General features: G+C 48.0%; 1 protein-coding gene across 6 annotated transcripts; it reads right to left on the reverse strand.

Moving 5' to 3' along the window:
* Nucleotides 1-23,130: 23,130 nt before the first annotated feature.
* CYRIA (CYFIP related Rac1 interactor A) lies at nucleotides 23,131-104,981 on the reverse strand. Of its 6 annotated transcripts, none has more exons than XM_084900393.1 (13): nucleotides 104,861-104,964; nucleotides 65,427-65,466; nucleotides 63,386-63,535; nucleotides 46,387-46,466; nucleotides 35,224-35,345; nucleotides 33,857-33,962; nucleotides 32,674-32,810; nucleotides 32,145-32,222; nucleotides 31,851-31,967; nucleotides 31,681-31,760; nucleotides 29,813-29,939; nucleotides 28,067-28,137; nucleotides 23,131-26,465 (listed from the first exon to the last, which is right to left on the reverse strand). In XM_084900393.1, exons 4-13 carry the CDS (start codon nucleotides 46,454-46,456, stop codon nucleotides 26,402-26,404), a joined length of 972 nt encoding a protein of 323 aa, XP_084756519.1. In that variant the 5' UTR covers nucleotides 46,457-46,466; nucleotides 63,386-63,535; nucleotides 65,427-65,466; nucleotides 104,861-104,964; the 3' UTR covers nucleotides 23,131-26,401. The 6 variants fall into 6 exon arrangements, with proteins under 6 accessions (XP_084756519.1, XP_084756520.1, XP_084756517.1 ...); XM_084900394.1 differs by having other exon boundaries at nucleotides 63,386-63,538; nucleotides 104,861-104,961; XM_084900391.1 differs by lacking the exon at nucleotides 65,427-65,466 and having other exon boundaries at nucleotides 104,861-104,981.
* Between the last annotated feature and the right edge of the window lie 39,198 nt (nucleotides 104,982-144,179).

A 144,179-nucleotide genomic window follows, 5' to 3' on the forward strand; every position in this document is an offset into this window, starting at 1 on the left:
CCCCTCTTCTGGAGCTGTCCCCCTTGCTCCTCCTGCTCCGGCCACATGGCATCTTGCTATTCTTAAAACACTCAGAGCAGACTCCCTTCTCAGGGTCTTGGCACTTCCTATCAGTCAGTCCACCAGGCATACTCTTTTCCCGTATAGCTGCATGGGCCTCTTCCTTCATTTAGGTCTCTGTCCATATGTCATCTCCTCAGAGAGGCCTTCCCTGATCATTGTGTCTGAAATAGGACTCCCTGTCACTCTTGGGTTCCTTCTCCTGATTTATTTTCATCACAGCATTTACCGGCATCCTGACATATTCTGTATATAGATATATCTTTTTCCAATAAATGTAAGTTCTAACAGGATGGGGATTTTTGAGTTTATACACTACTATGTCCCCAGCAACTAGTGGGTGCAAGTTAATATTTCTGAAGACCTCATTAAATAACACTTTGGAAGTGTTTGTTGCTATTTACAGGGTGAATTGATTGATAGTTCAAGTGGCACAAGACACCCCTCCAACTGCTGAGAGCTTAATTCAGAATCTCATCCTATCAAAGGCAATATGAGATTGTTTTCAATTCCTAGTTCAACTCAAATATTCATGGAATCCAATACACTCAACGAATGTTTATTAACTTAACTAGCAGATAGGGTAACTTATTTTAAAGGTACTCTTTTGTGGTAGAAGAAGCACAGAGGTCTGGATGTTGGGAGACTCAGAATTTGAATCCCCACTCTACCATCAGCTGGATCAGTGTAGGCAAGTCTCCTACACCATCTCTATCTTCAATTAATCACCAAGTAATCAATAATGAAGTGAAAACAGATCAGTTCTAAGAGACCTTCCAACTCTGACATCCTAGAATGTCATAAATATTCTCTTAAGTTACTTTCTTCTTGTAACTGGTTAGTATTAATTGATTTTAGAAGTTCCACTGCACTTGCAGGCCTTTAGAAAATTTGTTCTTTACCACAGCAATGGCCAAGGGCTTTTCAAGCAGCCAACATGCCAAGCCACAATTAGACTCCATTTATCTGCAGGTCCATTTCCCAGCAATCTGACTCACTCAGGACCTTTTGATCCTGAACTCATCAAAAGAGTCTCTCGGGTCCCCACAGGAGCTGCCAGAAAGCCCCGGCATTAAATGCTACATGCATTGCTTCTTATATACCCTCTTTCCAAGTCTGGTAGAGTGAAGATTCTTGTTGTCCATCAATTACTCAAGTATGCTGTTTACTCTACTGGAAATTGTCTTTCCTGCCTATTCTTGCTGGTAAACCCCTCTATATTTTCAAACTCATCTCAAATGTTCACTACCCTAAGTAGCTATTTCAGACTGCAACTGCCCAATGAGTTTGCTGTCCCATCTTCTATGCTGTCACCCTAAGTCGTGCATGCCTTCCTGACAGCCTTTGTCATTCTGCACATGGCTATCCTTGTGGAGAGTTTAAGCTTGTCAAGATCAGCGCCATGCTTTATGTACCCCATTTCTAGGATGGAGCCTGGCACTGAGTCAGTATGCAGGAAGTGTTTTCTGGAGACCTCTAACAATCTGGCTTCCTGAACCTCAGCAGGAAGAAACACGGTACTGGTACTCTGAAAGGGAATGGGTGGAGAAGGCATTCAGGAGACGCAGATGCCAGGGACCTAAGCAACGTCACAGGTGACACTTCATGACCCTGAGGGAGGAGTCAGAAAGACCTAAAACCACAGACGGAACTGTGATGCTGCTCAGGATGCTAATGGGTCTTCAGAGTGACATCTCTAAGTGATTTTGAAACTACACAGTTCTTTATGGCAGATGGGAATTCAGAATTTCTGGAAATGTCAAATACATTTCAGAAAGATGTCTATTAAAAAGAGCTTACTATTCCTGTTTGGTGCTTGACAGTTGCAACTTCCTTTATCTGGAAAAGGCCAAGATGCAGAGGAATGAGACATTTTCTCAAATCGTACTCTGATAAGATTGATTACATGCCATCATGTGGCCAGTACTGTACATCTGGACAATGAAGAACCAAAGAATGGACTCATGGAAATGAAGAGACAAAATTCTCACAATGGTCCACATGCACACTAGCACCCAACTGACTGGCCCACATCATGAGGGTTATTGGTCCTTAGTGGAGGGAGGAGAGATCAGGAGTCAGGCTAGGCTGCTAGAGATGGAGAAGGGAGGCTTCCCACAGGAGATGGGACTTGGACCAACCCTGACGGACTGGGCAGGATTGAGATTAGAAAAGAGAAAAAGAAAGTTCTCCAGCTGGCTTGGAATGAGCAAGAGAAAGTAAGACCAGTAGAGTTGGTCAGTGTGTACTTATAAAGATGGTATGTATATAACTAGTAGTAGAAAGAACTTGGACAGATCGAAGAAAAAGTAGGGAAGGAAAACATTTAAAATATATAAATATAATGCTTATTTATTTCATCTACAAAGCTATATGCACTTTGAATATTTGGACTGGTATTTATTGAAGTCATTTGGAAGTCACATCGATGCTGTGTAAGACCCAGACCTGACCCTTGAGCTCCACTTTAGGAAAACTAATTCTGATGTGTGTAGAAGGTAGAACAGGAATAGCCTTGCAAGGTAGTGGCAGTGGCTGTAGTAATCCAGGTGAGACATTGTATGGGACTGTAAAAATGGATTGTTGCATTAGGGATGGCCAAGAAGCAAAAACCACAGGGGATGTTTGGGAAGAAGATATGATAGGGGTCTGGTGACAAGTGTTTGTTACTTAGCCCCTTCATTCATTCAGTTCCTTTTACAGAACTCTTTTGGCCAGACTGTTGTGATTTGTTGCATTTGTTTTGTCCTCCCAGGAGACAGACATAGTAAAAAGTTGGTAAACATCGTGGCATTTAATGTTCAGAAGGCCCCCCTAAATAGGTATTGTCATTCTCACTCTACACTTACAGAACCTGGAGCTCTGAGACAGGATAGACAACTTGCTGGCATCACACAGAGAGGCTGAGCTGGGGTGAAGGTGTGTGGATTCTAAGCCTGACTCGTTCTGCTGCACTGGAGATGACAAGGCTGTGGCTCATGTCACTGAAGGGGACAGATATGATGGGAAATTGTAACAGAGTCACACTCAGAGCCTCTGAAAATGGAAGAAAAAGTCAAAGGAGAAAGAAAATCCCAAGGAGTTTAAGCTGTTGACTCTGAAGATGTTTGCTTGCCACCAACTCCACCAGAAGACGAAGAGGTCATTTGGGAAGTGCTCTGGGCTGGACCTCCAAAGCTTGGGAGGGGGAAATCTTGTTTCCACTATGACCTTGGGCAACTGACTTCCCCTCTGTGGGTCTGAATTTTCTCATCTGTCAGGAATATTGGACTAAATGTTTCCCAAAGTCTGATCCTTCTCTGGTGGAAGTACATGGGGAAACTGACTTTCAGAACAATGACAAGTGAATAGGGCTGGCCTTTTTTTTTTTTTTTTTTTTTAATCTTCTCTCCTGCTCTACCCCCATGAGATGTTTCTTTCAAGTTTTCCATTTCATCCCTAAAGTGTGAGCCACTGATTCAAAAGATTGGCGTCTTGTGAGGATGTCTACGAGGAATCTGGTTGGGAACCTAGACTGGTCCTTTATCTCTGTGGCCCATGACATCTCTCACATTTCCCTGGAGTTTGGGGTATGGAACACCCACTCACTTTATCTGATTAGAGAGAGGCACAGATGGAGACGACAGAATGCCCATGGATGAAGAACACAGCCTAACTCTGCTCTCAGCACCAAGAATGGGGGATGGGTGAGTGAGGAGGTGAGCATGGGGCAGAAATGGATGGAGAGAGAGCACATACTTCTCCCAGCTGACACCCTGCACCTTTCAGCCAAGACCCCATGTGGGTGAACAAGAAAGCTGAATACCCAGCCATCGCCAGGGGATGAGCTATTATGCACGTCTGGGCAAAGGCAAAATTGGGGCAGAGGACGGACTTCTGTTCAGGCAGGACTTTCAAAGGGTTTGGTGCCCACACTGATAGTTTCTGTTGGCACAAACAAAGCCTGTTCTGTTGGAACTGAACATGTTCATAAACTCTGCTTCCTCCTACCCACGTTGTCCATCTCTTTCCTTATACTTTGCTGAACAATACCAAGAAGTAGTACACTTTTTGCCCAAATTCCAGTGAGAATTCATCAGACCTTGACAATGTGTGCTCAAGCCAGATCCTAAGCTGAGTGTTAAATTTTTAGAAATGTTTGAGCTGGTTGTTAAACCCAGCCACTATTAAAAATTAATTTATATATCTTAATTAAATGAATTATAGTAAACAATAGTAATAAATATTCAAAATCATTACTTCCTAATTATTCTACTACATTTTATCATTGTCTGTGCTCTTGAGGTTTCTTACATTGATCATATCTGTGTAGTGAAAATACTATTTAATGCTGTGCACATATTTTTTCAATGCCATGTTTAGTGATGTTTTCTTGGTAGCTCTAAATTGGTCATGGTTGGAATTATGTACACCATTGAAATCTGCAAACATCCCAGATCAAGGCTTGATTGATTGATTTGTCGATAGTCTAGACAAAAGAGAGTAATGAATAAAATGTTAATAATGTAAATTGAACTTAAAAGTGTGTCACAGCTATAGCCATTATGTTGTGAGTAGCACAAAAATAGGAATATATTACTTTAGTATTCAAAAATAATCATCTGAGTCAGCAAAATGTTGCTCGTGTCATTGACAAACAAGTAAAATTCCAGCACATGCCTTCATTATTTCACATTCATCTTACTCATCAACTAAAATGAAAATATCAACTAACATTCATGCCTAAACCACAAGCATTATTCATCAATAGCTATCTTAGGTTGGCAACAGATGGAAGAGTCTTTAAAAAAAAAATCAATGAAAGCATTCTGTAAAAATCAGTTGGCTATAAGCAATTTACAATAAAGAATATTTCATTTATTATCATTTGCAAATTGTGTGTGATAATTTTATATTAGTAAATTTTATAATCAACTTATATATAGATATGCATACATATTTATATATTGTTATTATTATTTTCTCCCGGGATTGCTGGTTGGTAAATATTTACCTTCCTGCCACTAGTTCTTGAGGTTATCATTTGACTGCTAAGAAAATGGACACCATATTATATACAATGCCACCATTTTTTTACTTTGAACCCAAACAGCATGTGGCCCCAAGTAAAAACACTAGTTAAGAGAGTTGGATCCTATATCAAGATTCTATAATGTTATTAGATTATATTAAAGTATTCTATCATGTTTATCTTCAGTGCTTTCTGTTAACTGCCTAACACAGTCCTTCACTCCTTATTTCCAAACAAAAATTCCTGACCAGTCTTTGGCACTGAGGATGCCTAGCAGGGTAGAAAGAAGCACACAGCGGGAACTAGAGGCTGGCACCCAGGGAGGAGGGAGCAAGCTGGGAGCTTTCTCCTCTGAAAGGCTGGGGTGTCTTGGGAGTGAATTCCATGCCAGAACAAGCGGTGGGCATTTCTAAAGGCTAGGCTCCTGGCCCACTTGTATCGCCCATTTTGCTTCTGTGGGCATGGACTAAGCTCTCTATAAATGCAGAGTCCACAGAAGTCAGTACAAGCCTCCTCAGTCAACAGCAGCTACTATTTATTAAGAACATGCTCTGTGTCTTATTCAGCGCTCATACCCACTGACTTTCACCTTTAAATGGACTGTAGTGGTGGGTGGAGGGGCAGTGGGCCACTAGATGGTCTCGTGCCCCTTCTCCAGTGCTTGTGTGGATGGAGAAATTAAATTGTTAGAAGAGGCTTCCTCAAGATCCCTTAACAATGAATGGAAGGCTAGAGTCTTCGGGGGGAGGGGGACAGGGGGGGAGAGAATTAACCAGTTAGAAAGTGGGCTGAGGGTGGGGTTCAAATTCAGTCTGACTCCAGGCTGTTCTTTTTCCCCAGCACCATATTGCTTTGCCTGAGTAATTGCTGTAAAGAGCTGAGAATAGAGACCCCAGAAAGTCAACATAAAACAACGGGAATCGTGAGAGGGACTTTGACACCAGGCTCACTGCCCTCAGTGGGCAGTAACAACGCTCCCAGCTGCCAGGTGGACTCAGGCACGTCCTGGAGCCAGGTCCTCCCCGGAGTGCCTCCTGTCACCATCTGCCCCAACCATGGTCCCCTCCTGCAGGACCCTGCTTCATTCACCTTGGGGTCCTCAGCCCCACACTGCCCGGTGAGCAGAAGGCAGGGAAGGCTGGCTGAGTGTAGCAAGAAGAAGGCAAGCAGGCATGTGTCCCCCAGTTTCACAAGCTCACAGTCAGGTCCTCTTTCCCGGAGTCCCAGGTCGTGCCCCTCCCGGCCCAGAGTCTGGGGATGAATCAACAACTGAGGGAGGGATAAGCTGGGCTGGCGAATGGCACGTAGGGGCTTTCTAAAACGCCACCCCCACCGAGATTTTCCTGAAAGAGGGTCTCAGGCCCAGCTTCTCAGAGAAGCCCTGGCCCACCTGCTTCCCTGGAGGGGCCGGTGGAGGGGTGAGGGGGTAGGTGGGCAGGCATGGACCGGACCCCCAGGCCCGGGGGTGCCCACAGGCAGCCGCTCGGCTCTCTCTTCTCAGCAGCCGCAGCTGCATTGCAGGTCCCTGCCAGCGCCCCCAGCCCTCCTTTGTCAGGCCCATCTCTGCAGCAGCCACTGTGCAGAGCTGCAGATGGGTGCGCTGCCCGGTGCACCAGCACCATCTAGGGGCGGCCCGGGAGCCGGGGTGGCGTGGGAAACTGGAGAACCTTGCACAGGCACCATCCGCAGGTCGCAGTGTGTCCCTGTGCTGGTCACTGCCCCAGCCCTGGCCTGGGCTCTCCTGACAGGTGAGGACATGTATGCCCCCATCATCCTAGGTCACCCCCGTAGCCCCTGGCAGGCCAGGAGGGAAACTGCAGCTCTGAGCGGTTGACTTGGCCAAAGCATACAGCATCTGCGCGGAGCAGAGGGTCCGAGGCAGGCGTGCCTGAGGCAGATCTGCCTGAGCTCCCAGCTGCACCACGGGGAGGGCAGGCCTTGGCCACGCGGGGCTGGGGAGGCTTCTATTGCTGGTCCTTGTCTCCTGTCAGCTCCTCTGTGTGACATTGGCTGAGCCATGGTCCCTCTCTGAGACTCTCTTGAGCAACCCCCTACACCCCAAGACCTTCCTTTGTCCCTGCTCACCGGATGTGCCTGTGAACCCTGGGAGAGTTTCTCTCCACTCACCCTGAGCAGGAGAGTCAGAGCCTGAGTCACAGTGAGGACCAAGAGGAAAGAAAGGCCGCTAAAAAGCCAGCTCCGTAACACGCCAAGCTGCCATTTCCACAGGCACAGCTGCAGGGCCTCGGCCAGAGGCAAGCTCCATCAGATCCCGGCTGTGAGGCCTGCCGCCGTGTGATTATGTCCATTTTACAGCTGAGAAAACCAAGTCAGGAGGAGCCCCAGGCCTGTTCTCAGAGTTGCAGTCCCGGGTGAACCAAGGCTGAGGTCACTGCCTGCTGCTCAGGGCCCCTCTCCCCAGCAGGCGACAGCCAGTGGAAACCTGGCCTTGGACAGACTGATGGAGCCCCTTCCACTGTTCCTATGGTGCCGTACTTGACCTGCCCCCTGCCCCATCTCAGTGCTTCCAGTCACAGCTGCTGCTGTTTTTACTCACACCCTCAGCCACCCTTGGGGCCACCAAAGCTGGGACTACAGGGGCTGCCGTCATCCATTCCCAGCCATGTGGGTGCAGCGCCTCACCTTCCCCTCACAAGGCACCTGGCGCTGAGCCCGGCCACCCACACCCTCCACCCTCCTGACAGGGCTGCATTCTTCCAGCGATGGCCCGGCTACAGAGGATCTCAAAGACGGAGCTCAGATCTCAGCTGCTTTCTTTTCAGCTCTTTTTTGCCCCTGTGCAAACCTGCCCCCTGCTTTCCCACTAATCAGCTTACTAGCCAAGGGTATCAGAAGGCGCTGGCTGTTACATGAGGCAGAGAAAGCCCATAATGCCCTTTTCCTCCCAGAGCCCTGGCCTGCGTACCCGATTTTTACCCAACCTGAGGCATTCAGTTGGCTGACTGAGCAGAGATTTGCTGAAGCATCTAAATAAAGACGACCTGCCTTTTCTCTCAGCAACATAAACCAACAAGAAAGGGGCCCTGCTCCCACAGACACCCCGTCACCTCAGACACCCTGCCACTGCAGACAGGGACACTGCCAGGGGCCGGGCCCTGCTGAGAATTCTGCCCACGGGCACACAGCTAAAGTGAGGAGAGCTGGCACTCCAACTCAGGTCTGCCTGTTCCCCAGGCCTGGGCTTTTCCCATTTTTCTTCTAGTAGGAATAGTTAGCTGTCTCCAGGATCACCCACACTTGCAACCTATTGATTATCTGGTATTCTGATTGCCAATACTATTTAAAGGTCAGCTTCCTGTCCTTCTCTGTCCTACCCAACCTCTGGTTAAAGTACCTTGGAGTCAACGGGTCTGTTTTTGCTCTCTGATCCCAAAGCAAAGTGTGTGGTGTCTGGTGAGCCCCACATCACACTGGCTGAGAGCAGGTGGGCAAAACGGTGCCCTCGGTCAGACCCGTGCCAGCACACCAGGGTATGCCAGTGAGCCTGCTGTGACCCTGGCCTTCCTTCTCTGGGCACTGACAGGTCCAATGGGGAAACGTGTCCAATCTCCACTCTGCAGTGTCCACATCTCTGTGGGGTGAATGGGCAAAACATGCCAGAGACTCAGGGTCATATGCAGTCAGGGCTTAAGGGGTTCCAAAAAGGCCTGTGACAAGTCTACAGGGGACAAGTCTGGGGCCCGGGGAGGAGATGACTTCCCGTGGCCATACAGACCTGAAGGGGAGTGAGGATGAGAAGAGAGAGATGATTTGTGTCGGAAAGCTTCATCCAGCCAGCATGGCTTCCTCCAGATCCTGTCCTTTAAGTACGTTATCACTGAAACCTCTGTAGGGTACTGACGTCACTAACTTGTACATGAGACCCTGGGACCCTGGTGGTTGAAATGCCTTACGCAGGGCCCCTGAGTTGGCAGTGGAGCCAGAACTATGACCCGGATCTCGTAACAAGGAGGTGTTTACTCTTGCTGCTTCTCCAGGCCAGGAGCGAGGTGCCTGTGTGCTAAGCAGGTTGTCTACCTTGCAGGTGAGTTGCTTTCTGACTCTCTCTTTCTGGGACAAGGAGTGGCATTTGGGAACTACTCCACAGGCGCTGAGCCTGGCCGGGGCTGGGGTGCAGGAGTCAGAGAAGACGAACTTGAACGGTCATGTACTGAGCCTTCCTTGGTGTTCCTTTGGGGAAGGGTCATCCCTTCCTGATTGAGGTAGGACAGCTGATGTCCTGATCTCAGGTGGCGATCCCAGAGAGCCTTGGCTGAGCCTGGCGTCTTGAGGGAGGCAGGATGTGTGAACTTCAGATAGACATGTGCCCTGTCATCTCAGTCCCTCTATTGACTGTCCAGAAGTGAGTCTAATAAAGACAGAATGTCTGCAGTAAACAAGTCATTATCTGTGATCAAGGGAGTGTAAACAGGACCCAGCCTGGGAAGCGGGCTCCGTCTCTCCCTACCACAGACACGGCACACGCCGGCTCTGGGGACCCGCCACAGTCTGGAGTCAATAACGCAACTTCCTGGATCTTGGGGGGAAGACCCCAAACCAGACATGCCGAGGGCTCTGAGAGTGTCTTCCACATCGGATCTTATTGCAAAGGTTGGAAAGATGGAATCCAAGCAGAATAGGTGAGCTTTATTAAAAAATAATTCCAATGATTTTAAGTGCTTAAAATGCTGAGGGTTAAAAATATATCACAGAATCATTTGCTACGAGAATACTTTTGAATGATAGGACCTACATGGGATTCAATTTACTTAATCTTTCTTAGATCAACATTTTTCTTTATGCCTTTAGACAAGTAATTAGATCATCTTGGTTCTTCATTTATAACGCATCCTCTACTTTGTACTTATAATACATGCTGTATACATTTTATTTGGTTGTAGGGGTTACATTTATATGTCTAGCATATCAGTCCTTAACAGGTAGTAGCTCTTATAATAATTATTATAATTATCACGATCTTCCTACTCTCACCATTTAATTACCACTGTGTAAACTGAAGGGCAACTGTAGGTTCTAATTAATAGGGGAACAATGGCTATCTCTTATTGATTATAAACTAAAAGCCAGTTCTTATATTTGGTGCTTCGCACCAGAGTGCGGGAAGCAGAGAGGACAGACAGAGGGCCAGGGTATGTCCAATGAACCTGGGCGGGCTTTACTGCGATGGCCTCGAATCCCCTCTACCTGAGAGTCCAGGGTCTGCCCATTTCCTCCTAATGGACCACATTCTGGCCTCCCGCCTGTGGTGGCTGTGCCCATCGGCCAGACTTCCTGGCCACATCCTACCATGCCCACCTGAGCCCAAGCGACCATCCCTCTTCTCTGGATGACCGTGGTAGCGTCTTAACTCCTTTCTTTCCTTCCCTCCCTTCTTTTATCCTGCCCACAGGCTAGTCTCCCTGAAGAAGTCAGAGTGTTCATTTAAAAATCTCATGGATGTCTCTCCTTTGCTGGAAACTCTACGGTGACCCACCATACCACTCAGGGTGGACGCCCAAATCCTCACTATGTCCAATAAGGCCACGGGATTGACCCCTGCTCGGGATCTGGGGCTCAGCTCTCCCATCACCTGTCCTCGTGCTAATACTCCAGCCAGCTGGCTCCTCTCATCTTCCAACACCCCTACGGGTCGGGGTTGGGGGTCCTGAGCTGCCTCTGCTCCTCCCTGTCACTCATTTCTTGCAACTCCATCCAGGGCGCTTGTCTGCGCAGCCCATTTAACAACCTTGAATTCCCTGCCGCCTCCCACAGGAGACAGCAGGGCGGGCTGGAGGCTGGACATGTTAAGAAACACTAGTCTGTTCATTAAGGATTTCCTAGTCTGCTTCTACCTGAAGCCAAACATCTGGATGGAATATGCAAAAGCCAGACCACATATTTGGGTGTTCTTCACATGTGAGCTTTTGCCAGCAGAATGCAGACCATCTGGTGGCTGTTGCAGCTTCCCTCTTTAACCTTGTGTTAAGGTTCAGTTACTTTAAATTCAACAAATATTTGTTTACACCAACTTTTTGCTAGACGCCCCTGGTGGCATGGGATATAGAGATGAATGATCCCCCCCTGGAGGAAATGCCAGGCTAGAGGGATGGGTGAGGAGGTCACAATTAATTCGACCTAAAACAAAAGAGCCACATGAAGGTTCCAGATCCAGATCCATGGGCCACTTCACGATGGGGTTTCTGACAACCAATCACAGGCAAGCATTGAACTTGACTTTGGAAGTCTTAATCTGACAAGGCCAATGAGATTCATCCTAGTTTGTTCTCCCCTATAACCTATCCCAATCCCCTAAGCCCACATGGCGGCCCATCACCAAGTTCTCTAGATTACTCTTCTGCCCCCCTTTGCAATCCCTCGAGTTCTGCCCCCACCAGCCTGGTCTCCTTCCCTGAGTTTCCCATGTCACCCGTTCTCAGCTGACAACTCATGGTGCTTTCATTTTTAGAACTTGACAATGACTCTCTCTCTCTTATCAGGTCAAGCCTGCCCGGTCATCTGAAAATCAGGTGCTGTCCATGACAATAGGCTTGTGAAACATTTCCCGACTCATTTGCTCCTCTTCTCCTTTGGGAGTCAAACTAGGTTCTTTACTCTTTCCGGGGTCCGGTCCGCAATGTCCTGGTGCCTCCCCTTCCTTCCTGACTTTTGTTCTGTATGGAAGGTATCTCCTATTTGTCCACATGCTATCTGTCCTTCATACTTAGCTCAAATGCCATCTCCTATGGGAAGCCTACCCTGATTTTTCCAGGATAAAGACAACTTTCTTTTCTCTAAATCCCCTGAAGACTTCTGTTTGTGGAAGCATCGGGGCAAGAGTGGAAGCTTAAGCTGAAACAGGCATGGGCTTGAAATTTGATGAAGCCACTGAACAGCCAGGATGATCATAGGAAGTGGACCTCTGTAAGCCTCAGTTTTCATATCCATGAAATGGAAAATCATCACACCTCCTATATTCGCTGTGAGGACAAGAGAGAATATATGCAAAGCCCTTAGCACATTGTCCATAGTAGGTGGTTGACAAAGGGTAGTTTTCATTATTAATGATGATCACAGTTATGCACTGTCTTTAACTTATGTGAGTTATGTGGGTATAATCCAAAGCTCCTGTCTGGGAGACCGGAGTCCATCTCACAGGGGGGCTACCTCAGGGGCTGGCCCTGGTGGGGGATGGACAATGACCACACTTAATCCAGGGGGAGGGGGTGCTCTGGGGCAGCTGGGGGCACAGTGCGGTCACAGGGAGCAGCAGGCCCAGGCCCCACACTATCAAAGGGCCGAGGTCTCATGAGAACCAACTTGTTTCATGAAAACAAAGGCCAGGGTTCCCCTGAAAAATCCCGCTTTTCCCCAGATTTTCCCTCTCGGCTGCTTCTGTGGCCACACATGTTTCCGATGAACCCGCATTCAAATGAATTTCGGCCGACAAATAACTCGATGCAGCTCTTTGGTGGGAGAGAATTCCTTCGGGATGAGGTCATGGTTTGGCTACAGTAAAATTAAAAATAACCCAGAACCCCCGGCTGCCCAGCCTGGCATCCACCCAGGACAGTGCATTTGGGAACCATTAGCGGGTTTATCGGGGGAACGTATCGCAGAAAACCTGCTTCTGTTTATAGACCATTTTATTATTCTGTTTTGACATTTCCCTTTTTTCTTCAACCTTTTTCCCCCCCTTAAGCAAATATCTATTAGACTGAGTTGAAATGTGATCCAACCAAATACACTCTTTTTTAACTCCGGGCTAAAGCAGGTCTGACTAGAAGCAGAAATGCTTAAGTGAGAAGTTATGATTTACTTTCTTTCTAAAGGGAAACAGTGTCAGAGGAGAGTTTTATGTGACAAGGGTACTTTTGGAGCACAGATCAGGGGCTGGCAGCTGGCACAGACCTCTCCTGGGAAAGCGCTGCTATTTAGAAGTCTGGGCACAGCCATGGTCAGCATCACTCCCTGCCCCCAGACCCCCAGGCAAACCCTGAATCACGTGCATGGGCAGAACCAGAGCTGGTCCCAAGAAGGTCAAGTCCCCAGATTGGATTGAAAGCTTATGGATGGGCAGATCAGGAGAGGAACTTAGAGCTCATACACTCCCTTCCATGCCCATTACTTTACTGTTGGGTAAACTGAGGCTCATAAGAATGCAGTGACTTGCCCACAGTATCTACATGGGAACATGGTGCTAGAGGGAGTGGGCCTTGGACTGGAGCTCAGAAGACATGAGTTGGAGAACCAGATCTGCCACACGATCCTAAGCAAGAGACTTGATTTTATTGAACCTCGAGTCCATCATCTGTAATATGGGGTAATGATCTGTGCCTTGCCTATAGCACACAGTTACAAAAGGATCTGGTGAAGAGCAAATATTGACCGAGTCTCTCTCTGTGCTATGTCCCCTACTAAGTCTTCATGCAACCATCGGTCACTCACAGCAACCCTGCCAATTAGATGCCCAACTGGTCCCATCCTGAAGATGGGGAAGCTGAGTGAAGCTCAGAGAGGCTCAGCAACATGACCAAAGTTGCATAGATGGAGGAGAGTGGAGGCTGGAACTGAACCTAAAGTGTCCAAGGCCAGAGTCTGTGCAAGTAACTCTGATAGGATTGGGTCTCTGTGACCAATTAAAAGAGAACCCAGATGCGAAGGTGAAAGGTGAGATCTAGGCTGAATCAGAACAGAGACCTGCCTTCTGCTCCGTGTCCTTTTCTAAGACTCTGGGCAGCCCCAACTTCTGGAGGGGGAAGGCGGTCAGGCTGCTTTCCTGCCCTTTTCATCCAGCCTGGAGCAACAGATTAAACTATGAAATGGAAGGATGGTTTGAATTCTCTTTAAATGCATCAAAGTCCAGACCTGAATGGAATGTGTGCCGGGAGGGTCGGGGCTTGGAGGGGCGGGCCTTCCCTGAAGGTTGACACACATAACAGCATTTCACGGGCCTGGCTGTGAGGCTCCCTCTGCCCTTGCATTTGCCCTCTTCCCTTCCCCCTCCTTCCCTTCCACTGCTGATTGGTCCAAGGCAGGACTACCTCTGGCTGCCTCTTCACAAGCTCTGCATAATCAGATGGCCTGCCCCAACTTCCCTTTAATCTCTGTGTTTGCCTCCCATTGGTCTCCATGCGCCAGCTCCGTGTGTGTGTGTGTGTGTGTGTGTGTGTGTGTGTGTGTTTGTGTGTGTGAGTGTGTGTGTGTATGAGTGTGTGTGAGTGAATGTGTGTGAGTGAATATGAGTGTGTATGAATGTGTGCCAGTGTGTGTGTATGGGAGTGTGCATGTAAGTGTGTATGAGGTGTGTGTGAGGGAATGTGTGTGTATATGAGTGTGTGTGAGAATGTGTACGAGTGAGTGTGTATGTGAAAGAGAGAAAAAGAGAGAGAGTGTGTGAGTGTGTGTGTGTGGTCCCTGCCCAGAATGCTCTGTCCTCCACTCTTTGCCCAACTAACAGTTCGCCCTTCAGGTCCTGGACCAAGTGCCCTTCTTCAGACACAAGCTCCTTGACTCTCTGGCTTCTTTCATCTCCCATGTGTCTCCCTACGTCTCCCAGGGAACTGCTGCTTTTTCTTTGTGCCCTGCTTACACTCTGTGCTAACACATGTATTCCTTTTTTAAAAATCTCTCTTTATCTACAAACTTCCTATTAATATAAGTGTTTATTACAACCCACATGGCCTATGAGTTTACATGATTTTTACATTGGATATGGCTATATGAGCACCTTCCTAATGTCCTTGATTTTGCTTCTTTGCCCTACAACATCCAAAATACTATTTTTTAAATATTTACATTTTAAGATAAAGTTGCCATCCCCATTCTTGAATGAGAGCTCAGAACATGTCCTTTTACCCGCTCTCCATACCCAGTGCCTCACTCAGGCCTGGCACAGAGGTGGGCGGTCAATAAATGTCGGTCTATGGAAATTCTTTCTCTCTCATGCAGGCCCTCAGGGAAAGGCAGTAAGCTCAGTAGAATTAATATTCATCCAGAAATATTGTTTGAACTCCAACTCTCCTGTTTACTGGGTGTGATACTCTGGTAAGTTTATACCCATTCCAGAGCTTGGAATGTAATAGAAAGTAAATACAAGTTTGACTAAAAGAATGGAGAGTGCAACCAAAACATAGATCTGGAAGTAAATGGATGTAAGGTAAAAAAACAAAACAAAACAAAACAAAAAAAAAAAAAAGGACATATTTTAGCCGACTATACAGAACATATTAAAAGTCAATGTCCAAGAGTTCATTGACCATTGTTTCTTTAGAAGTCCAAGCTCCAGGGCTGGAGTGTGCAGGCATTGGCAATGACCCTCTCCTAGGAGTGTAATAGAAGGGCATTTCTGAATGGCACGGAACCCCAGGAACATATGCCATACTGTCATGATCTGGATTTATGCTGATTAAGCTGTGAGATTTATGTGTGTGCTGGTCACCTGGGGTTGCCTTTCTCCACATATCTCAGCAGGGAAAGGAAGACTTCCTTTGTTCATGGGTCTATGTGTGAATTTCATGGAAATTATAATGCTGATATATCAGCACTCCAAGCTTTTTTCTTAAGGGAAGCACAGACTTGTAAGAAGAAATAAGAGAAGACACCGAAACCCAGGTGACTGCCACCAGGCTAAATTGAATTTGTCGTGAATAATAAAATAAAGATAAAATATGCCTTATTATTTGCAAATTTTAACTAAATCTATTAGCAACATTTAATTATAGCTATAAAAGTTGTCATCAAAGTGGCCTGCTCTAATATGAACATCAAAAAAGTAGATAATGAAATCTTCATTAGTTAATTGAAATTTCTTCATTTAATGAAGTGTCATTCTGATAGATTATGTGAAATGAATGATATGCACTGTAGTTTACAAATGAAATGGTGATAATAAAAATGGTTCAAAAGAATAATATTGTGTCTCTGCTTGGTTCATTCATTCATTCAATACCCTCACTCTTGTTTAACATAACACACAACACACATACTGCCCAATGTCAGTGGTGGCAGTATCCAAGATAAGGGATGGAACCCAGTAGACATTTCTGTGTGCAGACACCTCTAGCCAACTCTCAGCCATCGCACACCCGGAGGAAGAAACATTCGGTGCCAAAAACACTTGCATTTTACTCAGGATAAAAGGTGTCATCTACAAGGTTATTGCTGTAATGGGGACATTATAGACAGTATCTTACATCTGTAGGTGAGTTGCTCAGGGGAAGATGCCAATGAATGTGTTAGGCTGAGGCTAGGATGAAAGATTGAGGATGATTAGATGCCTGTCTCTCCCACTACTGCATGGCCATCATCCATCCTTCATAGATTGCAAAGTGAGTTTAGGAACTTCATTAACTGATAAAAATCCCAGGATACCGCTTGCTGCAAGTGAATGCAGTAACACTGGCTGTTGGAGGAGAGTGGGCCAACTCCAGGAAGCGAGCAGGAAGCATTATTCTAACCTTGAGATGTGAGCGTGTCCAGATTCACTTGGTAGAAGGTTCATTTTCCCCTCCCACGCACACCTATACTTTGAGGGATAGTCCTATACACTAACTGAGCTGAAATCTCTCCTGGATCCCATATCCCAATGATTAGAGATTGAGGTCACCATCTCCCAACCCTCCATTTGTGTCTCCTCATGACTTCCTGAAGCCACTTCTTCCCTTGCTCTGTGTCTTATGAGACTCTAGGTTGTGGAGGCCCAAGTCCCCAAGATCCAATTCTGGGTTTTCTTAGGGCCATCATGGCTGCCCCAAACTAGCATGCTGAGGAGAACCCCAGGAGATGTGTGATGGGAACCATGCAGGTTAAGAGAAAAGCAATCCCTCACTTCCCATCGACACCAGGGTGATGAGGCACTAAGCCTGGTTTCCTGACAGACAGGCACAGCTGCCTGGTTTAGAATCCCAGAACTGCCCCTCACAGCCCTAAGAACTTGGAGCACTTACTTAATATCTTTGTGCCTTGGTTTTCCCCTATGCAAAAATGTTTTTTTTTTTTAAATAGTACATATCACATAGAAAAGTTAATATGCATAATTACTTAGTCTAGCTCCTGGCAAGTACCGGCTAAGCATGTACCCTTACTATCAATGGCTGGTTTCCTCTTCAGTCTATTTTTCCAAGTCATCCTCCCATCCAGCGGTCAGCTGAAGGTGTTTCCATGGCTTGCTATACCCCCAATATCTTTTCATCTTTTCCAGCCTTTCCTCTCACTGCAATCCCATATGTTTTTCTCCCTCTTTCTTTCCCCCAAAACCCATATGCTCCAGCCATGTAACTCCCTGGCTGTGTCATGCCTTCTTGCCTTTGCACATGCTGCTGCTTCTAACTGAAACAGGCACACCTTTGACCTTGCTCCTCTGGATGTTCTGCTCCAGGCTTCAATGCTCAGTGGCCATCACTTGGACGACCTTCTTGTCATTTCTCAACATGACCAGTCTACGTTAGGTTTCTCCCGCCCCTTATCACATGACACTGTGCTTGTCTCCGTCACAATCATTGTCAAATTAAATTATATTTTATGCCCCCCCCACTAGAATGTGAACTCTCTGATATTTATAACTACATTCTTGATAATTAGCCAATGGTCTTATTTATAGTCAATATAAATAACTCAGTAACTGAGAAATGAAAAGAACCGTGGTTGAGTTTTAGAGAAGAAATGAAGGATGTTTCCATTGAGGACATCCTCCCTTTGTTCCCAGGTCAGTGATCTTCACTTATCACCACAGGAGCTCAGAGATGCTAATTTGACAACCCTTTGAAAAATCATGCAAGGGAAACTATAATTCCACAGGTACAGTCTAGTTATCTTGAGGCGACAAAATGAGTTAATAAGAGGTAGTTTAAGTCAACATGCCAAGCATTTCTGCTTCTCAAACAACCCAACTCCTGTCTAAGGCTAGAATGAGACATTTATTAAAAACACTAGCAAAGTCTGTCAAAGTGAGACCTTTCATACCCATAATTCCTACCATCTGTAACATCTTATGTTACATAAGATCCCCAATTACCAGTAGCAGTGTTAATCCATCATCTGTCCCAAATATTTTTAGATGTTCTTTATACACTCCACTTAGCTCCCCTTTTCTGTTTTTATAAATCTATGTTCTTTACTTGCCACAGTTAATTTTGTGCTGACTTTATCATATCAGGGGACTATCCAAAATACTTTGGAAATTATTTTTTCTGAAGTAGTATAAGGTATAGTAACATGTTATATTGGAACCAAAGAAAAAAATTACAAGTCTTTTAATTAAGGAGAGCCAATCAAGTTTTCATCTCCCATCATATAATATTACAAATAGACTTCTTACAGGATTATTCTTTTTACCCAAATAAGAAGTCACTCTGTAAGTCTGTTGTATGATTTGTAATAATAGGAGAGAAAACAATATATTTTCAGAAATTCCTAATGCTAACTATTTCATAATGTATCTATTCTATTAATTCTTAACCAGTACTAGAGTACTGATATACTTAGAGTTATATACTCTTTAAGTTCTAGTTGGACATCCAGAAACTTTGAGTCAAATAAATAAGAGCAATTATTTACCATTTGTTAAACAAGAAGGTATAGAACTGTATCTATTTCTTTTGAAATAATGGTAATACTATCATACATCCATAATAGAATTGTGTGTCTCATTAGGTATTGAGCTTCTCTGTGATACAAATTTAGAAGCAAAAATGAGATATCACATACCAAAGAGCCTTAAATAATAAAATCTTATTGTTGGCACACTTCATAAGTAGAGGCAATTTTATGTGTAACATACATACATGGTGGGTAACCACATAGAGCCCCTAGGTCTACCCGGATATCAGTGGTGATTGTGATGGGCAGTTACCATGTTCAGTGTAAGTGGTCTATCCAGGGGCCAACTCTCCCCACTTTTCTGTTTCCTGGCATGCATGCTCACACACAAACAGATAAATTGTGTATTTGTCTAACTGAGGTACAAAAAGAATATATTCAAAGAAGAATTCCTGCCAAGGAAATGAAGCCAAGGAAATTGATATATCCACAGATAGAAAATGGAGCCAAGAAAATTGATATCCACAGATAAAAAGACCATATTGAGAATTTAAAGATAATAATCTGTAAAGTTTTTGCTGATTATTTCTAAATGTGAATAAAATATGTTACTTTCTATGAAAATGCAAACAACTACTAAAATTCAAATGTTTGGAATGCAGGAATAAGGCTCATAAATATGGAAGAAATAAAGTGTACTGAGAATATCTTCCTAAAAATGTGGATTGAAATGGTTTCTTAAACAATTGTTTTAGATCTTCAAACAACATATAATTGTTTAGTTTTTTAAAAATTTAAATCCACTCTCACTACTTCTACTTACCATTTTACTATAGCCATGGTTGGCAAACTGTGGCTGGCGAGCCTCATGTGGCTCTTTGGCCACTTGAGTGTGGCTCTTCCACAAAATACCATGGTCTGGAAGAGTTCATTTTGAAGAAGTGGCATTAGAAGAAGTTTAAGTGAAAAAAATTTGGCTCTCAAAAGAAATTTCAATCATTGTACTGTTGATATTTAGCTCTGTTGACTAATGAGTTTGCCAACCACTGTACTAGAGGTTTTAGTTATGTTAGAGGGCAAGAAATAAAAAGGATTAGGGTTGATAAAGTCAAACTTTGGGTCCTTATTGATAGATAGTCTGTGTCAAACATTTAATGAAATTTAGGAAGACTTAACTAGAGTATTTGCAGTAATGGATGGTAACACTCAATTGTTAATACGCTTATTCTCCCAAAGTTAATGTGTAGATTCAAAGAAATTCCAATAAAATTCCATCAAGACTTTTTTTGGGGGGGAGAGTGTAGAAATCAACAATCCGCTTTCCTTTCATATTCCAATGGAAATGAAAGGACTAGACTAGCAAAACTTATTTGAAAAGAACAAAATTAATTTTTTTTAATGGAACAGCAATTAGCATCTTTGAGAACATATTTCAGGAAACTGGCTAAGACAAATAGTATGGCACAGACATTGCCAGATATATGTTATGGAAATATGGGTGTTGACTGTGTAGAGAATGGATGAGAAGAGGAAGAAAGTAAAGTATGATCTAAGGGACAGATAATAAAGCTTGGAGTAAATAAAGCAAATGAGCCAGGGAGAATTTGATAGTTTTTGAGAGCTCTTTAGAAATCATACTTGTTAGGTATCAATAATCAGCTGTAAGAAGAAGAAAGAGTCATGCCTATGAGTTAGGCTTGAATCTAAAAACACTGTGAAAATGGAAACTCAAGACGATACCTGGGCATTTCAAACTACTTTCTGCTCATTTTCTGTGATATTCAGAAGCCCCAGGATAAAGAAAAATACGTTCACAATACCTAGCAACTTTATTTTTAGAATGAACATATTGTCTTTGCTAACCAGAATTCTAGAGCCAAAGTTGAACCAACTAATTTGGCTATAGATGCCAGGATAAATAACTGTGGACTGTTAGAGCAACACTCCTAGATCGCTATCCAAGGTGCTGAAATAGATTTGCCTAGTTTTTGGAAATGCCTTCTGTTGCCCTTCTTCCCTTACCTTTGATGGAGTAGCTGCCTAGTCCCAGACTGAACAAGACCCCACCTGAATATCACACCTGCCCTTGCTAGGACTAGCTGACTCCAACTCTTGATCAAGACATCAACCTGACTTCTCAGCTGGACTCCTAGCAGCCCAGCAGCAAGCTGCAAGCTCTCTGTGTTCATGGAAGTTAAAAATACCCTCACACATAGGTAAATATTTCCTCTAGGAATAAAACTGACCAACCAGAAAAGTAGAAAATTTGTTACTGTGGATGGTTATGAGCTGTCAAAATTAATTCTCAGGGATTCATGTCAGCAAACTCAGGTTTCAGATCCTTGAAGTCTCCAGTTTGCAGGAAGCTTCTACTGGTCACTAGCATATGTTGAGCTTGGTCCTCTAAGGGACATTTTCCTGCTCTCAGGAACTTAAAATCTAGTTGAAAAGCAAACATATAATTTAAAGCACTGTATGGTGATCTATATTTAGTATCAAATAAATTAAATGCATGAGGAACTAAGAGGAGAGGATCAGTATGAACTGGGGTAGATGGGGAAAGCTTCATGGAGGAGGTGAGTATGACCTGGGTCTTGATGTAGAGCTCCCTTCTTTGAAGTTTGAATTTTGAGCTGGAGCAGACAGAATGGCCAAAACATCTCATTATTTAGATACCATGTAGGTGTGTCAGGAGCATTTTCTACTAATAGAGATAAGGATTTTCACATTGGATAGATTAATGCACTTAATGAATACAGTTTACATAAATTAGTATTGTTATTAGTATTATTTAATCAGTCACTTAGTTTGTGATGAGTAAATAGAGTGCATAATTTTTTTCTCTTTAAAAAAAATTTAAATATATTTTTATTTATTTCAGAGAGGACAGGAGAGGGAGAAATAGAAACATTGTTGAGAGAGAATCGATGATTGGCTGCCTTTTGCAAAACCCACACTGGGGGGTGGAGGCCACATTCTGCAAACTGGACATGTGCCCTGACTGGGAATTGAATCATGACCTCCTGGTTCATAGGTCAATGCTCAACCACTGAACCATGCTGGCGGGACAAGAATGCATAATTTTCAAACAGCCAACACTTAGGAATTCTATCTACTCATTGACAACTTAAAGCATAAAATCAGATGTGAACACAAATTGCAAATATTCACCAGGTTTCATGAATTCAGCCAGCTGAACCCCTCATCCTATTCTGCCAAGAGAAGCCTGATTAATAATAAACTTCCTGGTTGGTATGAAGGGTGTTCATTTCCTCATTAGCTGTATTCCTCTTGACAATCACGCATATGCTCTACTCAGTTTTTCCTGTCACTGAACTCTCAACCCTCACGTAATTAGGATATCTCCCTCCCTCCCTCCCCTCTCCCAGCTTCTGTCCACTTATAATTTGTCCAATATGTCAATTTATAGAAAATTTCCCATTTCTATAATTTTTTTGTCTTTTGTATAAGACACCATAGAAGGGTTCTCTGGGGGATTCTGATCCATTGAGAACACACATAATTAGGTCTCAGGTGATTCGCTTGCAGGCATTGAAAGTAATGCTCTAGAAGAGTTTCAATGTTCAGCAGAGAAGAGAATTGCCTGGTGCTTAAGTTGCCTGAAAAAAACTGTACTTATAAGGAATAGAATATTTGCTGACTTTGCCAAATTCACGAAGTGCTATTGTACTTATAAGAATGATTGAAAGAGCATTTATTAAGGCTTCTTAGCCTCCATGGACAAGTATATCTCATGCAATTCTGTACTTATTTTATGCTTTTTTTCCCCTAATGGAGAGTCTTTGCTGGAATGAATAAGACACAGCTGATACCAAGAGCAGTATATGTGGGGCATTTCATGTTGTACTTGAAGAAACTGAGGCATAGGGAAGTCAAAGGCAGATGATGTGATTTTCTGGTGCTCAGGACAGATCTTTGGCAAATATCTATGCATGTCACATATCTATGATCGTGTGCTTATCACCCACTCCACCTTGAACATCATATAAAATAGAGGTGTTCTTTTAAATATATGTACCAAATTTTAATTTTCATTTCATACCCAAAACTTCTGTACAAAAAGAGGCAAAGCAGGCAAAAAAATCACAATGATAGCAAACAAGATATGAAAACTTTAAAGCAGCGTTGTGTATGCACCAGCTTTCATGGATGTAGTGGGGAAATTGAACTTTGGAGGGTTTCTTTATAATAAAATTTCAACATTTATTATGAATATCTAGAGAACGCACAGCCATCTGGGATACACAATTGAATGAGAAGCCTCTGAATTCTACTGGACACTTGGATTCCCAAATTGAGTAAGTTTTATTTTTCTTTTGAGGAAACATGAAATTATTTTTACTTCAATGTGATGATGTATCAAAAACTTCAATTTACCAGTAATATGTTGGTATAATGGTAATAACTAGGAGTGAACTTTGATGAACCATGATATTAATTGGTAGTTAAAAGATAGTATCCAAGACTTTCTTTCTGGTTGTTAATTAATATGCCAGTCTGAATGGGTCACCACAATTCAAACATTTATTGCCACTTGTTTTGCGTTTTTGTTTTTTTTTTAACTACTAATTCCTTGTGGTACATGAAAGGTTTCTGAGAACAAAGTTATGATGCCAAAATAGCAGTGGTTCTGAGAAATGCAATTTTCATTTTGTTGCTTGCCCCCCAAATAAATATGGGAGTAACAGAAAACACTGTTTATTTGAAAACTATGAGACAACAGATATGAAATATAGTTAACATTGACATGGAGACTGTTGCTAGCACTTTCCCTAAACCACCCATAGGTCTTGGAGCATGTGCATGCAGCATAGAAACCATGATTGGTCCAGGACTCCTGATGCCCGGAGGACAGACTGTTAAAAGAATTTGTCTCCCACAATAGCTCTGGAGTGGGCCCGAGGTCCACCACCTGCCCGTGATCACAGACATTCAGTTAACCTGCCCTCCTGACACTCAGAGGCAACCTTTCAGACCCTGGGCTTTGGAGAACCCACATCCTGGCGAATGAATTTTGGCTTTGAGACAAGACAACCTGGCTAAACTGGGGCAGGCCAGCAGCCCCTCCCATATTTTTGGTCCCTTTTGATAGAAAGTCTAATTAAAAAATGATACCCGTGCTCAACTATTTGCTCTGCAAGTCCACTCCTCTTTCCAAGACTGAATCGCCTTTCCCTAACAAAGGAGGAAACAGACCCAGTGATGACAAGCAGTCAATGCCTCTATATGTACAATCTTGACAGTTGTCGCCCAAGGATACCATGTGGCTACCAAATAGAAGAACTTTTCCTAAGCTGAATATTTAATGAATATGTTGTTCACCCGTCGTTACCCCATTTTCTGGCTTCCTCTGGGACATTAGAACCCCTAGGCTTGAAAAGTTACTCAAGGCCAACTAGCGCGATTCTGTTCTGGTGGGAGAAGAGCCATCCACGCATGGCTGGTTCAGCTTGAAAAGCTTTAAGGAAAAGGGTCTTTCCTCTCTCTGTTGACTGACATTTAGATACAGATCACGGAACCTGTTTTGCCACAGCTGGATTTCTTTGATCAAAATAAAACAAAACACATGTAGATCTCCCCTTTGCTTGGAGGACTCAAAGGAATGCCAGCTGGCCACCAAAATCTGGGAAGCAATGGTGTGACAGCTCATTTTTTGGGACATTGTGAATGGCGCCAAGCTCTAAGGTACCCAGACCCAGCTTCTGGAAGGATCATCCACTTGATGATTTATTTTAAAGTATCCAGTCTCATCCCATAGTAGGTATAGATAGGCCACATGGTGAAAAGAAAGAGCATGGAGCAGGGAGTGAGGCATCTGGGTTCTAGTCCTACAGTGGGGCAGTGGGGTCCTGACTGACTTCACCTTCTGTCTTTTTTTCCATTCTAGATTAGATTTCCTGGATTTCATTCCAAGCTCTGATCTTCAGACAAAATAACTCTAGGCTAGTGGTTCCCAACATGGGGCACAATGCCCCAAATGGGGGCAATTTGATTTTTAAGGGGGGAAATTTGAGAATGAGTTATTAACAGTGATTTTTTTTTGCATTTCTTATTGTTCTAGGGGCCTCATATACAGCATATAAATATATACCATGACATATTTATGCATTTCAGTTCTCTATTATATGTTTTGAAACTTTATTTGCTCTTTTTCATATCACTTCATTTTTTTTTTTTAACAATTTCATACAATTTCTTCCTCAGTACTTCAACTGCCCTTTCGTTCTTTTATTTTTCTCTTTCATGGATGCCATGTTCTCTGGAAGCTTGTTTAGACCAAGTTAATGGCCTTTTAGGCTTCTTCCATGTGAATAGGAGTTCACTTTTTGAATAATAAGAATTATATGTCACAGAGGAACATCAAGATTTGAGAGATGCTTAGGTGGGGCATGGCTAAAAAAAAGGTTGGGAACCACTGCTCTAGGCCTTGTCATACCATCAAGCATCAGGATAAGGTGGGATGGTGCTTATTGGGTTCCACTAACTAATAAAGAATGTGGGAGTCAGTCATTTTAGTGCTGGGTAGCCTTAGACTCTAAGGTAGCCTTAGGCATAGAGGGCTCCTGGAGATTGTCGGTTTTCAATGTCCATTTTAGAGATGAGAAAGGTGAGACACAGCTGAAGTGACTTTCCCAAGATCACACTGTGAATGAACAGGGCTAGAACTAACTCCGGGAACTCTGACCAGGCTTTCGTCAAGGCAACAAGCTACCAATGGGCCAGGAAGAAGCTGCATTTTAAAGACAAGGTAACCAGAAAACGTAGATATTCCCCCCTCCAAATTCTCCCAGCTTTCTGACAATTAATGAAGTGCCCCAGAACTCTATTGTCACATGAATGGTCCACAGAGAACAAGGCTCCTCTGTGGATGGGCTGAGTGCCCAGCACTATGCAAATAACCGCAACGTCTGCAAACTTACCCACAGTTTCAAAGCCAGAGCCCCACGTCCTTGTGCCAGTGACAGAGGGTCGAAGATTTGTCCTGTTGTCTGGGTGTCCTTCCTCCCAACATGTCCCGGACTTCCAAGACACCCATTTTCAACAGCCCACCTGCACCAGCAGCCAGCACACCTACCCATCCTGGCTTCTCTCCCGCGGACTGATTCAAACACAGGTGATTTTCCTCTTGCAAACGGAAAGGGAACTGCAAAGGGGCACACAGCCAACAGAAAGGGAAAATGCTGATGAATGAAACACGTGCGAACAGAAAGGCTGCACGTGTGGCCTGCAGTCTCGGGGGGGGGGGGGGGGGGGGGGGGGGGGGGGGGGAAGAGGGGGTATGCTGAATTCCAAACACCTGGGCTGGAACGGCCACGTGCATTTTTTCTTTTTTCTGGATTTCTCTCTCCCTCTGCCAGGATACCAGTCGTGTTTCTTGTAGCTGAGCTGATATAGGAAGTCAAATACCTTGTGTTTCTATCGCTATACTCCCCGGAGAGATCACACATCTACAATTTAAACACTACCACAAGCTATCAGCAATTTCTGATTGTTACAGGTGTATTAAAGGACTCCAGTGGCAAAGTTCAGCATCTCCAACCTTTGCCTTAGAAGGAGGGGGTCTTGGTTTAGACATCAAAGGTAAGGCTCTCGAGTCACCTTATGCTTTGCTGGGTTGAGTCAGTCAGGATACAAATTAAGGTCCATATATTGCAGTGACAAGAAGGAAACGGTTATGTAAATACACAAGTATTAACATCAATCTGTATTAAATTATGTAAACATATACATCTTCTGAGGTCAGTACATAGATCCTCTTCTTGGAGCAGAGCTTTACTGAAGCATCGCCCGAATCTGTTTGGAAGTCGACTCATCGTTCAAGTGCTTTGTAGTGAACCTGGACGGAGAGAGAAGGATGGCATTCACTGTGCAAACAGCGCGCTGTGAAAGCTCCAGTAATGACTCACCGGCCCATCTTTGCCTTGGGAGACACGAATGCTATTTATAAATCAAGCTGAGGCTTGGTTCTTTAGACAGAGAGCCACATTCCAATGCCCAGAGTATCCTCCTATGGATTGAATATTTGATTCTTCCTTCCAGAGGAATTGTGTTATTACGGTTATTAAACTAATAGATCAAATACTCTAACAAATACGGAAGGGCTGTTAAGCAGTCTCATTTACAGGGAAGTAGACTTCACACGACTGAGTGCAGGATCTTGGCCACCTAGGCCACCCCTGCTAAGTCACCAATTTGAAAATAGGGATTTGCATAGCGACATAGCAGCTCTAAAACGTTTCTAATTTTCTACTTTCTTGGCAACACTTATCCTCACTGACACCACCAGGGGGCATAAGTGGAAGTGAACAACAACAACAAAAAAACAACAACAAACAAACAAACAAAAAAAGATGCAATCTGCATCCTCACATTAACCTGGTGCAGAAATAGTTTATGAAAAGGAAGGGAAGGAGAAGTAAGACATAATAAAACCTTGGCCGTGTCCTAGGCTCTCCATGTAAGTTCTCGTCTCACCGACACTAACTCTGTGTAAGAGAGGTTATTTACCTCCATTTTACAGATGTCAAAACTGAGATGTGGAGAGGTTATATGACCCATTCCAGATCACAAAGATGACCAGGAAGGATGTGTGAACAATTTGGATACAGGTCTGGCTGCCTCAGAAGTCTGTGCTGTCTCTCTTCACCAGTGCCTGGGGGGCACACACATGCCAGCACACACAGGAGCCCCACAGCCTACCACAGTGCCCTACTCTGGAAGTCTTGCTTGATTCAAACACTTCAATAACTGAAGTCTTTTTACTAAGATGAAAAGTCAGCCTTCTGTGAAATGGGCACCATTGGAGAAAACCTTGGTTGACCCTCAGAATCCGGAAGGCTCTTACGTAATTCTAAAACCGTTTGTTTTGAACAATGAACAATGATGGAGGAGCTCCATCAAAACAGGATCAATCTCAGTGTCTAGTTTATTCATTCCACAGGCATCTCATTCCTTCACTGACTGAATGAAGATAACTGATGGGCCTGACTTCTCTGCATTGTGATGATGAAATGAGACGACGTGACTGGGAGCGGAGTACAAAACATTCAGCGTAGTACGCAGGTGGAATATTACTGAAGGGAGGCTGCTTCTTCTGACAAGCCCCTACTAACCACAACCAGTAAGCAGTGTGGCCTGGAGTTGGGGCCACAACCTGTGGGGTCATCCAGACCTGAGCTGAGGTCCTAGGTTGGCCATCTGTTGTGCAACTTTTGACAAGTTATTTGACTTCCCTAAATCTCAGTTTCTTCCATCTGTAAAAAGGAGATGATAAAAATGGTACTGATCTTAACAGGTTGTTGGGAAGAGCAAATGCATTACAATATGCAAAGGACCATGCCTGATGCCTTAGCCCTCAGTCCCTAACAGCATCTACGTTTGCAAAAGATCTGAAGGGTTGGCCATCCCTAGCAAAGCTCCCCCAGGCCTGAGGCTCACCTGAGGGCATTCAGCAGCCCCTCCACACTGTCCGGGGCCTGTTCCTTCAAAACCTTTATGCAACCTTTCATCTGGGAGGAAAAAGCACAGCATTTGTTAATATCCTCATAATTTTGTCCATAATAACTTCTGTCCATTATAGTATTTGTCCATAATAATATCACATTATTCCTGCTCACAGAAATAACCAATAGACCTTCTTCCCTCGCCCCCAGGCCAGTGAGCTGCTCCTCTGGGCTTCCAGAAGGTTCCACATCAGTTGTTATACTGTCCTGCGGTTGGACATTTTACATATCTGGCGAGTAGGGACACAGACTTAAGCCTTTGATCTTCTTGTCTTTTGCTCCAGAGCTAAGGGCAGGGCTTTTCCTCCAGGGGTGCTCAGTGGAGGCTGAATGGATTATAAACCTGACTACTTTATCCCATCCTTCTGCCCTGAATGTTTTTCCTCCTTCAGCTGTTTAAGACTCAACGAAAGATCACTGACACCTGAAAGCCTCTTCTGACTGCATTACCTTCACCAGGCAGAAGTCACCGCCACCTTCCTGCATTCCCATAGTGCACTGGCAGTTAGAGAACCTTGGGGATATCAGTGCCCACATTGACTGTCTCCCTCACCGGACAGGAGAGGATTGGGAAAGGCCAGTGGTTGGGAATGTGAACCACGTGGAGGCAGAATGACTGGGTTTCATCCATGCTTACTTGTTTAATATCTTCATGAACTGAGATAAGTTTCTTAGCTTTTTGTGCCTTTGGAATATAATTTATTTAAAATTTGGGGAGATCATGAAAAGGAAATTTATATAGATCACAATAATATTATGCACACCCTGTAATTTATTTATTTATTTACAAAGAAAGAATATTGCTGCAAAGAATACGGTCACTCATTTTAAAGTCAAATGTTCATGTACTATATCAGATTTGGGTACACTCATGACCTCTTTTATAATGGTCACTTTCTGCGGGTATACCTCTGGTATGCTGAAAGTTTTTCTTTTTCTTTTTCTTTTCTTTTTTTTTTAATTGGATTGATTTTAGAGAGAGAGAGGAAGAAAGAAAGAAACATCAATTTGTTGTCCTGCTTATTTATGCATTCATTGGTTGATTTTTTTAATGTGCCCCTCTGGGAATTGAACCTGCAACACTGTTGTATTGAGACAATGCTCTAACTGACTGAGCTACCCAGCCAGTGTGAAATTTCTTCTTAAAAACCTGATAAACCCTGATAGTTGGATGGAGGAAGCCAAAGCACAGGGTTCAGAATCATGTGGGGGTCATGTATAGGCTTACTGAGAAAGAATGTCATGGTCAATCAGAGATGCCAATCATGGGTATAGGGTGGGGCCAAACTGTGTGATGTAGAGATTTGTTTACTCTCTCATCATTGCTGTTTCTCTCTTTCTCTCCCTCTTCATTCTCTGAAATCAATAAAAACATATGTTTTTTAAAAAAATAAAATAAAAATATACTTATATAAACTGGCAGCTAAGTGACTGTTCTCTGCCCAGCTCCTCTACTGGCTGAGCGGATCAGCTCCTCCACATTCCTGCTATGCTTTTGAGGTTGGATGCTCTGCTGGAAGCACATAAAAAAGATTGGACTTCTTCCTATGAGGAGAGGTACCAGGATGGGGCTTGTGTCTTGGAGAGGTCATTTTAGTGGGAGGCAGAGGAGAGAGAAGCAAGGTCTCCTTGGCATCATTTATGCACTCTTATTGGAAAGCACATTGTGTGCCGTTCTTACATCGATCTTGGACGTCTTGCAGAAAGCTCCCACGGGGTGGACATGGTCGTAGAGGATGATGACCCCCACCATGACCCTCATGCAGAACATCAGCGTTTCTTCACTCGTAAACCTGCTCCTGTACTCCCTGGGAGAGAGGAGAAATGGCAGTGGGGTTACTTCCTGGCCCGAGCATGCTCATGTCTGGCTCCACACTGGCTGCCTTAGACTCCTCCGATCCTCTCCTGAGAACAATCCCAGACATGCACCAACCAGGTTAATATGCTCTTCTAGAAACCCATGATGATAATTCTCCTCGAATCTATCCCACCAGCAATTCAGTGCAAAAATAAGGTAAATTAGAGGGCAGTCAATTCTCTTCTCTTCTGCCCTTCAGTGAGCCAGCTCACCGCGTACATCACGCCCCACCCATCAATCCTGAATATTTTATAGCAGTTCCCTCTGGCTGTCTAAGATTATAGAGAATAATGGCTTCATTATAGAGAAAAAGAATCAAGCTCATTTCCACAGAGTGGCTATCGTGTCTCCAGTCAGGGTAACTTCCTTTGTTAAGATACAGGCTGCAGATTGAATTAAATTGTGGAGGATATCTTAAAGAAATGATGTGCCAGTCATTGGGGCTGTGAGTATTCCTGAAGTCTGAATTTTGTTCACTTACCCTGACAGGGTCTCTGATGATTCAGATAATTCTGGCCAATAGCAAAGGCTTTCTTAATATCTATTTCCTTATGAATTGGCCCTTCAATGAAGATGATTACTGTTTTTGTCTTGGAATAACTATTAACTTTGGTATAAGCAAAATATTTGAAATAATATCATTTTCCACGTGAACAGAACATCAAAAATTTTAAGGCATTTTTTTTTATCCCTCTGGGCATCCAAAACACTAAGCAACTTAGATGGGATTCTGAGAATGGTATCATATGAGGAGACCAGGGCCCCGGCAGTTCAGAGCACTTGTCTCTGGGCCCAGAGGGGGCTACAGACATAAGTGGAAACCTGACTTTTGAGTGTGGATTTCCTCATTCCATTCCTGCCTCATCCTCAACAAACTCAACCATTTTTAAAAAAAATCTAGCAACCAGCTTAAATACAAAGAGATGCTGGGAGAGAGAGAGAGAGAGAGAGAGAGAGAGAGAGAGAGAGAGAGAGAGAGAGAGAGAGAGAGAGAGATCTTCATTATCACTCCCATAACAGTCTTACCACTTCTCCTGGTTCTAGATCTAACAGTCTTACCACTTCTGGTTCTAGATCTTCTCTCAAATCTTTTCTCCAACATATTACTAATACTATCCAGTACTTCACTCAATCCTCCATTTGATACTTACACAATTTCTATATCATCTTCCTTTGTTTTTTTGTTAACCCTCACCTGAGGATATTTTTCCATTGACCTTTTAGAGAGAGTGGAAGAGAGAGGGAAAGTTACAGAGAAACATCGATGTGAGAGAAACACATCTATTGGTTGCCTCCTGTATGTGCCTTGACCAGGGCCTGAGCTGGGGAGGAGCCTGCAACCAAGGTATGTGCCCTTGACAGGAATAGAATCCAGGACCCTTTGGTCTACAGGCCAATGCTCTATCTATCCACTGAGCCAAACCGGGTAGGGCTCTATAGCATCTTTGACTTGAGTTTTGGCTCTGTCATCTGACAAGTTTTGCAATCCTTGGAGAGTCAGCCTCAGCTTCTCCACCTCTGACATAGGGTAACGATACCTATCACTGAGGGTTCTTTATGAGATTAATTCAGGTAACGGATGTGTGACTGCTAACGTGCCGACCCAATGGTTAGGAGTCATTGGCATCATTATACCAACAGGCTCTGCCTGGTGAGCTCTTGACCACAAGTACAGCTCCGATGTCACTTACGGTGTTTCCAGCATGACTTTACAGACACTCGTCATGGTGCTGAGGCAGTCTGTGGTGTTCTCTATCGGCAGGGTTTTGTTCTACATGGGAGACACAAATGGATGTTAGCCCTGCCGGCAGCCTTTGCCCGCAATTAAGGAAAAAGCACCTTGTTGCTCAAGTCCACTTACTTCGGAGACAAAGTGCATTGTGGCATTGCTAAGGGTTTTCAGCATGGGCGTGGCTTCCGCGTAGAAGAGGGACATTCGATTGGCCATCTCGTTATTGACTTCATTCTCAATGTCTAGCTGATAAAAACAAGAAGAGAAGATGCAACTGATAAAGAGAGGGTCAAAATCTCCAAACAACATCCCCTGGAAATTGGATTATAGATAAGACTATCTTCTCCCTGAGACCGGCCCGATGCAGACACCAAAAGAGACTTGGAGTGTGGGTGTCTAGGCCCACGGGACCCAGGCACTCACGTGCATGTTGTTGATGCGGTTGCGGCTTATTGTCCTCCTGTAGTAGCTGAAGTCATTCTGAATAGCCGGGTTCCTCATCTGAGAGTCAGAAGAGGGGAGAAGGGATCTCTCAGCATCAGGTGGGGAATTCACATGGGGAGCCCCGCACTAGAACTGCAAACACACCAAGACTTCTCTTTGCTACATGAGTCCATGCAACTTCTGGTTAAAAATAAGCACTCCGAGCTTCATGATTTAAAAATATGCCCCGTTTTCACAGGGAAGTGTATTTGCTCCCAATGAGGAGCAGACACTCGAAAATGTCTCTTATTGCATTAACAGAATTTGAATTGTCACACAAAAACCACCATCTTAAGTCACTTTACCACAATGAGTGCAAATTCTCGCCACATTTTACGTCTCCCTAAAGAAGGAGCTACAGTATCTCACTCACGTCTCTCTCTTCCCCACCTCACAGCACTGCAGAGGGTCTGTGTACAGGAGGAAGTCAGTACAAGCTTAGTAAGTCATCAAACATATGTGGCCTAACCTTCAGCTCATCAAATCGAAGGGTAAAATGCAGGATTTCCGCAAATTCCTTTGCCAGCGCCTGCTCTCGCTCCAGGTGCTGGGTTGGCGTGTAGGGTGGACAGGTCAGAGATTCTAATAAACTTTGAAGAGCTTTTTCTGAAAGTCAAAGGGATAAATACATATTTGAGACGGCCTGTAGAGATCCTTCAAAAGCACCATGTGCAGCCCCCGTTGACATTCTCAGAGATAACCTGCCGGGGTAGGTCTTTCTGCTCCTTGTGCTTCCATGTCCCTGTGGGTAATATGATGTTGTGGACCAGGAAAAGAAGGAGCCTTCATGCTGAGCAGGCTACCCCCACTGCAGAAATCCTCTCCCAACCCCACGCCACAGCCACACGGTTATGTAAATGTCTCTCCAAGCTCAGCTGCACCTTCCCCTCTTCAGTAGTGCCAACTGTCAACAGTGTTGGGAAACCATAAACACATGTTTTTGGATCATGTGCATGAGACAGCCATTCAAGATCCAGGGTGAGACACCATAGCCCAGAACACATGGGTCAGATAACCTGCTTTGCAGGGAGAGATCTTGGGTTCCATTCCCGCTCTTCTCTGCATCTACAGTCTCATCTATTCACAGCAATATTTCTTCTACTAGCCCATTGCCATATCTACCTCCATTATTGCCCTTGAAACCATCACGTTACTCCCACTCGTCTGTTTTTCAATGTTCCCTCCAGTTTTCACGTCAATGTATTTTTAATAGCACTGAGTCATTTAATCAACCTTTTATATTAGGGATTGGGAAACTATGGTCCCCAGGTCAAATCTGGCCCTTTTATTTAAAAATCTTATAAAAAATATAAATAAAGTTTTATTTAAAAGCAGGCACACTGAGTGGCCAGATTATCATGATTTCTGAAAACATGATCTGGCCACTCAGTGTATATTCTATATAATAAAAGGCTAGTATATAAATTGTCCCCTCAACCAGAAGTTTAACCAGCAGGCAGGCCAGTCAACCGCCCATGTCCCTTCCCTCTGGCCAGGCTGGCCAGAACCCACCCATGCACCAATTCATGCACCCGGCCTCTAATACACACACACACACACACACACACACACACACACACACACTCAGACACTGAGCTCTTCCAGTGACTTTCACCAACACGTGGGACGTGAAACTAGAAACACGAACTCACCTAGCCTTATGGAAAACTCATAAAATCTCTTTAGCCTCACCACCAGAGGACACACTGCATTCCATGCTCTTTCTTGAAGCTGGATGTCATTGGGATTTTGAATGGCCTATAAAAAAAAAATCACAGAGTTGTTTAGAAAGAAAATCAGCTCCACATCAAAATGACTTAACATTCAGAGAGGATTTACATTTTCAAAAACACAATGGTCGCTGGACTTCACTAATGTGCACTTCTTAAGTGGACATCAGTTCATCAGACTGTCCTCCAGGATGCTCAGTTAGAATGGAGGTGTTAGCACTTGGACAGAGTGCAAATAACTCTGCAGTTAGATCCTGGGTCAACTGACTAGTTTCTCTCATCTTAAATGTAAACAATGCACATCTAACAGGAAGCAATGCTACCCTCCTCCATCACCATTTATTCTTCTAAGCAGAGCTGGTGCTCATTGTGAAATGAAAATTCTGTAGATCTTTCCCTTTCTCAGTAATGCATTCCTGCAGGTCTGTGATGTTACCTAAATTACCTGCATTCATGGTGACCTCCTAAGTAGAAAAACAACTTTTTAACAGGCTGTTACTTTCTTAGAAATGCTGTTTTGTCTGGGCTTCAGCAGCTGGAGGATTGTGACGTTAGTGGTGTTTATTTTCCAGAACGATTTTGGCAGCGGCAGTAGGGGTGTGTATGTCTGTGTGTACATATGTGTGTGCACATGAATGTGTGTATGTGTGGGTACTGCCACAAAACTAATTCTTTCAAATAAGAAGGGTGAGAAATTTCCTGCGTTTTAGGCATTTGGAAGTCTCAAAAGCCACAAAGACAATTTCCTTTTTTCGTTTTGGTGGCTGTCTTGTTTTTCACATATTTATTTATTTTTAAATCTCCTAAGTCAGTTCAAAACAACAGACCTGCAAGCTACCTAAAGTGAGACAGTTCATGACTGTTGTTCGTGGTGCCGGTGGAACCTGCCCAAATTATTATAAAATGTTGGGAAGTTCATAGAAACCCAGGTCTCATGACTCATATTTCAACTGCTGTTCACAGACTTTCTATGCACGTTTCCCTCAAATGAAGTAACAGGCTGGCAGGTCATTGTGTGCGTGTGAGTCTTGCAATCTCACATGTGTGTCTGGGAAGAGAATGGCTAACATTTGACAGGGCCTACAGCAGTGTGTGCTCAGATTAATGTCCTCCAATACAAGGGCTTATTCATACGCTTTTTTTTGACAGGACACATTACCGTCCTTGTTCTTCCCACTACACTAGGAACCACTTGGCCTATTACTTAATCCTGCTGTGTGTGTGCGCGCGTGTGTGGGCTTCCCTTCTCCCGCAAGGGTGTTGGCAGCTGGGTATTGTCATTGGCATACGTCTCGGATCTCTGGGCCCGCGCCCTTGTACGCCTGCAGGTCTGCGAGGATGCTCTCGGAATCCTGGAGGACTGCGCTGATCTGGTTCCATATCTCCCGCTCGCCTTCCGTGGGCTGGGCGTCTGAGCAGAAGGACACAAACAGACACAGGGGGCTTGCGTTTACAAACAGCTGGGGGAGAGGTCAGCACGCAGTCTGACTTGTTAGACAATCTTCTTTTATTCCTGGCTTGGTATTTCCTCTTTAGTATAATAAGCCACGGGGACGGGACCGTTAACTCCTGCCTATTACTCGGTGCAAAAACACTCATTCATCTTTCTGCACACAGGAGACCACGCATGTGGGAATCATTACGGGTTCTCCTTGACTCATGGAACACACTCTGCACACCTACTATGTGTCAAGCGGTGCACCAGGTGCCGGAAGGTATAAACACCCCCCTTTTGAGACCACTTTTAACAGGAAAAGCTATTGAATATTTTCCATTATGATTAAAAATGGGTGAGTCTGAGTATAGATGAGAAAAAACCATTCCCTTCCTATTTCCACATAAAAACAAGATTAAAAGGTTAGATAATTTTCCTTTAGAACTAAGAGAGAGGTATCTTTCCAAAGCACACAAATAAGTGGCACATTCGACCTTACATAAGTGAAGAGCATATTCTAACAGCCCTGGAAGTAGCCCCTTAGCTCTCAGTGAATTTCCCCTCGATTGCGTCCCTGTAGCCACTGTAGGCGCTTGTCCCAGGAGTAGTACTGCAGGCTACTGCTGCAGGGTGAGCGCCGAGTTGGTAAGGGCTGGCTTTGCTTATCACACAATGCCTATCAGATGGAGTATTTGCCTGGGCTTGCGAGAACATTCATCTCCATCCAAAGCACAGGCACTGCTAAGGAAGGAAGAAGACAGATGTCATTTCCCAAAGCTCTGTTTCCAGAAATCTAAGTCCCAAGGTATTGCATCCTTCCAGAAGACCCGTCCATGAAAGGGCCGGACAGAATTATGTCTGGTCTAACACTCCCCTGTGAACTGTAATCATTCACAGTGTTCGGGGCATAAAACAGAATCCACGAGACAGGTGAAATCTAAGCGAGGTCCTCACCATGCTGCCCAGGCCTTCGGAGAGGCTGAGAATGGGAGCAGGGGTTAGGCCAGATATGCTGGACCTGCACTCACCCAAGGCGAGACCCTTGAGCAGTGTTGCCCAGGGGATTTTTTTAAGACCATGTTCTTACGAGGCCCTGCTCAGACCCAAGAAATTGGTAGAGTTACTCGGGAAATGAAGGGTGTAATTCTCTTTAGAGAACAAAACCAAAACCCTAGAGATTTTCCAGAAACGTGGCAAACTATACTTCTAGGAATGAGATGGATTTTTCAACCAGGGGATGAGGAAGGACTCACGTACATGCACAGGAGGGTTCAGAGAAGAGGAAGACAGTGCGGGCCGGGAGGGTGAAAGGCCCCTCAGGTAAAGGATGAGACCAGGGCAGAAGAAGGAGGTGAGGGGAGTGTACCATGGGGAGCGGGGGACAGGCGGGCTGCTGGGGAGGAAAGAGGCTGCTGGGTTATATGGAGCACAGGATCCGGGCTGGGAAACAGAAGGGGAAAGAAATGTGTTGCTCCTTTACCTTTTGCGACTGCTTTCCCACAAGCCCGTGGTAAGTTTTACCAGGTACCATGTTATCCGCAATATTAACACATTTATAGTTTGTCTTTTCCTGCTCTTCCAAACTTTTCTCAAAGCCATAAGGGTGTCTCAAAACAGAAACCTAAACACCCACAAGCTAGCAAGCCCCAAACGGAAGGAAGTATGTAAGTGGAATGCAATTCCAGGGTAAGAAGAAAGTCAGAACACGGGACGAAAATGCAAAGCAAAGATCCTAGAAAACAAATAAAAATCAAACACGCCACTCCTATCCCCTTCAGATGAATGTATCAAAAAAAAAAATCATAAGCTGAACAAAGACCATTTTCTCAAGGAGATGTATCTTTGAAGAGGAGGAAAAGAAAAATCCAGCCTGTGGCCAAGATTCCGAGGGGTCAGTGTGTTTGCATATAATTATAAAGTAGGTGTAAACTGAGAAGGCACTTGGAAACCAGGAGTCCAAGCCTCCTAATCTTGGCTGTCAGGGCTCTGTCCCTGCAAGCCACCGCTGGATAAGCTTTAAACAAAACAGAAGGGAAGCTGAGCGGGCTGGAAGAGGGGCGCTGGGCAAACCAAACCCCCAAACCCATCCCTTTGACAATTACTGAACCACGAAAAGGAAAAGATTTCGAAGTCAGTTTTTAAAAATAGAGGCCTTACGTACTCCCCCGAAAGATGGTTTCTCATCGTGGGGCCTAAAGGAGTGACCCTTTCTGATACAAATCAACCCCGACAGTCATGTGACCACGCAGAGCTGCACAAGCAGCACGGGGTGGTCACCTCTCCTAGCGGCGGAGCAGTGGAGGGCTGTGCCAAGAACCTTCCACTACAAGGTCACTCACCCCTGGGAACTGGAGTGACCTGGGAAAGGGGACCCTTGTCCCTAGCCTCCGCCTCTGGGAGAATGTTTCTCCTGGCAGGTATCCGAGCGTCTTGTTTGAAATGTTTCCTGTGGCCCCGGTTAGTGGGATGGGAGAAATCCAATCTGCCGTTCCTTCTTTCATCCCCGCTTAGAAATGAGTTGGCTCCTTTTCTTCCACAATTTGTTGGTGTTATCATTGCATGCCTGAATTTTTCCTCCTTCCCCCGTGATGGAACTGAGTCACCTCTTCTTCCAGTTGCTAATTAGGTCCTTGATGCCAGCAGCATGGTCCCTGTCCTCTGGGTGTGGAAGAGTCTCAGGAGACCCAGGTCCCAAGGGACGTAGGTTTTCAAGGAGAAGACTGCTCCCTAGGGGACACTCCCATCTGCCTGCCTGTTCCTTCTTCCCAATGGGAAAAGGACTGTGCAACCCTCAGTGACATTTGGCAGCGGCCCATGTCCCTGTGGAAATCCATCACTTATCCTATCTTTATCCTCCAGCTAAATGATCAGTCGGGACTCCATGAGAATCTGATCCATTAGACTGTAGGAATCTGGCCTTGTTTCACTTAATATCATACCTCCAGGGCCTGGCACATAGTAGGTGCTGCCGAAAAATTTGCTGAATGAACAGTTGACTGAATGATCCCATATAATAAAAGGGTAATATGCAAATTGACCAAACAGTGGAATGACTGGTAGTATAAGGGTGTCGAACTCAATCAGAGAAGGGGCCAAAATCTAAAATCCAGCCTAAATCTCGGGCCGAATGGTTTACTGAACAGTCATAAACTGACAATGTCATAAACTGACAGCGGAGTGCAGTGATGACAGCGCGGTGCGGGCCACATTGCAAGGCCTGGCGGGCTGGATTTGGCCCGCGGGCCTTGTGTTTGACACATGTGCTCTAGGAGGACATGCACTCACTACCAGGGGGCAGATGCTCAATGCAGGAGCTGCCCCCTGGTGGTCAGTGCGTTCTCACACGGGGAGCACCGCTCAGCCAGAAGCAAGGCTCATGGCTGGTGAGCACAGTAGCAGTGGCAGGAGCCTCTCTTGCCTCCACGGCAGTTGGGCATCCCCCAAGGGCTCCGGGACTGAGAGAGGGTGCAGGCCAGGCTGAGGGACCTCCTGCCCCGACCCCTTCTCCCACTACCTCGAGGGCATGAATTTCGTGTACCAGGCCTCTAGTTTAAATATATTTCTCACACTATGTTTCATGATGATTTTCAATTGTCTTTGAATTCTGCAATCTTTGGAGATGAAGTTGGTATTCTTATCCTCAGTGCCCCCATATGCCCTACTGACTGGGGCTTCTCAATAAACATGCCTAGAATCAATGAATAAATGAGGAAATTGACCGGATGGCAGAGAATGTGAGTATTGGGAAGCAGTGAAAAAAAAATCCTATTACTTCTAGATGGTCCCTTCTGTCCCTTCTTTTCTAATGGCTATTATATCTCTCTAACTATTACCATTAAGATATATGTATTTTCTTACAATCAAATTAGCTATTCACACTTGCATGAAGATGTGTGTTTTTAAATAATCCACCACTTATTTATGGCTTCAATGTCTCCTCAGTGTAGTTAACATATTAATCAGATATTTGTTGGGTGAAAAACTGCACTTATGTTTACTCTCCCAATCTTAAGACTCGTATCGTTTTGCTTTGTAGAACAATTCTCTGAGAGGCTTTGGGGTTGATGCTTCTGGCATGCTCCACATTGGTAACCCTATTTTAAAAACATCTATGCGCCTGCAGATGTCAAGGCGAGAGACCTCTTGAAAAGGACCTTGACAAATTAGTGATTGAAAGGTTATTATATTTAACCTATCAGCCACTTCCCAAGGCATGTGCTGAGTCAACACCAACTCCGAATTACCGGCTTTGTTTGTCTATTTTAACACAAAGATTGACCTTTAGTCAACGGTACACACATACACACAATGCTTGCCAATTGCATTATGGATGGAAATGGATTTTTTTTTTTTTTTTCCTGCTGCAGCCAGTGAATTCTTTCATGATGTTTCTTCTAAGAATCACATTCTACACTTCTAATCATCACCAATGATTTCACCGAAATCGAAGAGAATGGTTCCACGAAGCTGGGCTGCGCCTGCGGACCAATGACGCCGTCACACATGGCTGTGATTTACACAGGCAATTTCAGAAACCAATACCTCGAGGCGCCCCGGAACCAGCCCTTCCAGGCCATTCCCCAGGCGATGATTTAAACCCCATGTCCCGTACTTGCCATTGCGGAAAGTGTGACCATGTATCATGTGCTCTGTGACCTTGAATATATACATTCATCGTCAGGAACTCACCGAATGCCGAGCGCCTTGAATTTTTAATGGGGAAAACTCCCTCATCAATCGAGAGAGGTAAACAGGTACTCGTTTTGTTTGCAGGGGATCTATTTATCATTTTTTGGCGCCATGTGCTAGTGAGGGCGGATAGTAGCTGTCAGCATTTGGGTGTCATGGGGTCAGTTGGAGGTTTCCCCCGTGGAGGTATTTACTGAAAGCGGGATGCTTGGCATTCCTCTGTGGGGATGGAGAGGAAGGTGGCTGTGTGTTTTGTTTGTCAGGAATGAACGTCTTAGGTGAACAAGCCCCGGGGAGGGATGGCAGGGCTCAACCCAGAGCAGGCTGTCACTTCAAAGGGTTCTTATCTTTGTAAATCAGCCCAGGGTCCCTCTGTCTTCACAAGCATCAGGGGCACACACACATACCTTCTCCTGACAGCCCGTGTGGGACTGTAGAGAAAAGCTGACAGAGAATCAAACAAGTCAACCAAAGATAACACGAGGGGAAGATACAATTGACTTGGAGATGTCTTTGGCTTTGGAGGAATCCCTGGCATTTCATCAACAGGATCTATCACTATCTCTTCAGGCCACCAGCTGTTTTATAAACACCAAGAAAGGTACAAAAAAAAGGATTTGCCCAAACTGCAGATGAAATCTATAGCTTTTCTTCCCACATTCTCCTCCCTCCTCCCTTTCGGGGTAAACTAAGAAACATAAATAATTACCTATTATTAACATTCAGGGATGTAAAATGGCAATGATTTATAGCACCATACTACTCTAACTGCTTACGGAAACAACACAAAATTGCACAGGTCCGCTGGAAAATGTAAGTGTGACTGGGGGGGGGGGGGGTGACACGTTTATTTGTGTAGGAACATTAGTCATCCCTCACCAGAGCCCAGAGCCCTTTCCCGTGGAACAACCAAGGAGGGATTGTGAAGAGCGGTGAGACTGGAGGTGCTTGAAGGTTTGTTTATTTCGCTCACATGCAACGGGATCCCTGTGATGTCATGGGGGAAAGGGGAACCTCCAGGAATGGAGTTTTTGGAGACCCAGGTCCCATTGCCAGGTTGGCTAGACCCAAGGACAAAATGATTAATGTCTCTAGGCCTCAGATTAATTCTTGGTAGAGAAAGAAGCAAACAAGAGCCCCCTTAAAAAGGCCCTTACCACCATCTCCTACCCATATGGCCCTGTAGGAGTTATAATGAAGACATGGGTATGGATGAAAGGCACTTAAAAAGCAAAAGTACTAGAAATTTAAGGAATCCTTGTGAATGAACCCATCTGTTGAAATTCATAATTCGCTTCCCAAGTCTGTTTTGTGTTATTGGAGTTTCATTGTCTGTCTGTTTCCTCATTTGCAAAGTGACCAAAATACATCTTATGTTCCTCCTTTCTCTCCAAGATTATCTGGTGTCCTCTGAACAACCTTAGCAGATGTGAGGGTACCAGAGAGGGGCAGATAAAAGAAGAGGTCAGTAGTGGCAAGAAGAAATCTGTGTCAACCAAAATATCCCAGATGGTCCGCTAATCTGACACCCTCTTTGCTTTAAAGAGTGGGAGACTAGAGTCCTAACAGGTCAAAATAGTCAGTCTTTCTGATAGTAAATGGTGTGGGGGCTTTAGAATTTCTTTCTTAACAACCTCACCCCGCCATGTTTGTCCTCAGCGTTCCTATTAGTCTCATAAGGTTTGGTTTGTCTTAAAAGAAAATCATTTATCCGCCACTATCTTCAGCATGGCCTAGAACCTTTATTTATTTATTATTTATTTGGCTCTCTGTCCTAGTACAGATTTCTCTATTACCTGTCCTATTGTCTCTTCAGTGTCCTTGAATCTTACCTCCCCAATAAAATTATACACTCTCTGAAGCATATATATTCTTCTAATGTCCCTATATTTATGTCTGCTATGCCTCCCCTCTGTGCCTCCCTGCCCATCTCCCATCCCTGTTATTCCCACTTGGTGCTATCATGCAGGAGATGCTCTGAATATAGTGACTGATTTAGCATCAATAAGAAAATCCAAGTTCCTAAGCCTAGGCTTCATGCCCAGCCCTATGCTGGAGAGTAGATAAGACACAGAATGATAGAAGCTTAAGATGCCATCCAAATCCTCTCCACAGGAAAGTTGTTTAGGCTGCAAGGAAATAACACCAAAGAGACTTAGTTAAGCAAGAAGGAATGGAGAACACCAGAACAAGTGAACATAAATTATCTATTAAAACCACACACACACACACACACACACACACACACACACACACACAGAAAAGGTTACTGAGAGTTTAAAATTTAAAAATTGCAATGAGAAGTTTATGTCACAGGTAGAAGCAAAACATCTAACACTCACAGAAAGAGGGGCAAGGTGGTGATTGGAAGTATACTGTGATAAGGTTCATAAATGCTTCATGAGGTAAAGAATATACTTTGAGGGTAGATCTCCATAAATTAAAGATGTATATTATTATATCTAACATAAGCACTAAGAGGCATAAATAAAAACTCGACAGAAAAGACAGATGAGACTACCAAAAATTATTTCATGTAATCAAAAAGCAGAAAAACATTAAGAGAGAAACAAAGAGCAAATGTAACAAAGGGAAGTCAACACCAAGACAGATTCAAATACCAACATTAATTAAATGCACATATGATAATTAAATGTAAATAGATTAAGCACTCCAATTACAAGGTAGATAGTATCAGCTTGGATGAAAAGCAAGGGTGAACTATATGTTGTTTGCAAGAATACAGTATGTAGATTAATACCTAGATAGGATAGAGACACACATACCATACAAACACAAATAAAAAAGCTGTTATGGTCAAATTAGGAATTGCTCAGGATATATTCAACAAAAAGTATACAGGATCTCTAAAACTATAAATGAACTTATAAGAATATCTGAATAAATGGAAAGATATACAATATTCATAAATAGGAAGAATCAATATTGTTTAGATGCCAGTCTCAGCAAACCACGCTATAGATTGAAGATAATCAATATCCAAACAAGATTTTTTTTTTGTTTGTGGAAATTGAAGCTAATTGTAAAATTTATTTGGGAAAGTACAATGAACTAATTTCCAATAAGGGGTTTAAAGCAATCTATCTGAGCTAGAAGAATCTTAGCAGTATAAAGAAAAATAACCCAGTTAAAAATGGTAAAAGACATGAGTAGACAACATTCCTAAAAATGACAATCAAATAATCAATAAGCACGTGGAAAAGTGTTCAGCATTATCAGTTACCATGTAAATGCAAACTAAAGCCACAATGAGATACCGACCCCATAAATACTAGAATACTAAAAAGTGAAGATTGACAAGACTAAATGTTGTAAACCATTTAGAACAGCTAAGCTCCCTGTCTTGTTAGTAGGAATGGAAAATAGCACATCACGTTTGGAAAACTATTTGATAGTTTCTTGCAAAGTCGCATATAATTGACCAGCAACCCCCTACTAGGTACTTATCCAAAATAAATAATGCCCACCAAGATTCTATAAGAATGTTCATAGCAGGTTTAAATAAGGGGAATGAACTACTGATACCTGTGATAACAATGTAGATTTTAATCTACTTGAACTTCTATCTGTCTTGGAGACTTTCTGCTTCAAGGTAGATGGACCCTGTGTAAAGGACTGAGGCAGAGTATGACTCCAGAGTTGTAGCTCTGCCTTGCAGCCATCTCTAACTTCCTGCTGGACAAGGAAAAATAGGAGAGGGAGCTATAAGGAGCCTTCTGTGATCAATTCTGGAGACCACAGCTCTGAATCTTGGAAATCAAGAGTTTGCTTTGTTAGCACTCTGGTCCCACACACTAGGCTGGGCTAGTGCCTCACTTGGATCCATTAGTTAAATATGGTGCCCAGACTGGCTGACCTTCAAAAACACCTAGGGAATGTGGGCAAAAGCAGATTCTTAGGACTAAATCATTGAATCAGAATTTGGGGGTGAGGAACAGACAACTATAGAAAAATAAGGTTTGCTTGATGTGTCCAATGGTCATTTCAGTCTGGCACTCACTGGAACTATTTCACGGGAAGGCTAATGTCCACTGCCCACTTTGGGTGCCATAATGGGTGAATTCGATTAAAGTTATCAGCAGACCTTCAGGCACACATCTTTCCATACGCTGTCCCCCCAAAAAAAAAATTACTCATGAAAGGTTAGGTTGCATTTTATTCCCCTTCTGTCTCCCAGCCTTCAAAGAGGAAATGTAGACATGGTAAGGAAATAGAGAAAAAGGAAAAAAAAAAGTAGTGGGGTGAAAAAAAAAGCAACAATGAAAGAGATATTAAGTGGTTGTGCAGAAATGTGAGCATAAGGAGTAGAATTCATTGCAAAGGTCAAACAAGAATTTGAGTCAGGTCTACACAACTGGAAACCTAAGGACAGATGTGTCTAATTTTGTGTTATATTTTGACTCAGCTTAATTATATCTATTTGACCTGGTTCAATTATATTCCATCAATGACTTCAAAAAGAATATTCAACACTCAAAGCAGAGGTGCCAAATTCATTTAAGCTGTTGCTACATGCTGTTCAGCCTTCCTCCCTCCGCTGGTTCCTACTTAACTCTTTGCAAGCCAGCCTCTGTATGCAAAGTAACAAATCTTAAATCTGCCCTCCCAGTGACTACCAGGAGGAGGGCAGCTCATGACCTAACTCATCACCCCCTTTTCAAGCCTATCCTTCATGAACACTCTGCAGCATTTGAATCCATTTACACTGCCTTCTTCTTGAACATCTGGGCCCTCCTGGATCTAGCCTGTTCTGTCCCATTCCTTCATATGGCCAGCATTTGTCATCAGGTCTCACTCGGTGATCAATGCTTCATGCTCAACAGGAGCTAAGGTCTGGGTCACAGAACTGAGTGAGACCCACATTCTGCCATCAAGAATATCAATGCAGCATGATATCTTCCTTCCTCTACAATGTGGCCTCTTTCCTGGATCCTCTAACTGATCATGTCCCCACTTTAGGCATAAACTTACCTTAAGTTCCCTTTTGCTCAGATCTTGTCTGCTCTTTACTGATATCAGCTATTCTCTCTGGAGATGCACTCCTTACTAACCCCAGCCAAACATAGCCAAACCCAACCAAACCAAACCAAATCTAGCCAAACACAGCCAGACCAAACCAAACACAGCCAAAACCAGCCAAACACAGCCACACCAAACCAAACACAGCCAAAACCAGCCAAACCCAACCAAGTACAGTCAAACACAGCCAAACCTAAGCAAACACAGCCAAATCCAACCTAATCAAGCCAGAGTCAAACCTAGTCAAACCCAGCCAAACAAGAACAACAGCAGCGGCAAAATGAATTAAATTAGAGGTGAGGTGTCTTTCACTGAATGTAACCTCAATATTTTTTTTCAGAACACATGAGCTTTGGGATCAATTTTCCTGATTTTTAAGTATTTATTTTAGGCCCAGAAGGGATTCTGAGAAGATATTCCTAGAGAGCCTTCCCTCTTTGGTGTACTGTACCTTGAAAGGGTCTTCTAGCATTTGTCTAGAAAATGTCTGTTAGGAAGTTTACTCCACATGTAAGGAAGTTCCTACTGATTTTTAATGTAGATAAAATACTTGAAAAATTAAAGTTTAAAGTCTACAACAGATGATGAATACTGGCAAAAATGACATTTCCAAGTGAATGTGCCCACTATGATAGAACTTTAATTCAAAAAGAAGGGGGCGGGGTCACAGGAGGAAAGCTGGAAACATGAGCTAAGTCAATTAAACATGAGGTGTCACTCACTTGTAAATATTTTCAACCAAGAAAATAAACAAGATAAGAAAGAATTTCTGCGTTTATTTAGTCATGATTCATAAGCTATTTTATCTTGGAAAAATATTTAAAGTTTTTGATAAAAGAAACATAACCTTTCAGATAAAAGTGTGTGTCTCAAAATCCTGAAATAGTGTTGCATTACGAAATAATGAATAAAGAAGAGGTAGCGATGACTGAAAATAAATCACCTGTAAGCCTTATTTATTCCTGGTATTGATCACTTTTTTTCTTTCACCCCCAATGATAATTTGCTTTACATTAATCGGTGGAAATTACAATGAACACTATTTTTATTTAGAATGTGATAGAAATTCATGAAAATTATTAGGAAAAATGCTTGATGATGATTTACGCGAAGCTTACAAAAGCTGATCACTTCTAAAAGAAAACTGTACATATTTTACAAAGATGCTCCATTTGTTGTTGTTTTTTTAAAATAGGAAAAGAAAGGAGACTTTTTGTTATAAGCTTCCCTATCAGCAAGCTGTAAAATGAGAAGTTTTTATCATCATCTTTAAATTTTTAAAACTTACTTTCAAAATCCAGAAAAAAGTGTGGATAGTTCTCAATTTCCCTGGTAAGGACTTTGAGCAGATTTCCCATGCCAGCAAACCTAGGAAAAGCAACACAAAACCAAATATCATTAGCAGTATAAAAATGAACTTTGAAAGCATTGACCGTATTTGACTAACATGCATAAATACGCCTGGACCCCGAAACTATGTCTTAACATCCTATAAAAAGCATCTGTATATGAGGAGATGGATGAAGAGATGGATAATATCTTAACCACTATTTCCATAAAAAGAGTCAGGTATTTTAGTTATGGGAAGCAGAGTTTAGGTATAGTTTACAAAGTATTTCCCCCCTAATCTACTCCCCCTGCCTCCCCCCCCCCCCCCCACACACACACACACTAATTCCCTGATTCCTCACAGTTAATATTTCATCTTTGCTTTGTTTCTGTTCCATTGATGCGGGAACATACCATGTCAATGGACAAGCACAAGAGAGGGTGTTATTACAATGTCTGTCCAGAAAGGTTAAGCTTCTTAAAGTGCCCGAGGAAGAGTTCAGAAAATGCAGATGTACAACCCCAGCGACCCCTTTGAGCCTCTACCAGGAGCCACATTTGAAAAAAATGAATCAGACCTACAGAGACATACAAACTCGTTACATCACTGCAAGGTCAACCTAAAAACAAGAAAAGGCCAGATATAGTAATTATTTAAGTCAACAGCAAAATCTTTACTGCTGTAGACAGTAAATTATTGTCCTGGGGAGGCCCCCTTCATTCACTCAGCACTTGGTAAGGGAGGTGCCATTCGATGCCAGGGCTGTGCTCTTTGCCAGGCATTTCCCTGACTCGTGCCTCAGATGCCTCAGCTGGGAAGAGAACTACTTGAAAAACCACTGGACTCTAGAAGAGAACTACAGGACGGCCATTTTCTAGGCGCATGGCTTCCGACGGTATTCATGCCCATACAGGGATGTCTTTAAATGCCACTGTGAGAAAGGTGTGGTGAGAACACACTAAAAGGAAGCCTCTGCGCATGAAAGGAGAAAGCAAGCCATGCCATGGGTGTAGCAGGTGGTATCATATAGACCCCCGCAATCCTCCCCCCGAGAAAACAAACACTGCAGCCACCACTCGGGGCATGTGTAAGTCACTGCTACTGCCCGGAAGCTAGCCAAGGGGCCATTTCAGGAGGCCTGCTTCCAATCCTAGCTGTCTCCCGCCGGCTGTTAGCCAGCGCAAGCTACTTCACTCTCCTCTGTAAGATAAATTGTTCAGCGTACCTATCTTATCCGCTCGTGAGGATCAGCGAGACAAAACAGAAGGTGTTTAGCGTAGCCCTGATGGGAACGGCTCAGGACATGTTATGCGCAGTTACTATTGATGATGATGATGATGATGGTTAGTCCCACCACCACCCTCATCCTCATGATCATAACAGCCTTCGAATAACAATTGAGGACTCTCCTAAGAAAGATAAACTAGACAGGTTCTATGCAGCTCCAGGGAAGGGGGAAGGATGAGGGAGATCTTCATTCAAGATCATGAAAACATTTCTAACCATTAGAGTTGTCTGAACATTGAATTATTTGCCTTGTGAAATACTGAGCTTCTCATCACTGGTGATGTTTAAGTAGAAATATGCTATAGCAACCCTTTAAAGTATTGTAGAAATGAGCTATATGTCAGGCAGACAGCTGGACTGGATAATTCTTAGGACTCAACCACCTTAAAGTCTATAAATGTTTTGGGTGCGCATACACACACACACACACACACACACACACACACACACACACACGGGAGGCAAATGCCATGCTTCTTCCTTCCAAAAGAATCTTCCCTATTCTTCCTGTCATTCTTTTCCTGAATGCACACCTCCCTTTAAGATGCTTCTGAGCAAAGCCTTGTATGGGGTAGGTTCTAGCAAATTAAAATTCGGAACTGATATAATTCATCCCTGCCACTGGGAAACATTCACAGACCCTCTGGGTTTGCAGGAAAGAATCTGTTTCCAGCTTAATGAACAGTTCTAACCCCGGCTCTTCTTATGAGAAGAGGATCCTGCTGCGTGGTAGCAGCCCGCCTTTCCCATGAAATGCCATAATGGAAGTTAAATATTCTTAATTTCCCCCATTTTGTGTTATTAATGTGTCACAAGGGACCTGAGTGGATGTAGCTCCTCCTAAAATTCTGTCTCGTGCATGATGTTACTGTCAGAGGACCTCGGTGGGAAATATGTGAAGCCTTTAAAATTGGGAGCAGACTGAAAGGAACACACGTGGAAACACACCCAGACACGAGCTGGCTGTGGCCTGCTATCTGTTCGGAAGTTATGTGAGCTGGTTGCCTGATATGGTCCAATATTTTGGAACATGAAGCTTACATCAAACTCAAGACCAGTTAAGGAACTCTCACTGTTCTGGATGTCTGACACCAATGACTGTGGGATGTTGTGTAGTATTATGGGTCCAGTCCAGACGTATGGAACCTAGAAGACATTCATTTCAACACAAGCTCCTTGAATAAGTACAAAAATGTCAACTCCTTCATGGCAAAATATTTTTTTTTATATATATTTTATTGATTTTTTACAGAGAGGAAGAGAGAGGGATAGAGAGTTAGAAACATCGATGAGAGAGAATCATCGATCAGTTGCCTCTTGCAAGCCCCCACTGGGGATGTGCCCGCAACCAAGGTACATGCCCTTGACCGGAATCGAACCCGGGACCTTTCAGTCTGCAGTCCGACGCTCTATCCATTGAGCCAAACCGGTTTTGGCCATGGCAAAATATTTTTTAAAATGTATTTTTATTGATTTCAGAGAGAAAGGGAGAGGGAGACAGAAATAGGAATATCAATGAAGAGAGAAACACTGATCGACTTCGTCCTGCACACCCCCCACTGGGGGCTGAGCCCATGGCCCGAGCATGTGCCCTGTCTGGGAACTGAACCATGACCTCCTGGTTCATAAGTTGATGCTCAACCACTGAGCCATACCTGCCAGACAATGGCAAAATATTTGATGCATCCTACTTCCTCCAAGAATCCATGCAAGTATGTTCTGGTTGAAGGTGTGCAAAGCGAGTTAACATCACACAGATGGTCCCTGAGTAGAGACAATGCCTGTTTGGAATTGGACCCAGGGCTCCTCATGGAAAGGCCCCTCACCCAGGGACTTCCACTAAACCCACACACATCCTCATGACAGAGGCTGTCTACTCTTTTCCAACAGCTCCTCGGTGCATGCAAAACACGTTGCTATGCACCACGTTCCTAGGGAGATAGCGTACTGATTCACAGGAAGATGATTTTTTTAAATATTTTATCTCATTCAATAAAATAATTTAAGAGAAGTTTTATTCCATTAGAGAATACAAACACTTACAGAATGGAAGTGGAGGAAAGAGAAAAATAGGAGTAGACCAGGAAGATAAAGGTAGAGAGGCAAGGAGCAAGACTTTTAGGCCATAAGGCCTTCGCGTTTGCTGGAGATGGTTTATTAATTCTGGCCTGAGCTTCTGAGAGTAAAAGCAAAGGAGAAAGGTGGGTCTCTTTCAAGCTGTGGCTTTCCAAAAATAAAACAAATGGATTACGATGAAGAAGCACAGCATTTTAAGATGAAAGGAAAAAGCGATCATGGCTAGAGAGAATTGAAAAAAGGAAATTTCCGGGTAAGAGTAGCTTCACACGGAGGAGGTCAAACAATAATGTGTAAACATGCCTATTATTTAAAACTAGGGTTTTTGTAGATATTGTAAAGTTTAGGTTTACTTTAAACCCCCCCTACACACACACACACACACACACACACACACACACAGACACACGCCTCTCTTAGCCTCCCTAGAGGTCACTGAAAAGCACTGATATAGTTACTGTGCAGCACTTGAGTGTCGTTCCATCTGATTTCATTTTTGTGATGAGGGTCTGGTTGGGGCACAGCAAGGGAGGGTCCAAGGTCTTGGCTACCAGATGACGCAGCAGGAAAGGGTTTACCAATTGCATATGTACTCATGAAAGTAGTGCAAATACTACCTGTCAGGTAGCTGTACGTATCTCTGAGTTTATTGGAAGACAAAGAGGTTAGGATGGATAAGCATATTTCTGAAGGTGACAAGAGAATGAGAGGTAGAGTCACATTTGACCTTGAGAGTCTGGAAACCTAAGGTCTAGGTTCTTTTCTTCACGGGAGGAGACCTGGGCCCCAGACCCCTATTTGGGGATTTTGAGCACCCGTGGTCTGTGGAAAGTGCACACAGGATATCCCATTATTGAATGTAGATGCTCATTTTTCTGGAGGAGAAAGTCTGCAGTTTCTGTTAGAATCCAAGGTGGCCTGCTCCACACACAATGGCCTGAATGGGAGGACATACTTCTTTAGGAATTCAGAGAAAAAGAAAACCGTGTGGATGAGCTCTTTCAGGAAAGTTGGCTTATAGAAGAAGTAAACCCAGACATGAAGGATGCTGGGAGTCTGGAGAAGCCCTCCCACTGGGGGTGGGGGGTGGTGGGTGGGTGGGGGGGAGGATTAGGACTGAGAATGCAACGAAAGATACAAGTTGGGTGACTCAACAAGTCTTCCAAAAACAGAAGGCTTCTCCTTCAAGGTTCATTTACTGAAAGACCATTATGAACTGGGTCCTTTCACGTTATTTCCCAAGTAGACTTGAAAGAGGGCATTTCTCCAGCCCCTGGAGGAGGGCTAACAGCCTGTAGAGATGCCCGCACTTCACTGCCAAGGGCGGCACTCCTCCCTGGGGACACAATTTGGGATGTACACACGGTGTTTTCTGGGACTACTTTCTTGGCTCTGATCTCGAAACCATTCCCAAGGGAATTGGTTTTAAGGTGGCTGAGTAGAAAACAATTACTCTCTTAAAGCAATAGTTCTCTGCAAACATTTCCAGTTCCAAATACAAGGAGATAATTGGATTGTGCATGCACACACACACACACACACACACACACACAGTGTTGTCTTTTTGTGTGTGTGTGTTGTTGTTTTTCTGTTTTGAAGTCTGTTTTTGTTTGGTAGAAATAAATTAAATAATAGCATTAGTTGTTTTCCCAGAACATAAAACCAAATAAAACCACCAGGGCTTGTGTTGAAAAGAGATGACCATAGTTTTTGAGGAAACCTGTGTGTTTTCTATAAACAGGACATAATAAAGGACACATGTCCAGGGTGTGAGTGCTGCGTGTGCTGGCCTTTGCCTGCCTCCACCAGAACTTCAACGCCCTGTTTTCCTGAATAGAGAACAAGCTCTCAAGACTCTCTCTGCAGCTCTATTTGAATGGGGGATTCCTAAGCCAATACCCCTTCTGTCAATACAGAACAGAAGGTGAGGGGGAAATAACAAAATGAAATAGCAGCCCTGCAGGGTTTTATTTTTTTCTGATATTTTTCTTAGGCTAAGATAATGCATAGGCAATGCACAGCTTTTGTTAGCACTTTGAGTGAGCCAATGCTTCCCAGAACCTGCAATTTTTAGCATCCTGGTGCAAGGACTTTAAGAAACCAAAGAGAGATTCTCTGTCCACAACTCCATATTTGGGGGGATTAGGAAGACATGATGGGTCCAAATATTTTCTGGCAACATAGTCACCATATAAACCACAGACCAGTCATGACTACTACAATGACATATATTTATGGAACGTCACATCTTTGCCAAAGATCTGTCTGGCCACATTTGTCCTCAACCTGACTATTTGTCAAAGACAGATTATTGAACCCATTTCACAGATCAGAACTGGCGGGTCAGGCATAGTTAAGTGTCTTTCCCAGAGTCTCCAGATGGACTCTGAGCTGCCTGACTTGTAGTCCCGCCGCACTCCCGCACGTCACCAGAATTCACGCCACTGAGGCACCTGCTTCCTGTCTCAGGCCTCCAGTGAGCCTGCCACTGCTACCGGCCTGTCTTCGTTGTAGCATAAGCCCGACCCCCTAACTCTGTGCCCAGCAGAGAGGCGGGAAGCAGCCCAGTTCTCGTGCAGGAAAGCTCCTGGGGGCTGGATGTGATTTTAGGGGGGCTATTAAGACAATCCACCTTTCAACCTGGTCAACAAGCTTCAGCGCTGGAGAAATGGTGACAGCAGCCGGGATAGTGGCTGCTGCCAACGCCCCAGAGGCTGTGGACTCCGCACACCACCCTGCAAGGTAAGCAACCCTTCTGCTTGCCTCCCATGATGCATCAGCATCCAGGGCGCCACCTGACATGCCAGTAGTCACATGATTCGGAGACACTCTCCTGGTAACCGATGAACCCCTTTGTACAGCATCTCCACTAATTACTTGTTTTGAATTATAAGCAAAACCAGTTAGTCAGGAGCCAACAATATGTCAGATACAAAGCAGTGCGCTTTTTAAAAAAGTACTTCTCAACTAAAGTCAAGGTACATTTCTCTTTTAAAACAATCTATTTTTATTGATACCAGAGAGGAAGGGAGAGGGAGAGAGATAAAGAAACATCCATGATGAGAGAGAATCAAGGATAGGCTGCCTCTTGCACGCCCCACACTGGGGATCGAGCCCACAACCTGGGCTTGTGCCCTGACCGGGAATCGAACTGGGACCCCCTGGTTCTAAGGTCGATGCTCAGCCACTGAGCCAGGCTGGCTGGCTGTGAAGGTGCATTGTTAAGAGACATGAAGCACTGGCTTTTTGTGGGGAACGACACCCAGATAAGGAAGTAGCTCAGCCTGGACGAACTTCCCTTCTGCAGTGAAGCCACAGAGCTTCCTGTCCTGTTGCCCGCTGTGCTGCCAAGAAGCCAACAGATGATTTCATTCCAAGATGAAGGAGCAACACCGAAGGAGAGGGAGTCTATTAGGCACTTTCATCTGACAATAAAAATGAGTTAATGGCTAAAATGTGTTTTCCAAACGCTTTAACACTACAAGTAATGGCACTCAAATGGGGAAATGCCTTGAATATTCTCATCGATCATTAATACCACCCCGTGTCCCTCAAAGAGGGCGTTCCCTGGGGAATACACGCTGCTGGTGTCCGGTGTAAGCCAGTCCACAGGAATTCTCAAAAATAATAATAATAATAATAATAATAATAATAATAATATTGGGAGACCGTTATGGAGCCGAACAGTGAAGTGCAGGCCAAACATAGCCCTGTCATAGCTGCGTTCGGTTGGTTTTCTAAAATAGACTATTGCCTTATCAGAGCTCATTTTCCCTGTAAACATCAACAGGATAGCGGCAACAGTCTCCCAGAGATGAGGGGAAAATTAGATGCTATTTTAGGGTGTGAAAGCCAATGGGCCCCCCAATTTCCAACGCTGGTGAGCATGGGAACAACCCAACCTGGGTGCATTCTGGACCAGCCCAGCGCTGGGAAGTCAGGTGTGAGATCAACAACACAGCGAGGAGGGAGCTGCTGGGTAAGCCTGACCCTGACCTGGGAGGCCTGGCAGTGTCCGTACCTCCCGCTCCATGCACATTCCCAGGGGAAAGAGACCCCCGTGGAGCCAGCAGCCCAGGCACCTCAGGGCCGGTCTTGGGATTGCCTCTGGCTGCCTGCGTGATGCCGGGCACGTCGCTGACTTCCTCTCTTCGATGGCCTCACTTCCGGCTGGCAATGGAGAGGGCACACCGGGAAGCTGCCTCGTTCTGGCTGCTCGGTCCGCCAGTGGTTTACAGAAGACAGACGGCCCGGGCTTCTGGATTCCAAACCCCCTTTGTCCCGAACACCCTTCCCTCCTCCACTGCCTCTGGAGGTCCTGTCTGTCTTTCCAGGTCTGGGTCAAACAGCATCTGCCCCCAGCACCCTCCTACCCACAGCCCAGAAAGGGATTGGCTTAGGAATCCCCCATTCAGATGTCATAGCTGCAGAGAAAGTCTGGAGAGCTTGCTCTTTGTTCAGGAATGAGCCACTGTCCTTGCTGTGAATTCTTTCAAAGACCACATCTTCTTCGTTTTCAGAATGTCCGCCATTTCCCCCACTCCCCACCAAGTACAGCTCCCACACAATCACTCATGTCCGCAAGCAGGCTGGGAGTGGGAGGTCAGGAGGCACTGTAGAGCCACAAGGTGCCAACTGCCACCACACCGGGCAGGAAGGCAGTCATTGGTGAGAGGAACGGGTGAGAGAAAACAAGCATTCCCCCCAATACAAATATTTTTATTGATTTTTTTACAGAGAGGAAGGGAGAGGGACAGAGAGTTAGAAACATCGATGAGAGAGAAACATCGATCAGCTGCCTCCCGCACACTCCCCATGGGGAATGTGCCCGCAACCAAGGCACATGCCCTTGACTGGAATCGAACCCGGGACCCTTCAGTCCGCAGGCCGATGCTCCATCCACTGAGCCAAACCGGTCAGGGGCAAATGCAAATATTTTGGGTATGTGCTTCTGCTGCTTTTACGACCATAGATGACTTGGAGAATGTGACGACAATCAGCTCTCTCAGCAAAATGCGCGCATGCACAGACCCACCCAGTTCTGCATGGAACTCCAGGAGGGACAACAGGCACACAGAAGCCAAGAAATAGAAATCCCTCATCTATCTTCAAACCACCGGCCACCCTGGGAGGCAAAGAGAGTCCCAGAACCAGCACCAGCGGAGGAGACCTTGGGCAAGTGGCGCTCCTCCCCTGCCCAGGAGCCCGGTTTTCCCCTGCCGCATTGCAACCGAGGACACGAGGCAATGCCCGTGAGGCGCCCAGCGTCCCAGCTGGCATGCAGTCCGCTCCCTGAGGGCGCCCCCCGCCTGCATTTACAGGATTGCCACCGCCATGCAAACAGGCCGCCTCCCTTTGGCCAGGAGCTCCACGCTGCAGCTGCAGAGCCAGCCGGGGCGGCAAGCCCGGCTCAGACCCCCGCCCGGTGCAGCCTGGAGCTCCGAGCGGCCGGCGGGCTCCGTGGCGGGGCTATTAATCACACAAGAGCCCATTGATGACAAGCGCGGGTCCCTCCCTTTGCATGACAAGGCATACGGGCCCACAGAGCCCCATTATCCAGAGAACCGGAGCATTGTGGGCGACGCGGGCCAAGCCGGGTGCACACACACAAGCGGACATTGTGCGGCTGTTTGCACAACCCCGCGGTGCTCCGCGCGGATTTCCTGCCGGGGAGACGTTCAGATCCCGGGGAGGCGGCGGCGGCGGCAGACGTGTGCTCATTCTCCGTGGCTTCGGGCCTGGGCTGCGGAAAGCCGGCGCGCGCTGCCCTCTGCTGGCCGTCCGCGGAACTGCACGCTGGGCCCGGGCGGGGTGTAAAGCTTCTAACGTGCTCTCAGGATCCCCGCCTCCTCCTGCCCTTCCTAAGGAGTCCAGCGCCACAGACATGACCTTCAGGGTCTGGAAAGCCCGGCTCAGAGCTGAAAGGAGGCCTTGGCGGAGCCATCTCGTGCCCCAGAGCTTACTTCCCCCGTGGAGGCCGCCGCACTCCTCTGGCTGAGGCGGGCGTCCAGGAGTGCCTGCCCCTGGCCAGGGTGGGACAGAGGCCCGTCCGCCTCCCCTCCTCCCACTCCGTCCTCCCACCGGCCTCCAGAGCAGGCCCCGTCCTCTGACCTGGGAACCGGAAGGGAAACCAATAAGCACCGAGTGGCACTATCCGCTTAGGCTGTGGCCGGTGTTTGAAGCAGAAATGGGACTTCACCTTCCTAAGGTTTTGTTTCTCTGACCCCTTGTCAAGCTGCTCTCCCTCACTGTCCAGTGTGTGTGTGTGAGTGTGTGTGTGTGTGTGTGAGAGAGAGAGAGAGAGAGAGAGAGAGAGAGAGAGAGAGAGAGAAAGAGAGAGAGTGTGTATGAGAGTGTGTGTGTGTGTGTGTGTGTGTGTGAGAGAGAGAGAGAGAGAGAGAGTGAGTGAGTGTGTGTGAGAGTGTCTGTGAGAGAAAGAGAGTTAGTTTGTGTGTGTGAGTGTGTGTGTGTGTGAGAGAGAGAGAGAAAGAGAGAGAGAGAGAGAGAGAGAGAGAGAGAGAGACTGTGTGTGTATGTATGTGTGTGTGTGAGAGAGAGAGAGTGTGTGTGAGAGTTAGTGTGTGTGAGAGAGTGTGTATGTGTGTGTGTGAGAGAGAGAGAGAGAGAGAAAGAGAGAGAGAGAGAGAGACTGTGTGTGTATGTGTGTGTGAGAGAGAGTGAGAGAGTGTGTGTGAGAGTTAGTGTGTGAGAGAGAGTGTGTGTGTGTGTGTGTGTGTGAGAGAGAGAGAGAGAGAGTGTGTGTGAGAGTGTCTGTGAGAGAGAGAGTTTGTGTGTGAGTGTGTGTGTGTGTGCGTGAGAGAGTGTGTGTGTGTGAGAGAGAATGTGTGTGTGTGAGAGAGAGAGTGTGTGTGTGTGTGTATGCCTGTCCCAGTCCTGCCTCCTGCCTCTCATGACATAACTCAGTGAGTCCTCTCACAAGGCCTGTCCACACTCCTGCCACTCCTGCTTACCTGCCTGCTCTCCTGCCGGGAGGAGAGCACTCCAGGTTGGGAACTAAGACTTACTTAAGCTTGAATCCAAAACAGGCCACTCAGAGAATGTGTTTCTGAGTAAACAACAACAACAACAACAAAAATGAGTGAAGTGAAGGTGATCAGTTCCAGCTGCTTAATTAGAAAGAGAGAAAGAAGGAAGGAAGAGGGATATGTGGGCAAGAAAAAGGAAAGGAGAAAGAGAAGAGGAGGAGGAGGAATGAAAGAAACGTGAGAAGGAAGGAAAAAATCAAAAGATCACTTCCCTCAGTCCCCTGCTTCAAAAAACCTTCCTTCCCAGATAATCCTGAAATTTTAGGTGCTTCCCACAAACTATCTCAACTAATTCTCACAATAACTCTCAAAGCAGATAAGTCGTTTGGTTTTAAGAATTACTAAAATGATATATTTAAAAGAGCTTTCCTTTGGGCAAATTCAAGAGCTTGCAGTTAAGTCGTTTCTCCACTAGGGGAAGCTACCATCTCATATTAAAAACCGCAGGCCCTGTGTGGGTGGGCACTTAGTATAAAACCAGAAGTTTGTGGAAAGCAGGGGATCAGTTTCAGCATCCTGAATATTTTCTAAATGTTATTTCTCTCGGTTGTAGAAATTGTACATACCCACAGCTGTAGCACCCAATGCAGTAACTCGGTTCCTATTCGAGATCGTTTCATAGGATTGGTCTTAAGTAAAGGAACAGTGACATTTGGGAATGAAAGATGAATTGATCCAACCATTTGGCTTAGGAATTGTACCCCCCCCCACACACACACACACACACAGTCTCCTTGCCCCTTCTGCTAAGTCATCAAATCACGTTTTCCACGGAGAGAAACATCTGTCTTGTGGCTGAATCTTCTTGACTCCAGTTGCAAAGGGTAAGGATTTTTTAATTTTTTTTTTAAAGGCTAAAATCCTACTCCAAACTTATCAAAAATGAGTCCTTACCACTCACTTTGGAGACACGTTCACCTCCAGTTACATTGTGAAACTGGAAATTACTCTGGACGTGCAAGTGAAGACAGAGGGACAGCCTCCGTGAGCGGTTGGTCTGGCCCCCCAGCCTGGGGCCGAGGGACCCGCAGGGCCAGAGGGACGCCTCGCGTGGAGGTGCTCCCACAGGAAGCTGTGGGTACACAGAGAAGGCAGCGGAGTTGCGGCGGGACTTCCCTGTTTGGATTCACCCACCCGGACCACAATGGAACCAAACAAACACTCTCACCGAGTTTATCTCCCCATTTGTGTGGAAGCCCGGCCCTGCTCCTGATGACTAAACCATGTGTTGTCCTGATTTCAACTTGACCCCGCGGCCCGGGTTCCCAGGCTGGTGTCTGCGGCCACGAATGACTAACTTCGGGAGCTCTGCCCTCCACTCGCTGTCGGGTGCGCAGCCCTCCCAGGCAGATCAGATGTTGTTTAGGCTGCTTCTCAGTTCCACGGGAAGAGAGCACATGGTCATTCAAACTCCAGCCCCCACTCCCCCCAGTTCATACCATCTGAGAACCCTGCTACACAAACGACCTCGGGTCGCTGGGTGCCCAGCGGAGTGTGGGAAACAAGCAGGAGGGACAGTGGAGACGCAGGCTCACCTTTCAACGGCCAGTCTGACCTTGGCCGGAAGTTTTGAGAACCACCACCCTAGACTAAGCACTGGAGTTTCAAGTTCCCTTTCCATCCAGAAGGTTGTTGGAGGACCGGTCGGTTTAGGATGAAGAAAATCAGGAGTTCCCTTGTGCTGGCTTAAGATGCATCTTGTTTCAGGAGGGAGCTCACGCACTGGACAGCACAAAGGAAAGGTAATAAAGCAGCCAGGGGTACCGAGCTCCCGCTGCGGGCCAGGTCTGTGCGGAGTGCCTTCTGTGCATGTTCCCGCCCGCATGGGAGCCCGGGGTTATGTGGCTGTAAAGCCTCCCCTCTCTCCACCTCCAGCACTGCCTCCCACTCTCCTGGCCTTGGTCTATGCACCCGAGAAAAGGGTCAGGCAGACGCTAGACCAGACCCTCTCACAGAACCCTCTCAACAGGGAGCTTTTGTGAAATTTCTGAGGCCAAACTCTCACCACAAGTTGTTGCTAAAATAGAAAACCCAGGTGTTTAAGTGTGACAACTTGCTTACTTAAACAATCAACCCATTGTATGCAGCTGGGACTAATGTCACCCTCTTATGAATTGTCCATGACTGACCAGACAGCTAGCGTCTCTCATCTCTGGGAACCAATGCCAGTAGCTTCTATTTTGGTCGGACAAGCAGCTCAGCAGCCTGGAGCTGTCCTGGGTGTGGCCTGGTGGGTGTGGCCTGGTGGGTGTGGCCTGGTGGATGTGGCCTGGCAGGTGTGGCCTGGCAGGTGTGGCCTGGTGGGTGAGTAGGCGCTCCGGGCAGGCACCAAGTCTCTAGTTCCACTCTGGTTGGCATGGTGACGTGGAGCCAGCCTTCACTCGATCCCCCCTTCCTTTTCACTCTACTATCTCTCTGTGAGATCTCGCCCCAGAAGGACAGAGAGATCCCGGGGGCCAGGCTGATGTCAGGGGAGAACAAGCAAGTCTTTGTGGGCCGTCAAGAGGCTGAGGCCAGGCCGGGCTCCCAGGCAGCACACAGAGGGCCTGTGCTCACTCCCTTGCCGGGAGCAGCCCTGTCCTGACGTGGGGGCCTCCCTGTCCGTGTCCCGAGCCCTCTTCCTCCCCCGGCACCAGCACTGGGCCACGTGGAGGGATCTGCACCTGGTGCCTGCCGGCATTTCACACCAAAAAGTCTTGACGCACAGCTAACCTGCACCAAAACCAAAACACCCCTGTCCTCTCTTTCAGGATGATGATGGATTTCTCCTCCTTTTCTCTTGGTCCCCTTTCTCTTTTGCTCATTCACACCACCACGGGGTCAGAGAAGAGCTCAACTCAAATTAGTTAATTTAACTATTTTCAGTCCCTGTTGGGAACAAGGTGGGAACATGAGGGGGTGGCTATGAATGGATTTTTATTTTATTTGTTTGTTTGTTTGTTTATTTATTTATTTATTAATATATATTTTATTGTTTTTGTACAGAGAGGAAGGGAGAGAGATAGAGAGTTAGAAACATCGATGAGAGAGAGTCATCGATCAGCTGCCTCTTGCACACCCCCTATTGGGTATATGCCCGCAACCAAGGTACATGCCCTTGACCGGAATGGAACCCAGGACCCTTCAGTCCCCAAGCCAACACTCTATCCATTGAGCCAAACCGGTTTCGGCTATGAATGGATTTTTAAAAGGCAGAGTCGAGTCATTATCTGTGCACGACAATCACTCTGGCTACTTCCTCCCCACCAGCATCACAGAGAATTGAGTGTTGGCCCTTGTTTGTAGAATGCTGTTCACACTAGGAGCATCTCACTCCGCATGAGTCCCCCCGTCTCTCAGAGTGGCCTCCCGGCACATTCCTCAGCTACAGTGAATGGCTGAGCACGGGGCCTCCCAGGGGCAGCCTTGCGTATGTCTACCCTCTGCCCGCATGCCCCACCCTGGAGGGTCCCACCCTCCCTGCTGTTCACCTGCCTGGTGAGCCCTCAAGTCTAGGATGGAGTGGAGGTAGTGTGTCTCTAGGCAGCTTCCCGGGTTCTGCTCCTCAGTGTGGGTCGGGGACCCCTCCTCTGGGCTCCCGCACACCCACTCGTACACAACGCTGGCAAGTGTGTGTTGTCTAGTCACTCGTTGGTCTCCCAATAATATCACAAACAACTGGAGGGCAGGGGCTGAATCTAATCACCCTGACCCCCAGTGGCTAGCACTGGTGCTGACATGCAACAGGCACTCGAATGTTTGCTGAGTGAACTGATCTGCCCTCTCCCCTGAAGCCAAGACTTGGCAGTGGTCTAAGTGAACGGATTCCAAGAGAATCGGTAGCAGGGACCAGTGGGAGGTTCCAATGGAAAATTCCCACTCTAGCAGATCTGTCTCACAACGACCATGTCAGGACAGCTGCTCACTTCAACCCAGTTTACCAATGCGACTTCCTCAAGCAGCTCTGCACCAGCGCCAGTCCACAGGGCCCCTTGCGTGGCACCAAGTCTCATTCATCTCCAGAGTCTCAGTAACTAAAACTTGGAGAGAAAAGCACATCCACCCTTATGTCTATGGAGGATGCCTTAGGGATGGGCCCTGGCGCAGGTCCTCAGATAACCCAGACCAGGAAGGCTTCCCTGTGCCTTGGAGAAGGGGAATCCCTGTTCTCCCAGCCTGAATAGACTTATTTATTTACCGCACTTACTGCCGCCTGAGATAGTGTATGTGTGCCTGCTTCCCTGCTGACGATCCCTTGATTTGACTGGAATGCAAGCTCCAGGAGACGGGAACATACTGCACCCCGGACACCAAGGCTACCTGCCGAGCAGCCCGTGCCCCAGAAACGTCTGTGGAAAGCATGGATGGCCGCATGAATGAATGGCCCCAGAGCTGACAGGCACGGGAGAAAGCCCCTGTCATGGCCCTGGAGGAACACATCCTTGAAGCGAACTCCTACTGAGCGCCAGGCCAGGAGGCCTGCCCCAGGTGGACGATGCCAGCGGCCAGGGCATACCCCCGGGTCTGAGCCTCCGCTGGTCTAAAAGAAAAGGGGCTGCGGGAGGGAGTTAGTGTTCACCTAACGCCTTGAGTGAAAAGGATGGGGCAAGAGGCTGGGAGAGGAGCGGGCCCTGACGTGGGGTAGAGCAGAGCACGCCGTCCCCAGAGCACGCCAGAGCGGAGGCGAGGGAAGGCTGCCGTGGAGGACAAGCTCTGAAACCAAAAGCCTGGGACAGCTTCTCTCTCCTGCAGCTGCCTGGGACTTTCCGTGTGCGCGCCAGGCCCGCCCGGGGATGCACTATCCGCTGGGGTCACTGTGCCGTCCCCCCGCCTAAAGTGCTCCTCCTCCTTCTAGACACCTGGAGACTCCCTGAGAACAAAAACGAAAGCCCGAGGCGCAAATGGAACCCCTGGAGGAGAACGGCGATATTGTAACAGTTCGAGGTAAGGCTGGGTGGGAGCGAAGCTAACCTTTTCTGAGGTCTGACATAAGGAAGAAACAAAGCTAACGCGTTATGTCCATTGACTGTCGCCGTAAGTCTACAAATTAGACCGCCCTGTCCCGCCCCGCAGATGGGGAAACAGAAGGTTGGGGATTTAGAAAGGTTTTGGCCAAACCAGTGAGCTCACAAATAGCAGAACTGAAATTCGAAGTCAGGGCTGCCTCATTCCGAAACTGAGCTTGGCCCTCTCCCAGGGAGCCCCGCGAAGAAGAGGAACCACAGAAAGAAAAGAGAGCGCCCGGTCCACCTCCCTTCCCAGCAGGCTCTGGCGTGAGGAGCGGCGTGGGATCAAAGGATGCTGGGGCCTCGGGATTGGGAAATCCCTTAGAAATCACCTGCCTTACCTTCCTTCTATACTGGGCTCAGCTTTAGGTTTCGGTGTTTAAGGAAACTCAAGATAGCTGGATGAAAAAGACGACGTTTAGGAGGGGGGATGGCAGAAGGCAACAACCAGCCAGAAGTGAGGGGCGGCGGGCGTGGGGCCAGCCCGGTGTCTCGGCGCCTCCTGAGTGATTCCTGACCCTGGAGGGGGGTCCCTGGGCCAGCCGAGAGGAGCTGTGTTAACATAGCGGCATCCAGCGCGGAACACTCCTTTGGTCATCGGGAAGGAATGTCAGCTCCTGTCAGGTCCAAGTTCAAGGAAGAAGTTCAAGCAGAGGTGACCCTCCCTTTGTAGATAAGAAGAAGAGTGTCCACCATTCCACCGACCGGGAGGAGGTGAGAGAGCAGGGAGGTAACAGAGAGCCCAGGTGGTGGCGGTGAGGGAAGAGGGCGAGGGAGCAGTGACCTGAGGCTCATGCCCCGTGCGCTCTCGGACGACAAGTTCATGAGCTGAATTTGTCTCTAACACTGTCTCAGCGAGCAAGACGCCAGCCAGGCCTCCGCCAAGACCTACATTCCCCCCAGGCTGGCGACTGAAGGACTGCTCCTCCTGCTGGGCTGGACGGGCAGAAAGGAACCCCCATGTGCTTGATCCAAAGCAGCCCAAACCAGCTGGGATACTCTCTCCCCTTGCACACGGTTCAAAACCACACACACACTCAAACGTCTCACGCTAGCTCCCCCTCAGGAAGCATTTATGGAACCCGGGACCTTCAACCATGTCAACATCGCAGCTACCCCTAAATGCACGTCGATTCTCAATGAGGTCCTTGCTGTTTTGCTTTTTTTTTTTTTTTTTTTTTTTTAATTTTTCTTGTACAGGCACGTGGGATTAGGACGCACGGCTTCCAACCGGAGATGACAGATCTGGTGACATGACTCTCTGCACATGTGTCAAACACAAGGCCCGCGGGCCAAATCCAGCCTGCCAGGCCTTGCAATGTGGCCCGCACCGCGCTGTCATCACTGCACTCCGCTGTCAGTTTATGACATTGTCAGTTTATGACTGTTCAGTAAACCATTCGGCCCGCGATTTAGGCTGGATTTTAGATTTTGGCCCCTTCTCTGATTGAGTTCGACACCCCTACAAGGGCACTGATCACCCATCCCCTCCCTCCCCCCCCCCCCCCCCCAGAAAGCACTGGGCATCGCTGTACAGCCTGCCCCCTGGCAGCTGTGTCTCACCTGGAGAGGGCTCTTGGGAGTCGGTTCACCCGTCCAGGCTGATGGGACGGACCAGCGGAGCAGCCCTCGGCCACCACAAGTCTGGCTCCCGGGTCAGGGCTGCGGCCCCCTGGAGTCCGGCGGTTCCTCTGTCCTTAAGTGAGTGGCAATCTGCTGGAAGGAATGCAAGTCACGTTACTGAGAGGCCATTTCCTGTGCTCCTCTCACAACAATACTTTTTTTTAAGGAGAGCAGAGAGTCCCCGAATCTCAGGTTCCCAGACTGAGAGAAGCCCGCAGTAACCCTGCCTCATGCGTGCGTCCTGTCACTGAGAGACTGGGGTTCAGAGAAGCCTCTCTCGGGGTTCGGTGATATGGACAAGGAGCCCAGAGGAGCAGGAGTCTTGGACTCTCGCCTTTGGAGTTTCTTAAAAGCAGTGCCTGGGCTGGCTGACTCCTCAAACAACTGGTCATTGACCCAGAATGCGAAGACTTTATTATTTTTTTTTAACAGATTTTCAGAAAGAGCAGTGGTGTGTTTTCCAGATCGCTGTCTGTGTTGTTTTTGCAGTTTTACCCTGGGAGCTAAGTCAGGAAAACAGCCCCCACCAGGCATGTGGTCGGTGGTTCTCCCTGTTTCCCTTGGACAAATATTGTGGTGGGACAGCGTGCCCAGGGGCCCAGGGGGTGGGGAGTGGGTGGGAGGGGCAGGGATGGGCATGAGAGCACCAGCCGGTAGGTCTCTCGGTGGGTCTCTCTCTGTCTCTCCCCGCCTTCTTGCTCTGTCTCTCCCCTCTTTCTCACTCTGTCTCTCCTCTCCTTCTCACTCTGTCTTTACCCTCTTTCTCACTCTCTCCTCTTTCTCACTCTGTCTCTCCCCTCCTCTCGCTCTGTCTCTCTCCTCTTTCTCACTCTGTCTCTCCTCTCCTTCTCACTCTGTCTCTCCCCTCTTTCTCTCTGTCTCTCCCCGCTTTCTCACTCTGTCTCTCCTCTCCTTCTCACTCTGTCTCTACCCTCTTTCTCACTCTCCCCTCTTTCTCACTCTGTCTCTCCCTCTCTATTGCTATCTCTCTATCTCTTTGTCTTTCTCTCCTCTCTCTCTCTCTCTCTCTCTCTCTCTCTCTCTCTCTCTCCCCCACCCCCCCATGGCATCCCTGATTAGGTGATTTCTCTGGCTACTGTACTTCTGGAGAGCCATTTCCCTGAGCACAAAACCAAAACCAAAACACAGAGCTGCATTTGTTAAGCAAATACTATCTGCCAGGCAGACCCTGTGATCTCACAGATGCGTTTCCCTCATCTCTCCCCATGAATACCATTGGCCTCACTTTCCCAAAGGTCAGGGAGCCAGAAAGATCCGCAGAATCACCAGGAGAATCATTCATAAACTCCTGTCTCCCTCCACACCTAGGCTGTGTCCATCGACACTTGCACATATTTACTCGGCCTAAACACCGGGAGTTGCGCAGTGTTAGTTGGAACGCAGGAGGGTACAATTTGGAAGCTCTAAGCTGCTGCGAGGGCATGAAGAATTGTCTTAGGAGATTCTCTTTCAGGCCGTGCTCTGGGGCCCCGCTTCCTGCTTGCTCCCCGCCGGGGCTCACGTGCCCCGAGAGGCCGGGCCCTGGCTCGGGCTCTGAGCAGCAGGCAGAGGGCTGGTGGGTCAGGAAATCATGATTATCAACGCACCCTGCTTGTTCCTGTTCTCAGGCTACGGGACCGGGCTGAGAGATGGGGCTGGGGTGGAGAAAGAGGAAGAAAAAACAGGAAGTGGGGGCGGAGGAAATGATAGAGAAAACACTGCGAGTCTGAAAAGTCGTGGGCCTGGTGAGATTCTGAGCCGGCGTCCATGGGGTTGGCTCTGCGTTTGGGGGCAGCGGGCCATGGTGGCAGCGGGGAGGGCCTGGGGTCAGTGCCCGTGACATCTCCAGCCCAGGGCACGGCCCCAGAGACGGTGCCCCGGCACAGGCATTGTCTCCCACAAGCACTTGGTGCCGACAAAGAATAGACCGCCCAAAAGAAGAATTCCCAAAGAAGAATCCCGGGAAGGCCGTGTCCCTCACCTCTTGGCTGTGGCTGAGAGCCCAGTGCGCCCACAGGGACCTAGAAACGAGAGAGGAACCATTGAGGTGAGGCGTCTCAGGGGTGTCATTCCCCCCCACCCCCCGCCACTCTCCTTCTCAAATGCTCCCTAACGTATAACCTGCTCTCAGTGTGCACCATTGGGACTGGGTCCACCTGCCGGGGCCCAGCCATAGCCCCGCTTCCTTCTACCACAAAGCTAAGCGGGCCAGGCCAGAGGAAGGCAAGTCGCCTCGGGACCTGCCTCTAAGCACCTGCAGTCTCCTATGTCCATGGTGTCCACTTCACTTGCTTATAGACTCTTACAGGAGTCCCCCACTGCCCATGGGCATCGTAAGGATGGTAAGCAGAACAACCACGCAAATAGATAAGCCCGGTGATCGCTAGTCACACAGATAGACAAACCCAATGATTGCTAGTCACGCAAATAGACAAGCCGATGGTCGATCAGCATGCTGCAACGCAATACTGCTGAGTGAGACTTAGAGCCTCCCCATGGCACCAGGAGGGCGGGGGCTCCGGCCCAGAGGCCGCCATGCAGCACTCCCTCCCAAGCAGTGGCAGCAGCGGGCAAAGGAGAGGGTGAGGCACAGGAGGGCAGGCCGTGGGAAGAAGTCAGGAATAGCAGGCAGAGGAGGGAGGCTCCAGTGGGACATGGAGAGCTGCTGAGCCCATAGGACAGGGAATTTGTCCCCAGTCCCCCTGGGTGGCAGTGCCCCCAATTCCTTCCCACCTGCCCCCACTCTTCAACACTCCCTGCTCCCCTTCCCCCAAACCCTCTAAGAGAGTCAACCAGCACCAGTCAGTGCCATCTGTATGGCTTGGTGGTGGGAGGAAGGCGGGAGGAGGCTAGGCTGGGGAAGGCACAGGGAGGGTCGAGATGACAGTCCTCGGTGAGGAGAAGGGCTGGTGCCTTGGGAATCCATCCCCGTGTCAGAGGGGAACGGACCCACTGGGCAGGAGGGTGGCCATGATGTTGTCCCACCTCAAACACTGCACACGCTCCCAGGTCACACATGCTCCCAGGTCACACACACTCACAGGTCACACACACTCTCACAGGTCACACACACACTCCCAGATCACACACACACTCCCAGATCACACACACACTCCCAGGTCACACACACACTCTCACAGGTCACACACACACTCTCACAGGTCACACACACTCTCACAGGTCACACACACACTCCCAGATCACACACACGCTCCCAGGTCACACACACACTCTCACAGGTCACACACACACACTCCCAGGTCACACACTCTCACAGGTCACACACACACTCTCACAGGTCACACACACTCTCCCAGGTCACACACTCTCACAGGTCACACACTCTCACAGGTCACACTCACACTCTCACAGATCACACACACACTCCCAGATCACACACACGCTCCCAGGTCACACACACGCTCCCAGGTCACACACTCTCACAGGTTGCACACATTCTCACAGATCACACACACACTCCCAGGTCACACACTCCCAGGTTGCACATACTCTCACAGGTCACACACTCTCCCAGGTCACACACTCTCACAGGTTGCTCACATGTTCACAGGTCACACACACTCTCACAGGTCACACACTCTCACAGGTCACACACTCTCCCAGGTCACATACTCTCACAGGTTGCTCACATGTTCACAGGTCACACACACTCTCACAGGTCACACACTCTCACAGGTCACACACACTCCCATAGGTCATACACATTCTCACAGGTCATACACACTTCTGGGTCACACACACGCACAGCGACACCAGCTCTGGTTTCAGCCTCATGAAGGCCTGGGAGCAGGACATCACAGAAATCACCTCTCACCACTTCAGAGGCGGGAGATTAAAGCCCCAATAATAACAGTCACGGAGTAATAATAATAATAATGACGGTGATGCCATCTGTGGCAGCCTATTATGTGCCAGGAAACAGGTCCTCAGTAATTACACCCACTCAGGGACGGCCTTGTCATTACTCCTCATTTGTAGCTGAGCTACACTAAGTAATTGCCCGGGTCTGAAAGCCAGCCGTATGAGCCAGGAGCTGCTGTACATTCTGTGGTCTGTGTGACATTTTGTCCCATGATGTCACCGCCTGTGCTGTGACACAGTGACATGCCTGACCCGTGACCGTAGAGTGGTGCCGGCCCACAGCCGGCGGCTGCGCCAGCGGCAGCACCGGTGCAGGTTTTTGCCCGAGTGTGTTATCCCGGTGGCATCTGCACGCGGGCAGGAGCCTGGTCGCATACAATGCAGGCGACCTGTGGGATTCACCATCTAATCTGAGTGCTTGTGGGAGTGGAAAGCAAACCATGAAGGCCCCCGGGACAACAGGCATGAGCCAGGACGGTCGCAGGCACCCAGGACAGGAGGGCACCCTGATGTCACCCACAGCCCAGGGGGCCAGTTATGCTTGTGCTTCTGTGTCGGGAGAGAACTGACCTGGCAATCCCCAGCTTTCCAACCCACACACACATTCCTTAATATAATTTTTATTAATTTCAGAGAGGAAGGGAGAGAGAGAGAAACATCAATGATGAGAGAGAATCATTGATCGGCTGCCTCCTGCACGCCCCACACTGGGGATCGAGCCTGCAACCTGGGCATGTGCCCTGACCGGGCATCGAACCCTGAACACCTGGTTCATAGGTCAATGCTCAACCACTGAGTCACACCGGCTGGGCAATAATAGATTTCAAAAGGCTCGGTGCTCCCCTACCTAAGGCAGCTGGAGGCTGCAGGCCACCGACAGGACACAAGACCGTTTCCTCAGGGGCAGCATGCTGCTGGGACAGGCCTGGCCTTTCTCCACCGCCAGCAGGCACTGACCCTGCCGGAGGGTACGGAGTGGGCCCTCTGGACGGGCACCTCCCCTTTCACCCAGGGAGGAGGGAGGCAGCATGTAAAGCCAACTTTTGTTTTGCTCGTTCCCTCAGCATCTGCCTTCTTAGGAATCCCTGCCCAAGGAGAGGAAGACCCTGCCTTCTTTTGAAACCAGGGCCCCATCTTGACTCACACTCTTCCAACAGTTCAGGTAAAGGAAAAGCTAACAAGAAACTGTTGGGGCTCCGTCCATTGCTGGAGAGACCCTGGCATTCACTGAATCACAGAGCATCACAGGACATCCTGGTTCCTGACAGTTCTGCCAGGCTCAGGGCCTGAGGGCCCAGGGGCGCCTGGAGGGGGCCCTCCTTCCGCAGACAGATAAGCCAGGCCCCTTATCCGTTCTGTGCAGGAGCTTCTACCAGCGGTCAGACTTGGTAAGTAGGTAAGACCCTTTTTCCAAGTTAGGTCACGTCCACAGGCCGTGGTGGTTGGGGCATGGACTCACCTTTGGGGGTGGGGTGCCATTCAACCCACTCCCTCTATGAGTATCACGATAACGACTATTATCATCCCTCATGTTACTCAGGAGACACCTCCATCCTGGAGAAGGGAAGGGACTTGTTTAATGCCACTCAGCATGCAGGTGGAGAAGCCAGGACTGGGACTTCCCACCGGGTCAGCGTGCTGGAGCCCATCAGGGTCTTCCATGTCAGCGGGCTGGGAGCCCACGGTTGGTACACTGTCCTGGGAGCGGCCTAGCGACCTGACGGGGGCCGACCAGAACGGCCTGGGCTCGGCGATCCAAGACTGTCAGGGGTCAAGAAGCGGGTGACGGTGGTGGCACTGAAGAATGCCACTCTTCCTCACTGGGCAGTGCCTATGGCCAGGCACGTGACTGTCTCCCTTGGCTCTCACATGGGTGCTGCTGAAATGAGGGCACGCCAGCTAGCCACATCTCACAGATAAGCAGCTGGAGTGTGACTCAGAGAGGCCGGGGGTCCAGCCCACGGTTAACAGCACATGCTTATAAGCGTTGGCCGTGGAGCACACAACTGAACCCAAGTTCAATATCATGGCGCTCACTCCAACCCCAGCCATGGAGGGTCCGTCCATCACACCAGATGGGGCGTCTGACCCAGGCAGGAGGGCAGTGGCCCGTGGCAGGACCAGAGCCAGGGTCTCTGCTCCGAAGCTCACACTGACTCCATTTCCCAGAGCGGTGGTTCAACGTGGGGTCTGACCTCTGTCCCACCTACACAGCCAAGAGGGTGAGCGCCCCCATGTGTGTGGCCAGGGATGCGGGCCAAACTGGCTGAGGGATTGGGGAAACGATGCGCCAGGCCCGAGGCCTGCTTTCTGTCTGCGGCAGGATTTCGGTGTGGGTGTCATCAGGCCCTCCTCTGGGCTGGGAGCAGGGACTCGTTAGAAATCAAATGAGATGAGTCTCCTCCTCCCTCTGACAGTCCTCCTCTCTCTGACAGCCCCGAACATCAGGGCGAGGACATCACGGTCAGCCTGGAGCCTTCCGTGCTCGCTCCCCTCCTCCCAGGGCTTCGATTTCAGGGGTGTTGCTGTCACAGCTCAACAGGCTGGAGTCTGAGGCGTCGGCGGCCCGCTGCCTGGTCTCCTCCTGGCAGGCAGCAATCAGATGCACAAATCGCCGGTTATACAAACAGTGCTGGGAATGGAGAGGGCAGCTCAGGGAACAGGCAATAATGTGGCGATCACTATGGAAGGTGTCGGACAGGTACCAGCCTCATCAGGGGGATCACTGTGTAATGCATACCAATGTCAAATCGCTCTGTTCTACACCTGAAGCGAGTATCATATCGTATGTTACCTGTAATTGAAAAATAAATTTAAAAAAAACGTGAAAGACAGAAATGAACACGGTTCCGGCTGCAGAGGCCCTGCAGGACCACAAGCCAGGACCAGGGCTTGTGGGAGCAGGAAGGCTCCACAGGGAGGCGAGGAGACCTGGGTCTGCCCCCAGAGGGGCCTCGGCTGGGAAATGCGACCTGTCGTCCCTCATTCCTTCTCTTGGATCATCAGACGCAACGTCTGTCCAACGCTGGCCTTACAACGAAGGCTGTAGCCCAGCAGGCCGCTGGGGGCTACTCCGAAGACGCAGTGAGCTTTTTCCTCTAACGTGCAGTAGCTCTTGAGGGTAGTGTTCATCTCTGCCCATGGATGGGAAGTTTTCCGAGAGTAGGGGAATGTCTTACTTATCCAGAGCCCCGCACACATGACAGGTGCAGGGTGGGATCTGTAAAATCCGGCTTCCTGGAAGGCAGTGAGCGGCTCAGTGTGCCAAGAGGCCGGAGGAGGTGCAGTGACACAGCCGAGAAAGAGGCTGGTGAGAGACTGGGCCCGCGGCTGCCTACGATGCACTCAGGTAGCTAGGGTACCCAGTGCTCTTGTCAGTTTTAGTGGGAGGATGGGCTGTGGAAGGAGCCTGGGGCCTCAAGACCAATGCCTCTTTGAGTCCTGGCTGCCCCGTCTCTATAAGGGGAGCAATAGCTCCATGTCAGGGTCCTTAGGGTTACCCCAATATTAAATGTGGCCAGTGCAGTACTTGGTACCTATTTGAACTTCAGCAAATATAACGGCCCCTGAAAAACATGCTGAGCAGCAGGATAGAAAGCGCTGACCTGGACTGTCAGGGTAGATGATGGCTGTGGAAGTTCAAGGTCAGAGCTGCCCAGGAATAGGAGACTAAGAAATGGAGGCCTGGCCGGATTGCACCGGGCACAATCTGAGGGCCAGTCTGGCTGCAGCCATTTGTGGCCCAAGTTCCTGCTGATGCTGGCGTGTTCCGGAGACCTGCAAACACTGGCAGTGCCCATGTACCCAACCAGGCGGGTCTCCCTCGGCAACACCACCCAAGTGCCACAAACCACCTCGAGCTCCCCGCAGCCCCTGGCCCACGGTGCCACCGACAAGGGCCACCTCTGGGTGGCTTACACTGGGTGTTCTTCTGTGAAGACCAATTGCCCCCTAAGGCTGGTGGATGGCAAAACACTGCAGCTTGAAAAGCAGGCAATCTGGGCTCCTGCTTCAGCTTTGACCTTAAACATTCTTTTCTTTTTTTAATTTTTATTGATTGATTGATTTGAGAGAGAGAGAGAGTAAGAGAGCGCGCTTTGTTTTTCCACTTCTTTATGCATTCATTGGTTGATTCTTGCATGTGTTCTGACCGGAAATCAAACCCACAACCTTGTATTGGGATGACACCCTAACCCAGTGGTCGGCAAACTCATCAGTCCACAGAGCCAAATAGCAACAGTACAATGATGGAAATTTCTTCTGAGAGCCAAATTTTTTAAATTTAAACTTCTTCTAATGCCACTTCTTCAAAATAGACTTCCCCAGGCCGTGGTATTTTGTAAAAGAGCCCCACTCAAGGGGCTAAAAAGTGGCCTGAGTTTGCTGACCACAGCCCTAACCAATTGAGCTCCCTGGCCATGGCCAGCTTTGACTTCACATCTCTCTAAGACACTAGGCAAGTCACTCCCTGCCAATGAAGTGGACTTTGGAACTTGGGACCTCAGTCTGGAACATCCTTTCAACAAAGTGTACTGTAAGGGCTTCACCCACGAGAGACTCTGCCCTTTGATTTGCTACAAAACCCCATTTAAAGGAACCTGTCCTGCAGAATGCCCCCATTGTGACTTAACAGGAACATGCTCAAGACCAAGGGTATCTGGTTCCTAGTTCCCACCCCACCGATGCTTGGCTGTGCAATCTTTCGTGAGCTGCTTTACTCCTCTGAGCCTGCTTTCTCCTATGAGCCTCAGAGGCAATTGTATTTGCTTCACTTCCCAGAAAGCACCAATCTCACTTTACTCAAACGTACAAGGCTGGCCATCCTTCCCTTCCATCAGCGGATCCAGATACACGTTCACCAGGCAGGCGTGGGAGAAACGGGGGATTTCCATTACTCTTAGTAAGGGGAGCGATTCGGGGATGACGTGAGGAGGAGGGATTGAGAGGGTACCTGCGACAGCTGGCAGCCGGCTTATCTCTATCTCCTCTGCTGAGGACAGTCCCCGGGCCCAGGCAGCACACCCTGGAGACTGCACGGAGATAATATCACAGCTGCTCCCGGTCCAGGGTCCCTGCTGCCCGGCAAATCCCCAGGCACATGATCAGCATTCAGGCCCATTAAGCCTCAAGACTCAAAGACTCAGGGCTGTAGGGGTGCATCACACACCCTCACCTGGTCCCAAGCATGGGAAAAAGAAAGGGGAGCTCTGGACAGGAAAATGCTGGGGATAAGCTCCCCCAGAAATCAACTACAGGAAATGTACTTAACTCGTGAGAACCATCGCTGTCTAACAAAATCCATATTCTTAGGTTTAGCGTTCAAGTCCATACGAATTGAGAACCAACCTTCTTGTGAGCTTTCGACTTAAGCCCCATATGGCTTGCTGCAACTTCGTGTTTTCTTGCCCTGATATGCACACGAACTTATAGCTCCACACACCTCCATTCTTTCTGTCACCATCAAGGCCAGCAGCAGCCTCACCTTCTCCATGATATGCTGACATTCCCCTTCACACTGGCCTCTCCTCCTCTGAACTCTCACAGCACTTTCTATCTGCTCAGCATTCAGCAGCCATGGGGCATCTCATCATTTTTGGACTGGACTGTTGCACCAGCCTCCTAACTGGTTTCATCCGGCCTGCATCCTGGCCCAGTGCTCTGCAGAAACTACTTCCTAAAGCATAACTCTGATGCTGCATCGAGTCTTCGCTACTGCTCAACACCCTTCAGGCACTTCCCACCATCTCCGGGATCAAATCCAAATGCCACAGCATGCTCCCACCACCTCCTCTGGGGCTACCCACATCCAGTCACACCAAACTACTCCCCGAGATTATGTAATGAGATGGCACCAAGAGTGGGAGGAGAAACCAGGTCTCCTGATAACCAGAGAAGGGTTCTTCCCGCAGTCCAAGGCTCTCCCAGGAAGGATGCTGGACCCTGGAGAAGATGGCCAGAAGCATATGGCACGGAACTGTGGCCAAGGTCAAAAACACAAAAACACTTAGGCTGAATGAGTTTTCAACATGATGACAACCAGCCAATCCACAAACAAGCAAATGCAAGAGCATTCATCGGAAGCTCGGACATAAAAGAGTGCATTTGCTCTTTCCATGGACAGTGAGAAGACTATTTGTCCTTTCACACATGTGGACACTGAGGCTTATCTCTGGACTGAAACTCCAGCCAAGACCCTTCTCCTGCACTCTGTCTAGCACAGCATATCCACAGCCCCCTGGCCCTCACTATCTTGTACCTCCAAGCACTACGCACTCAACATATCTGGTGCTGAGCAAAGAATGGCCCTCAGTTCCTGCCCAGGGGTTCATGCTGTCCAGGAGATCTTACTGATGAGCTCTCTAGGGATCCTTCTCTGTCCTCCTGCTAGAAGATTATAGGAAGAAATGCTTATTCAACAAAAAAGGGAGAGAGAACATTTCATTCTAACAGCTCTATCCTTATTCAAACAAATGATCAAAAAACCTTACCAGGCTAAAGCACCCCCATCACACTTCACACTAATAAATGTGTGTGATTATGAGAAAAGGAGGACAGATGGAAGGACAAGGTCCAGAGGAAGCAAGATGAATATCTGAGCCAAGTAATCCTGGATCCAGGTGACACCAGCTTACCAGAGCTAATTATACATACACCCTCCCTCACTTCAGCTTCAATGAGGTCTGATAAGTAGAAACCAACCATGGCGGGAGTATTTACACCATGAAATTGGCAAACATTCCTCATCAGGTGTGTTTTGTGTCTGTTTTTCCCAGGGAATCAGTTCTGTAATATGTATCAGCCGGCCACTAAATGGATCCAGAAGAAGGACACTGGGTTGGGAAGATAGGAGATTTAAACTGTAGCTACTGCTCTGCCTCCAACTCACTGTTTGATGGGTAAGTTTCTTCTCTTTCTGGTCCTCAATTATCTTATAAAAAGGGAGCAAAAACCCTGGTTTTCCTTACATATAACTATATGAACTAAGAGAGAAGAGAGAAGGGCCTTTGGGTCCATGTAAAGTTGTGAAGGGATATTTGCCAATGTCTGCAGACATGTTGAGTTGCCACAACTGAATTGTTGGTGCCGCTGGCACCCAGGGATACTGAGACCATCATACACTGTGAGGCGGTCCCCACAATGAAGACGGAATTTGCCCTAGATGTCTGTGGCGCCAAGGATGAGAAGCCTGATCTAAAGATATTCAACAGAGCGGCCGATTCAAGTTCCCTGAACATATCTGCGTCCAGGAGAAAACGGAAGGGAACTGGCCAGTTGTCAGAAACCCTAGAGGCCAGTGGCAGAACATCGTGGTGATCCCTACAGGTGATGATGCAAGAGTAAATCAGCTCTTGTCCTGCATGGTGCCAGGAACACAGTAGGTGCTCAGTCATGGTTTTGGGGGAAAGCAAATGGGTTCAGTTGCAACCATACTGTGCTCAGCTACCAGGCTCACATTCCCCCAGGCCCCAGATGACAAGTAGAAGCATCTGGCAAGTACAATCTCACCTCCTCTGCGAGGAACATGGGAAGAGTGGTGTGAGGTTCCCACCCCGGAGACTCCACTTAGCCAAATCATCACCAGCCGGGCGAGCACAGTGGCGGTGGTCAGAGGGGCGATTTTATTTAAGTCACTTTCTAATATGAGTTGAAATGTCTTGAAAGGTGAAGCTTTCAAACCCTCCTCTGGGGAGGCAGTTGTGAAAAACACACAGCAGGCAGCCCTGCTTCTGACACATTTAGAAACCACTTTTTTTTCTTTTCTTTTTCTTTTTTTTTTTGTAGAAAATCCTTTTATCCCTTGTACCACTTGGGGCTGAAAATACATTTAGCACAAACCACCCTGAGCGGAAACAGCACTGGGTAAGAAACACCCTGGGCCTGGTAGCCACCACGGGGAAGGTATCAGCATCGGACTAAGCTGACACAGCTCAGACACAAGGGGTACAGCCGCCACATGGAACACACAGACTGGCCCTGGGGCCTGGAGTCAGTGGGGCTGTGAGGGAAGCTTAACCACAGCCTCCCCCCAGAGTCCCCTGTCAGGATCCCAACATCCCATCCTCGATCTGGGAGTGGCAGATTTCTCAAGGAGTGGAGGACAGAACAGAGGACCTCCCTGGAGTCTCCCAGAAGATCTGAATCTCCCCCCAAACCACCTGACTCACAAAGACCTTTAATTAAAAGCCCGAGGGCTCAGGGCTCATTCTAGACCTGCAGGACCCTGTGGCTTCCCAGGCACGGGCCCTGGGAACAGAAGAGTGAGCCGGTTGGCCCTTCCTGGTGTGTGAATGACTGCTCACTCAACTCTAAATCAGCTGCACAGATGCCAGAGCTGGAAGCAACCCAGTGCCCCACCTCTTCACTCTGTGGATGAGGGCCTGGGGCCCAGGGGAGGAGGCGGGATGCCCCCAGGGCTGCTCTGAGTGCCTCACTGACTCCCAGTCAAAAGCGAATGTTGCACACAGGCCCTGAGAACTTGCTCAGGTCACTCAGCACTCAACTCTGGCTGGTTACAGTCCAGGTAGACCTGGGCCCGGAGCGGGGAAGCAAGACAGCTCCAGAGCAACATTTCAAAGCAAAGACCTCATCAGAACCTGCTCTGTCCATGCTGAGCTTCGCCCCTTCCATGCCTCTCCCATCCTTCACCTCTCACTCACTCCTGCATCCAGGACTCTGAAACATGGGTCTTATGGAGCCCATAATGGAGAGAAAGAAGCCCATGCAAAGAAAAGTAAAGGAATGCCCTTGAGGCCAGTCAGCTAATGAATTTACATGGTTCTGATGCTTGTGCCTTAAACCAATTTTTATTTTTTTTAATTTAAAATTATACAATCCAAAACAACAATGGGATAACTCCTTCAGTCATGGCAAAATTATTTTGTTATTTTTTTAATAATTTCCTGATTTATTAGATTGCAAGCTTGGCTTTTTTCATCCTATTAATGGCCAACATTTCTAAACATGCTCTCTATGCCAAAATGACCTCTCACTGTTAGCGAATAGCTTTACATAGCCTTTCTTTCATTTTACTGATCTGGACACAAAGGCTCAGAGTGTTTGGGTGGATTTCCTGAGATCACACAGCCCATCAATGGCAGAGCTGGGATTCTCAGGTAGGTCTGTCTGACTCTTGAATGTTGTGTTCCTTCAACCCTAATGACCTGCGCGTCCCTGGTTGATAGGCTGAACTACCTGGAGTTGGGTATGGCTGCATGTGAGAAAAAGTGGGGCGGGGCAGTGCCTAGAGAAGCCTGGACCAGCCTGGGAGGCGGGGCTGAGCCAAAGCTCTGGGCCAGCCAAGACTCACGGAGGACCAGACATGCCTCATGGGGGCTCCATCACAGGTTTTACCTTGTACTTTGTGACCATGACCGAGTGGTGTGCTGTATCACATTCAGACACATCTGGCTCTGGTGGGAGGACCTCAGTCAAGTTACCTCTCTGCCCTGGCCTTAATTATTTTATCTCCAAAATGGGGAAAACACCATCTCCCCTCCATATCCCAAAAGCATGATAAGAATTCAGTGAGAAGGAGAATACTAAGAAAATTTAAAAACTGAGAGAAGCTATGTGGAGAATGACACATGACTTCCCTCAAGCCTATAGAGCAGAAGGCAGTTGAAACACATCCAACCAGAAGAACAAATGTGGGTCGGGGGGAGAGGAGATCAGGGTGCAGGGAGCTGAGACTCTCTCTGCTCCTGCCGGAGGGCCTGCCCAGTGCTGAGCCTGCGCCTGCACCTGGGACCACTTGTCCTGGGAGTGCGTGTTCTGGGCTAATTTTCAGATCCAGGCAACAGCTGTAAAGCAAAAAGCACCCACCCAAGGCACACCTTTCCAAGCACCCAGTTAATGTTTCCCATGTCCGACAGAAGCATCATCTCCACAGAGCCCTTCCTGAATGCCAGCGAAGGCAGAGGGGCTGTTCGGGTGAAATGACAGTCTTTGCCCTGGCGGTGGGTACAGGGGCGCCGGGTTGATCAGATCCCCCCTCCATCAGCCGGGCTCTGTGGATGTCTGCCTCCTGCCAGAAGCAGGCAGGACAAATCTCCCCAGGCAGACTGCCAGCCCCGCCCTCATACCTGGAGGGCAGGCCAAGGAGGGGGAGAAAAACTCCCTTCAGAGGGACCCTTTCCAACCCCTGCACAACTGCCTTTATTAGCAGCAAGCCTCCTGTGTCTTATAAAAAACGCTCCCTCTCCATCTCGGGAAGAACCCAAGGACAGAAGCTGCTGCCACCAGCGGGGGGCGGGGGTGGGAGTGGTGTCTGTAAAATTTAAACCATGGGGCATTTGTCCAAGACTCCTGGGTAATGATGTCTCTTGATATATAATTCATGGCCGCCTTACAGCTTGGCCTACTTTGACACAGATCATATATTTTGGAGACGACAGGAAGGGGGAGGGAGGGAGAAAATCGCTTTTAAATGGATCTTCTGTTTTTGCCTTTTGAGTAAAGCCAGACAATATTTTGGACCATTCTTTTCTACCATAAGTCCTTCCCTTAAAGAGCCTTTTATTTTATTTTTTCCCCCCTCTCTCTCTCTTCAATTGAAGAGGCAGCATATCACCAGTTCCCGTTTTGCCTCCTGTAACACTAGATAAAAGATGAGGCTGATCCATCTGTTAGCACATACAGGCTGCAAACTGTGTGAAAGCGGGAGCACACACACTCACGCACGCACGCACACCCCTCCCACAAAGGTGAAAAAATACCCACACTTAAAAAAAAAAATTGATCATCAGCAATCCTACCCAATGCCGACCAGAGAGCAGCGCTTTTATCCTCTATGGGCAAATTCAGGAGGAAGCCAGCCTTGCCACAAAGCCTCTTCCTCCAATGCCATGCCACTGCCACATGGATCAGGATGCTGGGACTGGCTGCCAGCCAGGCCCTTCCCCCACAGCCTGGGGTTCCAATCTCCCTGAAATTGGGGCTGACCTCCCATGGGTGCCATGACCTTCCCTGTCTCAGCCCACCCAGCTGATGGGGAGAAAATCAGAACAGCTGGAAGGTTTCTATGCATTGGCACCACGGGCATGCTCCTGGGGCTGGGTTGTCTGGGGGGAGGGGGGAGGGGGATGGCAGGCTGCCTGAGCACCATCTGAGCCTCCTGGCATTTGTGATGGCACTGCTGGTCCGGGTGGCACCAGGAATTGCCTCTCTGGGCTTTGAGAGCTGCTCTTGCAAAGCAATCCCTGAAAATGCTGTGCACAGCTCATCAGCTCAGATGCAACAGAGGATCAGAGACGGGGGTTGGAGGTGCCTTGGATGGGACCTCGCAATCACTCACGTGCTCACCTCTCTAAAGTGCGTGCAGTGTGGTGGACAGCCCTGATATGCTCAGGGGGCTTTTGTTTCTTAAATTCAGCAACCCTGTGAATCACAGAGCTCTAAAAGTCAGCAAGCTTCAGTTCATTAATGAGCCAGGTAAAGCCTGGAAGAGGATGGGGGTGGAGGTGACAAGGGACCACCTGAGTCACTGCAGTGGGTTTTGATGGGGGGGCTCAGGGCTGAAGCTACACTCCCTGCAACCTGCACTCTGGAGTGTTGTGTCCTGTGGATTCGGCTTCTGCGGTGTCTCTCTGCCCCTCCTATTTCCTCCCATGGCCGCTGTCCTGATTCAGGCCTATTATCTGTCCAGGATGGTCATGCACAGGCAGCCAGACGGCTCTTCCTGAAGGAGCACAGCCACCACTGCCCCACTGGGTGACTCAAAAGCCATGGTTTTCCCGATGGCTAAGAGATAAAGCCCAGCCTAGGAGGCTCTCCGCACAGGTCCCGGTCAAAATTCTAGCCTCATCCTTCTTTCGCCTCCCACAGCCTTCCCTCCAGCTCAGTGCCTCCTTTCCAGCGGGCCCACCTGCATGGCCTTGCTCTTCTATTTCTCTCTAAGAGTCTTCGCTCCACTCCATCTCCTTCATTTCAAATCCTATTCATCCTTCAATACCAAATTCAAAGACCACTTCAGCCATGGATGGTCTCAACCTTGATTTCCCAGGAAAATTTTCCCATCCTTTGAACTCTTATAATTTTACTACATCTCAATAGATTTTAAAAAAATGTTTTAAAATACATATTGATTTCATAGAGGAAGAGAGAGGGAGAAAGATATATAAATATGGACGATGAAAGAGAATCACTGATTGGCTGCCTCCTGCATGTCCCCTACTGGGGTGGGGATCGAGCCCACTTGCAGGCAAGGGTCTGGACCGGGAATCCAACTGTGACCTCCTGGTTCATAGGTTGATGCTCAACCACTGAACCATGGTGGTTGGGCCGATTTTTTTAGTAATGGATTCTATACACCTTGTTTTTCTCCTTCCCTCACACGGTATCTGAAGGCAGAGGAGTGCCCAGTTGACCTCAGTATATTCATGCGAGGTTGGTCCTGATCCAAGTAGGGTCCTCTCTCATGCAATGTTCATGGGAATGGCTCCAGGATTGTGGGCATTCAGTTATTCTGTGGGAGGCACAGCTACGCACACAGATCCCATCACTGCGTGTGGAAGAGCATCACTAAAGGAGCACACGGGATGCAGAGGAGGCAAGCTGGGTGAGCTGAGGTCCTAGGTGGATGACACGAATGACCTCCACGATGCCAAATCCAATGGACTATTCCCAGTCTTCACCTTTACTAGGCCGTCATCAATAGGACACAATCGAGTCATCAACCCTTCTAAGAAATCTTATTGGCCTGACTTCTGGGAGATTCCGGTCCATTACTTAATGTCTCCTACTTAATGTCTGCTCCTTCTCAGTCTCCTTGACTGGTTCCTTCTTTCCCCCCAAACATCTGACATTGGCCTTCCCTAGGACTCAGGTCTCCAGTCTCTCCCTTCTCCATCAAGACTCGATCCTGGGATGAGCTCACCCAGTTGCATGGCTTTCAGTATCAGCCACATCATGCTAAACCTCAAATTCAGATTCCCAGCCTCGACCTCTCCTGTGCTGGAATAACCAACAGCTCCCTCAAAATCGACACGTGGATGCCTCAGGCAAGCTCACTGTGGCCTCTGACTGAACTCCTCTCCCCTCCCAGCCCTGCTCCATCCCCAGCGTTCCTCATCTAAGCTAATGGCAATTCCATCCTTCCAGTTTCTTAGGACAAAACATTGAGTCATCTTAGCCTCCTCTTTATTTCACGTCCCACATCCAACCCTTCAGGGGATTCTTCTGGCTTTATCTTTAAAATGTATCAGCACACATCCAAGTGTACCCCCTTTGCTCTGCTCCATTTCCCCCTTCCTCTTTTGATTGTCTAATATACAAAAAGGCAATAAATATCACTTTGCTATACCTACCTGAGTTAGTCGCAGTCCTATTTATTTATTTATTTATTTGTTATCTAATTTCTTTCACCAGTGCTTAGAACTATGCATGGCACAGACACAGTAAATATCTGCCAAATGCTTGAAAGAATGACTTTAGCTTATGGTCTCTGAACTGTAGTTTAAAAAACAAACAGCTCTTAGCCACAGAGAAAGGCAACAGCAAGGCATGTGTGGGCAGGAGAAACACAAGAAGCGAGGACCTGGGGCTAAATCTTCCCCAGCATTTTAAGAGGCAGCAGCTTTCATAAAGCCTGCCCTGGTTCTACCAAACCGTGAAGAGGGGGCGCGGAGCAGTTTCCAACGTGTCCAGGCCAGCCACGAAGTTTCAAGGGACTTCCACCACAACTATCCTTTTCTGTAAGAAAGAGGTGCAGTCACAATGGCAATGAAACACACCCCCACCGGTACATCATTGTGTATAAATGTCCCTCTACAATGTCATTTGCATCACATGTTTTCACACTCTTCCCCTAAAATATTACAACTATAGTACCCTTAGTTCTATCTACATTCACCCACAGGACCAGGCCATGTCAGTCCTGCCCCCTGTCATACCCTCAGTGGCCACCCAGACACAGTGTTTTAAAAAGTCACTTGTTCAGTGAATGAAGAAATGAATGAACTTCACGTTTCCCACCAGGGCCTGTTCGGGGATGTAAGAGAATCATCTGAGAAGCAACTCTGCCCTAAACTTGTTTTTGAGACAGAAAATGCACGAGCCCTCACCTAGCCCCCTGTGTCTAGCACAGTGCCTGGCTTCCAGCAGACACTGAATAAGGATTTAACAACGTCAAGTCAAGTGCATCCCTGCAGACATATATATCAGCTCATTGGATGGATATACATGCCCCTCATCCTGACTCTCTGTACTGGGTTCTCAGCATTTTCTATGCTGTTGCTGTGATTTGATCCCAGACAGAGCTGGTGTGGGAGCCATGGAACACTCCACTGAAGTGTGGGGTCCACCTTGCCAGGCAGAAGGGTTATGACTGGAATCAGAAAGGCTCTACTCTGAAAACATTCCCACGGAAGCCTCAGTGTTTGCATCCATAACAAGGAGTCATCACACACTGGGCCACGGGGACCGTGGAGAGGGTCTGTAGGACCCTCTGGAGACTGGCCTCATTGAGCTCTAACCCCTGAAAACTCTCTCTTCTGCAGGCACTCCCTGCCATGGCCCCAGTGAGCCGGAGCCTGCCAGGCAATTCCAGATGCATGTGGCTGGCGGGTGCTGTGGCTTCACTACCCCTGGCTCTCTCCAGCTTCCTCGGGGCGTGTTTTCTTGGCAGATGTTTGCGGAGAGACTGGCCATGACCCAACTCAGAAGCATGATCAGGGGCTTGTGAGCTCTGATTAGAGCCAGGAATGCTCTGGGCTCGAGAACTAACTTCCTAAGAGGCCACACTCAGCTAATCACATGGAAAACGCAGTCAGCACCGCTGTGCCTGTTTCTTCTACCTTCCAAGGGTCTTTTACACAAAAGGGGGTCAATTATTGCTATGGGAAATAAGAAGTGGAGCAGAAAAATAAAGCAGATGCTCATAGCCCTGTCACACACACACACACACACACACACACACACACACACACACAGCCACAGCACAGCCACTAAGCCTCCCAGGGGTCAGCAGCTGAGTGGATTTACCTGGTAAATTCAAGACCCATCAATGCAACTGATTAATGTCCCTGTCTCCACTGGGACAGAAGTCAGGGAAGAGAGACTTGGGACAGGGGGCACATTCTTTCACCCGGAAGTCATATTGCAGCGGAACTCGCAGACATTCCAGGGGACAACTGGCAGGCGAGCACAACACATCCATGAGAACCAACATTGTTCTCATTTTTTTCCAACAGGAGGGCTCTTTTACAACCCCTCGCAAAAACCACACAGGACTGACGTCGGCATTTATTGGCCTCTAAATCAATCAACCCATCTCTTCTTGGCTTTTGTGTTTACTCAACAAGCATCCGCTAAGGTGAGCAAGGATGTATCCTGGGCTGGTGCAAAGGTTATGGGGTTTGGAGCAGAGGTCTTGGCTGCAACTAAAAGAGTCCTGAATAGGTAGCTACCATCTTCGAGCCTCAGTTTCCTCACAGGATCACATGAACCATGAACATAGTATGTAGATGCCATGACCACTGCTCACGGCTGCTGAAGAGCCAATGAGCTTTTGAAAAGACAGACCTAGTGCAGTATCTGAGGTGCAGCAGACCCTCCAAGATGCTGGTCTGAACTGAGTGCCTGTTGAGTGAATGCCACTCTGTGACATGAGCAGCACTTCCTTCCGTTTTCAAAGTGGTTGTTATTGGAAAGGGAGGTGGACTCCATTTCCCCATGGCTCCAACGGAAGGTGGGAAGTAGGAAAGGCTCTAAGGGATCCCAAAGAAAATGCTCTGGAGCATAGATGGAGCAGCGAGTACCTATAGCCAGGGACGTCAGGGAAGGCTTTCTGGAAGAAGGGACCCGATGCAGGAGGATGCCAGTGTATTCTAAAGGACAAGGATGGATGCTTATTCCTTTATATACATAAAGAAGCCCAAGCCATTGTGCTTGCTAATGTGGAGGGTAGAAGAGAAGCAAGAGAGCATGGCAAAGACCCTGTCTCTAGATAATTTATAGCCTGGCTGGGAAGAGGTCATGTGTGTCCATACACATGCACACACACATACACAAGTCAGCTGCCCCTGCCAATTTGTGACAAATGGCCGATGAATAATTCAGAAACTCAGAGTGACTGCCGTGGCAAGGCAGCCATGCAGTGCAACCAGGAGCGTGCAGGGAGGTCTCAGAGTGGGGCCAGGTAGCTCGGGTTTACCCTCCCTGGGCCCCATCTGTAAATACGTGGCTTGATCTCACGTTTTCCTAGCCACGTGGCGAAGATGTGCTCATTTATGTCCTCAGTCTAAGGAGACAGCTGGTGGGATCAGGGGGGACCAAAGCCCAGCTGGCCACACCACTGTGGCCACTAGTGGCCTTACCCATTTCTTATGTGTACTGGACAGAAATTACTGTTTTCCATGTGGCCATGACAGAACATTTTACAATCCCTAGTACAGATGATCTCGTTTATTGGTGCTCAATAAACATCTGTTAGCAGAATAAGGGAATGAATGAATGAATAAACAAACAAACGAATGAATGAATGAATGAATGAATGAAGCAGGTCCAATCACCACATCCTTGAGGCCACTGCACATGCTCAGAGGTACAAAGGGTAGCCGTACAGCCTTGGGTAGAAGCTGACAGCGGGGTACAGAGGAGAAGACCTGCCCACGGGAACCCCAGGATGGATTAACCCTAACCTCCCCTCACTCACTCTCCTCGACAGGGCACAGACAGGAGGAGGAGACTAGGTACAGGGGGGATCACCTCTCCTGACCACCAAGAGCACCCTCACATGAACACTTGGAGTCACATTATAAAGATCTCCATGAACACAAATCTTCACCTACCTCAGCCTTCAGAAAGCTGGGTCTCCACATCACACGGCTGACCACTACCCTCTGCAGAGCCAGGAGCACACACAGGTGCAGGCCCTGGCCCTCTTGTCGCCAGCTCCTATCCCCAGGCCAAGTGCCTCCCTGAGACTCGGTCCCCTCTCATTAACCAGGCGTCAATCATGGGTAAGTTCCAGGTCGGGTGTGAAGAGTAAGAGAGACAACGTGGGTGGGAACCCACCTGAAATTCAATGTCCTTGGCCCTTAACACATCAGAGCTGTACGGAGAACATGTTTCCCGACTAATGCTGGCAGAAGGGACATGACTAACATGTAAATAAGGCCAAGACGGTCTCTCTACGCCTAAAACGCAGCGTTTCAATGAGCTGTTTTGTCTGGCTACAACCTGCTCATCCGGGTGACAAAAGCGTTCCATGTTGAATCGGCTTCTTAAATGTCCGGATGCTCAGGACGGGATTACCCAGAAGCGCTAGGGAGAGGGAACCCTCCCTCACAGAATGAAAGGCGGGATGACGTCTTATCATCCTCAGGTTCATACAGCAGCTCTTACCGGCCCCTTGGAACACTGTCAGCTCAGGGTCTTAGAGAGAGGGGTGCTCTACACTGTGAACGCCCTCCCCCCAGCTCATTCCCCTCCCCCCCACCCCCCACCCCGCCCCAGAACCCAAGCCTCTTCCTGAGACCAGGCTCTGGGCTTGTTCCCTGAGCTTCACTTTGCACACAGAGGCCCACACTTCCACAGACGGGCTGGGCACTGCAGGACCCAGGACACCAGAGACATCCTCAGAGGCTCCGGACAAAGTCTGACAACGTCGATGCGCATGTCTCTTCTGCCTGCTGTTTAGTATTCAAGAGGTCACTCCCTCAGCAGTTTAAGTCCATGGCCAGGACTGGCTTTCCCACCATGAGTGCCCGCTGGGTCCCGACTGCCCAGGCACAGCAGTGCCCAGGACGCTGACTCTGAAGAGTGCTCGGGTCTGTGCACCATGTCCCCAGACTGGTCCAGAGGGTGTGGCCACCTCTGCTGCACAGCCTGTCCTCCCTCTCCCTCCCCTTCAGGCCCTCAGTGCGGGAGCACCACATCCCAGCCCAGGCCTGGACCACATTTCCACGTTGGCTCTCCCTTCCCAAGAGGCCAGCAGCGTGCAGAATGGGCCAGGGGCGCTGGCATCGGTGCTGCTCACGGCCCAGCCTGCTGCTCCCAACCTGCTGCACCCAGCCTGCTTCTCTGCACCTGCTGCTCCTGTCTGCTGCTCCCGCCTGCTGCACCCGGCCTGCCTGCTTCTCCCCGTCTGCTTGCTGCTCCCCGCCTGCCTTCTTCTCCGCACCTGCTGCTCCTGCCTGCTGCTCCCGCCTGCTGATCCCAACCTGCTGCTCCCGCCTGCTGCACCTGGCCTGCTGCTCCCCGCCTGCCTGCTGCTCCTCGCCTGCCTGCTGCTCCCGCCTGCCTGCTGCTCCTGCCTGCTGCTCCCAGCCTGGCCTGCTGCTCCCAGCCTGCTGCTCCCGGGGCCTGCCTGCTGCTTTTCACCTGCTGCTCTCTCCAACGCTTGTCAGAGCTGATAACTAAAACAGACCGTGAATGCACTGAGCACTCACTGTACATCGAGCATGGCTCCAAACACTTCACATGCATCACCAGCCAGTCCTCACAGCAGCCGCAGGAGGAGGAAGCAATTATGACCACCTGTATTTTGCAGAAGTGATGAGTGAGGCACAGAGAGGCTGAGTAAGTACCTGGAGGTCACACAGCTGGTGAGTGGAGCAGGGGGCCAGCACCCCCTGCATGGCCTTTGGCTGGGCCCTCTCATCTTGGCACCTTGGTTTCCATTTCTCTACATTTCAGAGCCTGCGGTGGCTTCCAGCAAGATAAGACAGGAACAAAACCAGCAGCAAAGGACAGGGAGGACAGCCAGTGTCCGGGGCAGTCCCGAAGAAAGACGCAGCGATGATAGCAAGCCCTGTCACCCCTGTTCCTGCAAGGACGGGGGCCGTCAGCAGAGCTGGACGCTCTGAGCTGTGTTTGCACCACGGAAGTTCTGTGATGGAGTGAGTTCCAACACAGGTGGGGGTAGGGGAGCTTCGCAGACCTAATTTAAGAAATAAATTGATAAACCTGTGTATCTAGCACTAAGTCAAAATACATGCTTTGCCATATTTTATCATCTTAAACAGACCATAGAAACTCTCACCATGTTTGACTCTTGGGCACTGGGGTGCCTCAGGCAGTTATTCAGAATGGCTAGTCTTGTATCAAAAACCTACTCTGGACACAGTGCTAGGTACCACCGCACAGCTGCGTGTGGGGGTAAATGCAACGGGATTTCTCCCAGCGTGGAGCAGCTCTGTTCTAGTGTCGCTGAACGTTGGCTAGTATGGTGCTGTCCAGTTGAATACAATATCTACACCACAGATAAGCTCACTTCCTACAACAGCATTAAGTGTGATTTTATGAAGAACAATATGCTCACCTCTCGGTGAACAGGGTTATATTGTGTGGGTTGGGCTGCATAGTGTTTTCAAATCTAAAAAGATGATACTGCTCTTCCGGTTGCCATGGGATACGTATGCACCACCTCCCTTCCACAGAGGGGAACACGACTGATAAGGACTTGGCTGTTTGCCCTGTTTGGCAAATGGAATGTGAGTAGAACAAAGCGGAAGCTTCAAGAAACATCTCAAGTGCCTGAGACCTTGCTCACTTTCTTCCCTTGTCATGAGCACCATCCAATCAAGAAGCAGCTGCCCCATCAGCCAGCCCCAGGAGAAGAAGAAATGGAGCAGTGCCACAGGCCACCCGGCTGCCCCAGACACGTGATCACAAGCAAGAATCTGGGGATTCTTTCTTACACAGCAAAACTGACTCATACGCCACATTTCCGCAGTCTAAATCACTTCACGTTTACAGATATTATGTGGAGGTCAGCAAAGAAGGACTTATGTCCATTTTATGATGAGGTCCTCAAGGCCCAAGAGTGGGTAAGTGATGGCCCAGAATCAAACAGTGAAGACATGTGAGCAATGGGAACAAAACAGTGTACTTGATCACAGCCGAGACTGACTCAACTTTAGTGTAAAAATCCCTTTTGCAGACTGCAGATTGATGAAAACGCTAGCAAATAATAAAGGTTTCATTGGTCTCTGGGCCAGTTCCTGATATCAGGGATGACGTAGTGAAAAAAGAGAAAAACAAGAGATCTACACTAAAAGGGAGGCAGAACCCACAGAGAGAGCTTCAAACTGCCCTATCCAGGCCGTGAGCCTCACTCTCCCTCCCAGGGCCCAGCGGCCGCCCATGGTCGGACTGACATTTCCCTGGGACGGTGTCTGTCCTCCCGCCCTCAGCAGGCTCTTCCTGCACCAGGCAGAGCAGCCCTGCAGCATCTCCAGCACAAACTGCCCCAGGCCACCCATCAGGGCCTGGAACCCGTCCTGGGAATGGTGTGTTATTTCACCAGGAAATGCAGCCACACAGGGACCCTGACCTTCCACCCAGCCGGCAGTGACTCAGGACAGCGGCCGACAGGAGCTGGCATGAGTGACCAATTCAATGCTCTTGTTCCTATTGTTTTTAATTCAAATTCCCTCCCCCTCCCCCTCTCTTTCTTTTTCTCGGCTTTGTTCCTTCTTCCCCTCTCACTTTCACTTTTTTAAAAAGCTCCTTTCCCAGGAGCGAGCGAGTGGCCTTAAGCATAGGTGACAGGCTCTGTCCGGTGCGGACATGGATGGGAAGCATCCTGCAGCCTCTGCCCTCTCTCTCTGAAGCTCTATTTCTAATGACTGTTTTCCGGGGCGTCTGGCAGAGTTGTCCCCCTGCCTGTTGCTTTTGGAGACAGTTCACACTGCCAGTTTCTTACCCTGCCCAAAGTCCTCCCCGCACCCTCATACCCCCCCACCCCCGCCCTCTGACACCTCCCTCCCCTCAGGCCCACAGAGGCCTGTTTTCATGTCACACCCAAAGCTTTTCACATCCGGAGCGACCCTCCTGGCCTTTCTCGCCCATTAGCGTGAAACCAAAACAAAACCCACTGAGCTGAACTGGCTGGGGCCCTTTGTGTTATTTTGAATCAAGCCCATCACCCATGTACCAGCGACAAAGGAAGTGCTTCCCACCCAACCCTCATCCATCATCGCTCCACAAGGTCATGGCCGCGGCACACACAGGGACACACACACCTCGCCACTGCCTGGCCTCCTTGGAATTCCCCAGTGGCCTCGGGCTGCCTCCTGCTTCACCCAGTGTCCACTGACTACTACCCCCCACTCCAGGCCCCCACCCCACTGAGCCACTGGTCCCAATTGCCATGAGTGGGATAAACTGTTCGAAGGGTCCTTTAGTCCCTTCAGATCGGAAATGAGCCTGCCAGCCCGGGAGGTCCCCGACCTGGCCCGGCAGGTCACCGGTGGGAGATGCTCCTTCTCAGACCTCCTCCTGGCTGCCCAGCCCACCTGCATGTCCCACGCTCTTGCCCTGCCTCCGAGAAAGCCTGCCTCTCATGGACCAGGTTTGCTCCGGGGAGAGACTCCTGCCAGGGAGAATGTGCTTTTCCCCAGAAAGGTCTCCGGAGACACAGCCTTCCAGCTCCCAGCTCCCCGCTGAGTCAGCAGAGTCCTGACACTCTCTGAGGATTTCTCGAGAGCCCCCTGTCCCAGCCATGGTCACCCTTGCAAACTGCCGTCCCTGGCAGGGATGGCAGTCCCAGGAATTGCTGGGCTCTCTGGGGAAGCCCCAATTAACATTGTCCTCCCCCCACATGCACCTCCAGTTCTTTCTCGGCATCTAGCCATGCCCCTGTGATGGGTATCCAAAAAGGATCTGGCTAATTGGAGTTTTGAGGTGGCATTTCTTCAAAATCCCCATTTATATATATTTAAAAAAAAAAATAACAAAAGAACTCTTGTCCTTGAAAAGAAAGAAGAAGGAAGGAGCAGAGTTATCCTAAAAGCTGAACTCTCCTTCTCCCCTGCCCTAGAGCTCATGCTGGGGATGTGGAAACAGATGACAAGTGAGGTCTTCCCTCCGGGGTGACAGGCCAGGGTGGGGACAGATAAGTGGGGGGAAAAGACTATAAAGATATAGGAACCGCCAAAGCCGGTTTGGCTCAGTGGTAGAGCGTCGGTCTTCGGACTGAAAGGTCCCGGGATTGATTCCGGTCAAGGGCATGTACATTGGCTGTGGGCACATCCCCAGTAGGGGGTGTGCAGGGGCAGCTGGTCTATGTTTCTCTCTCATCGACATTTCTAGCTCTCTATCTCTCTCCCTTCCTCTCTGTAAAAAATCAATAAAATATATTAAAAAAAAAAAAAGATATAGGAACTGTTCTCTGGGAGCACCAAGAGGTCCTGAAGTCACAGGTGTCCCCAACCTCGCCACCAGCCACCGGCCACGCTGCTAAGGCCGAGCACAACCCACCCTGGTTTGGCGTTTGCCAATTCCCAGCCTGAAACACGGAGCTACCACATGGTTCCTTCTCTTACCCCCTGCAGGTCTTCACTCCTTGCCACCTTCTAGGGCAGTCTTCCCTGATCAACTCAAAATATCAACTCTTTCTCCCAAGCTCCCTCCACCAACCACTCTTTCTGTACACCCACCTGTGCCTCATCTTCTTCCGGAAATGTATCACCATCTAACACAACAGACATGTTTACAGGCTTATGATCCATCTTTCCCAATAGAAAATAAGCTCCATTGGGGCAAGGCATTTTGTCTCTTGAGTGCATCTCTGAATCTCCAGTGAATGGCCCAAAGGCAAAGTGCCGCCCCGCTTATTCAACAGATACACTGCTCAGTATCTGTTGAATAAGTGGGTGAATGGATGACGAATAGATAGATAATGGATGGATGGATGGATGGATGGATGGATGACAGATGGATGGGTAGAAATGGATGGATAAATGGATGATGGATGGATGGATGGATGGTTGGTTGACAAATGGATGGGTATAAATGGATGGATAGATGGATGAATGGATGAATGGATGGAAATGGATGATGGATGAGTGCTTGATGGACAAAAGATGGATTGATGGATGGATGATAGATGGGAGGATGGATAATTTTAGTGGAGAGTTGTGCGAAGGTTCCAGGAGAAGGGAACACCAAAGTGAATCTCAGGGATGTGTCTGGATAAAGAAAGAGTGTTTTGGAAAGAAAATATGGACATTGTGTGTCATCTTGGGTGAGTCACATGACTTGTTTTCTCTTCTGTAATATGAAGCTCAAGCATAATACTGGCAAGTCCCCGATGAGCCATAAAACTAAAATAGGAGTGTGGCCAACTAAAACAAGCCACGGCTCACATAGGTTGGTGCAGCCCAGAAAGAGTAAGAGGAAATGTGCCTTTCTCCACAACCACTGCGCCGAGCTCTGACGGCAGCAGGCAGAGACGGAGGAGGTGGGGCACCAGGAGGGTGAGAGCTGGCGGGCCAGAGGACTTGATCTCACAGGTCAGAAAGGGGTGCTTCGGTCCCAGGCTGAAGGCAAAATCCCAAGCACCGTACAGAACTGTCCTCTGAATTGTTACTCCCCAGAGCAAGCCACAACCTTTCACATGCTACCTGCCTTTGGGTGAACAACTGCACCTCCCAGTCTCAGTCCGACTCCCTATACGATGAAGTGCCCCGCATCTTCTCCCATGAAACGACACATTGAACGTTCCCAGAACAGTGCCTGGCCCTTCAGAAGTGCAGGTGGAGGCCTGTTCAACGGAAAGACACCATTTGCACGAAGTTTGCTTTGAGGTAGGGAGAGCCCTGGGACTCCATTCTGGAAAAAGGCAAAGAAATCCAGCTACGACTGTATTTTCTGAGGCTTAAGTGGAGTCATAAAAGAAGAAAAAAAAAGATTTATTTTTCTAAAAAAATAAAATTGTGGCCTGGACATAGTGTGAACTGTGGTGTGTGGGAAACTGTAGGATTTTGTGAGCCAGGCCGGCCTGAACCAGAATCCTGGGGCCCCACTCACTCACAATCCTCTGTTCTAAAAAGCAAGTTTTTAAAACCTTCTCAGCTTCCCTGTCTTTGTCTTCAAAAGTAAAATAAATACATCTACCTTGCAAGGTGGTCTATAGGGGGAAAAGCATGCACAAATAGGCTAGCAAAACAGAATTAAGCCAAAACCGGTTTGGCTCAGTGGATAGAGCATCTGCCTGTGGGTTCGATTCCAGTCAGGGGCATGTACCTTGGTTGCAGGCACATCCCCAGTTGGGGGTGTGCAGGAGGCAGCTGATAGATATTTCTCTCTCATCGATGTTTCTAGCTTTCTATCCCTCTTTTTTCCTCTCTGTAAAAAAATCAATAAAATATATTTTTAAAAAACAGAATGAATAGGTGCTAAAGACATGCTAAAGAGCATAATTCGTTGTTATTAATATAATTAAAAATTGGTGTCTACTCTGAAAAATTAGGGGCCATGTGGGCACTGGCTAACCTGTAACCACTAAGTAAAAAAAAACACACAAAAAACACACAAAAAACACACAAAAAGCTCACATGCAAATACCCAAAACAGCAAGCACACTGGAGCTATTTTGGTTTATATGAGCTACTCAAATTATTTCCTGAATTTGAGGTTGAACCGATAAATTTACACAACCCACAACCTCACTAGCAGGTTACCACATGAATAGCGTGAAGGAAAAGGGGATAGGGCCTTGACGCACAGGTGGTTTCATGGGAGGGAAAAAAAAAATAGGGGCTATTACAGGGCAGAATTGCCTTTCTTGGTGATCACTGAAAGGTAAGAGTCCCTCAGCCCCTCGACAGCACCTCTGTGACCAGATCCATCCTAAACACGAAGGCCAAGGGGTGGGCTGAGGCACAGCCCTGTCCAGAGAGTGACTGCAGCACCTGGCCTTGCCAGGATCCGAAAGGACCCCCAAGACATGCGTGCACATGCAGTCGCACATGCTCTCTCTTGCACACAAACATACATTTGCATACTCACACATATACTACACTCACACACCATGCACACACACATTGACATACTTACTCACCCATGTACCAGGCACATACTTGTATTCACAAAAGCCCATCTCCACCCCACCCCGCCCCCCCAAACACACACAGGGGTCCAGTCTCTCTCATATAAGGACCAGCCATGATCAGAAGTATCCTCATCTCAGTGTGTCAAGGTTCCACGCAAATTCACAGCTCCTGAGCGGCTCCAACAGTCTCTGCAAACAGTAGGCCTTCAGGGCCCTCAAATTCAATGTCACTTCTCCATCGTGGAAACCCCCTGCCTGCGGCCAGGCCCCTGGTTCCCATGGGGAGATACCGCTAAGCGAAGGCCTCCTGGAGGGACACACCCACTGGCTCTCAAACCTCTTTAGGTTCTGGAGGAAAAGTCAACCCTCCCACCTGGCAAAGTCAGGATTAGGATACAGGAAGCCTAACATCAAAGAAAAGAAATGAAAGAGAGAATGAGATACAGAGAGCAGGCCGTGGGTCCCCAAGCCCTTTTCTCTAAATGTCCTACAGCCACAGGCCATCACCAGGGCCTGCTCCATTTCCGTGGGGAAATCGTGCACCTGCCCCACGCTCCACACAGGGGGCTTTCACTTTCCATCCTGAATTCCACCCACAACGCCTAGTGTGCCTCCACCACAGCCCTGGGAACGCCGGGCCGACTGCAAGGCTCCCTTACACAGGGGGTCCCTGCTGCACATGAAGGGAGGGGCTAGAGCCCAAGTGAATTCAGGACAAACCAGCCTAAGGCGTGAGGAGACCAGCTGAGAGAAGTAAAGGAATTTCCCAGAAACCAAGGCGGAGCAGAAAGCATGTCCACATCCCTCGAGTCTGCCCAGGGGCTGGAGGGAAGCCCAAGAATGTAGCCCTGCAGGTTGCTCAGCGCTTTCCACCTCCCGTGGGGTCCCCCCCAGCGCCCAGACTCTCAGAGAACAAGAAAGAATTCATTTACTTAGAACTGGAGCTCCTAGGAGTTCCGAGGGCCCAGAGAAGGGAAGCAACATGTCCAACCAACTCACTGAACAAGTCGAGAACAGACCCAAGACGAGAACGAAGACCAGCTGAAACCGGTGTGGCTCAGTGGATAGAGAGTCGGCCTGCGGACTGAATGGTCCTGGGTTCGATTCTGGTCAAGGACATGTACCTTGGTTGCCAGCACATCCCCAGTGGGGGGTGTGAAGAGGCAGCTGATCGATGATTTTCTCTCATCGATGTTTCTAACTCTCTATCCCCCTCTCTTCCTCTCTGTAAAAAAAATCAATTAAAAAAAAAAAAAAAAAAAAAAAAAGAATGAAGACCTTCTCATGCTCCAGGGCGTTTCACTTCCCCATGCTCAGGCTTCTAGCCCTGGTTCCTCCTCACAAAGCTAAAATGATGAGTAGGCTTTAAAAACTCCCCCCACCCCTTCCCCCCCAAAGGCCAGTGAGGAAACTTGATTACAAACCACACTAGACCAAAATTTCCCAGCTCATTTTCAGTTCTAAGGAATTTTTAAAAAAATTTATTGTTGAGAGTATTACAGATATTCCCCCACCACCACCACCACCACCTTTTCCTTCCTCTTGCCCCCTCCATGTCTTTGTCTATGGGGCATGTATGCATTTAAGTTCCTTGGTTAATCTCTTTCCGCCCCTATCCCCCTCTCCCATTTAAAAAAAATCGCTTTGTCCCAATGAAATTTTGGAACCTACCATTTTAAAAGCATGTGTTGTTTTGTGCCAACATGGTGATTTCATTCACTTCCTATTATGTAAATTGGTGAAATATACACTGAATGGCCAAATTATTATGATCTCTTAAAGCCTGTGCATAAATTCATGCATGGGTGGGGTCCAGCCAGCCTGGCCAGGGGGAGGGGACATGGGCGGTTGGTTGGTCTGCCTACTGGTCCAACTCCTGCTCAAGGGGACAATTTGCATATTAGTCTTTTATTATATAGGATATATATAATATTTTTTATTATATAGGATATATATATATATATAAATGGCCAGATTGTTATGCATTCAGAGCTCATAATAACCCTGCCACTCAGTGTAAAACTGACCATTGAGGCTTTGCATGAGCACAAGGTGAAGCAGGTCACCACACCATCTGGTATCCAGAGGTACGAGACTTTAGGACCCACCAATGCCTCCCCAATACCCCGACCCCAGACACTGTGTCAGTTCCTGTGGGTTTATTTTTGAAAGACAGGTCTGAAAATCCTGTTTTTCCAAACTCTTTGCTCAGATGTGCATCAGAAATCTTCAGATTTTAGGAAGGTAATGTAATACATTTACCATGTATGTACACCCCTGGCAAGGTCTGGGGCACACAGCCCATGAAAACGTGTTTATCCCGAGAGGGATAAATGAGAAGCATACAGACATAGCTCTTTCTATTGCACTTCATTTTATCACGCTTCCCACCTATTACGTTTTTACAAATTTAAAGGTGTGTGGTCACCCCATGTCTGGCAAGTCTATTGGCATCATTTTCCAACAGCATTTGTCCACTGTGTCTCTGTGTCACATTTTGGAAATTCTTGCCATCTTACAAATTCTTTCATTATTGTTATGTTTGTTAGGGTGACCTGTGATCAGTGAGCTTTGATGTTACCTTTGTAATTCTTTTGGCGTGCCACAAACAGCACCCACATAAGATGGCAAACTTGCCGAAACGCAACTGGTCAATGTTTCTCTCTCATCGATGTTTCTAACTCTCTATCCCTCTCCCTTCCTCTCTGTAAAAAATCAACAATATGTAAATGTTGTGTGTGTGTTCTGACTGCTCCACTGATGGGCTGTTCCCCTACCTCTCCCCCTCGGCTGGAGCCTCCCTATTCCCTGAGATACAATAATATTGAAATTAGGCCAAATAGTAACCCTGCAATAGCCTCAAAGTGTTCAAGTAAAAGGAGGAATTGCACATCTCTCATTTTAATTAAAAAGCCAGAAATGATTAATCTTTGTGAAGGAGGCATGTTGAAAGCCAAGATAGGATGAAAGCTAGGCCCCTTGTACCAATTAGCCAAGTCGTCAATGCAAAAGGAAAGTTCTTGAAGGAAGTTAAAAGTGCTATTCCAGTGAATACATGGATAATAAGGAAGCAAAACGGTCTTATTGCTGATAAGGAGAAAGTTTTGGTGATCTGGCAAGAAAATCAAACCAACCAGAGCATTTTTCTTAAGCCAACCCTTAATCCAGAGCAAGGCCCTAACTCTCTTCCGTTTTGTGAGGCTGAGAAAGATGAGGAAGCTCCAGAAACAAAAACAAAAAATGTTTGAGGCTTACAGAGGTTAGTTCATGAGGTTTAAGAAAAGAAGCCAGCCGAGACCGGTTTGGCTCAATGGATAGAGCGTCGGCTTGGGGACCAAAGGGTCCCGGGTTCGATTCCGGTCAAGGGCATGTACCTTGGTTGCAGGCATATCCCCAGTAGGGGGTGTGCAAGAGGCAGCTGATCGATGACTCTCTCTCATCGATGTTTCTAACTCTCTATCTCTCTCCCTTCCTCTCTGTACAAAATCAATAAAATATATTTAAAAAAAAAAAAAAAGAAAAAAAAAGAAAAGAAGCCATCTCCGTAACACAAAAGTGCAAGGTGAAGCAACAAGTGCTGGTATAGAAGCTGCAGCAAGCGATCCAGAAGACTTAGCCAAGATAATAGATAGAGGTGGCTACATAATACAATAGATTTTCAATGTAGATGAAAAAAACAGCTTTATATTGGAAAAAGATATCATTGAGGTCTTTCCTAGCTAGAGAGAAGTCAATGCCTGGCTTCAAAGCTGCAGGGACAGGCTGACTCCCTTGTTAGGGGCTAATGCAGCTGGTGACTTTAAGTTGAAGCCGGTGCTCATTTATATTCTAACGATCTAGGGCCCTTAAGAATTATGCTAAATCTGCTCTGCCTGTGCTCTAGAAATAAAGCAGCACAGCCTGGATGACGGCACATCTGTGTACAACTTGGTTTACAGAATATTTTAAGGCACTGTTGAGACCTACTGCTCAGAAAACCAGATTCTTTTTAAAGTATTACTGCCCATTGACAATGTACCTAGTCACCGAAGAGCTCTGAAGGAGATGTACAATGGGATTCATATTGTTTCCATGCCTGCTAACACAACATCCATTCCACAGCCCACAGATCAAAGAGTAATTCTGACTCTCAAGTCCCATTATGACAGAAATACATTTTGCAGGATTATAGCTTCCCTAGGCAGTGATTCCTCTGATGAGTCTGGGAAATCCTTCTGGAAAGAATCCATCATTGTAGTGCCACCAAGAGCATTTGTAATTCATGGGAAGAGGTGAAAATATTAACATTAAAGGGAGTTTGGAAGAAGTTGATTTCAATACCCTGGATGACCGAGAGATTTAAGACTCCAGTGGAGGACATGACTGCAGATGTGAGGGAAAACAGCAAGAGAACTAGAGTTAGAAGTGGAGCCTAAAGATGTGGCTGCATTACTGCAATCTCATGACAAAACGTTAAAGAATGAGGACTTTAAAGAGTGAAGGATGAGCAAAGAAAGTGGTTTCTCCAGATGAAACCTACACCTAGTCCAGATGCCGTCAAGATTGCTGGCGTGATCGCACAGGATTTAGAATACTGCATCAACTTAGTTGAAAGGATTGACTCCAGTTTTGAAAGAAGTTCTATTGTGGGGAAAATGCCATCCAATAGCACCACAGGCTACAGAGGAAGTGTTTATCAAAGGATGAGTCAATAGACGAGGCAAACTTCATTATTTGAAAAAAATTGCAAAAAAAAAAAAAATGGTTAAAGAAATTGCCACAGCCAACCCAACCTTCAGCAACCACCACTCATCAGTCAGTAGCCAACATTGAGGCAAGATGCTCCTTGAGCAAAAAATTACAACTCACCAAAGACTCAGATGATGGTTACCCGCCCCCCCACTTTTTTTTTTTTTTTTTAGAAATAAAGAACTTTTTAAATTAAGTATGTACATCTGTTTTTAGATATAAAGTTATTGCACACTTAATGGACTACAGTCTAGTGTAAACATGACTTTTGTATGGATCAGGTAATCAAAATGTGTGTGTGACTCCCTTTATTGCCATACTTGCTTTATTAAGATACTCTGGAATTGAACCCACAGTATCACCTGTAAATCATCTCATGTACAAGCAAGCCAAGTGAGCTATGAAAAAACGTTAACTTCTCAGAGTACTTTGGATTTGGGACTTATAAAAAAGGGAATGCCAGAAAATACCTTACAACCCCATTTAGTTTTGAAGAGCTCAAGGGCCCAGATTTAAAATCTCAACACTCACAAACCACACACACACACACACACACACACACACACACACACACACACTCACACACAGTAAGAAAAAGATTTGAAGTGGGGGAATCGATCATATAGTAAGTGCTAAGCTGGATGCTCCCTGGAATCATTACCCTTGTTACACTCCAGTGGACATCATTCCCAGGTTCATTTCAAGAACGAAATGAAGGCTCACACGCTGGAGCTAGAACTCCAGGGGAGTGGATGTGGAGCGCTTTGCCACGGGCAGACCAGGAATGTGTCTGTTGGAGAAAGAGAGATTCCCTGTCCTTCCCCGCCTGCCCTCCCCCAAATACAACAAACACAGTGGAGCCTAACGGAACTGGCCAACGCTTTTCAAACACATTTTCTTAAAAAACTGGGCAAAAAGCAAGACTGGCATGTTTGATTCATCTAAGTCTTTGCAATATTCTTTCTGAGCCACAAATACTACCAGCTTCAGTTCGCTAATGAGGAAACCTAGCAAACTTAAAGAATTTGCCCAAGGGGGAGCCGGATCCCAAACCAGCTCTCTCTGCTTGCAGAGCACCCTGTGGCCCTCGGGTATTTTCCCAGAACTTCTAGAGCACATTTCCGGCCTCTGGATTTCAAAGGTGTCGGCCAGTGGTAGCTTTGGTAAAGCTGAGTTCTTGTCCCAGCCTTGGAACAGCCTTTGACTTTGGGTTTCTCTCTATCATCCATCTATGTATGTATGTACGTATCTATCTACCTGTCTAGCTATGTATCTAGCTAGCTAGCTATCATCTATTTATTTCTCGACCTAAGTTCCTATGAAATAGAGAAATTAGACTACAGTTGTTCTTCCTGCTTTGACACATAGGAGCCGGCCATTCTTCAAGCTGAGACCAGCCACTCCTGGGTTCCCATGATTTCAGCTATCCCAAGGAGGGTCTAGAAAACAAGCTCTATACAATTTGCCTCCCTTGCTGGGCTTCCACGGCATTCTGGTGAAGTGAGCTGGGCAGAGGCCACCAGGAAGGACGTCAGTCCAAAGCCAGAGATACGGGTCACAGGAACGCTTAATCCACAGCCTATATTTTATTTTACTGTTTTCAATTTTCAGGTGTGCAGGCAGCTCTTTGAGATGAGGATTTTATCCGACACCTGCGCATGATTTCCACACTCCTCACACATGCACAGCTCCCGTTTCTAGTGTGGGCAACAGAGAAGGATCAGGCTTGGCGGGCACCCAGACATGGTTGCAGATACCAGCTCCCAACCTTCCCAAGGAGGTGACATTATGCCAGTCCCTCTGAACGCCAGTTTCCTCAACCACAGAACGGGACATAATCTATTTCAAAAGCTCCTCAAAAGCTTGCGAAAGTGGACAGTGAGGCTTGGCATTCCTGCTGTGAATGCTCTAGGTCAGTGGTCAGCAAACTCCTCAGTCCACAGAGCCAAATATCCACAGAACAACGATTGAAATTTCCTTGGAGAGCCAAATTTTTTAAACTTAAACTTCTTCTAACGCCACTTCTTCAACATAGACTCGCTCAGGCCGCGGTATTTTGTGGAAGAGCCACACTCAAGGGGCCAGAGAGCCTCATGTGGCTCAAGAGCGGCAGTTTTCTGACCACGGATCTAGCTGGCTCCGGGGTGCTGCTGCCAGCATTTCATCATTGCTACCGGAAGGGCATGCATCTGGTTGCCAGTGGGAACGTGAGTGTTGACAGTTGCCGAGGCAATTGTGCATTTATCATTGTTCCCCATGACCCTAAAATGACTGCACATTTTACCTTATTCTAAAACCTGGAGATCATCAAACCAAGTGATTCCACTAAAGGACATTCACTTACAACACAAGCAGGCTGCGGGAACGAAGGCATCTGTGAGGTGGAGCCCTCCTTGTCTATGTCAGCGCGGGGCCTGGGACCTGGGAGGAGGCTGGTGACTCTCTCTCCCCTCCCCCTCCCACATCCTCCTCCACTGAGTTCCTGCGTCCCTTTTTTTATTTTTTATTTTTTGTCTCTCCCTTTTGTGACTGGCCTTGACTTCCAGCTTTTTATCAGATGCTCAATACCAACAAATGTGGTTCCCTTTCTGGAGAGGAAGCTTTGGGAACACACAGAGCTGACCCTGTCCCCGCTCTGTCTCGGCACCCCTGCTGGCAGAGGCTGCGGGGTCTGCTCCTTCGCCTGCCACTCGGGGCAAGGAGCCCAAGGGCTTGCTAGACTCATAGGCCGCCGTGCAAGGACCCTTGCACGTGATGAAATCCAACCTTGCCATGTCACCAACACTGGGACGGAAGCAGAGACCTGCCCTGCTCCCACCCAGGCAGCAAGGAGCGGAGGAACCTGGTGCCTCTCAGGCCCATGTGTCAGCCCCTGCTCCCCCTGCCACCGGCCAGGTGTAATTCAGGTGCTCCACAGGGGCACTCGGGGAAGAAAGCGGGCTGTGTGGCTCTGAGACAAAGACATCTCTGGAGTCCCCTGGTCTCCTGGGGACACCGTGCTCCACCGGATCCCTGCTTCCGCCCCTCTGCAGCCCCGTGGGATGAGAGCCACGGCGTCCTGTCAGCACAGGGTTAACGAACGAATGAATGAATGATCTCATTTGGATGCTTCATCCATCCTAAAAGTGCAATTAAACTCTTTGGGGACCCTGCATTCCCCAGTTTCATTTTAAATACCTCATTATCCCGGCCGCAGAGAAGTTTTATTAGGAAGGGAAGTCATTAAACAAGCAGACACCAGACGCAGGCCGGAGATAATTGCGAGTGGAAGCGCGTCTGTCGGCAGGGCCGAGGCGGCCGCAGGAAGCTCACTGCTGGCGAACGGCACGCCCGATGCCAGCAGTTGGACTCCCTGGTCCAATGGGGCGCCTGAACCAGGCAAACAGACTCCCACGTTCCCCGAGAGAGGTTGGTGAGAGATTCTATATCTGCCTTCTTTCCCATACCTCCCTGTTCCTAGACGGGCCATCCGCACCGCCCTGGCCTGTGAGCAGCCACCCACCCACCCTCTGGCCTCACCGCTTCCGTCCCTACGTCCCCGGGATGTACCTGTCCTGCTTTCCCTTCCCACGTTCCGTTAGGAAGCCAGTTCCATCGATTTCCAGGACAAGGCCAGCAAGCCATCCTGGTGCAAAGAGAGCTACTCCCAGCGTTCTCAGACGTTTCCGCCCAGCTCCGAGGTGTCAAGCTCCTATCCATCACTTTTGTAAAAGCCGAGTCAGTGCCGGGCCGAGAGCAGAACCCTCATAAAGTCTCTAAATATTTACTAGGAGTCCGAGTTACAACACTGACCAGCCCCACCCCCGTTGAAATCTGGGCACATTCTTCAAGCACAATGATTTTAGGTCATGGGCACGCCGGCCAAGAAAATGACAAGACTGTGTGCGGCGGCACAAAGAGCCGGCGGGACCCGGTTTTACATTCTGGCCCTGCCACTCGCTAACCGCTGGGCTCTGCAAGCGACCTCACCCCTCCCCGTTTCCTTCGCTGGAAATAGGGGATGGCGACGGTAATGCCCAGAAGTTGTACTGAGGATTCGAAAAACAATGTGAATACTCACAGATGGTAACTTTGAAAAAAAAACCCCCAAAAAAACAAAAGGAAGCTAAACGTGCTCAGAATAAAAAGGATGGAACATTCATTTTCAAGTATTTTCTGATGGAAGAACCGAGAGTACACCATGAGGCAAGGGCAGTCGCTTCAATAAATGGTGTTGAGCAAACTGGACAGCCACATGCAAAGGAACAATACATCAGACTCCAAAACCCACTCGAAATGCATTCAAAACCCTGGACGTCAGACCCAAAACCATCAAATTCCTAGAATGGAACCCAGGCAGGGAGCTCTTTGCCACGGGTCTCGGTGGTGCATTTTTGGATCTGACACCAAAGCAAAGGCAACAAAAGCAAAACACACGTGGAAGGAACTACAGCAAACGAAAGCATTCTCATCAAGGCAGGAACGTGTCTGTTGAAAACCGGGGCATTTGTTGCCATTTCGAATTTGTTCCTCTTTGAGGAGGAAACAAAGGCCTTGGCGATTCACACCGCGTCCCGGTGCCACGGAACAGAGCTTAGCTGCCGAGAGATAACGCAGAGATTAACCAGCAGCATGAGGAACCTGAGCGAGTTTTAACCTTCCCAGATAATGAATGCATCTCTGAAGGCCAGCATTAGTCCGGAGAGCTTCCCACCAGCTTCTAAGAGGACCCAGAGGCCCAGTAACTGCGAACTCTTTTCTAATCAATATAACTAAATAACGGCAAGTCTGATGTGAGGCGGGCGCCATGCCAGACCCTATAAATACACAAGATAATTTGTTTCTTAGAAGGCAAGTATGGTCATTGCCATTCTACAGATGCAAGAATGGAGGCTCAGAGAGGTGTGTATTTTTGTGTGTGTTTTTCCAGAGTCTCACAGTTAGGACCTCACAGCAGTAAAGTCTGAACTCAGATCTGACTTCAAAATCTACTCTTTCAATCACCATGTAGCCCCCGAGGAAGGATTCTGACCCAGATGAAACAGGAACCAGCGGCCTCTACGAGTGGATGAGTCAAAACTCAGCGAGGCTGGCTCCCTGCCATACGCCTCTCTCCTGGCCCTGCTCACAGGAGCCGAGCGGGGGGTTCTGCAGCCATCACATCACCCCATCGCTGTGAGGGCCAGGCCAGGGCTTGCCAAGTGGGCAGGGGCAGGCCTGCTGGATCTCAGCCACAAAGCACGGGCGGCCTGCGTCAACCTTAATGGGCGACCCAGTCAAGCCACCACCTCTGGGACCCACGTCACCCTGCCTTGTCCCGTAGGACACCACCTCGCTGACTGTATTACACGGATCTCTTTCCATGTCTGTCTTCGCCAGCAGCCTACACGCTTTGAACAGTCATTGCACTCATTTTTTTTAATCCCCAATTCCCCAAACTGCAATTGGTACAGAGTAGATGCCCAGTGAATGAGCGGTACATAAACAAACAGACTCAACATGAAGGGTGGTCAAGATGCCTAGAAAATGCCTCTCACTCTGAGAGTTTGCAGCTAACTATTCCCAAACCAGTTCTCAGTCTCTGAGCGATGGTTCAAGGTCTTCACCAGAGAGGATGGTGTGGGTGCTTCAGGCTTTCCACCCTCCAGAGCATCTCTCTGTCAACCACTCCGTCCCCTCCTCCAAGCACAAGCCAACGGGGCAGCGAGGACCGATGCTGCCAACCCGCTTTCAAGCCTGAAACTGAGGCCCAGAGGAGGGACGGCACTTCCTCAGGGTCAACGTTTGACCTTGAGGCTGCTGCTTCTCCGGTCTTTTCACGTGACCAGAGTGCCTTTCCAGCTTATTAACAAGCCCAGGCCTGGGCGATGTGAGGGGAGCAGGGGCAGGGTGGGGAGAAGTGTGTGGAATGAAGGGGAGAAGGAAAGGGAAGGGAAGAGGTGCTTCTCTGGCGAGTGTCACTGACAGCTGCCAGCCGTGACCCGGGGGCCTGGCGCTCCGAACGGGGGCTGGCTCGGGGAGGACAGATGGGCTGTGTCCCTGACTCATCGTCCAGTTGTATCCAGGCCCTGAGAGTAAACGCAAACTGAATGCTCTCAGGGCTGAGAGAGTGAAAACAGGAAGTTGCAAGTGGCTTCTCTCTCTCAACTTGGTCCCAACACTTGGGGTCAAGGGGCCTATCAGGCAGCTCCCAGCAGCCCGCCTCCGCCTCCGTGGGAGTCCAGCCGCACACACAGGGGCCGGAAAAGTGGGGGCCGCCTCCCGGGAGCCTCCCAGAACGCGGGCTCAGGGGGCACGGGGTTCCTCTGGGAGCAGGCCCAGGAGGCCCCCCCCCCGCCCACAGGGAGGAGCCACAGAGGGGATGCCAGCTCCATCGCTGTCCCGTTCATTTCACAAAAACTGAGCACCATGTGCAAACATCAGCGTGACCCCAGGGGGACAGCTCACTCTGCAGAGTGGGGATAGCCCGGACCCCACAGATGAAAGGAAATAACGCCAGCCAGCTCCCCACCACACTGCACATCTATTATTAGGACCCAGGCAGGATGCTACCCACGGGGTGCCTGGGGCTGTGGTGCCAAGCCCGTGGGTGCCCACTGTCCTCCCCCCCACATACACACAGAGCAGGGAGCAGGAGGGGGTGTGGGCAGGTCCCCCCCCCCCCTTTGCCCTATTTCCCCCAGGAGCGCAGGGCCAGGATGAGGTGAAGTGCTGCTAGCCCCCAGCCTGGCCCGGTGCCCGTGTTTGTGGCTGTTTATCCCCGAGCAAGTAGAAAGGAGAAATTAAAGCCATAAAAGACAGGACAACAGACCAATAAAAACCAGCTCCCAGAAGAGTCAGGAGGAGGAGGAAGGGAGGCAAAACTGTCGCCATGGCAACACAAGACAGTCGGAAGCATGCAAGAAAAACAGCCCCTGCTCTGCCTCCTCTCTTCCAGGCACAGCGAGCCCTGGGACCCCATTCGGAGCTCGGGGGCAGCCAGGGAGCCACCCGGAAGCCCTGGCCCTCGAGCCCTGATGCCCAGCCTACCCGGGCTGGCAGCCCCCATCCCGGTGCTGATCCAGCACAGGTCCCAGCCCTGCCTGGTCCCAGCCCAACTCTGCGCCTGGGGACTCAAGGCGGTGCCCAGTGGCGGTGGCCGGGAGAGGGGGAAGTTTCAGACAGGGAAAGGAAGGAGGGCCACGGAGCAGTGGGGAGACCAAGGCCCTGAGCACCAGCCCGGGGTCCCCCAGGAGCAGGTGGGAAACCAAGGGTGTGGGAGGGGAGACGGTGGCTGGGGACATCCTGGGGATCTGGGGTGGGGTGGGCCAACAGCTTTGGAGATCCGAAATGACCAGGCTCTCGGGCCTGGTCTCTGGGAATAGCGGCCAGCACATCCGGGACCCAGGGACCACCTGGCCCATTAAGACAGGTGTCTCCACCACACCGCTTTGCTAGCAGGACCTGGCCTTTCAGGAAGCCGGTGGAATTGTGTTCAAAGCTCAGGATCCATAAGTCAGTGCCCTTCTCCAGATTGGGGGGAGGAGGGAAGAGGGAGAAGGAGGCCTGGGTCCCAGGCACAGCAGCTTGCACCTGGCTAAGCATCTGGGGCAGGTGGCAGGGAAGGGTCCGGGTGTGCAGGCGCAGGGAGCGCTCACCCCGTCCCTGGGGCCTCGGGGACCCGTGGGGAACCAGGCTCTCCCGCTGGGAAGGGGAAGCAGAGGCTGGGGTCCCCTAGCAACACGGTTTGGGAGCTGATGATGCCCCGGGAAGGGAGGGAGAGGCAGGGGGAAGAAGACAGGGTGGAGATCGAGGGGCGAAGGCGGAGATCGGGAGCATACCGGGAGGCTGTCCTGCGGAGAGGGGCAGCGGGCTGCCCGGGAGGCCGTCTGGGCGGCGATCACCGGAGAAGGGCGGAGGGCTGGGTCCTCCCCGCTCCCGCCCGCCCTCTCCCGCGGCTGGCGAGGATGCAGGGCTCGCCGGCGCCTCCACAGCCCGCTCCCTGCAGACCCCGGCGGCGCCCCCACCGCGTCCCCCCGCGTCCCCGGCGGCGCCCCCGCCGCGCTCACCGGAGCCGCCGCCGCCCCGCTCGGCCGTGCGTCCACCGTCCACCGCCGCCCAGCCGCCGCCGCCGCTGCAAACGCCTCTCCAGCGGCCACCGCAGCCCCAGAGGAGCCGGAGCCCCGCCCCGCCCCGCCCCGCCCTCCAAGCCCCGCCCCGAGCCCGACCAGGCCACGCCCCCACCCCAGCCCCGCCCCGCCCTCAGCCCGGCCCTGCCACGCCCCCGGCCCACCCCGCCCCCGCCCCGCCCGGCCCCGCCCCGGGAATCCCCACCCCGCAGGCTCCGGCCTGGTAACCCAGTGCCCAGGAGCTGGTGCGACCCGGTGCCCCTGCGGGACCCCCTGCCCGTGGCTCAGCCTTGGCCCGCTGGGCTTCGCCCTCCCCCGGGGAAGCCGGGATCTGCTGTTTCTGGCCGTGGCATGCCTCCATACCCACTCCGCCCTCCAAAAAGAGAAGCAAACAAACAACAACAACAACAAACTCGGGAAAGGCCCAGCAATCAACTCCCAGATTCACACCCACCCTCAAACAGTGCCCCTGAGCCCAGTCAGACCATCGCAGCCCCCCTTAGACACCCAGCTCCCTGCTCACCCTGGGAACAGGCTCCCAGCCCCCGCCCCCCTCCAGGGGAGGTTGGAGGGGCGCAATAATTATCTAATTGAGACCACTAGAAAAGTCCTCACAGATGCTTAGTTCAAGTATAATTGCCCAGAAGAGTAAGCCTACAAAAACACTTAAAAAAAAAAACAACAACTCTATGATGCAAGGGGAAAGCAGGGATTGCAGTGTCATTGTCATGATCATTGTTCTAAAACATCTGCCGTGAAGGCTTTTTGCATTTAAGAGAAATTCAGGAAACCAGAGAGGGCTGCCCAGTGCCAAACAGGTTGTGAGTCAGAGCCCCATTTGGAGGGGGAGAGGGGGAGGGCTGGGCCGGTCCTGCAGGCTCGGGCTTCTCCTGCTTCCTTTTGCAGGCCATCAGCCGGAGCATCCCCATCCCGAGACATTTATTAGACTCCTGCAAGAGGTCCAGGCATGTGCCTGGAGCTGTGTCCTGGCAGGGGTGTGTGAGCTGGTAGCAGAAGGCAGGCAGGGCTGCGGGGCAGAGTGCAGGAAGCTTCTGGAGAGCTCGGTCATGTCCCCACACAGATCTCCCTGCGGCTCTGACAGTCCATAGGTGGGTCTGAAAAGCTCCCATAAGCCGCTTGGCATGGTGGCTTCCTGTGCTGGGTTTTGGCAAGAATTCAGACAGGAGGGCACTGTCTGGTAGAATGAAATAATCTCCCCATTGGAAGGGGGCCTTAGGATGGGAATAAACACTTATCCACGCTTCATGTGTGCCTGCCTGCCAAGGCCTGGCATTCCTGGCCCAGCCCCTGCTGTCATTCCCTGCAAGGACGGCCCACTTTGACTTGGGGTGGTTCTACTAGAAAATTCCTGTCGTCCCACCCCCGCACTACACACCAACATGTCACATTCATTCCATCCTCCTTGAACCCGGTCAGGCTCTGGCTGGGAAGGGCCAGGATGAATCAGCCACAGACGCCATTCACCCCATAAAGCACTACCATTTCAGAAATCGCGAGGACTCCTCACTTCCCACCCGCCTGTCCTCAGAATACAGCTTAGGCTGGTGAGAGGAGTCTATTTGCAGGAAATTTCACCTCCACGCACGTAAGGACAGCTTCTGTTTTAGTAACTGTGGGATATGCCCTTGGTATTGCCTAGCCCCCTGTGGAATAACAGGGTTTCTAATGATCAGTGTGAAATGAACAATGATGAGGTGAAATAGTCTTTCAGCGTCATCAGTAAAACTAATAACAAGTTTAGAGGTTTGTATAATAAAGATTACAGTGAAATTAAGCTATATAGCATTGAGGGAGCCAGATAGCTTTGAGATAAAGTTTCAGATGGTTTTTATTCACAATGTACATTTGCTAAAATGAACTTTAATGTCGTAGTTAAATTAAATTTAAATGGAACTATTCTAGTTTCAAGGACACCCTCATCACTTACTTGCTTTTTTTTTTTTTTTAAAGAGATTTCTTGAGCTTTGGCAAAGTGCCAGGCTCTGTGCTGAATGATGGACCCTGTGCCAGACTGGGAGAGGGTGCCAACAGCTTGCCAGACCAGTTAGTGATGAGGCAGAATAGGAAACAGATGAGACTAGAGGTATTAGCGGTATGGACCCAACATGAGAAGGCATTCATTGTGATTGGGGGAAATCGGGAGCAGACCCTTTTATGTTGAACCCTGAGAGATGAGCTAGACTTCCACAGGTAGGAAATGGGGTCAAGGACACCCCAGGTAGAGACACAAAGGGGTTCAGTGTGGCCACAGCGCTAGAAGGACTGGACAAAGTGGGGCTGAGAGTGCAGAACCGAGAAGGCTGCACTTGACCCCGGGAGCTTCCACGGTCAGGCCAGCCTTGACTGGAGCCTCCAATAAAGAGAAGGAAGATAGGCTAAGAGCTCTTGGGGACCAGAGATGGAGAAAGAGAGGAGGCAGCAGTGAGAATAATCAGAAGAGCACTACTACCATCGCCCAAGGGTTGCTAGCTGCCCTCCATAGACCAGCCTCTGCTCCCTCACATTTGAAAAGCATCCCCAGGCTGAGAATAAATCCTTGGCAAAAACAGGTCCCCGATTATATTTATTGGATATTAGAATGATAGGATCATGGAAGATGGGCATGCCCTCTGGAGATAGAGCAACAAGGGTTGGTCCCGCCCAGGGCTCCTCTCCATCCACTGAGGCCCATCCTGGGGCAGGTGGCCTCTTGTTCTTTGAAAGATCATTTCTGATTCTGTACCTCGGCTCCCACATAGGCACCCAGGACGACTTCCTCCCCATCTCCCGCCACCAAAGACCACTTGCTCCAAAGCTGATGAGGCCCCCTCACCTTAGTGGTGGCACTAGGGTAACGCTTCTTTTATCTGTGTCCCAGAAAAGAAAGGGACCTTATCTGAGACACGGATTAAAGCCCCGCCGGATGTGGAGACAAAGCTGAGCGTGCATCCTCATTCTGCCACTCACTAGCTGTGCGAGCAGAAGTTACTTAAGCCTTTGGAGTTCCTAATTTCTCTTCCCAAAAAATGGGATTAGTAAGACCCACCTTAGAAAGTTGATGGCAGAGCTTGGTAGCTCTGAAAGAAAGAATAGGTGTGTGTGTGTGTGTGTGTGTGTGTGTGTGTGTGTCCTCCTAGTGCTTTGAGTGATGCTGGTCAGGCAGTAAGTACTACTAGCTACTTAGTGGGTTGATTCACAGTTGAGGACCAGGAGTGAAGGCTGCCAGATTCGGTGTCTGCTCTCTGCTTGCTGCTCTATGCAAAGGGGTTTCCATTTTATCCTCCCACTTCACTTGTTTCCCCAGGAATCATACAGTGCTCTCCCTCTGGCATGACTGTATTGATTTCCAAAGGTGGCGGGCTTTCTTGCCAATTGCAGGCCACAGTTGCTTTATGTAACTAGGGGTTTCTAAGGAAACATGCTCCAGAGGGAGCATAGCAGATCTGATTGTGAATATTGAGCTGATTTTTACAGCTGACACCATGCACACTTCCTCGTTGCAGAGATCACAGCCCAGTCTATGTAGGGAAGCTTGGTCATGGCTAAAAACCGTTGGCTGTGGCTGAGTTGGAGCCCATGATTTGAATGGCTTCTTTAGTCACTGAGATTGTCAAGCTCTTTGAGACCACCCTTCCTTTGCCCGTGGTCCCCTGGGCCTTCAATGGCCTTGCATCCTGGCCCGCTCATTATATTTCTACTCATTCATTATAATAAAATCCCAGCTCAAAAGCAACCCTTCTTTAAAGCCCTCTTCGACACTTAAGGCCGTGTCAAATGTTCTTTCTTGTATGTTTCCACAGCATTGCCTTCACACCTCTACCTTCCCGCTCTCCAGGCCATGTTGATCACATCAGATTTTACACTGTCCATTTTTGTCATTCCCAGTAGCTATGTTGTATGAAGTTATCAGGAACACTGAAATAGCAAATAGTGAACTGCTGCCCCTAAGGGAAATAGAGGGTTAGGTTCCTGTGAGCCTCTACTCCCGACATTTTCATCAACGGATCAGTACATAACTTTGGTTAATAGGTGTTTCTGCTTAAAGACACCTTATTTAATATATATTGTTGCTTCATTGACATTGAACTCAAGGCCAACAGCACTTTAGCTCACGTAACTTTGGAACAAAGCTTGTCTAACCCAGACATGTTCTCCAGTAAGGCACATCACAGCCTTCTCACACTTTGAAACACTACACAGCAACTCATTACTATGCTTGGGTCCATTCTAAACAGCGAACTCGCCAATATAAAGCACAGGAATGTGGAAAACATGGCACTAGTAGAATGTGGCAAACAGCATCAGGGAGAGTGTGGTTATTCACAGTATGAGAGCTGAAACAAGGCAGAACTCAGCTAGAAATATGCCTGTTGGTGACTCACGTTTTTTGCTGTATGGTGCACATGGCAGATGATACAAAGTGTCATCAGAGTACTGATTTTGAAGTTACAAGTAAATGTTAGTGAGTAGGCAAGTTCACAAAGATAGAATTCGCAGATAATGAACATGGATTGCATGTGCCTCTGGACTAGACTAGGAGCTCTTTGCGGTCCAAATCTTTTTTATTGGGCTTTGTGTCTTCTCAGCACCTCTAAGAGCACCTGATACATAAAAAACTCAGTATTTGCTCAATATTTGAATGAATGCACCATAAAATCCAGACTTGCATTTCTTGAGGGATTTCCCCAACAATGTATACATTTATAGTAATAAAATACCAAAAGTGTCTGGTTCTTCTCTCATAGGAATGTCAAGGACTTCATTTGGTTCCTTTCATTCATCTGAGAAGACTCGTGCCTTCAAATGTACGGAACATTCTGTGTGGAGTACATCCCTTGTGTGTGGCACATCTGGATACTCCAGATAATGACTTCCAAGATGAGTTAAGATTATGAACAAAATAGTCCAGTCATTTCTCCCAAAGGCAAAAGGGGGCAATGAATTTGAAGGATCTGAATAAATGCAGCCAATGGGAAACAATGAGACAAATCACCTAGTCCAGGGACAGAAAGGGATGAAGCAGAGTGGTAGAGGGAAGGAAAGTGGACAACTGGAGGCAGGGCCATCATAGGGACCATGCAGGAGCTTTGCTGATAAGTCAAGATTTAAACCTGAGCCCTCTCCCTCACTGACAGCAGTATGACTTTGGGTGGGTTTCTCAACTTCCCTCTTTCTTGGTTTTCACATAGATATAATGGGGATCATAAGACTTCCCATAAAGGGCTGTTCATGTAAGTGACATTGATTGAGTGCCTACTGTGTGCCAGGTACAATAGAAACATGAATGACGCCGTGAACATGCACATAATAAATGAATACTGAGCACAGGCCTGATGTAACTTAGCTACCAAATTTAAAAAGTGATTTTAATTATTTACAATAAATAAAGTCTACCCTTATTTTCTCTTCGCTTTCCTTCTCTAATCTCAAGATTTCTATGTATGGCTTCTAACCTCTTCTGAGTCCAAACCCTCTGATACCTTTTCAGGAGTCAGTTAATCTCAATCTCTGTCTGGCCAGGTAAATCCAGGAATGTTTGATGGCATCCATGTTTGGCATCTTGACAAAATGAGTCAGCCCCTCTAGGAAAGTTTACCTCACCACCCACAAAGCTTACAGCATTTCCTAAATCACCATCAGCAAAGTAATAACACATATACAAGGGCCTCAGAGCAAAGGCTGAGAGCATTTTATAGGCATAGCTCAGTCATCTAGGCAGCATCACAAGCAGGTAAGTAGGGGTCACTTGTGACTGTATCCATTTTATAGCCAGGAAAATGAAGGCTTGATATGACTTATCCAAGTCATCAACTGCATCTCAGCCACAACCACAAAAATAAAACACAGGTGTCAGTGTTCTCTCTCTTGCTCTCAGTGATTTCTGTCCAAATTAGGAAGCTGAAAACCCAGCTGGGTGCTAAGACCATGATAAAATTATCACCACACAGAATGGTTAACTCCAGAGAGCTTTATTCATAAGTCCTGCTAGTAATGTATGAATGGGCTTAAATGCACACAACTGATATATGTGACCATCACATAAATGGTCCTTTTAATGGTGTTCAGCCCAATTGTGTTTGCTTTTTTAACTCTTTAATCAGTTGAGAAATGATTTAGAATAGTGATGCAATAATTTTAATATACACTGATTATTATGTATGTATATTAGAGGCCTGGTGCATGAATTCATGCATGGGTGGGGTCCAGCCAGCCTGGCCAGAGATAGACATGGGCAGTTAGCCGGCCTGCCTGCTGGTCGAACTCCTGGTCAAGGGGACAATTTGCATATTAGCCTTTTATGATATAGGATATACACTAAGTGGCCAGATTATTATGCGTTCAGAGATCATCATAATCTGGCCACTCAGTGTATTTAGAACTCAATTTTCTCCTTTTTGCTGTTCTCCCTTGAGCCACTATGTAGATCAACTCCTCTGAGCTCTCACCTGAGTCATTTCGAGTTATTTCTGATTGGTCCCCAGCCTTCATATTCATCTCATCCAGTCCACTGTCCACCCTGAAGTCGCAGCAATGTTACTTTGCCTATATGTTTATCCTCACAACCCTTTCATCCAGACGCCTCAATGGCTCCCCACCGCCTCAGTGCGCAGTCTTACATCCTCTGCAGAATCCATAGGTCATTGGTCATCTTTCCTTGGTTGTTTTTCTTCCATTTCCTTTCATTTTGGAATTCCAAATATTAAATCACTCCTCTGCTTTTTTTGTACCTGCTGGTTCCTCTCCCCAGAATGCCCCACTCCTCACTATCAAATGGATACACTCCAAGGAATCCTCCCCGAAGGAGAAACACCATCTTGTAACAAGGTCATCTGTGAACGTGGAGTCTTGGTATTCTCAGGCCCAGTAATCCATACCCTTTCGCTCACAGTGTTTTCATTCTGCCCTTCATTGCTGGGCTCCTGTGGGCCCAGGGCGTGACAGTCTAACGTGGATGCAATAAACAGTCACTGAGTTGCTCTGAGTTAAACCAAATCCCTCAATAAATAGAGATTAGAAAAACTGCTCTTTCAAGTTATTTCTGGGAAAGCAAAATATACTCAAGCCTGCGAGAGCAACACAGGACTTTTTTCATAAAAGAACGATTCCAGAGTCCTTTTCCCTTTTCTCCTTTGTGGTGGATAAAACAAAACTCCCATAAGGAGCTTTTCTAATTGTGTGATCTTAAAATAAAATCCGCATTAGTGATTACTAATCAAATCCAACAAACAGATCTCGTCTTCCGATGCCGAAATGCTTCCGTTCCTCATACGCCAAGACCTCTGCATGTTCTTTGTTTTAATTACACTAAGCATCTTTTTGTTCTTCCTCTTGGGCCTTTGCCTGGGAGGGTGGGGCAAGCTGTAAATAATAGTCATCCTCATTATGAGAAATATTATTACGCAGCCTATTTTTAGAGCCACAGACCAAGTCCCAGGCATGCCCAGTGCGACCCCGGGAGAGCAGCAGCGGTTTCTCAGGGAGAGTCTTGGGCTCTTGAATATTTCACCGGTCTCATTAGTGTCACTCACGTGGTGTGGCTGCTCAGATGGCAGCTGCTTCATCCAACAAGCCCCAGCACACTGCTTCCCATCTGTTCAGTCGAAATGGGAGGTTTTTAGAAAATACGGTGGTTTTCAGGTTGTTATTCATAAACACAATTGGCTTTCTGATTTCCACATTTCTCTCTATACAGGCTTCCGTGAATCTACTTAATATAGGTCTTACGAAATAATTGGAACATTACCTGTTTGTGTTTTTTTTTTTTTTTTTTTAACACATATGTAGACATTGCAAGATCTTTAAAGAATCTCAGAGCAGAAGGGGCCTTAGAGATAATCTAACCCAATGTGCTCATTTGACAAATGGAGACACTGAGGCCCAGAGAGGGAAGGGGATTTCCCAAGGTCATATGGTTCGTACATGGCAGCCCTGGGATTGAAAACACAGTGTTCTGGTTTCACACTAACGTTTCCCTCCCCTCCTCACCTCCACACCCTCCCCTCCCCCCTATGCTGAACAAATGGGCAGCCACCTTCTGGTTTGAGCACTAAAGCTTTTAAGCCCGTTGTGTACCCAGGATGCTTATCCTGAGGACATAAATTATCCAGTTTCCCCCACAATTTCTCATAGATTCCAAAACTATTGAAGTGGCCTACACCGGGTCTAGTCCACAATGAGATGAGTCTGTGTAGTGACGGCCCAGGCCAAGTATGACACAGGAGTCTGAAATTGCCATTCTTCCAGGCAGGGGGGCCTAGTGGGAAGAGCTTGTCCTGAGTCCTGGGTGTAGAAACAGCTCTGCTTGCTTTGTTGTATGATTTGGGGCAGGTCAGTAAACTTCTCTTGTTTCCATGTTTTCATTTGTCCACCATGGATGGATGATAAATGCCTGCCCAAGAAGGCCTTTGAGAGACTCAAATGAAATGACAGATGTGGAAAGACTGTGAGAAGCTCAATGAAAAATCGTTATTTCATGTAGCAGCAAAAACGCAGCAGAATATTTTGAGTTTGTTTATTTCTAAAGTGGCATGCGTGGGAACTTGATGCTAACTTCCTTCCGGTGGTCAGGTTTTCTTTGGCCCTTATTTTTCTACCAAACTTCATGAAGTCTGAACAAGTTTTACATTTTCATGTAATGAGGAATTTATTGAGCACTTACTATATGCCAGCCGCTCTGATAGGTGGTAGGGATGCCAGGAAGGGAACTTGTGGTCCTACTGGACAGGTGGGACACAGACATGAAAATAGATAAGTATTGCCTTCTTGTATGAGAAGGTGGTAAGGAACTCAGGGATGGGCATGAAACCTAGGCTATGAGGAGGACTTTCAGGAAAAAAATGTTAAAGGTTGAGGGGGTTTTGCTTTCATCTTTATCCTGATAACCTGGTGAGCTCCTGCAAGTGAGGGGGGCTGCCTAAGGCTGGGCCTAAAATTTTATTTTTTTAAAAAAAAATATATTTTTATTGATTTCAAAGAGAAAGGGAGAGGGAGAGAAAGACAGAAATATCAATGATGAGAGAGAAGCATTGATTGGCTGCCTTCTGTAAACACCATCCTGAGAATCAACATCACAGCCCAGGCATGTGCCCTGACTAGGAATTGAATAGTGACCTCCTGGTTCATAGGTCAAAGCTCAACCACTGAGCCATGCCTGCAGGCTGGGCCAGGAATTTTTCTCTCTCAGGATTTTTGTCCTCACTTAGTCTCCCACATTTTAGTTAGTCAATCACCCTTTGAGTGCTTCCACCAGGCTCCATGTGTGGCTTCTGCGCCTGGTAAGCTGTGACTTTCTCTGTCTCCCTGTTTGTCCATGTCTTAGGCCCTGTGACCTCGGCTCTAGGAAGCACCTCAGAAAGGTTGCTGGTTTTCAGCCTGTCCAGCTTTCTTCTTGTTGTGAGGATGGGAGTGGAGACTTCCAAGGGCTGTACATGTTGAACTGGGACCTGGGAGTTTCCAGCTTTGACTTTTGTTTAAAAAAATTATTTGATTTATTTGAGTTATACTTGCATGTTGGTCCAAGAGCATACACTTTCATTTGTGTTCTAATACATGGTTAATTTTCGGAAGTAGTTCCTGTGGACTTGAAAAGAAAGTGTAGTTTCCGGGCATGGGATGTCAAGACTTACTTATTGACTTAGATTACTAGAAGTTCCTTTTCTTTTCTCATTTTGTCCTTTTCTTACATTGTGATTTGTTTCCTCCTTTATGTCTGCAAACAATAAAAAATAATTATTTTACAGTCTTTCAAAAATCATTCCACTGTCTCCAGGATAATCTGTTGTTCTTGCTTCTTCTTTCTGGTTGTTCATTTTCTCACACGGTTTATAATTCTGGCCACGATCTTGCTGTCAGTGAGAATATTTTTAATGGGAAACATGTGACTTGCTTTGGAGTTCAGTGTCTTGTCCGCCGCTGCTGAGCTTTCATGAATGTAAGTATACCGGACGAGTGTTTATGTTCATGTGTTTCATGGGGTCCTGAGCCACTGAGATGGCTTAAACTTGGACCCCTTCCTTCGTTCTGATTGCCTGCAGGTGTGTCTGGTTCCATCCACTGGCCTAGGTAGATGATGAGCTTTATTACAGCTTTTTCGGATTAGGTGGGCAGTGATGTTCTTACAAATGACAATGCTAGTGGTCTCAGAACCAATTCAGGCCACTCGCTTCCAGCTGCCCACCCACAGGGTTCCACTGGCTGAGTGGCCCTCTCTGTGGGCATCCTCCGCTCATCCCAGCTGCTAAGGCCCATCCCAGTTTCCCATCCCCCTGTAACTCTTTTCAGTTTTAATCCCACTCACCAACCTGGAGAGTCCCTCTCCCTTTGTTTCACTTTGGAAATGTTCTTTCTGTTAAGCCATGAATTTACAATTGCTGGCTCATTGGTGTTTGCATTTTTAGTCCAGCATTTCTACCAATTTCCAAGTAATCCCACTTGAGCTCCACCGGCCTTATTTTTCAGTGGTTGCGGGACATACATTCTGAACGGGACACACACAAGGCAGGCTCTCGGGTGGGCAGCTGGACACTCCCCGGGGGCACAGGGAACACTGGCTACAGCTGCTTTGTCCTCGACTCTCACCTCATGCCACCCATTAAGCATCAAAGAGTCAGCCGTGCCTGGTCACACAACTGACCTGTCCACCATGCCGCTCTTTTGGCCTCTGACGTCACTGATGCCTGCACCTGACTCTCCAGGGCCTGGCCAGCTGATGCCTGCCCTGGATGGTGCCCTAGAGGATTCCCAGGGGATGCCTCAGCCTGGATGTGTGCCCAGTGCCCACGTGAAGTCCCCTGTCCATCCTACAGGGAGACCGATGCCTCCACATTGAACAGTGGCCACAGGGTTGCTCCAGATGTTCCTGCCTTTATTTTTGTAAAATCTATTTTATTGATTTTTTTACAGAGAGGAAGGGAGAGGGATAGAGAGCTAGAAACATCGATGAGAGAGAAACATCAACCAGCTGCCTCCTGCACACCCCCTACCAGGGATGTGCTGGCAACCAAGGTATATGCCCTTGACCGGAATTGAACCTGGGACCTTTCAGTCCGCGGACCGATGCTCTACCCACTGAGCCAAACCATTTTCGGCAGATGTTCCTGCCTTTAGAAAGCATGTTCCCTTTTTCTCAATCTGGGCCAGTCCCTAGGCGTACTGACATCAGCTAGGATATGTGATTGCAGTTAAAAATACCCAGAGATGCCCAAGACTCTTTTTTGTGTCTCAAAATTTATAAACTTGAAAAAAAAAGTTATCACTATAATTTGATCACTTCAGGCTTTTACGGAAACGTGTCCCTTAGTCCATCCACATTTTTTAAAAAAATGGTTTAAAGAAAATGAACCACTCTCGGAGGTTACCTCGTAATGAAAATAACGCTAGATGCGTTTATCGATCTCTAATAGGATGATCTCCTCCTTTTATCTCCTTGTAAGGAAAGCTTTCTCCAGGCTGAAGAGCAGCAATTGTGATTGGTTTCTTCCTAGCTGTTATCAGCTGTCAGAGAAAAATTCAGCTAGTTTGCAATTTTCAAAGAAGCAGGAAGATGACTCTGTTAATGTCTATTCAGTTCCCTTTCTATTTGGGGAGCTGACATGCGAGGGCGGCTGCGGAGACGTGACTGCGGGAAGCTTAAGCTGCAATCCAGGGCGGCCTCCATCTGCAGAGCTCCGAGGTGCTTGCACTGCACGTGGGCATGTGCGTAAGCACCGGAGCCTCGTTCCCAGAACTGCACGCTTATTACCCAAATAAGGGCTTTTTTTTTTTTTTTTTTTTTTTTTTTTGTGAAAATCACCACTGTCATCAAAAAAGCATTTCCTAATGGCCATCTGTGCACGGTTCTTCCAAAAGGCGGAGAATGTCTGATGGCTCCATTAGAGATGCTGTAGGAACTCGTGGATGTTATTAAAGGGACGATCATGTTACTCAGGGGAGGTATACATACCTGATCAGGTAAGCCATCCACATGAAGAACCGGTGTATTGAAATGCTATCGGGCTTGTGTTGGGAAAACAAAACACTGGGATGGGAGTCAAGAGACCTGGGTGTTAGTCTGGCTTTCCTGGCACTCAGCCGAGAGAGCTTGGAAATCACCTGGCCGCCCCGGTTTCATGTTCCTGTGTGGAGCTGGACAAAATTAGGAAGTCAGACCGTGGTTATTAGTTATCACGTACAATTTCTTTACACATGGGCAATAATACATGAGGGCCTGCCTCCAGGAAGCTCAGTGTATTACAAGTGCACAAACAGAGACCACAGGGGAATCTACTGGGGTGAGGGCAGGAGTAAAAGCTTGGGTGGGGTTGCTATAAGCTTTTGGATCCGCCATAGGGAGTGGGGGGCTGGGCCTGAGGATGAGAAGGCCCAGGAACCTATGGAAATAATTTGCATAAAGAAGAGTTGGGGGACTACCAGGGAGAGAAGGAGATGGGTCCCCTGTAACCTCAAAGGACAGTAGATTGGCTAAGGCAGTGGTCGGCAAACTGTAGCTCACGAGCCACATGCGGCTCTTTGGCCCCTTGAGTGTGGCTCTTCCACTAAATACCATGGCCTGGGCAAGTCTAGTTTGAAGAAATGGCGTTAGAAGAAGTTGAAGTTTAAAAAATGTGTCTCTCAAAAGAAATTTCAATCGTTGTCCTGTTGATATTGGGCTCTGCTGACGAATGAGTTTGCCGACCACTGGGCTAGGGTGACATTGCAGGAAGGCAGAGCTGGGTGGGCCTGAGAGACAGGTTGCATGTCGTTCTCAGAGCTTGGGAGGCCACGCAGCCTTGAGCCCTGGGATGCAGACTTGCTGAGTGACTGGGCAGTTCATTGTCACCATCTGGCCCAGTGCCATTCATGGGCCACAATGGATGTGTGTTCCCTGAACGTTACAAGGCCTTTCACTTCTCTTTGATTTGGGGGAAGAACTTCCTGTTAGAGCAGCACACCCTAAAGGAATGGGTGGCAGGGGTCCCACCATCATGGGGCACACGAGGCGGGCTGCTTGGCCAGGCTGGTGGGGGTTGGGGGGTGGTATTCCTACCCTGGGTTGGCACATTTTGCTGCTGAGACTCTGCGTTTCAGTAAGTGTCACAGAGAATGGCAGGGTGGGAGAGCTGGAGGGAGAGAAGCCAGGGCATCTTGAGCTGGGGTCTGGAAAGGCACCGTGAGCAGCGGCCTGAGGGTCCAAGGGGCCCAGTGGTGTTAAGGAGAAAGCGGATCTGCCTGAGGAAGGAGGAGGGGCGGACTCCGGTGAGGCTGCGACACAGGGCAGAGCCAACTGGCCGGGATCTCACACACAGGCGGAGAGGGGCTGATGGGCCATCCGGGAACGGGAGGAGCATCTACGTGGGCGATCACAGCCCCGGGAAGACAAAGGAAGGCCTGCCAAGTTCACTGGGCGGTGGGCTGGACCTCTGCTGTATGACTCCATGTCATGCGAGGCAGACCCAGCCCACCCAGGCGGGCACAGGCACAGGTCCCACGGGCCCCCACACAGCCCCATTGGCATGGGGACCCTCTGATGAAACCCTCTTGCAGCCCAGCCCACATGGCTCAGTGCTTGAGCATCGACCTGTGAACCAGGTTTTGGTTCAATTCCTGGTCAGGACACATGTCCAGGTTGCAGGCTAGATCCCCAGTGGGGGGCATACAGGAGGCAGCTGATCAATGGTTATCTCTCATCATTGATGTTTCTATCTCTCTCTCCCTCTCCCTCCCTCTCAAAATCAGTAAAAATATATCTAAAACACACACATGCCGAAACAGGTTTGGCTCAATGGATAGAGCATCGGCCTGCAGACTGGAAGGTCCCAGGTTCGATTCCGGTCAAGGGCATGTACCTTGGTTCCAGGCACATCCCCAGTAGGGGGTGTGCAGGAGGCAGCTAGTCAATGGTTCTCTTTCATCTATGTTTCTAACTCTCTATCCCTCTCTCTAAAAAAATCAATAAAATATATATTTTTAAAAATAAAACACATACACACACACACACACACACACACACACACACACTCCTTGCAGCTGACTGTCCTAGCTGAGTGCATACAGCAGCCAACACTTGACGTAAGTTTCTCAGTGGTTTTCCTAATGAAACTTGTTGGATAACCAGATTCCTCCCCTGCATGGGCACCACGGTTGATCCCATAGTCGGTGCCCTCTTGGGGCCCAACACCTGCGGGGAGAGAAAGCGGACAAGCACACAGGCCCGGAGGCCGATGGGATGCCTGGGAATTCCTGACAACAGCCCGCAGGGCTACTTCCTCAGCCCCCGGCAGTGCCGGCTCCACACAAAGGCCGGTTCTGTGCAGCTTGTATGGAGTCCTCCTTCTTGTCCCGCCCGCTGGTTCTTATCTGATGCCATGTCTCTGCCAGGCTGGCGCTCCAGTTTCTGCTCATCTCCACTTTCACTCCCATTCTCTGTGCCCACTGAGGCTCGGCCTTGATACTCCGCGCCTGAGACTCAGAACAAAGGGAAGGAACACGGGCCTGGGAGGCACAGCGGGACAGGTGGCAGGGGGGGAGGTCCCTGCTTCTCATAAAAGAGCCATTTTCTAGTTACGGAGCGGACACTGCATGTTCTGAGAGGTCTCATTTAGGAAGGAATTACTCTTGAAAGGGATCGGGTAGATGAAAGGGCAAAACGTGAAGTAATACTTGAAGTGAAGTTGGCACCGACCGCCAAGTAAGTTAAGTGTCAGGTTAAGTAATTTCCTGGGATTTTATCCCCGTTTCCTCTTCTTCCTGCTCATCTTTCTTCTCGTTACAATGTAGTGAAAGGCTACTACTGTAGGAGGAAGTCACAAGGTTAAATTGCAGGACAACTTGGATTTGCAGAGAAAATGGTAATTTAAAAAAAAAAAATGCTTATAATTGAATGGCCTTGCTCTCAAATCTTTGCATGCCAGTTAGCCAGACTAAAACAAAACACATACATATGCCAAACACATGCCTATAACACACGCACGTTATAGACAAAAGAAAAACTACCCTGACCTAAAGTTCAATCTGGTTATAAAGCTTAGTCTGATCTCAAAAAGTCAATAGTCTCTAAGGCATTTATCTCTTGTTGGGTAAAAGCTGCCCCATCTTTTGGGGAGCCTGCCTCCATTCTCCTCTGCCTGGCGGGAGCCTGGGGAGGTGGGGACATCAATGTGGCCTCCCCATTGGGTGGATCCTACACCAATAACTGTCCCTCTCTAGGTGATTGACAGCAAGAATGCTCATCTTTTCAAAGAGGTAGGTCAGACCTTCCTCTTCAGAAACAAAGGAAGGGACAGAATCTTTACATCTAAACAGCAAAAGGTGCTACTTGGGATCAATTTAAACACACACACACACACACACACACACACACACACACACAGAGAAACAAATAAATAAATAATGGTGGCTATCCAGACCCGTGCTGGCCCAAACTCAGGATAAAAGAAAAGAGAAATTCTGCACAGATTTTTGAGACAGAGAAAAGTTAAAAAGGACCCCTTCAGAGGCTTAATAATGGGATTACCTATCGCCTGGCTTCCCTTTGGGCAATGTTGGTTGTTACAACAATGACACAGGCTTTTGCAAAGTTATGACATACAATTATTTTGAAAATGGAGTCGCAGAACTGAGTCGAACTGAAATTCAAAGGAGACAAAGTGAAGCTATTTGGGTGATGCAAGGACACAGCATTTCACCTTGGAGATTCTCCCAAGAGATTTATTAGAGCTTTGATTTTGGCAAAACGGATAGCAAATTCAAGAAAAGTAAAGTATAGATTAAAAAAACAAACTGGCCTTGCAAAGAAAGGAAGGAAAAAAGAAAGGAAAGAAGGAAGGAAGGAAGGAAGGAAGGAAGGAAGGAAGGAAGGAAGGAAGGAAGGAAGGCTTATAACAAACAAAACCACACTTCGCAGAATGTAAACTATTTAAAACCAATAAGGATCTGAATGTAGAAGGAGGCTAGAGTTAGACAGAGGAAGAGAGTGGCACTGGACCAGGTGTTTATCTTGCTGAGGGGAAGCATATGTACATCAGCTGGCTGCGAGGTCAACATGTAATGTACTAAAAAAAAAAAAAAAATTAGGATGTACCAAACATTAAAATACCGGAGGAACAAAGTGAACAACAACAACAAAAATCAACCAATTAACACAAAAACAAGACAGAAGCAAAAAGGAGCACTAGGCAGGTGTACAGAATGGAGAACAGGAGTGCCCGGAGCAGCCCAGCAGACATAATCGCAATGAACAGGATGTCTTCAGCAGGCGGCAGCTCAGTGCTGTTGGTGAGTAGCTCACCTAAGCCAGCGAGAAACATAAAAGGCACAGTTTAAAGCGACTCTAGCATCTCTCCAGGGCACAGTGTGGACAAGCACCTAAAGGGCAATATTCACGTTACAGAGGAGACCATTTAAACTAAGTGAGGATTTCTCCGCGAGATGACAGAGAGACCAAGTGTTTAATAGCACGCAAGAAGACATGGCCCACGGATTCTTAGCCCTCTAACAACCTCGAGAGTAAAACCCAACCTCCTTGCTGACCTCTCACCTGTGGTTCTGACCTGGATGCATGCAGAGGTATCCCTCTCACTCCAATCGGAAAAATTCACTTGTTTTTATCCGGAAAGAAAATTAATTTTATCAAATGCCTGCTTGCTCGCTATAGAAATTATCATAGGGGTTTTCCTCCTCTGTCTTCTTAATGCACTAAATTGCTTTAATACATTTCCTAAAGCTGAATTACCTTTGCCTAACTAAAATGCATCCTACTCGTTCCATTTACTAAAATTGCTCACTAAATGGCAACCATTCTGCCCAGAATAATCTTACAGGGCAACCTTGTTTTTCAAATCATGAAATATACTATAGTAGGGTTTTATTTGCTAATATGTAATTCATTTATATATACACCCCCCCCCTTTTTTTTTAAATCTGTTCATTGTGATTTTATTTTTGAGTGCCTTTATAAATTTTGATACTAATATTCAGTTATAAAAATAATTAGCAAATGTTTCAGCTTTTTCTGTGTTATAAAAACGTGATAACATAATAAGGATTTAATCCATAAAGGTTTATTTTAAAGAGATTTTGCACGATGTGCTAGCTTTAAGTGACTGTGTATTAAATATGTTTTCAAAGTTATAGATCTATTCAGATTTTGTTTTGTTTTTTCACATAGTCGGTATTGGTAATTTGCATTTTCATGAACATAAAAACATTTTCAAATTTATTAGTGTTTTGTTCTACAGAGAATTCTCTTATAATTTAAAATCCATCTGTTGTTTTTTTTTTGTGGCTTTTAATTCTGCTTTATCTATTTTTTTTTCCCCTGATATAATTTACCAGGGAATTTTTTTTACTAGTTTCTTCTATAAATTCTATGTAAATTTAAAAAAAAATATGTTTTTGTTGTTTTCTAGCTTATAATATATTATTTATCTTTATGAATTTCTACCCAAATTTTATTTTCCTTTATTTAACTTTTTGAACTTGATACTTATTTATTCTCAGTCTTCCTTATTTAATAATAAAAGACATTATGGATTTCCTTTAGGTATGTAAATTTTTAAGTTTTGCTATGCTTGTTTTGTTGTAGTTTATTATTAACATTAATAACCTATAATGTCAAATTTTATTTTCTCTTTAAAATAAATATTCAAAGAGTATTATTGGCATTTTTAAAATTTAAGCTTTTTATTTCTTTACTAGCAGTTTTCTGTTTCACTGTGGAGTCATTGATGAGCATGGTCTATAAATCTCTATTTCAGGGACTTATGTGGAGTGGAGTTTTACGTTATCAATGTTCTGTGTACATTTAGAAAATACGATTATGGATTTAAGCACTTCCAATACAGATACTCACAGGAATTGCTTTGACTTGCACTCTTGCAGCTGTGAACATGAATTCTCTCCTTTTTTCTTTCTTCTGTTGGGAGAAGCATGGAAGTGCCTTTTGGCCTGCCTTCATGCCTGCGTGCCAGGAGTACAAATTAATAAGAGCTATTTAAAATAAAATTTTCCTATTGGTAAAATATGTCTATTGTCTACTTTGCAAATGGGTGAATTAACTAATGGATTGCTCAGTCCCTGAACGAGGTAATGAAATTGTTCTCCATTCAATGTACAGCTTAATGGGGAGTTAGTGCATTTCGCATGTCAGATACACAGCATTAAAAGAAACAAAAGCAAATTCATGACCATCACTGCCTTCCCAAGTCTCATTAGCGCTCTCAGGAAAGCCCTGGAGGTGAAAATGACTGGTGGCCATTTGGTTCCGAACATTTAAAATCAAATGCTCCAAAAAGAGTTTCTTACATTGAAAGAATAAAAGGAGCTCTTTTCCGCTTAGCTCCTTCTTCCAAAAGGCATTGTGCATCTGTGCTTGTTAGAATACCCTGGGCCTAAGGCCGCTGTTCTCTGTGGAATAAAGTGCCATGGACTCCGATGGAAAGAACGGTGTTTGGGAGGATTAGGATGGAAGGACAGGGAGTTTTGAGGGAAAATGAGAATCACTGAACTTATTCCTTACTTACTTGTTATATTTGACATGTTTATCAGATATTTTTGGCAGATGTTGACTAGACAGTTGGGTGAGTTCAGAGGTCAGGGCTAGCCATGCAGATTTGTGAGTGAACATTTAGGTTTCAGACACATGAAGCCAGGAGACCAGATGAAACGGAACAGGAGGAATTTGTGGCTGGAGAAGAACCTATGTCCCAGAGAGCACTGGGCATCCTGCTGCCCCAAGGACATACAGAGGGGGGAGGAGAACCTGGATGGGGACCCCAGGGACACGGAGGACACAGACGGGTGTGATTATGCAGAAAGAGGGAGGTTTCAGAAGCAAGTCATGATCGCTGTAGAAGTTCTTTTTTATGACAAATTCAATCTACCTCCAAATACTTTTTCTACAACATAGTCTCAGTCCATAATGCTGGAAAACATACAAAAACAGTCAAAAAATGCGCTCAATGTTTTACTGTGAAAGAAAATATATTGTATGGTTACCCTGTCTCTGGTTTGAATTCAGGGGCCCCCCGCTGACTAGCGGTGTGGCTGTGAACCAGCGCCTTGGCCTTGGTGGGTTCATTTCCCTCCTTTCCACATGGAATCAGGGACATTACGTTGAAGGCTGTGGTGCCCAGTCAACTGAAGCGATTGTACTAGATTGCTCCTATTTCCCCGTGATAACCCTGGGAGGAGTTCATGATTAGCCCGTATTACTTACTACAGAATAGCTGGATCTCTCTGAACCTCAGTTTCTCCAATTTAAAAGAAAATGGTAATACTTGTTTTGCAGGGTTACTAAACAAAATCAATGACATAATAGACTCAACAAGGTGAGAATCATGCTTTCCTTCCTCACCTGTCGCCCTGAGCTGCAACCCCATCCCTGCCCTTTCTCACTCCCCCCAGATTCCACACGCGTTGGAAACTGGAGGAAGCATAGCTCTATATTTTCAGTAGTAGAGATCTTGTTTTTGGATATTTGACAAACAACAACCTACTGAAATCAGACGTGCGACTTGAATTAATAACAATAAAATAAGTATTTTCTGCAAGTTCTAAAACTATTGCTCAGAAAAGAAGCCATCCAGACCCCTCACGTCGAGTGAGGTAAGCCCCAGCTCTCCATTTAGGAGCTGCTGCTATTCCCTTTATGCCAACGGGAACGTTAGCCAGGGCCAGGGTATTTTTAACTGGTCTGAACAAACACATCTTCATCTGCATCCAGCAAGACGTAACCTTAGCAACAATGTGTATTTTGGGACCGCTTTTCATTTAATGCAAATAAAGCTCCACTGATACACCCAGAATCTGATGACACGGAATTCAACATGTCCAATGCCTGTGTCTGCGGCCTCCTAGTCCCATGACTGCCCCACAAGATACCCATCTCCCATCCCCAGCATCAACCAGCCGGGCCCACGCAGAAATGACTTCAGAGCACTGATTGTTCTGTTTACTTTCCTCTAAGTCATGTGTGTGTAACTCACTCCTGTTGTCAATGGTCGGAAGTGTGGGGAAGCTGGATATTGTCGTGGAAAGAGCTGAGGTTTGGCCCTAACCAGTTTGGTGCAGTGGATAGAGCGTCGGACTGAGGACTGAAGGGTCCCAGGTTCGATTCCAGTCAAGGGCATGTATCTTAGTTGAAGGCACATCCTCACTAGCGTGCAGGAGGCAGTGATCGATATTTCTCTCTCATCGATGTGTCTAACTCTCTATCTCTCTCCCTTCCTCTCTGTAAAAAATTAATAAAATTTAAAAAAAGAGAAAGAGCTGAGGTTTCATAGTTAGCAGAGAATTAGAAACATGTCTGTGCATCCGAACCACAGCATTGTCTATGAACTAGAGGCAACCATTCACTTGGTAATTTTCCTCCCCCGTAAAGCTGTGATTATTAAATAATGTACAATATGGAACGAGATTTGTAAAGAAGTAAAAGGAACATCGAGGTGAGGTGAGGACGCGCCTTTGCAATTAGTTCCTCTCCACCCTGCCTCCCATGATGCCTGGGACGAAAAGTCGGTGGCCCCGAATGGACCAAGGTCTCCTTTACAGAAGAGGAGATGGAGATGATGGGAGAGATGGACCTCCCGGCAGATGGGGCCTCCACTGTCTGTATTCACACCTGGCTTGTGTTGCTGAGCTCAAGCAATGTAGACATGGACCTACGAGGGATTACCGTATGTGCTGGAGAACAAGACATTCTCATATTTCACCCAAAGCAGAGAAACAAAAAAACCTGAGTGCCGGAGGGCGTGGCCAGTCCTGTTAGAACAGCTGAAGTTCCCCAGCACTAGTTTCTGTCTTCTGCCTGCCATTGCCATGGCCAGCTATTCTTCAGCCCTGTCCATTGTGCACTGGAATAAGCGATGACATGAGTGATTACACTGTCAAATAGTCAGACAATGATTACATTGTCAAACTGCAAGCATGACTCACCCCATTGGTTAAATCCATGGAGAAACCACGGAGTGGAATGAAGGGCTCAAGAGTAGGAATTTGAGTATATGTAAATAACTCGTGTGTGTGTGTGTGTGTGTGTGTGTGTGTGTGTATGTGTGCCTGCTTCTCCAGCTGGGTGTGTCCCATTGTGTGTATGTGTGTGTCTAGGTTCATGAATCCGGGCATGTGACCTTATGAACTAGGGTTCCTAGGCATGTAAGGAAGCGTGTGAGTTCATATGTTTCCGTGTCGCTAAATGTACGTATGCGTCATTTCTGTGTCTTTGTTGTTGTGTGGCAGGAAGGGAGCAGCTGAGGATTTGGCACCAGTTCTTTGTTCATTGAAGAAACATTCACTTAGGGAATGAGCAAACCAGACTTTGAGTCTCTGAGGTCATTGGCTCAGTCAATGGAGAAAATCATGCCAAACAGACATGGAGAAAGGCTGGCTTTGCTTGTGTGCATGGAGCAGCACGGTGGCAAATTCTCTGTCCCTGAGTGCTCAGGTGGCAGCTCTGGAGTTCAGGAAAGCCTTTGATGATCTCCAAGGTCATACACAGTCTGCCACACAGGGGTGGTCTTTTCCTTTCTGCTTTTGGTAGGTCTCACTTGTTCCCAGGAGCGATGCCATCTGGTGTGCTGCTACCAGTGCAGTTTGAAATAGCATGTCCCTGGCCCATCAATTCAGTTTTCACTCCCCACAAGGCAGGCCCTACGATGTCTTCAAAGGCTCACAGGACAGTCCTACTCATTGCACTCTGTATCTTTATAGTTAGGAAGATGGGGAGTATCCCAGCGGGTGTCCAAGTGGTAATTCTTAGTGTTCTAAAATAACAAAAAGAAAGCTCAATATTTCTGCTGGCTGATTCTAGAGAATTCAGCAGAGAAGATGCCTTCCTAGTTCTTTCTGGGCAGAGTAAGGAGAGCATCACATCCCAGAAAGAAGGCACGCCCTGCCCAAGGCCATCAGGGGTAAACTGAGGTGGAAACCCAAGACTCTCAGCTCAGGATCCTCCAAAAGCCCCCTTCCTCTGGGCAGCCTTCTTGTGAAGATTACTGTTTCCCGTCCGTTGGAATGGCTACCAGGTGCCAGATTGAACATTACCTCTGGGTGTGTCTGCGAAGGCGTTTCTGAAAGAGATCAGCGTTTGAATCAGGGCTCAAGAAAGCAGATTGCTCTCCCTGGTGCTGGTGGGTATCACCTAATCAGTTGAGGGCCTGAATAAAACTCCAGGCAGAAGAAGAAAAAATGCACCCTTTTCATCGGTCTTCTGCCCTTAGACTGGAATTTGTACCATTGGATCCCCTGATTGGCAGGCCTTGGACTCAGCCTGGAATTACACCACCAGTTATTTTGGGTCTCCAGCATGTAGACAGCAGACTGTGCGACTTCTTAGCCTCCATAATTCCGAAGGCCAGTTCTGTGTAACAAATCTGCCCATCTCTCTACATCTATAGGTTCTGTTTCTCAGAGAACCTGAATACACTCTCTGAACTCTCTTTTCCCAGAAGGCTGACTGAACTCCTCCTGACGTGCCCTGGATGTTTCTGGAGCATTTGGAGTTTAATTGCAAACACATCGAGCAGCACTTTCCAGCTCACGGGCACTTGGGCCAGCACTTACTCTTGTGTGATCTTCACACACGAGACACGCTATAGGACTATTCTAAAGACAGGAACGGAAGCTCTGCGAGGAGGACAGCAAGGGGCAAAGCCAGACCCAAAGGCCCACGTCCAGGCATTTATTTCTGACCTGAGCATGGCTAACGTCTCTCACTCGGGCTGTGTGCCCGCACACTCGGAGATTCCCAGGGCAGGGCTCTGTCTCGCTCCTCCGAGCATCCTCACACCTAACTGGGCCTGGCTGGGTGTCAAGGGCTGAGTTCCTCAGGAACCAGACCTAAAAGTGAGCTTAGTGAGCAGGAAGCTCCTTGGGAAGTCCCCTTAGGACCAGTACCTGTAGGAAATGAAGGAAGTCGGACTGGGCAGATGGGGATGTTGGCCTACAGGCAGCTCTGGTGCTGGGCTGTTCCTTGAGAGGAGAGGAGCAGGGCCTTCCCCAGCGCCTGTCATTAACCAGATGTTGGAGGCGTGCTGCCTCCAGGAAGGGAGGGACCCTGGACAAAGCAGTCCCCTTTCAGGAAGCACAGAGCAAGGACTCGGGGAGAGGACCACAGTAAGCCATCTGCCAGCCCACTCCCGCAGCTGGGGGAACGAGTGACTCAGCCTTTGGGGGGATCTGGGTGACACACCACTGAACAGCCAGGAAGTGGTGTGAACTTGACTTTCCTCTGCCACATGCATCCCTGTTCTCTCACCAAGTGAGCCTTCCCGGCACACATTGGGTTTTTTCCTGCACTGGTCACCCTACATCTTCCAAAATCGCTGCCCTCTCTGCCCGTTTTCCTGCTGGGATCACCGCTTTGGATATTGCCTCAGGGTGTGTGTGTACATGCCTGCATATGTGTGTACATGCCTGTGTGTGTACGTGCCTGCGTGTATACGCCTGCATATGTGTGTACATGCCTCTCTCTGTGTGTGTATGTGTGTATGTGTGTGTCCCAGCCACATCTAAGGCTCATTTCTGTGCCCTCTGGGACCTCTCTCAGGGTCGGGCCCCAGCCAGGAGGGTGGTCGGTGGTATGGAGCAAGGGGTTCGAGGACAGACGCTGAGGCCGGCCCAGGCTGCTCCGGAACAGGTTCCACCCTCCACAGGGCAGAGGCCACACTGTGGCAAGGTTGCTGGGACTCTCCCTTGTCCCTGAACCCAGGCTCTGGGGGGATTGAAGAATTGGGATATGAACCCGCCCCCATTGCTCTACAGCTGGGCAGATTCCTCCCAGAGCCATGCAAGGACCTGCTGTGCGCCTCTTTCCTCCTCAGGAGTTCAACCACACATGTGGCACACACCTTGCCACGAGAGTCGAGCCCCGCGATCTGGCCAGACTGCAGCCTGGAACTTGGCCATGGTCTGGGCCGCCTTCCAGCCTGATGGGTTGGAGGAGGGAGCAGGTGGCTGCCTAGCGGGACAATTTCCGGGTCTTCAGAAAGTCTCTCTAGCTTCTGCCATGAGCTCCCTGCTGGCTGATGCCTGAATTCCCCTGCAGCCGATGAGAACAGTGCTCCAGCGTAGCTCAGACCCAGAGAGCATCAGTGAGGGTAGGTGGGGACAGCATCTGACCTTCACTGGGGCCCGGGTCAAAGGCGTGGCCCTTCCTTGGACCTGGATAAGCTGTGTTGGGGAGGGACAGAGGGTGTGGGAGCCTGATGTGGAGAAGACTATAGAACAGGACAGAACCGAAAGTTCTGGAAATAACATCAAACCAGAGTGTGTCAACGATCAATATGGTCTCAATCTGGTTGCCACGTGACCTTGGGAAGGTCAGGCAGGGAGCGACCTAATTTCTCAGGCCTACGTGTGGGCCCGGCAGTGGTGGTGGGCTGCACGTTACCTCGTGCTCTCGGCAACCCCGTGAAGTGGTGAGCCCAGGCCTCTTGGGGAAGCTGGTTGGGAAACACCCTCTGCGCCCTCCTTTGGGAAATGGATCCCTTCTCCTGCAGTCAAAGGAGGTCCCAGAGCAGGTGACATCAGAGACGCTGCTTAGGAAAGGGGTGAGGAGCCTGACAATCAGCCCTTTGTTCCAGCCCAGCTCTGGGCTGGGGAGTTCCCAGCAGAAGAGGACAGCGCCCATCACTGACAGAGCCATAAGCCACCATCCCCTTCCTGGAGTAGATCCGTAAGCAGGAGACTCTAGAAGCTGGAACTGGCAGAGACTCAGAGCTTTGGAAATGAAAAGGAGAAGAGGAAGAATGTGGCAAAGGTGGAGAGTTTATACAAAGATGAACGTGAAGATGAACATGCTCCTTGAAAGAGAAAGAGGATGATGTTTTATAGAATTCTTCCTTATTTCATTTCACTCTTATATCTGCAGTCTGAAAGCCCATAAAGAGATCAAGGGAAGATTGTGTGGCTAGAACGGTGCTGACTCCATGATAAAAGACCTTACTTGTGTTTCTTAAAAGAAACAGACACTGACCATGGCCTGTGGGAAAGGGCCTGGGCCCGGGCCAGTGACCAGCGGCCTGGTGACATGTGCCCTTCGGCAAGCGCTTTGCCCTCTCTTTGCAAAATCACACACTAACCCGTCCCTCAGCTCCATCCCTCTGTGGGTCTATTTTTAACAAAAATCACACTGACTCCCACACTCGGCGCTTGCCATCATGACATTCGTAGCTACACATCTTCCCAGAATCAGGAAGAAAGCATTTGGGAGGTGTCAGCTTGTCAGAAATGACTGGCAACCAGAAGGCGGGGGGGGGGGGGGGGGGGGGGGGGGGAATCCACGCCCACCCCCAAGCCTGCTGGGCGATGGGAGGGGGACGGGCTCAGCAGGGCGCCTCCCACCCGATGCTCTGGCCCGTTCTCGCTGACTGGGCCGCGCGTTCTCAGAGACAGAAATAGAAGCCATCTGTCACACAGCCAGTGAGCTCCTGGGAGGATGGGGTGTGTACATGTTTTTTTATTTAACTTATTTCAGCTAATGCCCTGTGAAAGAAAATGATTTCTGAAGTGGAGGGTGGGGGCCCTGAAGGGCTGTCATCTCCCTGCCAGCCATGCCACTGAGCACAGCGCCGGACGTCCCCAGCCGGAGCCGCTGCCGGGATGCTGAGCGCACAGCTCACAGGGCGGTCCCTGGCTGCAAGGAGCCCGCAGGCCTCCGGTGGAAAGCTCGCTGTGATGCGGGGCGTCAGCAGGTTAGAGGTACCCCCCTGCCCCCACATCCCGGAGTCAGGGCTTCTCAAGAGCTCAGCTAACCTGGCCGCCCCGAGCTCACGTGGCCCGCCCAGCAGGGACCAGGATGCTCTGAGACCAGCCCTCCCACCAGGAGGTCTCTTCCTCACCCCTGTCCGGGGCATCAGCTGCCTCATCTGCCACCAGAGGCCCTCACAGCAGCCAGTGGGCTTCTTTGTGTCCTAACCTGATCTCGCTGAGGGAACTACCGGCAACTTGAAAGCCCCCTCGAAAGGAAGCAGAATCAGGAGTTCAAGTCTACATTCCCCCTTGCATAAGCTGCAGCTCCATGGGTGGGTCTTTTAGACCCCTCCGGGTATCCATGTTGGCTGGAAATTGGAGATCATGGCGCCTGTATCTTCCCAAGCTGTGCACATCACATATCACATATCACATGTCACACAGGCTGAGCAGAGGCCCGGGGCTGCTGTGTTCGTGGTGTCACTTGCAGCTGAGAAGAGGTAAGAATAGCACCCAGTGAGAGCGATGGGGGAGAAAGCAGCGATGTGCAGAATAGGACGCTGGAAATGTGAGCGAGCAGAGGAGGCAAAGTCATCTGTAAGCGGTTCTTGAAGTAGACCCAGAGCTAGGCGCCTCCCCTCCCCAGCCCTGGCTTGGGAGTCAGGTCCTCAGGCACAGATGCCTCCACCCTGCTCTCCTCTCCCCAGGAGGCCCAAGGGCCGCAGCCCCAGCTCACGCCCAGGCTGCCACACACCCTATCTCAGACCTTTCTCCTCCCTGTGGAGGCAGGGACAAGGTGGACTTAGACCCCACATGGGCAGGATGGGATCCGGAGTGAGCAGGCGTGGTCCTCACCACCGTGGAGCTTGGAAAGCTCCTAACAAGCAAGTCGTTACCAGACCCGAGGGATCCTGAGGAGCTCGTTGCTGAGCTGGGGACATGGCATTGGGACAGGCAACAGCGAGCATCCGGAGCAACTTCCTTCGTCCACACAGCAGCTCTGTGAAGATCTTCACATCCGTTTTCCCGATGAGGAAACTGAGGCTCACGGACGGGTAGTGAGTGGCAGAGCCCGGGTTGGAAATAAAGTCTTCCAACCCTAACAGACCACGTTGCTTGGAATGCTGTGCTGGGTGAGAGGCCCCTGGTGAATTCTGGGAGGAGGATAGAGGAAAGGGAGCGAACATATTATAGATCTTGTCCTGCCTGGGATAGAAGTCATTCAGTTAATGAACGTGAGTCAGTGGGGAGGCAGCGCTTTCTCCTCGGAAAATATGGGTGTAATTCTGCAATTAGAGGTTCCAGGAAAAGTGGGTGGCAGCTCCTCGGACATCTAAATTGCTTCCGGTGTGGTGCACAGACTGCAGCTGTGCTCCGGAGAGGGGTGGGGGAGGGCTTTGGGGAGGCCGGAGGGCAGGGGCTTGATGCTTTCTGGCGTGACCACTTTGGCACCCACCCGCCACATGGGCCACAGACTCCTGACTGAGGTTCCCTCCTCTCTTTTTTGATTCCACTTTACCGCCTCCTCCCAGCCATCTCAGTGACATTTACTTGAAAAATATAAATATATATTAGTACACATGTATGTGGATGTAATTATGTCACCTCCCGGATTAAAATATGTCATTGGTTGCCTGGCTGCAGCCGTTAGGATGTGTGGTGGTTAGGGGTGGCTTATGGGGTTGTCTGAGCTTAAGCTGTCCCCAGAGCAGGCTCTGAGCCAGGACTGCCAGGCGTGGCTTCTGGCCGGAGGATGTTGGTAGTGGGGGCATTCGGAGACACTGAGGAAGTGAAGCCTCGTGAAGGGGAGGTGTGTATGTGTGCATGTATGTGGAGGGGCACAAACATGTCTGAAGAAGGGAAGAGAAGAGGCAGTCAGAGGAAGGAGTTAAAGACCTTGTCTGGCCAAAACCAGTTTGGCTCAGTGGATAGAGCGTCAGCCTGCGGACTGAAAGGTGCCGGGCTCGATTCCAGTCAAGGGCATGTACCTTGGTTGCGGGCACATCCCTAGTAGGGGGTGTGCAAGAGGCAGCTGGTCGATGATTCTCTCTCATTGATGTTTCTAATTCTCTATCCCTCTCTCTTCCTCTCTGTACAAAATCAACAAAAATATAAAAAAATAAATAAAAATAAAATAAGGATAAAATAAATAAATAAATAAAGCTGCTGTCTGTGAATGCTGCTGGATTCCCCACAGACTTACTACTCGAGCTACTCTTTGGAGCATGCAGGGCCCTGACTTCCCGGAGCATCAATAATGCAACGTGCACATTGCAGGCCTATCCCTGCATGAAGACAATGGGCTGCGGGAAGTGAGGCCTGCAGGAAGTTCCGCCTCCATCACAGGGATGGCAGGCAGGGCCTGTGGTCAGAACCTGGCGTGGAACTGGGTGCTCGGCCTTTTGAGACGTGATCACACCATTTCCATTCTCTTTCCGGCTAGTAACACGGCTGGTTTTGTGTGTGGGTTAAAGTGTGCTTACTCATCGCATAGACAGAAACACAGCCACGGACGCTTTGCACAGGGATCGCCTAAGCTCAGTAACTCTCTGAATACTTCGCCCATCCTCATATTCCTGAGGGGCATAGTACACCCAGGTCAGTCACAGAGAGTCAGTGCCCCGGTCTCCAGTTCCAGTGGGGCACACATCTCTCAGTGCTTGAGTCAGAATCTGGGGGGCGGGGGGGGGGGAGGGGGGAAGAGCAAAAAGCCCAGGTGGTGTCGATGGAGCGCCTCCTGGTTCAAGCCCAGCTTCAGCTCATCCCTCTGCCTAAATGGAACTCTCTGCCTGGTCCCCTGCCTTCCAAAGCCTCAAGCTAACCTCAGCTCCATACAAAGTCCCCGTTATAGTTCCCCTGCATCCGAGGAAGCCCTGCCTCACCCAGCGGAGGAGACCTCTTCAGTGTGCTAGCTCGTCCTCCATTCTGTGCTTGACTCTGAGTGCTTGTCCCCCACCAGACGGAGCTCCTTGAGAGGACTGTCAGGCTTTATTCACCTCCGAAGCCCAGCGCCTGGCATGGCGGTTGGCACAGGGTGGTTCCATAGTGAAAGCTTACAGACAGAATGAATGGGCGCTGGTAAATGAGTGGCGTGGTTAGATAACACAGTCTTTCCACCTCTGAGAATTCAGGTTTTAGGACATGTGAGTTGTCGCAAATTGCTGTAGCTTTCCCATAACTCCTCGCATGTGGGGAGCATTTCAGAGTCAGATCTTCTCCTCCCTGCCATCCTGGAACGTGCCATCACTATTCTGCTGTTAAACACCGGAAAACAGGCGCTGGAGAGGAGAGTGACATGACTGGCTGCACATTAGGACAAGGATGAGGTACTTGGGTCCAAAGGCAGGGCCTTGACCATGTCATCGCACTTGATCTTTCAACTGTTTGCATAGCCTTTGTGCCTTTTGGGTTTGTCCAGCATTGCTCTGTAAGAGCTAAGTTGGGAACACCGCTACCAATGCCGGCTCCTGCCTCTTCTGTGTCTTTTGGAGGGACCCTCCTTTCCTTTATTAGAAAACCCAACAGGAACTGTTATTTCTGAGATGCCCACGGCTGGACTCTCACACCGCACATTTCCTAGTTCTCTTCTGGAAGCCACACTGATCCAGAGGACTTTGGAGCTTCCTTCAGAAGCTTGGGGCAAGACTGATTGGTAATCACTGCTCAGTATCCATCTTCTTAAAATAGAATGCTAAAATATACTTTGTTCTATTTTTTAATATGTTTCCCCCCCCCCTCTCGTTTCCCACCCCCTCAACTCCTCCTTCTCCTCCAACTTCTGTTCTTCCTCTTCCTCCTTCTGCCCATCTATTCCTGGAAACATTTTAAAGCTCCTCACAAATATGGGCAACTTAAATTTATTTACTAAATCATCCTTTGCTTTATTATAATAAAAAGAAACACATATTTTTCTTTCTGCAAAAGCTGGCTAAAGTCCCTGGCTAGAATAAAGAAGCCCGTGTTCTAGTCAGCTTTCCATAGTCATTGATTTTGTGACTTCAGAGGAGTCATATAATCTCTCAGCTCTCTTGTTGATCAAGTTGCATTCCCAATTACTTATTTACATGAGTGCTAGTGAACAACCAGCAAATAGGGCCAATATCTTGTTCAAATTTGTGACCTAAACACTTAGTACAGCTTCCAGCAAATACTGGCTGGATTCTGTGGGGCCTTGAGTGCCAAGTAGAGTGTTGGGAAGTGATTTACTACAGAAAAGGGACACTGAGTAGCTGGCTCTGTCTGATGAAAGGTGTGTGTCTGTGTGTGCACACTTGGGTGCACAGGTGGCATTTTTTTCTGAATGAGGACATAGAGAGGGGAAGAAGCTATGAGTGGTAAAAACCCAGGGTAGAGAGTGGATCATTTAATATCGGGATGTGACATGATCTAAAGCCATTGACTCTAAATTCCTTAATCAAATCCCCAGTAAGTACTTTATGGAGTACCCATAATTTTAGCACCACTGTGGCAATAGCTGAAAGGCAAGAATTCTAACTCACTGGGTGACCGAAGGAAAGTTACATTTATTTTAGGGTGACCTTCACATCTCTAAGAGGGCAGAGGGCAATGACAGTTGTTAGTTGGAGTTTGGAGGATACAAAACTTTTTGCACACAGGTTGTTGGGGAAATAGGGGCATACCAAGATTTGTTTGTTTGGGAATTCCTTCATAACATTGTCAAGGGAAATCTATAAACTGCTGGAAAACCAACATGTTAGCAACCAGGAAGGATTGCTGAGCTGGGCACAACAAATACCCAAAAGTAGGAATTTTGTCCAAGAGAAAGACTGTGAAATATATATATATATATATATATATATATATATATATATATATATATATATATATCAATAGAGAGAGAGAGAGAGAGAGAGAGAGAGAGAGAGCAACCACGTATACTTAGAATAATTGTGAGCAAGACATTAAGGAGAAGTAAACATGCTCAATAATTTAAAAGCACGAGGGATAGAATGAATGAATCCTATGAGTGCACTCAACTGAGGAGATAGGCAAGTGTGCTCAGAAGAAAGGAAAGTATGGGGAGAGAAGAGTGGAATATTCTTTATAAGAATAAGAATGCTGCATACATCATACCCTTCCTGGGGAATAACTTCAACATTAAATTGACTTTCAAGATAATGCAAATCATTAAACTTATGTAAGAAAACCCTCAATGTGAAAAGGCCCGGATTCGCAGGCATCTTGACAATGCTCACAGATTCGGAGACTGTCCCATGAACAATTTCCTTGGGATTAAGCAGCCATCTGCTCCCTGACTCTCAAATGCTTTTCCCATTACTTTGGCCAGAGTGAGACCCTCAAGGTCAGGGGTCTTCAAACTACGGCCCGCGGGCCACATGCGGCCCGCAGAGGAGTCTGATCCGGCCCGCCAGGTTTTTTGGGCAGTGAGCACAGCCGAGGTGTTACAGTAGGAATTAGTAGTTCATATAGTCCGGCCTCCAGCTCTCTGAGGGACCGTGATCTGGCCCCCACTTTAAAAAGTTTGAGGACCCCTGCTTAAGGTGCACACCTGCTTTCTTATATGGGGATTTTGGGGGGGGGGCACTTTAACAACTCAGCAAACTGTGCTTCATCTTCTCAGAGTCCTTCTGCTTTGATCATTTTCCCTTATGGAACAGGAAGGTATAATAACAGAAGCAAAAACCACACAATTCCTGTGAACTTCACAACTTCTAAATGATATTATTATTACTATTATTATTATTATATTATTATTATTATTATAATAATCATGACCCACAGGTTCAGAACTCTGCTGTAGAGCCTAAGACCATTGGAAAATACAAATATTTACATTATGATTTGTAACAGTAGCAACATTACAGTTATAAAGTAGTAACGAACATAATTTTCTGGTTGGGGGTCACCACAACATGAGGAGCTGTATTAAAGGATCGAGGCATTAGAAAGGTTGGAACCACTGTTCTACAGAATCGCAAGGGGCATATATATATATATATATATATATATTTTTTTTTTTTTTTTTCACAACTAGACGCCCTTTTCATGACATAAATGAACTATATGCGTAAAAAAAAAAATAGATCTGAGACCACCTATGGCCCAAATAAGGGAGATAAATTTCGCTCAAAGCATTCCTAATTTGAACACAAGTGAATATAATTCCTGGACAGAGTGCTTTAAGATAAAAGGAAATGAGCACTGCATTTCTTTTCCTGCCTATAGAGTGAGAACTCGCTATTGAAACACACTCACTCACTACTAAGCTATCAGGTGAGAGCTGGTATACTGGGGGAGTAAGTCGTCATGGGTGCTGGCCGTGGATTCACTGAAAAGAGATCCCACACTCCTTTAAGGCAGTCAGTGCCCTGACCCGGTAGCAGAGTGGGGTTCAGTCATTTTGAACTTAACAAGACTTTGAACTATGGCACACACACCGTCTCCCAATCCTCCTTTCTCGTCCGGCCCCTTCCTTCCTGAAGGCCAGCATGAAAGGTGGACTTCACATCTTACAAGGACCAGGGACACAGCTGCAAGTCCCTGGGGCCTCGTTGTGGAGAGGTTTGGTCCTCATATTCACACTCAGCATTTCTTGACTTTACTTTTCCCGGTCCATAACCTCTTTCTAGAGCTGCTGGGAGCCCTGGATTCTAATCCCTCCGCTGGCACTCCCTTACTGTAAGTGATTCTAGGCCATTTCCTTCTTTCTTGGCCATAATTTCTCCATCTGAATTTCAAAGCATCTTATATTTGGTGCTCTACCTGACAGCAAAAAAACAAAACTCAAGTAAAAAATTCAATATTTTCATAATGACTTTCCAACCACAGGGAAGAGGTTCTATTTGCTTGTTTTGTTGGAAGCTTGTGTCTGTTGAGACATTTGTTGCCTTCCTTCCCACAAGGTCCTTCCAGTCCCCTCCGAGTCCAGGCTCACATCCCAGCCACCAGAAAGCGGGCGCCTGCAAGGCCATTCAGAATAAAGATTTATTTGTGCTTCGCTTCTGATGAATCTCATCCTTATCACTCACAGTGCATCTTGGGCCATCACCAAGGGGAAATTCCAAGACTGCTAGATGCCTTCCTGCTTGTGATATAGAGGCCAAACTCCGCACAGGCCCTGGCGCCTGCCCCCTCTGCAGCCTCACACCCCTCCCCCCGCTGTGTGTGAAACGCAGGCTCCGCGCTTCACACACATGACTTGTAGTTTTCCATTGTCCGCGTTCTGAACGGCCTCTGAGCTTGCAGATCCGGGTCTCCCCTCATCTTCAGATCTTCCATTCATCTTCAAAACAAGGCACCCCATCCTCTGAGAAGCCTGCACACCATGTCCCTGCTTTGAGGGAGATGTTCTATCATTTTCTCCCTTGACATTCATTTGTCTCCTGTTCCTTTCATTACTTAATTATTTAATATATTTAGACACACTTTAAAGAATAATAAGAAAATGGACACCCAGATACCATCCTCTGGCTTAATTACCAATATTTGGAAAGCTTTTGTGTGCCTTTTCCCAATTCCCTTGCCTTCCCTTTCCCCAAGAGGTCACCACTCTCCTGAATTTTTAAATTATTTTGTTTATTTCTGTTGATTTTGGCCATATTTGTTTGCATACTTAGGTAACACAATACATAGTTTTGTCTGTATTTGAACCTTATATACATCGAATCAAGTAAGTTGTATTCTCCTGACTTGTTTTTTTCATTCATCATCATTTCTTTTCTTTCTTTCTTTCTTTCTTTTTTTTTTTTTTTGAGATTCATCCATGGTAATACAGGAAGATAAAGTCCATTAGTTCTGTCATGGCTGTATAATATTCCATTGCATAAAGCGTTCCAATTTATGATCCATTCTTCTGATGAAAAAGCATTTTTTAATAAGAAATGCTCAGACAGTTTTAATGTATTTACTGATATAGATCGCAAGAGTCTTTAAAATAAATTAAAAAAAAACAACAACTTAGAAATGGTAGTGTTGTGTCTAAAAATATGTCCATTTCAATCCACTGGGCAATACAAAATCATTTTCAAAAGTGATTATATCAATATGTCCTTTCCTCAGTTCCATTGGAAGTGTTCAGTGTTTTGTCTCCCCAACCCCTTCCTGCCTCCCTTTGGATTGATTTATAGCCCTGCCTCATACCTCAATGTTCTTTAATTAGTGTGAAAGTTATACCTATGTACCCATATTTAAAGACTATACATATTTATCTTAAATCCTAAACTTAGTCAATATCTTTAACTTCTTCCAAATAGTACCAGAATTTTGTAACATCAGCAGCCCTTTGGACTCCAACAGCTATCCTTTTGCCCTGAACCAAAGAATCCTAAACCACTTAAAACTTCAAAGGGGAACCAGCATTTGTATGATCCCTTCTCTTATTGTGTGGCGTGTACAGGGTGGCTAGGTGGTCAGGGACCGAAGCCACATGTTCGGTCTCACCCTGTCCCCTTGGGCCAGTCATTCCCTGACTGAGGACCTCAGTTTCCTCATCTGTACAATGGGGGAGGCCATAAAATGTTCTCTAAAGAGCCTGTTGGCTTACTAAGACTAAGAGTCTGTGACTAAGAACTTTCTACTTCCTGGTTCTATTATTATAGGTCATAATTCGTCTGTAGAAATTTGCTTGTAGAAATTATTACTCATGATTAATATCCCAGGAGTCACGCACTTGAAAAATCACATCCACAGGAAGACATGTCCCCTGAGACTTCTTCCTGTGGGAGGATCCCACTCTCCTCGTTCCTTTGCTTGGTCTTGGGGGCTGCCTCTGGAATCCTGAGTTTTTGCAGGTTGCATTGGGAGACCCAGCCAGAACAAAGTCTCTTATACCATCACAACATAGAACCATTTCATTGATTCTGACACCCAGGAACAGCCTAGGCCTGGGGGCCTGCTGAATTTAGATTCCCCCCCACTTTTCTTCCTCTGTCTCAGCTCTTAAAAATTGAGTTCCGGGGTCCCTGGGACCGATTTCTGAGGATTCAGTGTCCCAGTTCCCTCACACACACACTGAAAGCAGCCTTCCCTCTGCCCCATCCCCCAGTGGCCCAGTTTCTCCAGCACACCTCTCATTCCTCGTTTGGACAGATTATCTCACTTCTTCAGAGCTTGTTTGTCTCATGCCGTAGGGGCCAGAGCCACCACGATGGGGTTTTTGAGGATTTTTTGGGGTATGAAATAGTTTCAGGCTCCCAAGTTGTGTCAATGCATTCTACTGTAGAGGCGTCTCTGACGAACAGTGGAATCTCGCCTGTGTTTCATGGGAGTTGGGTTTCCCGGCTTGATTTTGTCAGCTTCACACAGAGGAGGGCATTTAGGAAGAGCTGAATGCGTGTGATTCACATGGGAGTCTGGGCGATGTGTGCCCAGGGCCCTCCCAGGAAGTGAAGACGATGGGGTGCACCCAGGCTCCCTGGAGACCAAGGCTTCTCTGTTCGCTGAGGACGGAGCAAGAGAGTCACCGGCTTGAAACTCCTGAATGATGTGCCCCGGTCTGTGTGCGGGCTGGCGCCTTGGAGGCTCAGCTCCCTCCTCTGGTTAGCTGTGCTCTGTGCACGCCGGGCAGAGAGATCCAGGCGGGACTCAGAGTGGGGACGAGCCAGACTGGGCATTGCTGCCGTCGATTGCGTGGGCACTGTGTGCCGGGCACTGTGTTGGGGCTTGGCAGACACAGTCCCCTCCAAACCTCACAGTTCCTTCGATCAAGAAACACTAACCAGCTTCCAGGCATCAAGTGGGTAACGGGCAGACAGGGATTATGGAAATGGTTACAACCACCAAGTCCCAGCTCCCCGCGAAGTGCGCATTCTGTGTGGGCAGGTGCACAGGCAGTAATGAAGCACGTAAGCAGATGCTGCGTGTTGCGAAGCACAGCAGGAAAGTAGAGGGCAGGGAGGCAGCGTGGGGCAGCAGGTGCGCTGTTTGGGGTAAAACTGGAGAAGGCCAGTCCTTACCCTGCTCCTCCACAGCCTTCCCGGCTTCTCAGGTCCACACCCCATGCAAAATGCAGGATCCTGTGGGAGTGGGCTTGTGAGTTACTAAATCTAACACAAAGGACCATGGGAAAGTTGGTGATATTTACATTTCTTGACCCCCGATGACTTGATTGGGCCCCCAGAATAGCCTCCATGACATCTCAGGTTCTCTGCCCAAAGGTCTTGATTTTCTCCAACTAAATGATACTTACATTCTCTGTGCTGTGGGCCGTGTTCCGTAGGAAGAGGGAGGACGATGGTGGGAGAGTGCTGGGGAGGGCTTCCCACTTAGTGAGAAGAGAGTGAGCTTGAAATCGGAAAGGGTGAGCTTCCCTACCAGGCTCTGCTGCTCTTTGGGGCCTTGCACGGTGGTTTCCCTCTGGATGGAACGGGCGGGCAGGATGTGGGGTTGGAGCAGAGCAGCTCAGCCCTGGCTGCACCCTGGAATCACCTGCAAGCGAGTAAAAAACACCCATGTCTTGGCCCCACCAGGATCCTGAATTTTGCATGGGGTGTGGACTGAAGTCTGGCCACCACCTTCCTGCCACCACATCACTCACCCTAGCATATCAGAGGGAGCATACCTCAAAGGTTAAAATGTTTAATAGATCTGTAGGGAATTTCCAAATATATCGTATTTTATCTTCTACTAGAGGCCCGATGCATAAAGATTCATGCAAGAGTAGGCCTTCCTTCCCCTGGCTGCTGGCACCAGCTTCCCTCTGGTACCCAGGACCCAGGCTGCTTCCCTCTGGCTCTGGCTTTGTCAAGGAGGACCTCTGGAATGACATCCGGAAAACATCCAGTCTAATTAGCATATTACCCTTTTATTATTATAGATTCTGCATTATAGGCTTTTAAAACCTGCTATGCCACTCAAAAACAACAACAACAACAAAACAACAACAAAAAACATAACACCCCCCCCCAAAAAAAAAAAAAAAAAAAAAAAAAAACAGAAAGAAAGAAAAGGCATGAGTATGGGACATACCAGTTTAACTGGGGGGAGGAGCATTAAAAAATAATCCTCCCTTTTGCAGCTTCTCACTATGGAGTTGTCCCCGGTTACTGTTCTGCCTCTGTCTCCACAGAGACCACTCTGGGCTCTGTAACCATGGTGATAGGAGAAGATGGGAGCAAATGGGAGCTCTACTTCCAGAATTTAAACATCCTTTTATTGGGGATGTGTGTGGGGAACGAGGGAGAGGAGACAGGAAGCTACACAGGCGGGAGAAGTTACAGTTTTAACCCAGGAAGAGAGGGCTGTGCTAGGGACAGACCACGGGCATGACTCCTGCTGCCAAGTCTTCTTCTTGACCTCAATAGTCATGATTTAATCCCCTCCCTTGCCCAGCAGCCAGACCCTTCCAGCCAATAGCATTCCTCAGGAAATGGAGACCAAAGGCGTCTGTAACATGCAGATTTAAAGGCAATTTTTAAAACACATTCGAGCCTATCACATTAACATATTCTTAATGACACATCATTCGATTTGGAAAACAAGAGTCTGAAACCATGTGGACTTAGGTCTAGTATCACTGTGGCATGTTGGGAAAGACCTAGACAGGGAGGTGTGAAATTGGGGCTGTCAGTCTGACTTAGTTACCCGGCCTCTGGACAGCCCCAGGCCAGTCCCTTCTCATAGAGAGTTGGCTAATATCTCTAGGGTTTTCCAAGCTACCTGTTGGCACTGACATACGTGGGGAAAACCCTTACAGGATGTTCAACTGAGACTTTCTCTGTCCATTTCTGCTGAGACCTCGAAGGTTGACCCCATAAAACAGTGAGTGACAGCTCTGCGGGCATGTGACAAATGGCACGGTCGTTTCTCCAGGCCTCAGCCTGAAGAAGGTCGGGAGTGGACAGGGAAGGTTTCCTTGGAGAGCTTCCATGTGCTGAGGTGCTCCCTGCCCACCTGCCTCCTCCATCTGGGGAGGGAGGAGGCAATGAACCCAACCTGGAGAGCTTGGCCCATGGCCCTCAGGGATTTGTGGAGGCCTGTAAACTTGTGCCCGACTCACAATGGGGGTCATGGCTGAATGCTGCCATGGGAGAGAGAGAAGCTGTAGACGGGACAAAGAGTCTGGGCGCTTTTGTGACAGAAATAGAACTTTTTATTTTTGGTTATTTATTGAGGGCAGCTGGAAACTTCATCTCCAGGTGGGAGGGGGAGGGGTGCGTTGAATGGGGAATGATGAGACAATGAAGTGACTGGCTGGCTGCACCCTACAGTGCTGGCTCATCCACCCAATGGAGCGGTCATGGGGTCATGGGCTGAATTGTGTCCCCTGAGCATTTGTATGTTGGAGTCCTACCTGCCAGGACCTCAGAACGGAGCTGTATTTGGAGATAAAGGCTTCCCAGAGGTAATTAAGGAAAAATAAGGGCATTAGGGTGGGCCCTGGGCTGGTGTTCTTATGAGAAAAGGAAATGAGGACACCGGCACACAGGGAGAGGCCACGAGAAGGCACAGGGGAGGCGGTCATGCTCGGGCCCAGGAGCCACCACTTTGCTGACAACTGATCTCAAATGGTGTCAGCCCCAGCCTGGGGCCCTCAGTCAGGACAGCCCTCACAACGCAGGCGCCTGCCCGCTGTGAGGATCCTGGGACATCAGGTGCCTGTTGGAAGAGCCGAGAGCCCCAGACCCCTGCAAAGAGGAGGCTTCTCAAGTGGGAGAGGAACCAGAGGTTTGTCGCTTTCCTGTCGCCAGCATTCCCCCGCCTCCTGAGTCAGAGCTGCAGTCACCTCCCAGGCACCTGCGTCCTGGGCTCTGGAACCCTGACTGACTCGCTGCCTTGGGCTCAGATGTTCAGGTTGCGTACGTTCCTCCTGGACCTCAGGCCTGGACGTCAGTGTCACAGCAGGTTGGCTTGTAGATGGACAAACCTGACCAGCACCACAGCCAGAGGAAGCCTAAAACCAAAGTCCTCCTCCCACGCCAGCAGCCCCCAGCACGCCTTTCCTGGTTCTCTTCACGCAGCTCCACCGCCACGCCGCATCCGTCTGTCCTTCCTTCCTTCCTTCCTCTCGGACAGGAGCTCTGGGGCTATGCCTTTCCCCTTCTTGCCAGCCTCCCTCAGTCCCCGCCTGTTGTCTTGTGTTGTCCTTGGATGCCCCTGACTCTGCACCAGCTTCACCCACTGGGCCCACTGCTGCTGGAGACCCGCGTGTCTCCCACCCACCGGGTGCTGCCAAGAAACCCTTCTGTTCCAGTCATCCTGGTTTCCCGGAGTAGCTATTAAACCTGCCTGGCGATTCTCAGGCTTCCCGCAGGCCACTTCCCACGGCTTCCCGCAGAGAACCTGATCTCCTCCTCCACAGCAGAGAGAGCAGGTGGCCCGCACCATCCTCCTCTGCTTCCTGCCTCCCCCTGCCCCCCCCCCCCCCAGACTGCTCATAGCCGCTCCGTCCTCTTCAGACTCCTCCTCGGCCACAAAGCAAGCCCCTCTTCCCGGAGGTCTCAGACCTCCTTCCCCGCCTCTCCCACTTCCCCGTTGGTATCCACTCCTCCCTGGCCTTTCAGTCTTTCCGTCTTCCCTTTCCTCTGAGTCCTCCCTCTTCTCTGTGCCCGCCTCTGAACAGAGCCTGTTTCTTCCTCCCCAGTCACAGAGAAGCCTGGGGGCCTTTCCCCAGCCG

This window comes from Pipistrellus hanaki, assembly GCF_964339955.1.
Source record: "Pipistrellus hanaki genome assembly, chromosome: 12".
Classification (NCBI taxonomy): Eukaryota; Metazoa; Chordata; class Mammalia; order Chiroptera; family Vespertilionidae; genus Pipistrellus; species Pipistrellus hanaki.

Bases quoted from the DNA above. Each gene is read 5' to 3' on its own strand.
- CYRIA (XM_084900391.1), bottom strand. From the start codon at position 46,456: ATGGGAAATCTGCTCAAAGTCCTTACCAGGGAAATTGAGAACTATCCA. The intron at 31,968-32,144 runs GTGAGTGCCTGG...TGTTTTTATCAG, and splicing joins ACCGCATCAACAACATGCAC to CTAGACATTGAGAATGAAGT. The intron at 29,940-31,680 runs GTAAGTGACATC...CCTCTCTCCCAG, and splicing joins AAAGTCATGCTGGAAACACC to GGAGTACAGGAGCAGGTTTA.